This window comes from Cinclus cinclus, chromosome 1 (genome assembly GCF_963662255.1).
Source record: "Cinclus cinclus chromosome 1, bCinCin1.1, whole genome shotgun sequence".
Taxonomy (NCBI): domain Eukaryota; kingdom Metazoa; phylum Chordata; class Aves; order Passeriformes; family Cinclidae; genus Cinclus; species Cinclus cinclus.
The window spans coordinates 1,134,646-1,277,772 of NC_085046.1; the positions used below are offsets into that span (position 1 = coordinate 1,134,646).

At 47.9% G+C, this 143,127-nt stretch overlaps 1 protein-coding gene across 2 annotated transcripts; it reads right to left on the minus strand.

Annotated features, from left to right (window-relative positions):
• Positions 1 to 15,492: 15,492 nt before the first annotated feature.
• Positions 15,493 to 97,586, minus strand: PTH1R (parathyroid hormone 1 receptor). 2 transcript variants are annotated; one of them, XM_062493131.1, is made up of 13 exons: positions 97,180 to 97,586; positions 59,364 to 59,469; positions 48,586 to 48,696; positions 46,551 to 46,669; positions 37,577 to 37,671; positions 35,000 to 35,186; positions 31,409 to 31,562; positions 25,461 to 25,521; positions 22,877 to 22,943; positions 19,523 to 19,617; positions 17,667 to 17,808; positions 17,154 to 17,195; positions 15,493 to 16,113 (listed from the first exon to the last, which is right to left on the minus strand). In XM_062493131.1, the coding sequence occupies exons 1-13, from the start codon at positions 97,252 to 97,254 to the stop codon at positions 15,751 to 15,753; spliced, it is 1,617 nt and encodes a 538-aa protein (XP_062349115.1). In that variant the 5' UTR covers positions 97,255 to 97,586; the 3' UTR covers positions 15,493 to 15,750. The 2 variants fall into 2 exon arrangements, with proteins under 2 accessions (XP_062349115.1, XP_062349122.1); XM_062493138.1 differs by lacking the exons at positions 59,364 to 59,469; positions 97,180 to 97,586 and adding an exon at positions 32,422 to 32,430 and having other exon boundaries at positions 48,586 to 48,640.
• Positions 97,587 to 143,127: the final 45,541 nt, after the last annotated feature.

Below are 143,127 nucleotides of genomic sequence, written 5' to 3' on the forward strand. Positions count from 1 at the left end.
GGAATGGGGTCCTTCCCAACACAAAAATTCCAGGATTCTCTGATTCCCACCCTGAATTACTCTCTGGAGACGTTTCACAACTGTGTCATGAGATCTCTTCACCTTTATAGGTTATTTTAGCATTCCACTGGAATGGCAATCCCCAGGGATTATTAGTCCAGAGGGGATTTAAAGGAGAGGAATTATTCTCACTGGATTAGCAGCACTCTTCTTCCCAAATCAAAACCATCAATCCAGAGGGATGCTTGGAGCATCATCCAAGGAGAGGAAACTCATCTGTGAGGGTGAGATTTCCAGAGGAAAATAAATGCAAAACCAAGGGAGGTGATGATTCCGGAGATGAAATTCCAAAGGGACCCTCACCATTCCCTCTGCTTTTGTGCCCTTTTCCCCTGTCCTGGGTGTGCTTTGAGCTGGAGGCTGGACTTTTTGGGATCTGCATGAAGGAGTGAGTGGGAGAGATTTTTCAGGATGTGGTTTCTTTCCCGTGGGGAGTTCTGGGCAGCTCCCAAAGCCCACAGGGAAAGAAAGGGAGCAGTGAAGATCCACAAAAAGGCACAAAATCCACTTTCCTTGTTATTCCACCAAAGAGAATTCCCAACTCGGGGCACGGCTTTGTCACTGTAATTACTCGGTGAGTGCATTAGAGCCCTGCTCTTCCTTGGGAGCCATTCCCTTTTGTCTGGATGCTGCTTTTCCATGGAGAGAGAGCATCCAGAGCTGGCTGCTGGTCTTACATCCCGAGATTCCTGCTGGGTGCTCCGTGCCGGGGGTGGAACAAATGTTTTTAGGAAGAGCTGCTGCTTTTCCAGCCTCTGGCAGCATCTCCAGAAGGATCTGTCAGGAAAACAGCACATCCAGAGCTGAGGGAGATTAAATTTGAGCTCAGGCCAAAGGCTGAGTCTAGTTAATCTCCTGATTAAATCAGGGAACTTGCCGGGGGGGGGGGGGGGGGGGGGAGGGCTTGATGGAATTTGTCACCATGGAATAGGCCCAGGAAAGCCAAATTTAGGAGGAGTGGAAATTCATGGATTTGCAGAGCCAGGAGTTCTTGGAGTAAAGGCTTATCAGTGGAAGAAGTGGTCGGTTATAACAAGAGCATTCCTAATTAAAATAATTAACTCTGTCACTGGTGCTGCAGGAGCTCAGCATTCCTGGGAAAAGGTGTGTCCTTATTCCCTGGATTCACAGCTCCTGGGGAGAACACAGAGAATCCTAACTCTGCCTGGAGCCTCAGGACAGGAAAAAAAGGAAAATTTTTCCACTGAAAAAGAAACTTTTCCTGCTGGGAAAAAAAAAATGTGTGTGTGGGGGGGGGGAACAGATGGGTTGAGGCAGAAAGGCTGGGATATCCATTCAGGGATATCAATGCATGGATATCCGTCCAGGGATATCTGTCCAGGAATATCAATCCAGAAATATCAATCTGTGGGTATCCATCCAGGGATATCTATCCATGGTTATCAGTCCAGGGATACAAATCCATGGATATCAGTCCATGGATATCAATTCATGGATATCAATCCATGGGTATCCATGCAGGGTTATCAATCCAGGGATATCAATCCATGGATATAAATCTGTGGATATCAGTCCAGGGATATCAATCCAGTGATATCAATCCAGGGATATAAATCCAGGGATATAAATCCATGGTTATCAGTCCAGGGATATCAATCCATGGATATCAGTCCAGGTTTTATCAGTCCAGGGGTATCAGTCCAGGCATATCAATCTGTGGGCACGAATCCAGGGATATCAATCCATGGGTATCAATCCAGGGATATAAATCCGTGGATATAAATCCAGGGATATAAATATGATTCCCTCAGAGACGGATGGATAGGGATGGAGATCCCAGATACACCTGGGACCCTCTTTCCTCCTTCCTGGATCTGTCTGAAAGGAAAATTGAATCCCAGGATGAATCCCGGTGGGATACACACCACCTTGGAGAAACAACCCCTTTTCCTTTGCTTCCCGAGGAAGGAATTGTGTCAGGCAGGGACACGTCTCTGGAATCTCTCCTCCTGCAGAGCAATGAAAAATTCAGGAGCTTCAGACAAAGGAAAGGGAATCTCTTCACATCCCTACTCACTGGTTTTCCTTGGAATATTAAACCCCGGAGCTCAGCAGGGTTTGCTTAATGACACAAGCTAATTACCATTAATTGGTTTTTAATTGCCCAACTTTTTAATCTTGCTTTTTAAAAATTTCCTAACAGCTTCCCAACTGTTCAGAATCCTGGGATTCATTCTCTCTCTCTTTCTCTCTCTTTTTTTTTTTTGGTTTGTTTTTGTTTTCTTTTTGTTCTTGTTTTTGTTTTGTTTTGCTTTGCTTTGCTCTTGTTTTATTTTGTTTTTGTTCTGTTTTTGTTCTTCTTGTTCTTTTTTGTTTTGTTTTTGTTTCTTTTTTTTTTTTGTCTATTTTTTTGTTGTTGTTTTTTTGGCCAGGATATATTTTAGAATGGAAGGGAATTAGAATTATTCCCTCTTTTTGTTTTTTTTTTTGGAGAAATCAGAGTGTTATTCCTGGCTGGGATGTTCATGACCTTCCTGCAGGAGTGCTGAACCTGCTCTGCTCTTCCAGAGCTTTTCCATGGGTTGCTTCTGGAGAGTTTTGCCGTGAAAATCAGAAATTTTGGATTAAAAGAGCGGTTGCATGAGGGAATATCCCAGCATCCCAGAATAAATTGGCTTGGAAGGGATCATAGGGATCATTCCATGGGCAGGGACAGCTCCCACTGTCCCAGGCTGCTCCAACCTTGGACACTCCCAGGGATCCAGGGGCAACCACAGCTTCTCTGGGAATTCCAGCCCAGCCAGGAATTCCTTCCCAACATCCCACCCATCCCTCCCCTCTGGCAGTGGGAACCATTCCCTGTGTCCTGTCCCTCCATCCCTTGTCCCCAGTCCCTCTCCAGCTCTCCTGGAGCTCCTTCAGGCCCTGCATCCTGGATCTTCCCCTTTTCCAGGTGAACATTCCCAGTTTTCCCAGCCTGGCTCCAGAGCAGCTCCCACCCTCGGAGCAGCTCCATGGTCTCCTCTGGACCTGCCCAAACAGATCCGTGTCTTTCCCGTTCTGGAGACGTGGTGATTCCCAGGCTGTTCTCTTGTCTGGGGTTCTTCCCTTTGGTTGTGGCACCATGAATCTCCCAGATTTTCAGGGAACAAAGGATCTTTAACCCCTGCCCCTTGGAGGGAATTTTCCAAGGTTTGTTTCCTGCCTGGGAAGTGAGAGCAGAATAAAGGTGGATTGGGTTTAATTCACCTGTTGAAGGTATCCAGGTGGGAATAAGAGCAGTTGGTGCTCCCATAAATACCTTGGGAAATTGGTGTGATGAGGAGAAAGGGAATTTGGAAAATGCCATCAGTAACATTTTCCAGGGAAAATTCAGGGCTGAAAAGCAGGATTTAAATTTCTATAGGATTTGGGCCCTTCATGTCTTCCAGGTTCTTGGAAATCTCCCCAGTGGATTGGGCTGGATAAAAACAGGGAAAAGCACAAAAGGAAATATTTGGAGCTGGCTGGAATTTTTGAAAAAACATCCTCGCTTTGCTCCAGAGAGAGATTTCATGGAATCTCCTGAAATCCAGAGGATGGAAAAGTTTCTTCTGCACTGTACAGGGCTAATGAAGCCGGAGATGTATCAGATACACAGAATTTACCAAGGAAAAGGACTTTATTGAGGAAATGAATCATTTCAGACGGCATAAACTAATCAGAGATGTTTGGAGATGGGAGATGCCCATGGAATTGGATTTGGTCCAGAGGATAATCCAATCAAAGTATAAAAATAAGGTTGTTTATTACCTGCTGTGGAAGAGTTGTCTGGACAGAGAATAAAAACCAGTTTTGTCTCTGTAACACAATTCCCCAGACAGCCTCATATGGATCTGTGGGATTTAAAAGAACTGGGATAATTAAATCCCCGAATTTGACCTCAGTGACATCACTGTCCCCCTGTGTCTCCATTGCCTTTGGTTTGGGGGCAAAGAGAGAATCCAGTCTGATTAAAATCCAGGAGCTGACATTCCCAGAATTTCAGTGATTTAGAGGTTCAGAGAGCTTGACATCAAACTTAAAGGTATAATAATAATAATAATAATAATAATAATAATAATAATAACAATAATATTTTCTGATTTTTATCATGAAAATTTTCTGATTTTTATCCATGAAATTATTGGAAACAAACCTTTAATGGGAATCATTACATGTTCCAGTTTTGACTGGAAACAATCCCAAGTCCTTTTTTCTGAACAAATATTTTTTTTTCTTTTTCTTTTTTTTCCCTTTTTTCAATGTTTCCATCCTGTAAAACCCCCTCATGTTTTTCATATTTTGGGAGCCTGCCCAGGATTCCCAGCTCTCAAGCTCTTGGATGCACGTGGAGATTTATGCAAGTGCCTTTACCCCAATCCCACACAAAGCTCAGGGAAGGGAAGGCGTTGGAGGGAGGATGAATGGACAAGGCAGGACAAAGCCAAATCCAAGAGAAGACAAAACCTCCAAACATCGCTGGAATTAACCGTGGGATTGAGGGAAAGAGGGATTTTCAGCATTCCTTTGGCGGCACTCCAGCTGTTTAACATTGGATTTTTAATTTTTTTCCTCAAAGCCAAGACTCCATTCCCCACATCCCTCAGCTGTTTTTGTCAAGGAAAATGATTCCGAATGCACCAAAGTTGTTTTTCCTTAGGATTCAGTGGCATCCTGCCGGCAGAGAGGAGCTGACAAAGGGAATGTGCACAATAACAAACAACAGGAATTGTTTTGGATCGGATGGATCCCTCGGGATTGGTCTCGTGTCCTCTTTCCCTTCGGCTTTTCCTCGCCTCAAATAACTCTCGCTGCCCTTCGAGCCTTGCTGGTTCCTCTGAATTTATTGCAGCTTTTCCAAGAGAATTTTCCTCACAGGGTTCTGCTTCTGGACTCTGGTTGTTCCCAGAGAGGGTGGATTTCCTTCAAAATCCAAATGGAATTTCCAGTCCTCAAGTGGAAGCTTCAGCTTCTCTGGGAACTTGTGCCAGGGCCTCCTCACCTTCCCAGGGAAGGATTCTTTCCCAAAATCCCACTAAAAGCCACTCCCATTCTGTTTGAAGCCATTCCCTGTGTCCTGTCTTTCATTCCCTTGGAAATTTTCTCACTCCATGTTTCTCATAGCTCCTTCAGGCACTGGAAGGCCACAACAAGATCACCCCAAACTTCTCCAGGCTGAACATTCCCAACTCTCCCAGCCTTTCCTCATAGGAAAGGTTCTCTATCCCTCTCACATCCTTCCCAAACTCATTGGGAATGAGCAGCCTTTGAAAAGAGAGTTCCAGGTTAAACGGAGCCGTTCAAAACCAGAATTCCGGGTTCCTCCTTCACCACGGAGATTTCACTGCTTTGCCATCTCCCAGATAGGATAAAATATATCCAAGGAATCTGGCACGAGCTGTTTGAACTCTGGAACTCATGGAATGGCCTGGCTGGCACCCACCCTACTTCATCCACGGCCTCAGTTTATCCCTGGCTGAAGCCCCTTATCCCTCCCACAGGAGCCAGCTTGGAACGTGCTTTGTGATCCACCTGCTGCTCCAGGGAAATCATTCCCCATCCCTGAATCCAGCAGAATTCCCACAGAAAGCCTGAGCAATGCTGCATATGGAATCCAGCTGTTTGTCAGCACCTTGGCACATCTCCATCCCTCCCTTCTCCAAGGGATGCTGATTCCAAACAGACATCGTTCGGAATTAAATTTTGTTTCCTTGCTTGAAGTTTGGCTGCTTGGATGTTCCCTCTTTTCCAGGGGCTGCTTGGATGTTCCCTCTTTTCCAGGAGCAGATGAAGGCACTTTGGCAGAGCTGATATTACTTGTTAATCCTTGCAGCACTGCGTGGAGCGAAGAGAAATGGAAAATGTTTTCCAAAGGTTTTGTTCTTCGAGAGAGAACTGCAGAGATTTGGAGCTGCTGCTTGCTCAGCTGGCCACAAATTGAAATTCCTGATTCTCAGGGGGAAAATTATCCATGGTTTGTGTCCAGCCTGGCCTTGGACACTTGCAGGGATCCAGGGGCTTCTCTGGGAAATCCATCCCAGCTCTTCTCCACCTTCATCTTAAAACGATCTTCCTTTTATCCAGTCTGAATCTTTCCTTCTTTAGTTTAAAACCCTTCTCCCACCCGTGGTCTTAATGGATCACAGCAGGGAACACTCCAGACCCAGTTCCATGAGCTAACCATGGGGAAAACGATTTCTTGGATGACTCAGTTCAGTAAGTCTGAGCCTTCCCTTCTCCTCACGTTGAGACTGAGCCTTTCCCACATCGTTTTCCTTAACTTTCCCCGGATAAAAGGCTACACAGCATCTCCCCGAGTGTGGCCCTAAATCCCAGCTGGAGAATGCCGGAGAAATTGAGGAATAAACACAGAAATGGGAAAAGCTGAACTGGCCAAATGTCCCTTTTGTCCCTCTCACAGCGTGGAGCCCTCCAGCCCTGGTCCCCGATTTTGGAGGATGCTTCATGGAACCCTCTGGGACTGGTGGCACCTCGGGCATTCCCTGGAGCTCTGCCCTGCAGAGGGAGAGGCTGGAACAGGGCACGAGCAGATGCTGCTTCTCCTGTAAATGTGGAATACAATCCCAGGGAAATTGGGGGAGTCCTTCATGGAATGTCATTCCCAGTGCTCTGGCTGCTCAGCGCCATCAAACCCTCCTCGGGATTCACTCCTCCTGCAGCCCTTCCTGTCTGGTTTAGTCATTCCAAAACAAAATGGCTCCGGAATCCACAACTTCACAAGGCCCATTTTAGTGGTGAATTTTATTTCGGTGAGACTGGGGGACTTCTATATCCAGGTTGGACAGGACTTGGAGCAACCTGGGATAGTGGATTTTGTAGCCCTGTTTCAGAGGATGCAACCCTGGGCATTTTGGAAACCAGGCACATGCTGATCCTTCCATCCCAAACATTTTAATTCCAGGTATTGCCAGCTTAGAGTCTCCCACATCCCAAATCTCCACATGGGGAAGCTGATACCAAGAGAAAAGGAAGGATTTTAGGAGAGGAAGCTGCCCCTCAGACCTTCTCCTCCCTCTGGATGTCAGGGATCCTGCTGGATTCTGGATGTAAAGGATAAAGACACCCTGAAGTGGGTGGCACCGGATAATTCGTGAGGTCCCTTCCAACCCAAACTATTCCAGGATTCTTGGATTTAAGGAGGTAAACCAGGGATAAGGATAAGGATGCCAGCAGTGGAATTACATCCCCAGAGCTCCTGGAAGCGTGAATGGGAGCTGACCAGGATTGTTCCCAAGGCTTCTGAAAATCCCAAACCTAAGGAGGTTTAGAAGCCTCCCAGTGCGAGATTTTCCTGGAGAATTTCCAGAGAAACTCACTCCCATCTTTCTGTATCCTTAATGAACCGGAGGATCCCAGGGAGCTCATTCCTCATGAACCCAGAGGAATAATTAACCCACATCCATCCAAGTGTTCCCAACAGGATTTTTGAGGCACTGAGTCCAGGAGACAGGAAAAGACACGGGAGAAAGATTCCATGAGAATCAGTAAAGGTTTCTTTTTTATTGGAATTCCCTTTTACATACACCTGTGGTTCGCCTTTTCCTGCTCGTTGCTTTGGTCCATGCAGAAAGCAGAAGTGGAGGAATGTAAACCAAATTCCTGCCTGGAGACACACACACGGCAATGCCCTGGGATCACACCTTTATCCTGTAGTTTTTTGGGGTTTTGTCCCTCTTTTGGAGGGGAACAAAGTCTTGAAACCCTCTTCAGTGTGGCAGAGGGAAAATCCTCTTTCCCCTGCTCCTCTGCCTCCTGCTCCGAGAGGAAGAAGGAGCTGATATCTTGGAAAAACTCATTTTTCCAAGGCCCAGACCCCATGATTTGTGGTGACCACCAGGGCTGGGTCACCCTAAAGCTGCTGAGAAGAAGCAAAGGGGTTTAGCAGCAGGTTTGTCACCTGATGGATCCCACTGGGAAGATTTTGGAATATTCCAAAGGATTTGGAAAATGGGATGGGTTTGGCGCTCGGCTGTGCCTGACTTTCCTCTTCTCCCACCACCAACACTCCTGGTCCCACCAGCTCCACCTCATCCAACCTGGCCTTCCAAATATCCCACCTTGAACAGCAAATAGCTTCTTGTCCAGGGCTCGTCTGGACAGGGCTTGGAGAACCTGGGACAGTGGAGGTTTCCCTGTTTTTTAAGCTCCTTTCCAACCTAAACATCCCAGGATTCTCTGATTCCTCCTCTCCTGCAGCTCTCAAGGAAGGAGGATTTGTTTAGGTAGAGGATGAGATCAAAGCCTGGCCTGGCAAGAAGAGCTCAGGTCTGTATTTAGGCTGGGTCACTTCTCATAAAGCTCTGCTTTAAATTGATGCTGCTTCTCATGGTTTTGTCTCCTCTTCAGGCGCCTGAGCCAGCCTGCTTGGGCCACCCTTCAGTTAAGCTGGGCTTAAGCTCTCTTTCCAGTGGATTTTGTAGCCCTGTTTCAGAGGATGCAACCCTGGGCATTTTAGAAACCAGGCACACGCTGATCCCTTCATCCCAAACATTTTAATTCCAGGTATTTCCAGCCAAGATTCTCCCACATCCCAAATCTCCACATGGGGAAGCTGATACCAAGAGAAAAGGAAGAATTTTAGGAGAGGAGGCTCCTCCCTCTGGATGTCAGGGATCCTGCTGGATTCTGGATCTAAAGGATAAAGACACCCTGAAATCCCAGTGCCAATTAAGGTTTTGGGAACAGGGAATTTATTTGGATCATTCCCCTTTTCCTCTTCAGAACTGATGGGTGAAACCCACTCCATGGAAATCAAAAGACCCAGATTTTCCTGGGATCAGGATTTCATCCCAAATTGTGCCAGCACCTCTGGTTTTTCACACCTCATCATTAGCCCAGAATCATTAACCCTCGGGCTGAGGAAATAAATTCCTTGAATTCCTTAGTTAAGGGTGCCAGGGAAAACCATTGCTCCAGTTGAAGGGAGAGAATCTGTGGGACCAAGGAGAAATGGGGTGGAATTCTGTGTTCAAAAGCTGGGTTTGTTCTAATTTACTTCTTTTTCCAGTGGAAAAAAAAGAAGGAAAAGCGGCAGTGAGGATGAAAAGGAAGAGGAAGCTGTACTGACTTTGCCACATTCCATCCTCATGAATTACTCCTAATTAACTGGGTGAGTTTTCCAGAACTTTTCCATTCATTCCTGGCCCCTGCCAATCCCTCAGCTGATTTCCAGCCCTGGAAAAATGCCTGGAACTGCCACAAAATGCAGATTTTGTGATGTGCCGCGGGTACAAGGGCAGCTCAAGGGACAAGTGCTCCCAAAGGAGAACTATCAGAAAATCAGGGAATTGCTGGGATTGGAAAATCCCAATTGGATTAGCGACTCCAACCAGAAAACAGCAACCCAGAGCTGGACACAGAAACCACAGGAGCAGGTGAGGAGGTGAAGCTGAAATTAAACAAGAATATTTAATGTTGTGTCAGCTCTAATCCCAAACCTCTGGACATGGTGGAAAAATTCCTGGGAAGTCTGGCACAATAAATCCAGATCCTTGAGGAAAACAGGAGTTCACTTGGAGGGTGGAATGCTGGGCTGGAAACCCTTCCCTGCTCCGTGGGAAAGATTTCAGAGGATCTTGAGTTAATGTTTCTTTTAATGCTCCCCCAGGATCATCTTTCCTCCACTTGACTCCCAAATCCTGGCAAAATGTCGATATTATTGGGAACTTTGTGTTCTCTGGGACTACTGGAAACCTGGGAAACAGTGGGAAAACATGGAAGAGCTGAGTTCACATATGAGGATGGGAATAAGAAGGAAAGGAAAGTTTCAGGAAAGGAAAGTTTCAGGAAAGGAAAGTTTCAGGAAAGGAAAGGAAAGGAAAGTTTCAGGAAAGGAAAGGAAAGGAAAGGAAAGGAAAGGAAAGGAAAGGAAAGGAAAGGAAAGGAAAGGAAAGGAAAGGAAAGGAAAGGAAAGGAAAGGAAAGGAAAGGAAAGGAAAGGAAAGGAAAGGAAAGGAAAGGAAAGGAAAGGAAAGGAAAGGAAAGGAAAGGAAAGTTTCAGGAAAGTTTCAGGAAAGTTTCAGGAAAGGAAAGTTTCAGGAAAGTTTCAGGAAAGGAAAGTTTCAGGAAAGTTTCAGGAAAGTTTCAGGAAAGTTTCAGGAAAGTTTCAGGAAAGTTTCAGGAAAGGAAAGGAAAGGAAAGGAAAGGAAAGGAAAGGAAAGGAAAGGAAAGGAAAGGAAAGGAAAGGAAAGGAAAGGAAAGGAAAGGAAAGGAAAGGAAAGGAAAGGAAAGGAAAGGAAAGGAAAGGAAAGGAAAGGAAAGGAAAGGAAAGGAAAGGAAAGGAAAGGAAAGTTTCAGGAAAGGAAAGTTTCAGGAAAGTTTCAGGAAAGTTTCAGGAAAGTTTCAGGAAAGTTTCAGGAAAGTTTCAGGAAAGGAAAGTTTCAGGAAAGGAAAGTTTCAGGAAAGGAAAGGAAAGGAAAGGAAAGTTTCAGGAAAGGAAAGTTTCAGGAAAGGAAAGTTTCAGGAAAGGAAAGTTTCAGGAAAGGAAAGGAAAGGAAAGGAAAGGAAAGGAAAGGAAAGGAAAGGAAAGGAAAGGAAAGGAAAGGAAAGGAAAGGAAAGGAAAGGAAAGGAAAGGAAAGGAAAGGAAAGGAAAGGAAAGGAAAGGAAAGGAAAGGAAAGGAAAGGAAAAAGGAATGGAAAGGAAAGGAAAGGAGAAAGGAATGGAAAGAGGAAAGGATAAACGGGATTTTTTGAATGTCCAGCTGATCACTGGGTGTCCTTGGATTTAACCCCAACACCGAGCCTGGTCTGTAACTCTCAGCAGAGCATTTCTGGAGCTGCAGTTGGAAGCTGGATTTGAAATGCATTCTGCAAACTGGACATGAGTCCTGATCTGTGATTCCCTTCAGCCAAGCAGCTCCTGCCTCATGCCAAGGAATATCAAATCCACCTTGGAGCTGCTTGCAGCTGTCCTGTCCTGGAGCCCAGCTCAGAACATCTCTGCCCACTGATGGGAGAGGTTTTATCCAGCACAGAGAACTGGGAGAAGCCAGAATTCCAGACACTGTCCAGAGCCCAACAGAGCACTCAGCAGGACTCCAGAAAATTAACAAAAATAGCTGAAGATTTCTATTTTATTGTTTGAAATCCTCCTGCAGCGGGGCACAAACATGATGAGTGTTTTCCCTGCTCTCTGTGCCCTTTTCCCATAAATCCACCACGATTCAGGATTATTTGGGAGTCGTCTCCCACCTTGGGATACCTGAACTCTGCCCCAGGTGTGATGAGTACAATGAGACCCAGGTGATCCAAGGAAATCACATTCCAATCCTGGAACAGCTCTGGATTGGTTTGGGAACTTCCAGCTGAGATTGGCTGTGAACCATAAACCCTGCCCTCCTGCCAAATTTACACCCAGTTGAAAGGGGAAATTAAATGCTGAATTAAGTTATTTAAATAAGTTCTTGGGGTTGTTTTGGAGAGAAAGTTTGGAAAAAAGAATTAAAGCGTGGGAAAAGACTCCCAGAAGAAAATCCCAGCTCCCAACCGTCCCAAACCTCCTACAGAGTGAAGAGCAGCCAGTGGCGATTCCTGTCAGCACTGAGGGAACAAAAACCAGGATTAGGAGATTTATCAAGGTCCATTAAAAGCCTTGACAGCAAATTAGTTTGGACTTAATCACTAACTGAAGCACACCCAAAGGATTTGTGTCTCAGCAAAGTTTGTTTGATATCGCTGAGATTTAAATGGCCAAGGAGGACATGTGAACATCAAGGAGAACCTAGGAACATCAAGGAGGACCTGGGAACATCAAGGAGGACCTGGGAACATCAAGGAGGACGTGAAAATACCAAGGAGGATATGGAATCATCAAGGAAGACATGGTATCATTAAGGAAGACTTGGAAACACTGAGGAGGACATGGAATCACCAAGGAGGACGTGTGAGAGAAAGAACACAACCTATAAATGAGGTTTCTTAATTTTTGAAACATCAGAACCTGAAATTAAAAACCCTTTCAGACACTGAGTTTGTCAAGCCAAGGAAGAGGAATAAAAACTTTGGAGATCTTCCCTCTTTGCGGATTTTCATGGTTTAAAAAGCGGAAAATCCTTCCCAGCGCTGTGGGTGCTCCCTGACCTCCAGCTGATTGCCCACAAACAGAGAATCAGAGCCAGCCCCTGGCTGAAAAAAATTCGATTTTTGGGAGATTTTTGAGCTTTTGGCTCCAGAACAAGACAAGGAGCAGAGCTGAGGAATGAAGAGGGGTAGGACAAGACATGATCTCATCTGAAACCGGACCAAGGAGAACGGAGGAGGCAGGAAAACAATTGTCTGCACTTACCCAGGAGAAGCAGGAATGGCAAAGCTGCTGCCAAAAGTCCCCCCAAAGAAATAAAAGGAAGATCAAACAGCTGTTAGATTCCAGAAAAGAGCGGGATCACGGAGCAAGGAATCACGAGGAGAGCTCCGCTGCTGTGGATGGGGATAGAAGAGGAACAACAGAGGAACCTGCCAGGGGTGAGATTCCCTGTCCAAGGGCAACATGGGGCTCTGGAGAAGGGGACACTGATCCAAAGGATTCCAGGGAGATTCCATGTGAGCCAGTCAGCCGGGATACTGCAGGGCACAGCTAGGCTCGGGCTCCGTGGAGCTCCGGAGTACTGCCAGATGTTTTCTAGGATGAGAGGAAAATGGGCAGAGATCTGACACGAAGGAGGAGGGAAAACTAGGAAAATAAAACAGGGAACAGCTCTTTTGGAACTTTGCCTCCTCCTTCAAGTGAATTTGAGAAAGTTTCTTCCCCAGTTTTCCAAGGTGGAAAGGGCTTGGAGCAACCTGGGATAGGGGAAGGTGTCCCTGACCTTGGAACGAGATGGGCTTTGAGGTCCTTTCCAAGCCAATTCATTCTGGGATGATTCCATGATCACAGTTCCATGACAACAATTCCATGCTATTGATTCCGCGATAACGATTCCGTGCTACGTTTGCTACACCCCAGCTCCAGCCTGCTGATCCCACGTTGGATCTGAAGCAGGATGGGCACAAGCCCTGTCATTCCTGCAGGATTTGTGGAGGGCAGTGGATGAATCCTGAACAATCCCCTCCGAGGGTTGTGTTTCCTGTGGCCTTTGGGGCTGTGTTTCCACAGGAAAATCCCACAGGAGAGGAGCTGTTGTCCCGGGTGGACTCAGACCTTTGGATGGGGACAAACTCCTTGGGAAATGTCCTCAGCTCCTGCTGATGAAGGACGGGAAGAGGAACCTGCTCTCATTTCAATTCAAATTAAATTTCAAATCCAAAGGCTCTGGCTAAGCTTCAGTTTGTCCTTCCAGGGCAAATCCCAACCCAAAATTGGGGCTTCTCCTCTCGTTCCAGACATCCCAGCTCTGATTATTCCTCACTAAAACCCAGGAGGGATGACCCTGGATCTCCAGATACCAGATCCTGATCCATGCGCTCAATCAAGAGTTTGGGATCAGCCCAGGAATGATGGGAACACTGGCAAAAAAAATCCTGGCCCTTAGTGGCAGTTTTTTCTCTGTGTTGGTGTCACCATTATCCCAATTTTTGCATGGAGTGTTGCTCACGCACAGAAACATCCAGGGAAGAAAAATCTGGTTATGATTTGAAATTCAAAGGATTTAAAAAATTTTTTTTCTTCCCCTGCACAACCCTAATGCCTGAAATTTATATCTACATTTAACAACGGGTTTGATTTATTTTAATCCTAAATAATCCAGTGTTGAATTCATTTCAGTGAAAGCGGCATTTTAAGAGGGGGGTTATGCTTGTTTATAAATAAATTTATGGCTTTTGCTGATTCCTTGAATTTCTGAGGGACTGTCAAATGTTCTCAATCTTGAGTAATAAACACAAGCAAAGAGTGAGTCACTGGCTGGGTTTTTTCTTTTTTTTTTGGTATTTCTGCTTTGTTCCAGCAGTGAAATGATAACTCAGAAATGGCTTTGAGCCAGAAAATCAGGAGGGGTGGAAGAAGAGAGCAGGAAAATGGATTAATTTGGGAAAAAATGATGTTTTGGTAACTCTTCTTTGGTGGGAAATGGTTATGATGAGGTTTGACTTCTTTGGATGAGGAAAACAAGAAAAGAACATCAAAAATAAATATTGGCAGGCAAAGATTTCTGATCAGGACAAGAAGGAACGGCCTCAGGCTGGGCCAGGGCAGGCTCAGTTTGGACACCAGGAGGAATTTCCCCATGGAAAGGGTGGTCAGGCCTTGGAAGGAGCTGCCCAGGGAGGTTTGCAGTGCCCATCCCTGGAGGTGTCCCAGGAATTCCTGGATGTGGCACTCAGGGCTCTGGTGAGGATTGGGCGCAGCTTGGACTCGATGACTTTGGAGAGCTTTTCCAACCTCAGGATTCTGGGATTCTGTGACCTGGAATAGATGGAGAGGAGGTCCAGCTCCTGTCAGAACCCCACAGCCACCACATCCCCCACCGGGTCCGAATCCAAACCTCAGCCATGCCAAAGGGAGATTTTTCCCTGGATTCCACCAGGCTTTGGTCAGGCCCTAATCTGAGAGGGTGATAAAGATGTGGGACACGAAGTCAGGACCTCACCTGCTCTTCCTTACTTCCTTCAGAATGTGGGAAATTAATCCTTAATTAGCCCTCAGAAGAGCAGCTGGCTGCGGCTGGTGGAGTCTTTCTCCTCGTTAGAGTTTGGATTAATTGTCCAGTGGATACTCCATCCCCGGATGTGTCCAAGGCCGGATTGGACAGGGCTTGGAGCACCCTGGGATACTGGGAGGTGTCCCTAATCATGCCAGGGGTTGGAACAAGGTGATCTTTAAGGTGCCTTCCAACCCAACCCATTCCAGAATTCCATGACCCTGTGGAACAGGACACTCAGAGCAGGGAGTGAGGAACAATTCCGAGTTTGAAGCCACTTTCCAGGAGCACCCACAAAAAGGGGAGGCCGAGTTATCCACCCTGGGCACTGATTTTAGCCACAAACACCCCCTTGGGATGTGCAAACTCCATGCCCTTGGTGGCTCCCTCTGCGCCGCCCCTCTGGAAGAACAGGAGCGCTGCGCATTCCACAACCACATCCAACCCTCAAATACTTCCTGCCTTGCTCCCGGGGAACTCAGGGAAAGGAGAGGACAATCCCTGCCTGCACCCACGAGCTGTTAACCCTCTCCACCCCAGAGGAGCAAGGAAAGAGAATTCCCAAGGGAAGAAGAACACGGGACTGGTGGTACCCAACACGACCGCGGCGCTTTTCCCAGCCCTGTGTGTGTCACCAGGCGGATTCACAGGCAGAGAACAAACCAAACCCAAGCTGCTGACCCCCCCCGGGGTGGCTTGTCCCCTCCCAGGACGATGACACTACACCCTCCTTGTGCTCCTCTTGCTTTCCCGGGGGACGTTCCCGTCCTCCAAGGGATCCAAGGACCACGCGGGGCTTTGCAGCCCTCCCTGACCAGCTCCCAGCATCTCTGCAGGTCTGGAGAGAGGTCTGGAGAGCTCTGTTGCCTCCAGGGATCACGGAATTCATGGATGGGATCACCCGCTGGCCACGTTTGTGGCTCACTTTTTTTTTTTTTCTTTTTTTTCTCTCTCCCAAATAACTTAATCTCTCATTCCACAGAATAGAGAAACTGCATGGAAATCCTTGGAATCCGCTGCGTGGCCTGATGGTCTTTTCCCACTAAATGCTCTCCAGGAACCTTTTTCATCCTTTGGCTGAATATTTTTTTATTTTTTCCCCCTCCTCCTGTCTTTACATCACCGTCTCTCTCTCCTCCTCCACAAGGACCGTGGGTCTGTCTCCATCATAAAGCCCGGAGCCGTTCAGGTATTCCTCATCTTTGTTGTACTGCTCGGGCCCAGAGGAAGGCATGGAATTCTCTGAAATGGAGCCATTTTTCACATAGCCTGGCAAATTCCGGTGGCCGTTGAGGGTCCCTGGGATAAGTCTCGTGTTGAGGTGGAGGGCGAGCGCTCCTCTTGTGGCTACGTTTGTGATGCTGGTGTGGGAAACCATTGGTCCATAACTGTAGGTTGTGCTCCCACTCCTGGCTTTCCTTTTAAAGTCAAGTGCTAAAGTCCATCTGCTCCATGACTTCTTTATTTCTGCTTGGACCTGAGGGAGGAAAAAAAGGAGGAGAAAAACCGCTGTGAGCTCGAGAAGGAAAATGCCAGAAAAATGTGATATCCATAGAGAGAATGGATGGGAAACTCTGTGGGGCTTTGGAATTTCCTGGTCTTTACAGGCCCCTTCCGACTCAGAAGGTTCTGTTGTTCCATGAAATTGGAAAGAACAATAAATTCACGTTAAATCTGCCCTTTCCAAATGAAATATTGGACACTGGGAAGCTTGAATGGCTGGAAACATCTGGCTGGAAAGGTGGGATGGCTCTGCCCAAGGGTTAAGGGATGGAGAGGAGGGAATTGTCTCAACGTCCCATGAAAATCAAGTGTGAGTGGGAAGACCACCTGGAGAGGCATCCGAATCATGAGAAATTTCCCTAGAATGGGAATTTTGGACTAAAGTAGGTTGCTAAAGTTAGGACGAGATCAATCCCCCTTAGATTTTGTCCTCATTTTATCTGCAGAACATACACAGTGATTTTGTAGTTTTATTTCCCCTTAAAATCCATAAATTTAGGCCATAAATTCCCCTTCAAAGCCATAAATTTAATTTTAAGCCAGTGTGTGGAACTTCTTCCCTGGGGTAGGTGCAGCTGCCGACCATCCACTTTCTTAATTAACAGCAGTAGAGGGAATTAATGGAAATGAGGAAATTAAAGTAGATTATCCTGGAAATAGATAGAAAAGTCAAAGAAGCCTGGAAAACTCCAGATTTTTTTTTTTTAATCAGTGACTCTAGCAATCCATTTTTCATCTTAGTTTGAAATGAAACAGCACTGAACAGCACTTGTGCTAGGAAATTAAAAATTCTAATTTTTTTTCTTCCAGTCGCTCATTTATTGATGTCATATTGACCTGAGGGTTTTCCACCAGAAAAAACGAACAAAACATAAAGACAGAATTTGAATTTTTTTATGCAGACTGAGAGACCTTGGACTGCAAAATAAGGTTGTTTATTGTAGAAAAATGAGGATTCCACCTGGGTGTGGAATTAACCCAAAAAAAGAGGGAATTAAGGTGTTCATGACTCACCTCTCCATTGCAAAAACAGTATATGATGGCAACGAAAAATCCCTGGAAGGAGGAAGAAACAACAAATTAATGGGAATTTAGGGAAATCTGGGTCTCTTTTCTGCCCAGCACCCCCAGGTTTCTCTGAAACTGGGGATGTTCAAAACCCACCGTGGAGAATGTGTGTGAGAAATGTGGGATTGCTCAGTGGGGCAGAAGAGGGAAACAGAGAAAATTCCCTTTGGATGGAGCTCCCGGTGGACAAGGAGCTGTCCCTGACCCAGCAGAGTGTCGTGGGGGACAATTGGATCCTGGGATGAATTGGGAAAAACATTTTTTGCTGGACACACCGCCCCTCTTCTTGTTGTGTTTTGCGAGTAGTAAACAGATTTGAGGCAAAAAATATTTTCAAATCCCCTCGTGAATGAATCCTAATGTTCTGTAAACCCAGCCCTGCTTCCACAGCCAGCCTTGCACCCACATTCCCCTCCTCTCCCCACTGAAATTCCCACGGTTTTCCCGGAGTTCCAGTACCTGGAAAGAGTTGAACAGCATTTCATAGTGCATTTGAACTTGCCAAAGAATCCCTGACACGTCTGTGTATGGCATAGCCATGAAAACAATATAGTGAACGCCAAACAGAGGCATAAGGACGAGGGTAGATTTCAGCAGCTTCCTGCAGGGAAATAAAAAAAAAAAAAGGGGATACAGCAGGAATTAGTGCATGGATAAACCTCCCCAGCCAGGTTTGGCACCGGGCACGAGCTGCTCGTGGTTTTTTCCTTGTCCCTTTGGATATGGGGATGTTTGCACAGGTGCTGTGGAATTCCACTTGGAATTCTGAGCTGTTGCTTCACGCTGCAGCGTGTCCCAGCCCTCAACATGTCCTGGAGTGATGCTGGGCGTGATGACACTGAGGTGACTTTTCCAGCCTCATATCAACTCCAGGTTTGGGTCAGGATCCTGGAAAGGAATGCAAGGAATCTGTGTTGCAATTCCAGCCCTCAGCCTCCAATGGCCACCAAATCCCCTGATCCCTAAAGGATGGTTCTCCATCTTCACGTGGTCCTACACGACCCGCAGTGGCTGACACTGCTGGAGCAGGAGGTTGGAGAATCGACTTCCAGAGGTCTTTTCCAACCTCAACCACTCCGTTGAGGCAAGACAGGAAAATCCACCCTGGCTCCTGTGCAAGGAGTGGATTTGGAGGAGAGGTAAGTGAATTAGGAGTGGAATGACTCCAGATTTCCAGGGGAAGAGGACACAGCAGAGGTGAACGCTCCCAGGAGGTGCTTTGGGTTTCAGCGTCCCTTGGAAAAACTCCTTTTTTTCAGGAAGCAGCTCCACCTCAGCACAGGATCAGTGCTGGGGACTCCACAACTCCGAGTATTTGACTGGGCTGGCTCTGGAGGGAACCAGCTTTGCCTGGAAGTGACATTAATTGAGGGATTAAACCTTGTGCCAAGAGTTCCAGCAAGTCCCCGCGTGCAGCAGGGATCAGGAAGGGCGGGAATCACTCCCAGAAAAGCCCGGCACCGCCTCTGTCCAGCGCCTGCAAACCACCAAGGGAATTTAACACTTTAAAAGGAGCAGGCCCCATCCAAACCATAATTAATGGCAAAGCTTCAGCCAGGGAGAAGTAAATAAATGGATAAATCAGAGCCCTGACAGAGCAGTGAGGAAAACCGGGAGGTGTTTTCCTGCCAGATCTCCCTCCTGCCTCAAATGTGTGTTTAGAGAGGGAGGTGGGAGCGATGAGCTCATGGTTTGCATCCCAAATCATTCTGCTCTCCCCCCTTTCCCATGTGTCCTGTTGGGCAGTCCAGGAGATCCCAAGGAACCTTGGGAGCTCTCAAGCAGCCGTGGGGTCCCAACAATCCGATTTTTCCATCCAAGTTTTGACCATGCTGCAAATAACCTGAATTGTCAAGGGAGACGAGCTGGCAGAACAAAGGAAAACCAAACAAAAAATGAGACAAAATTGGAATCTTTTTATCAGTTCTGAAACACCTTGGCTGGTTTAACAGGGGCAGGTTTAACAAATAGGCCAAGCTTAACAAAGCACGGGAGGGAAATAAAAAAGGAGCAAATAAACTGATAAAAGTTTTACGGCCTTCAGCAGCACAATCAATGTTTTATTTTTGCGCTTTTGGTTCAAAAACTGGCTGAAGAGCTGGAATTCCTCCCTAACCTCCAGCAGGTTGGGTTTGAAAGGTTTAGGAGAGTTTTAAATCGCTCTGGTTCATTCTGCATTACCACGCTTGCAAGACAACAAACTTTTCCAAGTTATTTGAGGTGGCACCGGTGTCACCCTGGGTTTCTCCACAGCCCTTGGGTGAACCAAGGGCTTTGTCCCATCCCAGAGAGGGGACAGGGCAGGTGACACTCACCTGTACTGTTGTCTCGAGTCGCACCTCCCTGCATTTGTCTCTCGCAGCTTGGTTGCTAGGACTCTGATAATATTGATAAAGAGAATAAAATTCACCTGCAAGGGAAAGAAAACAAACAACAAGGAAATGAGAAAATTGATGAAAAATGGCGGAGTCGTTCAGTTGATGCTGCCCCTCCAGGTGAGGCAGGGGTTGGGACAGGTGAGGAAGCTCCTCCTGTGGAAAGGGATGAGTGTTCCAGGAATGATCCCAGGGTTTTTAACCTTTGGGGAGAATATGGACTGACTCAGAGGTGTGGACATCTCGCATGGAAACTCCCGAGCCAGCCAGGCCAGCAGGCACCTGGAGAAGGCCAAAATGAAGTTTTATTTGTCCTTCACAGCCCAGCTGGGATCAAGATCCCCTCAGGATACCAGGAGCATTTGCAGGATTTCTTCCCACATTTCCATGTGCAAAAGGAAAGAGGAACAAGACAAATGCACCGCAGTGAAGACACAGAGTGGACCAAACTGGGGTTGACAGCTCAAGAATGCAGAAAGGCAAGGAAATTTGGATTTCTCCCACATTTCCACTGCTGAGCTTCCTCTGGGAAGTGTTAAGGGTGGTGCAGACAAGGATGATCAGGGAATGTCATCCACTGCCTTTCAGGGAGACACATCTGTGAACACAACTGGAGGCCAACTGCTCGGGATAATTCCAGTGGTGCCTGAGCACCTTGGAACAGGCTCAAGGAAGAATTGGAATCCCCATCCTGGGAAGCAGTGGGATCCCCATCCTGGGAAGCAGTAGGATCCCCATCCTGGGAAGTGGTGGGATCCCATGTGGATGTGGCACTTGGGGACAAGGGTCAGTGGTGACTGTGGTGGTGATGAGGGAATGGTTGGACTTGATCTGGGAGAACATTTCCAACCTTCGTGACTCCATGATTCCAATCTTGTCCTGCAGGAAGATGTTGAAGAAAATTTAATGGCAACACCACATGGAAAGCTGGATGATACTGGGGAGATTCCCATCTTTGTGGAACTCTTCAGAGCTTGGTTTCCCTGGATTCCACCAGCTGCTGGCCCGGCCAAACCCATCCATAGGATTACGGAGAGGGTACAGGCAGAACCATGCTGTAACTGCACCGAGCGGATCCATGCTGTTGGATAATGCCTATGGATTCCTCTGGAGCCTTCAGCATTCCAAGACACCAAATTCCCGCACCACACACACAGCCTCTGAGTTTCAGGGAGGCACCACTGTGAACATCAAGCTCAACAGTCCAAGATATGTCCTTGGATTCAGAGGAGATCCAAAAGAGATCTATGTTCCATCATCACTTCCATGACAGAAATCCCACCACAACCACCGGAGAGTTGGTCCCATGGTTAATTATCCTTCCTGGTAAAACCAGGAATTCCCTGAGCTGCTGAACCAGCAGGGCCTAGTTTGCCATGCCTTTGTCTCCTGTGGTTGGATTCCTTCTCCTTTATGGAGGTGCAAGCTCATTTGGAACTCTCTCCATAAAAAAAAGCAGGGAAGGTGGTGCCATACCCTTTCCATCACTGGGATATGAGTGAAAATTCTCTCCCGTATCCATTTCCCTGTTTTCATGAGGTTTGTGGGAATTTTACATCCCTGCAACCCCATTTCCTGAGTCCCATTTGGCTGAAATTTCCTGACTGGCACAGGAATTATAAGGGAGGAATGGATAAACCAACAGGCAAGGAAGCACAGAACCTGGGGGCATTTAATTCCTTGGAAATCATCTGGAGGGGAAAAACCAAGCAGGATTTGTGTCTCCATAGGAGCTTTTCCAGCTTTAAAGGCTCCAAAGTGGGATCTTGTTTTGCATTTGTCAGCAAAATTAAAGATGCCCAACTTTATCACACCAAGGAGGGAAACTCCTCTGATTTCCCCAAATGTGCTAAATTTGAAAAGAAACCCAGACGAAGGAATCGCATCCAAATTAGCAGAAAGTGGAGAGATTTTAAACCCCTCAGCCTCCAAAATCTCATCCAGAAAATGCAGGACTTAGTCCAGCAACGTGGGAATGGCAGAAGCGGCCAAGCGAACAATGGGAACCCACAGAAATCAAACAGACACAGCCCACGGAATATTTTTGCATAATAAACAGCTGCACTTGCAAATTGCCAGGGCACAGGCACAGCTTCCTGGAGAAACCTGATTTTTCCAAGGATGAGCCTCAGTTGGGCTCTTTCTTCTCTGCTAATTGGCCTTTGAATGGAATGCGATGGGGCCGCTGGAATTCCTTTAATTGAACCATCCGAACTTTCTTCTCCAGCCTCTGCTGCTCTATTTCCAAAGATGTGGTCTCGGTGATGCATTTCTTCCAGGGAATTGCTGGAGCCAGGTGGAGAATTTCCACCAAAAGGATGAAATCCAGCCCCCACCCCCAACTCCCCAAAAATATCACCTAATGGCACAGATGAGCACATCCACCTTGGAAAATTTCCTGCTCTTTGCAGTGTCTGGTGTTCTTCTCACCCACACTGAGCATCTTCCAAGGCCTCCTGATTTGTGAGGCAGGAGGAAGAACCTGATTCCAAACCCTCTGGATTTTGGAGAGATTCCTACCGGCTCCACTCGCGGATGGGTGGAGAGGGAGATGGGATTTGGGGGAGTGCGTGAGGTCTTTTACATGGATTCCACCAGGAGACTGAGCAACAGATAACCCCAAATAAAGAGAGGGGGGAAGAGGGTAATGAATGAATTAATTAGGCAATAATTGAGATAATTGAATTCACCTGGTGCAAATAATTAAATCTTATAATGCTCTCTCCGCCTTTGGAGAGCTCCTCCTGTGTTGGGATAATGTCACTTGGATCCTTCCTTTCCCCTCTGGCTCCTGGCCGGGGGTTGGAATAATCCGCCCTCAGTAATTAATATCCAATCAAAGCTGGGTTGGTTTCATTTCCCTTCCCACCTCGGGCTTCCCAATCTTTTATCAGTTCAGAGAGAATGGGATGACCCTGAAACATGCCTGGGAAAAGCCACAGACCCCAAATTCCATCTCTTCCCACTGGTGATACCTCGTAAGAACATGTTATCACCCCTGAGAGTTTCCAGGATCGTCTGGGATGCAAATATCACCTCGAATGTTGGTTTCATTAATGAGTTTAAAGTCTTGGCCCTAAAACTGTGGGATTTTTCTCTCCTTGAAGTCACTCACAAACCCCTCTGCCACATTCAGCTGCCAAAATTCCTGGCAGGACAAACACAAACCCCTCAAAGTGGATATGTAGGGATTATAAGGCAGGATTTTTGACAACAGCGTGATTAGAGCAGGAAATCCTGGATTGGCTCCCAGATCCCAAAGGCCTCCCAGCCCCTTCCTCATGCCATACTCACCACGATAGCTGCCAGGATGGGCACCTGAATAATCCACTTCAAATTGCCAGCACTCAAGTCCCAACACCTGAGGAGAGATCGACATCCTGTCAGGAAAGCATTGGAAGAATTATCGGCTCCAGAATTTCACAGGAAAAACCCCCCTGGAAGGATGAGTTCTTCCAAAGCCTGGTGGGAGGACTTTGATCTAACCCTGCCTGCACTCAGTGATACTTTGGGATATCCTTTTTCCTGCTGTTATACTACTAAAAATTGGGAATATCCCGATGGTTGGGATGGTTCTGCTCTCCAGAGGGTGAAGCTCCTTCCAGCTCTTGTCGCACTCATCCAGACTTGTCCCTTCCAGGAAGGAATGGATCCTTTTCCACTTCTTCACTTCCTCACCAGGAAAAAATCCTTACACTGAAAATAATCCAGGTTTCATGAACACAGGAGAGGCTGAACTGACGTAGGATCACAGAATCCTGGAATGGTTTGGGATGGAATGGACCTCAAAGATGATTTAATTCCAAATCCCTGCCATGGGAAAGAGGTTGCTCCAAGCCCCATCCAACCTGGCCTTGGACATTTCCAAGGATGGGGCAGCCAAAGCTTCTTGGGGTGACCTGTGCCAGGGCCTCCCCATCCTCACAGGGGAGAATTTTTCCCAATAACCCATCTAGCCTTGACCTCTGGCAGTGGGAAGCCATTCCCCGTGTCCTGACAAATAATCCCTCTCCACCTTCCCTCTTCAGTCCTGGATATGTCCCTGCTCATGGCCGGAGGTTGGATTAGGTGACCTTTAAATGTCTTTTACAGCCCAGCCATTCCATGATTCCCCCTTGGAATAAATCTGCATGCTTCCCACAGGGATGCATGGTGTCTGACACGCGGTGTTGGGGACAACGCTGGGGTTCCACACTCGCTTCCCGGCTCTCCTTCAACCCTGCCCTTCCAGGGAGACCCATCTAAATCTCCCCCAAAATCTTTATCTCCATCCACCTCCAGTCCTTATCCCAGTGAAGACTGGAAGGGCCAATTAATGACGTGGATATTGGGATGTTGGGATCCAATCCTCCACCTGCCAAGAAGGGACGAGCTCCTGGAAACTCCCAGGAGTTTCCAGCAGCCACTGGAAAAGCTGACCCAGTGTTAATTTGCTGGAACCCTGAAGCCCTGGGAGTTTTGAGCTTTCTGTGATTTCTGGGCACTGACCCCCAGGAGAACACTGCTTTTGACCTGAGGCCTTGGAGAAGGATCCCAAAATTTGAGTGATGGAGCTGGAATCACGGGTGTGTAGTTAAATAGGAGTGTGTGATTTCACATGGGGAAGGGTTTGGAATTTGGAGGTTTTAGAATATATGGGATAAGATGAAGAATTTTGTGTGTTGTTTCTTTCTGTCTTCTTGTTCCTTCTTCATGATTTCAGGTTGTAGTTTTTAGTTAGATAGTTATTACTACACTACAAGTCACAAGTGTTTGGTTATTGGGTCAAAAGTATAAATAATATAACTTAGTTCTTCACTGAACTATTTAGCTCTAAAAATCTTGTAGCTAGCCAGATTCAGCTCCATTTTCTCGCTTTTAACTGGTATTAAAAACTGGTATTACAAAACTATCTTTAGATAAAATTTAAGAAACAACCAAGTCCGAACATGAAAAATTCATCTCCTTCGTGTTTTTAATCCTAACTCTAAGTAAAAACAAAAGAAAATAACTACTAATAACTACTAATTAAGTAGTACAGTTAACCCATTACACGAATTATTCTGCTGGAATTCTCTCCAGCTCTGGAGACAGGAATACCACAGGCTTTTCTTGATCTGATCCAGGTAACCCTCCCATGGCAGCTCAGTTTTCCCAGGCCAGCTCCTCATGGAAGGCAAGGCTGGAAAGCCACGGGTGCTCCCTGGAAGCCTCTGTGAGGATGAGGCGGTGTCACAGATGTGTCACCCCTCAGTAGCTCTGCTACTCCACCTGTCCAAGCCTGGAGCTGAAATCCCCTTTGGAAAGCAGCATCTTCCCATGCAAAGCCAAATTTGGGAATTCCTGAGAACCCTCTGCTCGAGGACCCTGGGGACATGGAAGTGCTTGTGGGGTCAAGCCTGTGAATTTTGCAGGCAAGGCCAGCTTGGATGGAGCTTGGAGCAAACTGGGATAGTGAAAGGAGTCCCTGCCCATGGCAGGGGGGAACGGGATGAGCTTTAAGGTCTCTTCCAACTTAAACCATTCTGGGACTGTAAAATCCATGGAAGAGTTACAGTTCCACCACCCCACCACCACCAAACTTCTCTGGTTGGGCTGCAGCTGCTGTGTCCCAAATTCGTCCCCACTCATTCAGGATTTTTTCTGTCCTGTCCCTGCCCAGCTGTGACACAGTCCCTTTGTCCCTGGGGATAACAACTGCAGGTATTCCCATTTACTGAATCCTGCAAAATGCAAGGAAAAATTATCCTTCCCTTCCATCCACCGCCCTCCTCCAAAAGTTAATGACGTCAGAGTAGAATTCCAGCTCGGCCTCATTCTTTTTCCTTTCGAATTCACCCATAAATCTCATAAAACTTTGCACATGAAAGGGAGAGAAAGGAAACCCAGTGGGACTTACTCTGTGTCGGCCAGAGTGGCTCTGACGCTGGCCCACACTGTGACAAACACAGCAGGGAGTCCTGCAAAAGAACACAGGTGACACGGGGTCAGTGTGGGACTGAGGACTCCAGCACCAAAATTCCAGGTGGAGTGGGTTAAGGGAAGCTGGAAGGAGCAGTTTTTTATTATTCAGGCATAACTGGGGCTTGGAAAGGCTGAGCTGTGACATCTAGGAACTGAGCTGGTTCAGTTTGGGGTGCTCAGAATGAAGAGGAGCTGGAGCAAGTCCAGGGAAGGAAAAGGAGTTGGGAAGGTTCTGAAAAACTCCTGAGGGAGTTGGGAAAGGGGCTCAGCCCTGAGAAAAGGAGGCTCGGGGGGAACTTGTGGCTCTGCACAACTCCCTGACAGGAGGGGACAGCCAGAGGGGATTTGGGATCTGCTCCCAGGGAACAGGGACAGGAGGACAGGGAACGGCCTCAGGCTGGGCCAGGGGAGGTTTAGATTGGACATCAGCAGGAATTCCTTCTCCAAAAGAGATTGTTACACACTGGAAGTGCCCCAGGCACGGTCGAGTCCCCATCCCTGGAGGGATGTAACATCCATGTGGATGTGGTCATTGGGGACATGGTCAGGGGTGGCCTGGGCAGGGATGGGGGATGGCTGGAATCAATGATTTCCTGAGAGTTCTGGAACCTGAGAGACTGAAACTGGCTTTGGCCAATTCATCCCATGGGAAGAAGAGGAATCTGCTCTGGAACCAGCTGGGAGAGCTGGGAATGTTCCCCTGGAGAGGAGAAGGTTCCAGGGAGAGCTCAGAGCCCCTGGCAGGGCCTGAAGGGGCTCCAGGAGAGCTGGAGAGGGACTGGGGACAAGGCATGGAGGGACAGGACACAGGGAATGGCTTCACTGCCACAGGGCAGGGCTGGGTGGGATATTGGGATGGAATTCCTGGCTGAGAGGGTGGGGAGAGGCTGGGCTGGAATTCCCAGATTTGTTGTGGTTGTCCCTGGATCCCTGGAAGTGTCCCAGGCCAGGTTGGAGCAGCCTGGGACAGTGGGAGTTGTCCCTGTCCATGGCAGGGGTGGAATGGGATGATTCTCGAGACCCCTTCCCACCCAAACTATTCCATGATTCCATGATTATAATGGTTTTATCCAACACACCTTCTCCAAGATATTCCCACCCTTCCCTCACATAGGAAAGGTAGAGCAGGAGTCAGGCTCAGACAACTTCACCCAGAAAATCCCTGGATGGATTGGAAGCTCTGTTAAATATGAGAGAGCTGCTGCATGAAGCACAGAAATACTAAAATTTAGGATTATGCATCCAAGATATCCAGCCAAAAGTTCATTCTCAAATGAACCATCCTGATTTCAGCTATCCTGGGCCATCGTCTTTTCCCTGTGAAACGTGGAAAAAAAAATTCCCCAATATCCAAATGCAACCTTGTACTTTTTTTTTTTAGGGTCCAGTTATTTGTACAACCGAGTCCCCTACTGGCTTCCCTTAAAAAGCAGGATCCAATCCACAGTAGCTTCCACAAATTCGGGAAGAATGACCCCTTTCAGGTGGGAAAAAAAAAATTAAGAAATAAATAAAGGCGACATTTATCAGCGGGGACTGTGAAGAGGCTGTTCCCAGTCTAAGCTCACTGGGGCTCAGGGATAAGCCCAGGCTTAACTTTCAGCATGCACTTAAGTCTCATTAGGGTGCTTAAAGGTTTTCCTGACCACGGGGTGTGGAGCAGGGACGGCTGTGTCCCAAACCCGGGGACAACGGGGCCCTTATCCAGGCTGGGAGCTGGGAATGCCGAGGTAATATAAGAAAGCATAAATAATTAAACACAGAGCCTCACTCAGGCCCAGCGCTCCTACAAAGCCACATTTATAAGGAATTTATCCCGCTCCACAATTCCCTGTGTTGCTGGCATTGGGAAGAAAATCCTTGACCTGTTGCGCTGGGAACTTGGAGAGAGGGAAGTGAGGGCTCGGGGAAGGTGACAGGCACCAGGTCTTTCCTCCTCCCTGGAATCCACCTATCCATGGAAAGCAGGGCAGGCTCTGGAAAATCATCCAAGGTTTAAATGGATTGAATGTTTTGGTGCTCTTTCAGTTTGTATCCATGGAGGAACTGCCATGTTGAAAGGCTGTCCATGAAGTATTGGATATTCCCACTACAGCCAAGCTCTAAGTCTGAAGGATTATTTTTTTGGGGGGGGGGGGGGAGATCTGGATATATTTGACAGGAATTTGTTCTCCTCTTGCCCATCCTGAGCTTCAGAAGAGACACAATTCCCATTCTTACTAATCCTGCACTAACTTCAAGATCCCAAGAAATAATAAAATACTCAGGGGAAAAGAGTTATCCCTAAAAATTCCAATGTGTGCATGGACAGATGGAGGGAGGGAGGGAGGGAGGAAGGGAGGGAGGGAGGGAGGGATGGATGGATGGATGGATGGATGGATGGATGGATGGATATTGGGATGGATGGATGGATGGATGGATGGATGGATGGATGGATGGATGGAAGGATGGATGGATGGATGGATGGATGGATGGATGGATGGATGGGTACATGGATGGGTACATGGATGGATACATGGATACATGGATGGATAGATGGACGTCCTCCCCCAGCTCCAGCCCAGCCCTGCCATGCCGTCAGTGACTCGTACAGAATCCACATTGTATGCGCTGTGCATTTCCAGCCCCACACACAGTGTGTACAATGCAGGTGCTATAAAGTCAGGAATCTCCCCAGCAGCTGGAAAATGGGAAAGATCTGCTGGCCGCCCCATCCCCCCTCCCCGAGGGCTTTTCCTATTTCTGTGTCTCCCAGCAGCTGGAAAAATGGATTTCATGCATGTGGAGTGAGGGAGTCACTGCTGGAAGGGAGTTCAGGAATAAAGACCTCGTGTAGGTCTGGGATTTCTGGTCTCAGTTCCCTAGGATTTAAAAGCCTCTCTGAGGAACAATGCCTGTGTTTTACGAGTCCCTCTGCATCCCTTTTTCCTGATGTTAAATGGGAATAAAAATTATATTTTGAAGCCTCTGGTCCTGCTTGGTAAAGATTTTTTTTGGGGAAGGATTATTCCTGCTTGGATAAACACACAGGGCTCATCATCATGGATTTTCAGAGTATCTCCCACCATCCTTTTTATCTTTTCCAGGTGCCCCTGCAATCCCTGATTTGCTGAAATCCAGGGCAGCCCAGCCGTGTGTGTGGGAATTAACGCGGTGTGGAGGAAAAACGCCAATGGAATCAGCTTGGGTTTCCCAGCTATTGGTCATGGTTCCTAAACTTCCTTCAAGAAACAGCTGCAGGGAGCTGGGAGTTTCCCAAGGGATTCATTGTGGCCCATAATGTCATTATTTATTTATTTTGGGTGGGTGCTGGCATGGAATGAGTTCCTTTCCGTCAGCAGGGTCTCCCTTGGAAGAAGGGAATTGAGGACTTCGATGGAGCTTGTGCCAGTGAGGATGTGGACTGAAAATACTGGACAGAAATCTATGGAGATGACATCAAAGAATTGCTCTTTGTCCTGCTTTACCCAGATACAAGATGTTGTAGGGTGATTTTCGCTCCCTGTTTCCACCTTGGGAGTTTCCAGGCAGGAAAAACTCAATGCTGATTATTGCCAGAATATTCCAATTTGGGAGCAAATCTGTCTTTTCTGCGGAATAATTATTTATCCCTGATTCCCCGTCACTCATTTGCTGCGGTGTGGGCAGGATCCAGTGCCCGCTGCAGGGAACTGGAATTTTTCCACCGTCTCCAGCAGCTTCTGGATCGGTTTGCCCTTTGCAGTGCCCAAAAATTATCCAAACAATCCGCCTGAGCGGGTGCCTGTGCGGACATTATCATCCCAATCCAAACAAAGCAATCCCAACTGCCACCGGAGGGATTGTGTGTTCTCATTCCAGAGACATTTCCAGGGGCAGCCTCAGGCTCCTGGAAGCCCAGGGATGCTGGCTGTTGTGACAGGTGTGACTCCAGCCTTGTGGTCGCCCTGATAAAATGATTATTCCCTGGCAGCAGATTATTCCCTTAACGAGAGCAATCCCTGCCTGTCCCAGCGTTTTCCTTTGGTTTTGCTTGTTAAACACATGGCATTATTTTCCAGCTGCTTCCCACTCCTCCTGAATTCCCTCTGGGGAATTGCTTCTTTAAGTCTGCTTTTTGCAGCTTAGTGTTTTTTGGTTTTTTTTTTTTTTTTTTTTTGAGAGGAAGTTTTTTTACAGAGCCTGAAGGTTTGGAGGAAGATGAGTTTATTTCTCTTTTCTAATTTAATTTAGCTGGGGTTTTGTTCATTTGCTTTAGCAAAGAGGTGCCATCCAAAGCCCTTTCTGTCCCTCAGCAGCTGAGATAAGAAATGCCAAATCCCCAAAATAGAATCCCAGAATGATCTGGGTTACGAGGGACCTTAAATCCCATCCCATTCCACCCCCTGCCAAGGGCAGGGACAACTTCCACTATCCAGGTTGCTCCAAGCCCCATCAAATGTCTCCTAATTTGTTGATTTTTCCCAAAATTTTTCCTGCCGTCTTGGACTAGGCTTTTCCTGAGCAATGGATTCCCACTTTGGAGTATTTCTATATTTACACTTCCCATCCTTATGATCCGTCAGCACCAGCAGATTCTGACCTATGGAGCAGCTGAACAGGAGGTTTGGAAGCAGCTTCTTCCCCGTACCCCATTTAGGAAGGAGAAAAGCTAGAGAGAGCCCTGTCCTGGAGCACTGAATCCCAAAATTCTGCAATCCTTCGTAAAATCAGTCCTGTGCTCCCTGCCTTGCTCCAAGCTCCACCATTAGAGAGAGCCACCAACATTTTTCCCTAAAAATCTGGAATGGGGCTGGGGTGATGCACACCTGATCCTTGTCCTAAAATGCAGCCAGGATGTGGCCAGGTGGATTTGGGATATGGAATTTGGGAAGTGGGGCTGGGCCAGGTAACCACAGCCCCTCTCCAGACCGGTTTTCCTGCTGTAATTCCTGTTAAAACCCTTCCTTTACATCCTCAAGGATCATCAGAGACATCCCCTGTTCTCCTCCCAGCCTCCAGACTCCAAGACAACTGTGGGCAGTTGTTTTATTGTCCCAGCACCTCGTAACTCCTGGGAAGCCAAAATTAAAGCCAGGAGTGAACAGAAATCCCATTCTCCTCCAAAATGTTCGTGCCCACAATGTCTTCTCCTAATGAGCCCCTTCCCTGCACCCACATCCCGCCCCTTTCTCATTACTCAGGGAAAAGATGCCCAAGTTGAAAGAAAAGGAAAATAAAAAAGTCTTCCCCACAAATTGCAGGTTTCCAGTGGTGTTCCAAGGCTCAGGAGACCTCAGGGATTTGAACCAGCTGAGGTTTGAGGGAGGAAATCAGAGCTTGGGGCTCTCATTGGGAGCAGATGCTCAAAACCTCCCACAGATTCCTGCCCCTCCAGCTCAGCACTGGTTTCTCAGCAGGAGATCCTGGGAAGAGATGGGGATAAATCCCTGAAATTGGCTGTCTTACCCCAAATTTAGCCCTCACATTTCCTGCCCAGGAAGGGTGGCAGAATGTGGGGGTGCTGAAGCACCACCAGAGATTTGTGGCTGCCCCTGGGTCCCTGGAAGTGTCCAAGGCCAGGCTGGACAGGGCTTGGAGCAGCCTCAGGTATTGGGAGGTGTCCCTGCCCATGGAATGGGTGGGACTGGATGTGCTTTAAGGTCCCTCCCAACCCCAGCCCATCCTGGGATTTCCTGGCTCTTTGTGCTGCCCCTCCAAGCCTGGACTGATCCTTCTGGAGACCTTGGAAGAGCCACAGTGTGAACACCACAATTATGGAATGATAAAAACTTCCCAGGAAGGAAAACCTGTCCTTGCAAGAGTCCCAACCTTCCTCCATCCCCTCTCCCAAATTTCTGTGCACCCACAGTTTCCTTCAAGAGCCACCTCCAGGAGGCTTTTCCAGGACCAGCCATGACTTACCCCAGCCAAATAACGTGAATCCCCAAAGATATTTCTTCTCTGAGAAAAATGCCATGAAGATGAGGCTGTGGAGATAGAGCCCTTCCACCAGGATCCAGTAGTAATTGGTCGCCAGGAAGTAGAGGAAGAAGGTGACAGCCACTTTACAGCCCACCTGCAGCCACCACAGGAGGAGAGAGAAGGAACATGGCGTGAAATTCCTGTGCTGCACAAACACATTGAGGTGGGGTGGGAAACTAGGTGGAGGAAGGGAAAGAATTAAATCAGAGAGTGTTTTTTTTATCAGGGGCAAAATCTGTGCAAGAATAGGAAAGTTAAGAAAAAACTCCTGAGCCAAACATGATTTTCCCTACAGCAGGTGAGGTGGGAAGTGGAAAAAAAGGAGATGATGGCCTGGTCCTGCTCGGTCCCAACCTGGTGATGAGCGGCTCACGCTTCCTAGAGCAGCTGGGTTCCATCTTTCCCTTTCTTCCGCCTTTTCCTTGTGTTTCATCTTTCCCTGTCTTCCATTTCTCCTTGTGTTTCATCTCTCCCTGTCTCCCATCTTTTCCCTCCATTTTATATTTTCCCTGTGTTCCTTGTTCCTGCTGGAGGCCAAAGGGCCTTTGCCAAGTTGTCCTGGCCAGGGTGTCCTGCTAAAGTCACAGCACTGGGAATTCCAACTCCTCCCTCAGCTCAAGGTGGGATGGAGTCACCCCATCCTGTCAAGGATGTCCACGGCAGGATCCTCCAGGGCTGTTTGTCCATCCTCAATTATTGGGAACCACTGCAGATGGCTCCTGCTGCCTTTGGAGCCAGGAGTTCCAAGAGCAAACAGGACCTGGAGATTTTTCCCTGGTAATCTCAAGGTGCTCAGGAGCAGACCTGAGCTGCAAGGTGGGAGATCTGGGAGAGAATTCCAGAACATCCTGGTGTTAAGCTGAGCTCTTGCTCCACACTGAACTGAAATCCTTTAATTTTTGGAGAGCAAAACCCCGAGTGTGAGCCAGCACTCCCTCGGGACAGAGTGGGACAAAGCCACCCTTCTTCCAAATTTCTCAGCCCCAGCAGAGAAAAGCTGCAAAATATTGGTGCCACTTTGGGATTTATCAGTACAAAGCCAGCTCTTGTCAGCGTGGATATCCTTGGAGTCTGGGAAATCGGATTTCCCAGGAATTCTGTGGATGCCACATCCCTCGGCCCATCTTTGTGCTGTCCCTTTCATTTGAGGGGAAAGCAAAGGATTGACAGCAAGTGCCATTAACAGTACCTTGGAAATAAAAAGGGAATTTTTTTTATCCTGGCACAGCTCTTTTGTTAATTGTTCATCCATCAATATACACAACTGTACATTTATTTGCATATCGATAAGATGTGCGGACATTGCACTCGTTTTCTTTCATAGACAGAGGGAGTTAAAATAGATTAATTAAAAATCCCTCTAAATTAATTATTATTTTAATATTAAAATTATATTATGTCTATATTATATTGATATTTATTTCTTATATATTTATATCACATTTAATAAGACATAAAATAAATAAATTATAATATATACACAATAAATAATATAATATAATATAATATAATATAATATAATATAATATAATATAATACTGATACTATTTTATATTATCATTATATATTATTCTAATGTTCTATAAAATAAATAAAATATAATTTAATAATGTTATTATAAAAATTATAAAATAATAAATTATAAACCACATAAGTAATGAATATAATTAATATGTTAATAATAAATGTATATTATATCATGCTATATTCATAACTGTTTATATATTATATTAATTATATTATTATTATTATTATTATTATTATTATTATTATTATTATATTAAATCCATCTGGTTTGATAATATTTTCTATACTTTTTTTTTATATTTATTGCCTCATACAGGGAATGTGAGGCAGTAATTGCAAAGTTCCCACTTCATTTGGAAACAAAAATCCATTAATTATCCCCTTTGTTGCTTGTTTGCCTTGCAATTCCAAAGAGTGGGAAATGCCATTAAATGCTAATATCCAAAGAATGCCATAGATTATCCTAATTATTCCTCATAATGAGCCCGGCACGAGGAGAAACACCAAACAATGCTGTGAAACAATTTGTGTTCTTTCTGAAAAAAAAATGAGAGTTTTGGAGCGTGTTGAGTGCGAATCTGTAAATTAATGACACGGATCTCCGGGACGGGAGAGGAACACAATGACAAAGTTCCACTTGGGACACTCGGACGCCCAGTGGGACATTCCCAAATCCTCTGATTTTTCACAGGGTGTTGCTGGCGGGGAAAGGCTTGAGAAGCCAAGCAAATCCACAGGCAGGAAGTTTATCCCAGGATCCTTGAGGTTGGAAAAGACCTCCAAGACCATTGAGTCCAAACCGTGCCTGATCCCCATCGGAACTCCCAAGTGCCACATTCAGGAATTCCTTGGACATGTCCGGGGGGTGGGGGGGGGACGACTCCAAACCCTCCATGGCACTTCCGAGGCCTGAACACCCTTTCCATGGAGAAATTCCCGCTGGTGTCCAGCCTGACCCTCCCCTGAGGCTGTTCCCTCTCCACCTGTCCCTGTTCCCTGGGAGCAGAGCCCGATCCCCCCCAGCTGTCCCCTCCTGCCACGGAGCTGTGGGAAGTGAGAAGGTGCCTTATCCAGGACTCCATGGGAAATCCACGACGGGAACAACGACAAGGAGAGCCGAGAGCTTCAGGGTGTGGGAGATGTGAGGATGGCCTTCATCCCCCCGAGCACGTGGACAACACGGATATTGCCATCAGAGATCTCCACGCAGTGAAATCCCCATGGAATTTTGGGGAAGAGTCCCACTGACCTCGCTTCCATTTTTTATTTTGGGATGTTGACTCTGCCTGGGTGGACTGTGTTGACTCAACCAACCATAAATGGAACCTGAGGCTCAGGTCGGACACCAGGAAGAATTTCCTCATGGAAAGGGTGGTCAGGCTTTGGAAGTGCCCAGGGAGGTTTGCAGTGCCCATCCCTGGAGGTGTCCCAGGAATTCCTGGATGTGGCACTCAGGGCTCTGGGCTGGGGACAAGGCTGGGATTGGGGACCGACCAACCATTCCAAGGTTGGATGACCTTGGAATTCTTTTCCAACCTCAATGACTCTGTCCAAGGTGTCTCTCATGGACACCACCTCCTTTCTGCAGATGAACCCCCCTTTCCCATGACACCACATCCTCCCCCCATTTTCCCTTCCAAAATGTCTTTCTTTTTCATATGGGAGGGAGAAAAGTCATGCATTCCCCATCTGTGGAAGTGCTGTGAGCCGAGCTGGATGTGCCTTGAGCTGGGATGCTCAGGAGTGTTTCCACAGCCATAAATTCCAGGGGGTATCTGGGGAATGTAGATGGGAATCGAACCATCAACTTTGACTGCCATGGGAGCAGCTTTTGCTTAGCTCAGGAATTGGGAATCCCTCTGGACCAATGGATGGAGAATGGGAAAGGATGGGAAGAGGCTGTGAAAGACAAGTAGGGTGCAAAACTCCCCAAAAGAGGGAAAGTGTTGAACAGGGAGGACAAAGACACGAATCCTGGAAAAACACCGCTCTGGGAATACTCACAAACTGCGATTTATCCGCTGGAGGTGCTTCTGTGATGGATTTCAAGTCCTCCTCGGAGATCCTCTCCATCTCCTCCAGGGCTGACCCGGAGTACAGGACCGCATCCTTCACGAAGATGCTGACAGCCCTCAGCATGAAGGACACAAACAGGTGCATGTGGATGTAGTTCCTAGTGCAGTGCAAACGTCTGGAACAGGACAGGAAGGATGGGGAAGTTGAGTCCAGCTGCTGGGTGGAGTCAGGGATGCTTCTGGATCTGGAGAGCCCCCAAACCAGAACTGTGTCCCCATAGGGAGCAGAGTGGGTGTCACCACTCCTTGCTCTCCCAAAGGGTTGGAAAATGGATTGATGCCTTTTCCAGGGGCTTCAGGGAATCATGGAATGGTTTGGAATGGATGGGACTTCAAGCCCATCCCATTCCACCCCTGCCATGGGCAGGGACAGCTCCCAGTATCCCAGGCTGCTCCAAGCCCCGTTGTCCAACCTGGCCTTGGGGCAGCCACAGCTTCTCTGAGATTTCCATCCCATCCCCTCTCCACCCTCCCAGCCAGGAATTCCCACCTAAAATCTGCTCTAACCCTGCCCTCTGGCAGTGGGAAGCCATTCCCACTCCCCTATCCACTCTTGCCCTTGGATTCCAGAGGCTTCAGAACTTGGAGCCACTGGAAAACTCACAGAGCTTCCTGTAAACCATTATTTTTTTTCCTCCAGCTCAATTTAGGAGCAACTTCAGCAGTAACTCCGGCGTGCTGGGCTGTTCTCCCTGTTTTCCTGCTGTAAATGTTATCCTTTGGAGCAGTTTTTGGGCTCCACCCCAGCAGCGGCAGCAGTGACCCCACAAATCCCGGTTGTAAAGCGCTTTAAGGTCCTTTGTGGAGGAAAAGCTTTTTTGGGCACGGTGAGAGATGAGTGGGTCAGAACCAGGAAGAAGAGGTGTATTTTAGAACCAGGAATCAAGATTTTGGGAAGAAGGAACAGACCTCTTGGGATCCCCTCTGTGCTCTGGAGCTCCGGAGTGCCGTGCCAGGATTTATGAACGGATTTATACCCTTTTAAATCCCATTAATCTGCACTAATTAAAGGCTGTGTTTTTATCCCTTTTGCAGGATGTCATGATAACAACACCAGTTGTTCCCTGTGCTTTTATAATCCAAATTACTCCAAGTGGAACTGATGAGGTTTAAACGAGGATTGGCTTCGTTCCCTGCATTTGAAAGGGAGTCAGTGAATCTCTGGATTATCGAGGATAAAATCTGGCTTGATCCCTGTTGCTGCTCTGATCCTTGGGATAAAGATGCTCCAGCACGGTTGCCCAGGTGGTCTGGGCTGGAAATGAAGTGCTCTGAGTGGGATAAAGATACGGATAAAGAGCAAGCCAGGATTTCTCTTGCACCCGCGGACATGGAATATTTTAACAACCTTGCCAGTGTCCAGTGGGAAATGAATGGGAGGGAAAAGGCTGGGAAAACAGGAGTGTGGTGGAGGGATGGGGTCTGCAGTTCCCTTTGGATTGGGTCTGTCACGGATTTGGGATTTGCCGTCCAAGCAAACCCCCCTGACCTTGTGCTGTCTGCTGAGAGCTCGGAGCACTTTCAGGGTCCAAAGCCACACACTTCATTCCCAGTGTTCCATGTCCAGGGCTTGGTTCAAAGTTTCCCAAATCCCCCTGCAGACACCACGTGCCTGTTTCGGCTCCCACCAGCTCTTGCCCAGGTCCTGCTGTGTTTTTTTTTTTAGGAGAAGACACGAGCGGACATTGAAGGGAAGCAAATCTGGGGCTCAGGGTTTGGGGCTCACCAGACAGAAAATTCCCAAAGGACAAATTCCTGGATATGGGTGACACTTTTCATCCCTCCCATCCCATGCTCTCTGCGCCAGCAAGAATCCCAGAATCCCAGAATTGTTTGGGCTGGAAGGAACCTTAAAGGTCATCCCATTCCAACTCCGACACCTTCCACTATTCCAGGGTGCTCCCTGTCCAACTTGGCCTTGGACACTTCCAGGGATGGAAGATGAAACACTGGATTGAGGAATGGATAATAAGTGTTATTTAGGGGTCAAAATCCCTTGGTCTGGATTGTGGGAAGGGAGGGGACACAATGGATCCAGGAGGGTCATTTTTGGATCCCTGGGAAGAGCAGCAGTGTGGGGACTCAGCCTGGGAGTTTTCCATCCCTTTCAGCTGGTTTATCCTTCATGAACATTCGGATTTAGAGTGGAATATCCTTCAGGAAATCTTATTTCCCTGCAAATCAGACATCTAAAACTAAGCCAGTCACCTGCAGGGACAAGAGGGACAGAAAATCCTGGACAATATTCCAAGGGATTCCTGGAGACTCCCCTCTTCCTGTTTGCTACAAAGAGGGCCTGGAAAACTCCACCTGAGGGAAGGGGAAGGAATTCCAACATCCCGCCCACCATCCCCCAGGAAGTTTTCCCTAAGATACCCTAACACAGCCCAAATCACAGATGCCACCACCACCACCACCACCACTGGTGGCTACCTGAACAATTTTATCCTTGCGGAAAAACCCGAGGCTTTTCCAGTGTCGCTTAGGTAAAAACAGAGCCGCCTACCTGAAGTATCCCAGGATAAGGACAGCAACTGTGAGGGATCCCAGGGAGATGGAGTATCCAACAGTATAAATCAAATAGAGGCGATCAAAGACCTCCTGCAGCAGAAATGATGGAGAAAACAGCGTCACTTTGGGAACGCAGCCCTACGGTGCCACACAACCCTGGCAGCGCACGGAGCCCAGATCCTTTGGGAATCCCGTCTGTTCTGGCAGCTTGGGAAGGGGGTTTGTGTTCCCTGAGGTGGGGAGATGGGATTTTTCCCAAGGGATTTGTGAGGGAGTTGGATTATTCCCATACCTGGGAATTTCGCAGCGTTTTCATCCCAAAGGAACCCAAAGCGCTTTACAAACTCCTGGACCAGCCCCTATCACTTGGGAAATTTTTACCTGGGAAAAATGCCTGTGGAGCTGGGAATTATTGTGGGGCATTAATGGTGGAGTGGGGTTCATCCTATACCTAGGAATTTTGCTGCATTTTCATCCCAAAGGAACCCAAAGCGCTTTACAAACTCCTGGCCCAGTCTGGGGATCACTTGGAAATTTTTACCTGGACAAAATGCCTGCTGAGCTGGGAATTTTGCAAGGGATTAATGATGGAGTGGGGTTCATCCCAAACCTGGGAATTTCACTGCGTTTTCATCCCAAAGGAACCCAAAGCACTTTACAAACTCCTGGACCAGCCCTTATCACTTGGGAATTTTTACCTGGGAAAAATGCCTGCTGATCTGGGAATTTTGCTGGAATTGCACAATCTAGCAGTTGCTGGATGACTGATGTTCAGCCTGGGGGAGTGCAACCCACATGAGAAAACACGGGAAGGAAATACTTTGGCTATGGGATATGAGGAAAAAAAAAATCACCTGCGTTTATTTTTCCCTCTTTTAAATCCCAAGCAGCCTCTGCCTGTGGTTATCCAATCCAGACACAACCTGAGTTTGCCAAAATCCCATTGGAAAAGGCCCTGTCACAGGAGAGTTCCTAATAATTAATCCTCCAGGAAGTTTTAGGTTGCTGTTTTCTAAAGCTGGCCTTGAAAACCCTGAGGTTTCCATCAAATATTGGGATATTTTCTTTGATCCTGCTGGGACTTGCAGATGAACTCAGGGATTCCTGGAAAGGGTTAAAATGCCTGCCCCCATTCCAGCCTGTCCTGCCTTTCCCAGACTGATTTTAGCAATAAATCCCAAAAAAAACCTCAACCAATTCAGCATCTTTCTCCTCATTCCCTCCTTTCCCTCGCCCTGCCCACGGGGCTGCAATAACGTCAGGAATGCTGAGCTCTGAATGACAGCTCTGATTGGGATTTGAGGCTTGGAATGCTGTCCTGGAATGCCAAACCACAGCCCTATTACATCAGAATCCGCAGATTTGGGAATGTTTCTCTGCGGTTTGCACTGGAGGAGCGAAGCCCTTGCCAATATTAATTTACTGAGTGTGTCTGTGCGTATTTATGGGATATTTTTATAGATTTTTATAGATCTGTCTGTGCAGGCAGCAGGCCCTGAAAAGCTAAGAAGAGGAGATTTCAAAGCTTTCAGGGAAAAATACCCTGGCGTGATTTTTCCTGCTGCCAAGCTGGAATCCTCTTGGAGCTGGAATATGTTTGCCTCCATAGTAAAAAAAATTAAATAAATTTTTTTAAAAAAATTAAAAATCTCACTCCAAGGTGGGAATTCTCAATAATCCAACAGTTGTGAGGCCTGAACAAAACATCCTTGAGCCCCGTTCAGAAGTTTCACTGGAAGATCCACGTTCCTATGGGCAGGAATGGCCTTGGGAAGAGCCTCTGGATTGGCAGGAGGTTTTGGAAGGCTGAGTGCTCTGAGGGACCACAGGGCCTCTCTTCAAAAGGAGGTTGAGTGACACAGAAAGCCTCTCCTGGAGTCCTCCTTGGAGAAGGAGGTTTCCCAAATCCTGTCTGGAAAGCTGTTGGGAAACGTGGTTTCTCGGATGGGGTACTCAGATCCTTGGGGAAAGCCTTTGGAGCAGAAAATTGAAGTTCTCCTCTTTCACTTCTCCCTCACTCGGACTGGTAATTTCCAGGAGCTTTTCCTCCCTGGATTTACCCATGAGGGGGAAAAAAAAAGTCTCCAAAGGAATTCCAGTTCTTCCGAGGGAGGTCCTGGCTCTATGAAAACCACAATGAACAACCAGGAAAGATCCTCCAGGTAGGAAAATACTGAATGATCTGCATGGAATTGAAAATGATCTGCATGGAATGGCTGCAAGGATGATCTCCACAGTCTGAGGAGCATCCTCAGGGAGATGACGTGTGGACGGGAAGTTAAATAATTCCCAGAAAAACCACCAAGGTCATGATGGCCAAGCCATGGACACAACCTGGAGCTCCATCACTCCAGGAAGTTCCCTCCTGAATTCTCCTGGAAGTCCAGCCTGAGGAGAGACTGACCATCCCTGGTCATCCATTGCCAATCCCGGCCTTGCCGTGAGATCCTGGTTGATAAAGTGTGCTAACTAACCCAAGGTAATTTAATTTAATTATCATTTAATCAACATGTTCAGGGCTTTGAGCGGCCTGGGCTGGTGGAGGTGTCCCTGCCCATGACAGAGCTGGAGCTGGCTGCACTTCAAGGTCTCTTCCAACCCCAAACAATTCAGGATTCCACGATTCCATGAATTTGATTCCTGCAGGAACCCTCCACTCTTTCAACTGTTGCCATGTGTGCAAAAGGAAAAGGAAAACCAGATGGAGCAGGGATTTTTCTGGTGGCAAATCCTATCTTGAGTTTCACGGAGCTGTGCCCTGTATCCAAATTTTTCCTTTCATCCTTTTTATTCCCCTTTGGCAAGACACTAGCAGCACTCGGGCTGTGAAGCCGGGAGGGATCCAGTGGATTTTTTTGAGGAATGGGAAAGCTGTGAAGGGTGGGATCAGCAGCACAAGGGGGCTGGAAGCATAAATAAGGATTTTCCAGATGGAATTTCTGCAAAGTTTCTCTGAGCTGCTGATTCAGCTGTTGTTAAGGACACGTTTGGAATTGGGGGTTTGAAAACCAGAAGAATCTCTGTCCTTGCTTTTCTTGTCTTTTCCTTTTTCTTTTATTCTTTTTTTTTTCTTTTTTTTTTTTTTGGACAGGAAAATGGGACTAAATAAAAATCTAAATGGGATGTTCGCAAAATGGGATATTCACAAAATGGGATCTTCATCAAAAGGCACAGAACAGGCACTGATTTCCAAGGCCTCAGGGAAATCTTTGAGTGTTGATGATGCTGCTCCTGCAGGACTCTGTTCCCCTCATCCATCGAGATTCCAGGCTCTTAAATCCTCCCAAATCCTCCCACTCTGGAGAGTGACTGGGATCAGCTCTCACAAAAGATCCCCAATTTAGCCTCAGACACCCCAATTTACTCTCAGACACCCCAATTTAGACCTGCATGTCCATAAAAATCATCTTTAAGCTCCTTTCCAACCCAAACCATTCCAGGATTCTCGGATTCTATTTCCAGGAATGCACCAGACCAAATCCACAGGCATGAAATGAGGATGGCACCTCGGGGTTAATTGAATTTAGGAACAAAATCTCTCTCACATATTTTTTTTTTTTTTTTTATTCCTACATGGACTTTAAAACCTCTGCCCATGTCCTGCTGCAAACGCCTGGAACTTTGCTGGCATTCCTTTGGGTAATTCGGGATAAGACAATCCAAACCCATTCCTGTGCTGTCACTTTGAGGCTCCACAAAGTTGTTTGCTTTTCCCAGGACCCCAGAGATCTCCGGGATTGCTGTTTGGAACAATGGAGTTTAGATAAAGCAGCCCTGCCACACGCTGGGCTCTTCCCATTGTGTTTGGAAAGGGACAGATTCTCCCGGCCCCTCCGAAATCCCGGGAAGCCGTAAAACCTTCCCGCTACAAATGAGCAGGAGGAGATGAAGACAGGATTGAGGTCGGATTTTAGGATGGCCCATCCTGCTGGTGGTTCCCAAGCTGAGCCAACCTCCCAAGTTGCTGGCTCAGGCTCTCCTTTCCCAGGATTTTGGGAGATGGAGATCCCGTTCACCCTTCAGCTCATCCCTGGAAAGAGGATGGGTTTTACCTGCTTTAAAAATACCTGTGTTTGCCATTCCTGATCATTCAGGGGAGATGGAAATGAGGGGAATTCCTGGGTTTTGACCCAAACATGCCAGGGCTGGTGTCAGTGTTGGAAAAAAGTGACCGGAAAAATGATCCTGATGTTTATGGCTGGGTGTGTGGAAGGTTAAGGGATCCACAGCCAGTATGGAATTTGGGGAGAAATGGGCTAAAAAGCCGCCTGAGGTTCATCACTTTTTCATTTGTGCTGCATTTTATCCAAAGACTGAGGAGTTCCAGGAATACAGGTCACGCTCGGTCCTGGTTTTAAGGGAATTTAGGGAACAAAGGAGAAGGGCCAGGCCAAAGGTTCTTTTAACTCTGCTCCCTGAATCCTTCATGGCCAGGAAAGGGGGCTTAGGGAAGAGTGTGGGAAAAGAAAAAATCCACAATAAATGTGATTTGGAGCTGCTGGAGCGAATCCAGAGGAAGCCCCAAAACTGCTCCATGGCTGGAACCAGGCTGGGAGAGCTGGGAATGTTCACCTGGAGAGGAGAAGGCTCCAGGGAGAGCTCAGAGCCCCTGGCAGGGCCTGAAGGGGCTCCAGGAGAGCTGGAGAGGGACTGGGGACAAGGCATGGAGGGACAGGACACAGGGAATGGCTTTGAGATGAAAGAAGTGGATTTAGATGGGATATTGGGAAGGAATTCCTGGCTGGGAGGATGGGGAATGATGGGAATGGAATTCCCAGATTTGCTGTGGCTGTCCCTGGATCCCTGGAAGCGTCCAAGGCCAGGCTGGACGGGGCTTGGAGCAGCCAGGGAGAGTGGAAGGTGTCCAAGACGATCCAGTGCCACCCCTGCCATGGAAGGGACAATTCCCAGGCTGCTCCAAGCCCTTTCCAACCTGACCTGGGACACTTCCAGCCGATTGTTCCCTCCCTCTTTAATGTTCCCTGGAATGAATCTGAAGAAACACTTCCCGGGATTGCTTCATCCAACCTGGCTAAAGGAGGAATCAACCTCCAGGGCTGCCGTTTCCCATCCTCCAGTGGGAATTCTCCCTGAGGAGGCAGTGCAGGAGCTGTTGCTCCCGGGGCAGTTACGAGCTGTTAATTCTGCAGCCTCTGATGGCTTTAACACACTTCGCTCTTCGCAGAGAGCGGTTTCCGAGCTGCTCCGTGTGTCAAATAATCCCCATTTATTCCAGCCAGGACACCAACATGCTCTGGGGCCCTCTGTTTGCTGCTTTGGCCAACCTTAAAATTATCCCAGCGTGGCTAAAATGGGAAAACTCCCCACCTAAACAAACAACCCTGGCTGGAGATGTGTGCACACGCACCCGGTGTTTGTTTAGGTGTGGATATCTCCAGCTATCTATAGGTTCAGGCCTATTTCCAGAGATAGCCAGCAATTCCGTATATTTATAGCCACAGACAGGTTTTTTTTTGTTGCTGTTTTTTGTTTTTTTTTTTCCTCTAAAAGCCCAGTTTCTTAAAATTCCCTCTGGTTGCATCTGCTCAGAGTCAGCCACGATCTCCTGGCAAAGATTTGGGTAAATGCAGCTGTTGGTGGTGACGCAAAGATGCTGCTCCCCAGGGAGGGAAATAATAATAGAAAAACATCTCTCGCTCAAGACAACGGCTCCGTGTGGCCAAATTCCCCCGTTCTGGCATCTCTGGATGTATTTGCTCCACGAAAAAGAGATACCAAAGGAAGGTTTATTAATCCCAGGGGTTGTGGTACCACATTTAAGTGTGACAAGAGACCCTCTGTGCTCTCTGGGAGTAAAGGGGAAAAAAAAAAAAAAAGCATTTTTTTTCTCCCATCTTTTGTTTCTAGAGTGGTTTTTATACCCCGAGGCACAAGAGAGCTGAAGTGGGACCTGCACAGGTAGTGATTAATTTGTCACCAAAATTCAGCCACCTCTGTGATAAAATCAAGGAGCTCCATGACAAGGCACAGAATCGCTGAGGGCAGGGCAGGGCTGGGGAAAAGGCCCCTTGCAGATACAAGGCTAATAATGATAATGATAAATAAAATAACTAAAATTATTATTATTATTATTATTATTATTATTATTATTATTATTATTATTATTAATAATAATAATAATAATAGTGATAATTTTTTTGGTTGTTGTTGTTGGTTTTGTTGCAGTTTTTGAAATTCTACTTCATGGAAAAAAATTAATCAAAGGAAGTTTAATGAATCCCAGGGCTGCAGAGCCACATTTAAGTGTGACAAAAGACCTTCCGTGCTCTCTGTAAGAGAGGGAAAAACTGCATTTCCCCCCTCCTTCTTTTATTTCCAGAGTGGTTTTCATACCCCAAGGCCCAAAAAAAACTGCGGTGGCTGCAATTTATTCGTCACAATAATTCATCCACCTCTGTGACCAAATCCGGGAACTCTGGGACCTCTTGCAAATTCAAAGTGAATGATGATAGTAAAATTAGAAATTAATAAATAGATGTCTTTAAAAAGCATTTGTTGATCAAGACATGATTTCAAAGCTGGCAGAAACATTAATTTTTAGTTTTTTAAAAAATTAAGATAAATTTTTCTGTGTTTTTTTGCCCTGGGTAAGCATCACTTAAGTAAGACCAGCCTGGTCATTCAATCTGGACAGGTTTAATTTGTTTTACTATTAAATATTATTTAATTTGCCCTAATATCACGTATTATTCCATTCAACCTTTGTATCCATGGCAGAAAATTCCTGGCAAAAGATGCCTCAGCTTTGGATAACAGGGATTTTGGGATGGGTTATTGAAAGAGCTCGTTAAGGGAGAGGAGCAGTAATTTTCCAAGAGGTTGAGAATAAAAACGAGGTGACACCTGTGACCACTCAGGGGACACAAAATCAAGCACACAAAACCAAACCCACCACAGGAGATTTTGCTTTCAGCCTTTTAAATCACCCCGCAGGTGGAAAAATCTCTGTTTCTTCCTTGGGGGTGGGAAAAAAAAAATAAAATTGGGAAACTCTGTCCTTCTTCGTGCCCTTCCTTTACAAACTCACCCTGATGAGTCCTGCCCGTGGGAGGTTAAAAGATAAAAAAATGCTCTTTCCCTAGGGGGAAATCTGGGATTGGGGGAATCAGTTGGAAAATTCCCACCCCGGGATGTGCCCGTGGGACAGAGATTTTGAAGAGGTCAAAAATTTGTGGGTTGATCAAGGTGCTCCAACACCTGCTCCAGGAGCTTCTCAGGAAATTCTGGGGCTAAAAGATTCTGTCCACTATGAGCTGGGAAAAATTCCACCGCACGGGTGCTGGACGGGAACGTCACCCATTTGCTGGAGCAGCACCCAGTGCACGCAACCTTCTGCTCCTCGTCCACCTGAGAGAAAACACCACCCAGCAGCTCAAAGAACTCTTTTCCTCCTTTCCCTCCTTTCCTTATTTTCCTAAATCACTCCATTCATGGGTTACTACACTCATAAGGAGAAAAGAGCAACCAAAAGGAAAACAAAAAAGGAAAACGAAAAAGAAAAACAAAAACCAAAACAAACAAAAACCCAAACAAATTAAAAAAAAAAAAGCCAAACAAACCAACCACCCCCCCCCCCCCCCCCCCCAACATCCTAGTCTGTGGTTAGATCTAAAATGAAGAATATTTTCCAGAAGGGGCTCTGGATCATCCCCAAGGAAGCTGTGGTTAGATCCTTATCTCCATCTGTCTGGGATAATCCTCCCTGCAGCTGATCCGTCCCCGGTGCCATGCCCCGTGTCCAAGGAGATTCTTCAAGAGCCACCGAAAAACCAGAGGGTTTGGATGAATTCTTCGGGAATTACAGATGTGTGCGGGTGGGAATGTCACTCTCTGTGGGACAAGGAGGTCACTTCCTTCCAGGGGACACCAGGGACAGCTTTGCTGTCACCTTAGTGTGGAATTCCTTCCCAACTTCCAGCATCACAGAACCCCAGGATGGCTCATGGCGAGGTAGGAAATTTCTGGCTGCTGCTATTTTATTGTTATCTGGATTTTTGTAAATTTGTGGCTCATGGATTTTTTTTTTTCCCACCAGACCCTCTCCACGTGCTGTGAAATTCTTTTCCAGCTTTGGACTTGTGTCACTATTTCCAAATTGTGACTACACCAGAAATAATTCAAGATCATGGAATACCAGTTAGGTTTGGGGTGGGAAGGGATCTTAAGGATGATCCCAATCCCACCCCATTCCATGAGCAGGGACACCTCCCACCATCCCAGGCTGCTCCAGCCCCAGAGTCCAGCCTGGCCTTGGACACTTCCAGGGATCCAGGGACAGCCACAGCAAATCTGGGAATTCCATCCCAGCCCCTCCCTACCCTCCCAGCCAGGAATTCCTTCCCAATATTCTGTCTAAATCTAATTTCCTTCATCTCAAAGCCATTCCCTGTGTCCTGTCCCTCCATGCCTTGTCCCCAGTCCCTCTCCAGCTCTCCTGGAGCCCCTTCAGGCCCTGCCAGGGGCTCTGAGCTCTCCCTGGAGCCTTCTCCTCTCCAGGTGAACATTCCCAGCTCTCCCAACCAGCCGCTCCTGGTTTGATTCCACATGGGTTTGGACATCCCCTCCCACAGACAACCACATAAACATTGGAATTTTTGATAACAGCCTGGCAGCAAAAGGATTTCCTGCTGTGGCAGAGGGACTCTCAATGCCATGGAATAACCTCCAACCACTTCTGAGCGTCCCCGAGACCGCTCCAATTTCCCCCAAGACCTCCTCAGGAACGGGACCATGGCAGCTGCAGGAAACTTTTGTGCCTTTGAGGACAATTTTCCAATCCAATCATTGCCCATCAAAGCACCATGTGGCTTTGGCAAGCTCAGGAAGGGTTTCCAAGAGGAGGAAGATGAGCTGGAGCTCATCAGGGGTTTTAGATGAGACAGAGGCCCGTGGGTTGGCCCGGCACGAGGCCAGGAATTCCTGCTGCGTGCAGGAATGGGAATGCCTACCCTTTCCCTCGTCTCGTTGGTGAGGAACTTGGCACACTCGCTGTAGTTGGCCCAGGTGCGGTTGTTGCCCGGGACCAGCTCCCAGCTCCCGTTCAGGTCACACCGGCGATAAGCATGGCCTGCGGAGACAGGAGACACGGAATCAGAGGGAAATCTGAGGGAAATCGGGGATCAGAGGGAAAATGGGAGAAAATTCATCCCCAGGTGGAGCCCACGCACGCTGGGGGGTCCTGCCTGCTCGGAAGCTCGGCTGCAAAAACCAACTCTCGTCTCCGCATGGATTTATCGATTTTATCAATTTTGTTTTTAGCTGAGAGACACTGCAGAGTCTTTAAGGAGTTGGGCTTAGTGGAAGCTCAGATGTTGGGTCTTGGAAAGGGCCAAGAAGACTCGGAAAACACAAAGCCCAGAATTATCCTCAGAATTTCTTGTGTCTCTCCCTGTGGAATGAAAACGGTGATTTGCACTGTTTTCCTTTTTGTTTGCAGGTTCAGGACATGACAAGGGGTGGTTCTTTACCCCAGCCCTCATCACAGGGATGCAGAGGGAAGGGAATGCAAGGTTTCATCCTTGTATTCGGCTGGCAGAGGAGAATATCCGTGTTCAGATGTCGGTGTGGGAATTGTGGCATCAGGTGTGTGTTAAAATCCCCCTATAGAAAACAGGGATTAATCCCACAGATCCTGGGACTAGACGGAGTGTGGGGAACTTAAGGAAAGATGGAAAGAGATTTTTATAAGGGATGGAGGGACAGGACACAGGGAATGGTTCCCACTGCCAGAGGGCAGGGATGGGTGGGATATTGGGAAGGAATTCCTGGCTGGGATGGAATTCCCAGAGCAGCTGTGGCTGCCCCTGGATCCCTGGAAGTGCCCAAGGCCAGGCTGGACAGGGCTTGGAGCAGCCTGGGATGGTGGAAGTTGTCCCTGCCCATGGCAGGAGGTGGAATGAGATGATCCTTATGGTCCTTTCCATCCCAAACCATTCCAGAATTCTCTGATTCCATAATCCAAGGGTCTCCATTGGGCTCCTACACTCCCTGATTTATCCAGTGGATCTCAGTGAAGTGAGCAATCCAAGCCATGTTGGAATATTGAGAAAAAAAGGGGAAGGATTGCACTGAGGGAGGTCTAGGTTGGATACTGGGAAAACTTCCCGAAAGGGCTGTCCGGCACAGGGCAGGGGTGAAGCCCCCATCCCTGGAGGGATTTAAAGTCCATGGATGTGGCACCTGGGGACGTGGTCAGGGTGGCCTTGCCCGTGTTGAGGTATCGGTGGACTGATCTCGGAGGGCTTTTCCACCCTAAATAATTCCATGATTCTCTGACTCCTTGTTCCTCCTGGCCTCTGAGGTGAAGAGTGAGGTTTCACCAGCCAGGGGTGAATCCCAGCTCTCAGTCCCTTATGGAAAACTCGGGACAGACTGTGAGCAAGCAGGATGCCTGAGAATATCCTTCCTTGCCTTTTGAAAGCCCCAGCAGTGCTCTGCCCCGAACAGAGAATCTGAATTCCCTCTTTTTCCCCCTCCTTGGAACATTCACTGCGGGGCTAAGTGTGCTCTGATCACTTCTGAAAACACCCTCAGAGAGCCAAGAAATGCGGAGCCTGAGGGAAAGGGAGGAATGGAGGAATTCCCACATTCTGCTCCCAGACACCCACTGAGGCTATGGACACAGAATTAACAAAGTCTCAGGTGGAGAATAAAAGCTGGAATAATATTTTGGGGTTGTATTGCTACCCAGAGTTAATGGGGTCAAACAAATCTCCAGGATTTACAACTGGGAGCTGTGAGCAGGTGATTTGAAATGTCACGGTCTGTGAGGGGCCAGATGACTCTGCGTGGAAAAATTTGTCATTGTTTCACTTCCAACCGAAATTTATATTCATCTACATTTACCCATGAACAAATAATCGCGTTCCTTCCTTTTCCCTGGGTTTACTCCTGCTCGGAAGGGAGGCCCCACGTGAGAAAAAAGGGATGCTGAAGGGAATTTTGAGTTTCCTGGCTGGTGCAGGGCACCACATCCACACCCACCTTTGTGGTTGAAGTCGTAGATGTACTCGGGGCATGGCATGGCCACCACCTTGCCGGGCACGCCCTCGGGCCAGCACACGATGCCATCCCACTCTGGAAGGCAGAAGCCATCTGTGGGAGAGAACAGGGACACAGAGGAGTCACTGCACCTGCTGGGGGGACACTGGTGCCCCCCTGCTCGGAGAGGGCTCTCCATGGCCAACACTGGCATTTCCTTGGAGAAACCCATCCTAGGGATGGCTGCCAATTCCTTCTCAGTGTGAGGCTCCAGAAGGTGAGAGTTATCCCAAGGTTTTATTCCACAAGGACAAACTGTGCCCAGCTCTGGGATGTCCAGGATCAGAAAGATGTGGAGCTGCTGGGGAAAGTCCAGAGGAGGCAACTCCAGAGAAGTTTCTCCCAGGGCTGGAGCCCCTCTGCTCTGGAGCCAGGCTGGGAGAGCTGGGAATGTTCCCCTGGAGAGGAGAAGGCTCCAGGGAGAGCTCAGAGCCCCTGGCAGGGCCTGAAGGGGCTCCAGGAGAGCTGGAGAGGGACTGGGGACAAGGGACGGAGGGACAGGACACAGGGAATGGCTTTGAGATGAAAGAAGTGGATTTAGATGGGATATTGGGAAGGACTTCCTGGCTGGGAGGGTGGGGAGGGGCTGGGATGGAATTCCCAGATTTGCTGTGGCTGTCCCTGGATCCCTGGAAGTGTCTAAGGCCAGGCTGGACTCTGGGGCTGGAGCAGCCTGGGATGGTGGGAGGTATCCCTGCCCATGGAATGGGGTGGGAATGGGATGATCTTCCCAGATCCAGGATCCGCTCTTGCCCTTGCTGAATTCCAGAAGTTTCCTCCCTTTCCATCTCCCCAGCCTGTCCAGGTCCCTCTGAAGGGCTCCAGAATCCCCCAAGATATTGCTGGCTCCCAGCTCTGTGTTCTCAGGGAACTCCTCTGCTTTGGGCTGGATAACTGCACCCATCCATGGAATTCCAGCTGCAGTGGAATATCGAGAAGGAAATGCCAAAAGTGGCGGATCTGCCCCAAATCTGCTCCCAGAGCTGCGTCTGCCCCCAGCCATGAGTTTACTGAGTGTGGGATACAGGGAATTACCTGGGAATCAAAAGGAACAGGATCCACCTGATCTGATCCACAAAAAAAAAAACCCAAACAAACAAACAGACAAACAAACAAACAAACAAAAAACCTCTTCTAGGATCTAAATCCAAACAGGGCCAAGATCTCCGTATGTTCCATGGATATCAAAGCTTCCGACCACCCAGGAAATCATCCTTCCTCTCTAGTGTGATCTCCCAAGATTAAAGGAAAACCAGGATTGCTTCAAAGCAAGGTCTGGGGTCGGAGCCGACACGGATTAATTTGGTTTGGTGGTTTTTAGGACATGAAAAACACTGAAAGTCTCCTCGTTTAGCAGCTGATTTCTTATCTCTCTAATTTAGGGTGGATGAAAAGGACCAGACAAATCACAGCCTTTCTTCTAAAGCATCGACTGGGAGTGAGGGTCAGGAGCTAAAATTCCTCAGCATCCGCGTGATAAAAAAGAGGGAAATAATTTATTGCATTTTCTCTGCTTAAAGTCCCACCAGGAGGAGAAAAAGACATTTCCTATTCATGAAAACAGGGAATATCCTTCCCTCTGGCTTGTTATTTGTAGGGTAACTTACACAGGGAAAAAAAGGATTTATTTATTTCCCAGCTCTCTGGAAGGTACAAAAGACAATATAAAAAAGAAAAAAACAAAAACAAAACAAAACAAAAAAAACCAGCACAGGGCCCCACAAAGTTTGGCTCAGGACAAAATGTTGATGTCCTTGTGGTCTTTTCTACAGACAAGAAAGTAAATAAAGATTTAACGGAGCCCTCAAAGTACTCTTGCTTAAAATAAAATCAGTTCTTATGACAAAATAAATCAATTGGAGTAAACATTAAAAGGAACACAGTGGAGAAACAACTCAGAGAGAAAAATATTGCTCCAAAAGTGCTCTGAAATGAGATGGAAACTCTCCCACTTTTCCAAAACCTTCAAGGATTGCAAAGGGCAATTTCAGTTTTAAGAGGTTTCATTTTGCATCCCACCGAAATGTGTGGCCAGAAAAGAAGAATGTGTTAAACTTTGTGGTGGAAGCATGGAAAACTGATAAAAAAACCACGCAATTACTGATTTTTGGGTACTTTGTGTCCCCAAAATCCTCCCCAACAGCTGAAGGGAACAGCGGTGGGACACCTCTGGAATGCTGGTTTGGGGGGGCACAATTTGGGGAGCTGAGAGCTGCCTTAGAAACATTTAAAAAGATGATTTTTGCATTTAAAATTTTGACCTCTGCATGGAAATGATTCCTTAAATGATTTAATCCTGGAACTGAGTCATTAAAGCTGGTAAGAATCCAGTGGGACTCAAAATTTGGGAATTGTCTGAGCTTCCCAACAAAAGGATCCGTCGCTGCTACCAAGACCTGAACCACCCCAGGGAAATCTCTTCTCCCTCCTCTCCATCATCTCTGCCCTCTCTCCCCCCATTCCTTGCTTGGAAAAGGAAAATTCCAGGAAAATTTGGAGGAGGGATAAAACACCTCAGTGATTGTTTCCTTCCTGGAATTCCCCAGGGATGGATGATGAGCTAAGGGAAGGGCAGGTGGATATTTGGGAGCTGCCACCTGGACACCCCCCTTAAAATTCAGGATACCGCAGCTGTTTCCTGAAAATCCCAGGAGCCACGGGGGAAGGAGAGAGGATTTGGGTCAGGATCAGGGACTGCAAGTAGGGAAACCTGGTGAGGAACATCCGCAGGCTGAGCCAGGTGCCCTGGAGCTCCTGGAATGACTGGGGGAGCTGAAACTCTTGGAAAACCTTTTTCAAATGGAAATACGGACTGATATCAGGAGCAGCCACGGTTTGGGATTGCTGGAACCACATTCCTGGGGTTTGACACAGCCAAAAGCTGTTTGTCCCCTCTGTGTCCTGGAGAGGAGCCTCACCATCCTCCTCCTCATCCCAAATCACTCCAGTCCTCCCATCTAAGGAGACCTCCCGGGAGCACAAGGAAGAATGGGCTTAAACCACAGCAGGGTTCATTCATTCCCACTAATTACAAGGAAGAAATTTTCTGTAACGAGGGTGGTGGAACAGCTTTTCCAGAGAATTTGTGGATGCCCCATCTCTGGAAGAGTCCAAGGCCAGGTTGGACAGGGCTTGGAGCAATCTGGGATAGTGGGAGCTGTCCCTGCTCATGGCAGGGGTGGAATGGGACAATCTTTAAGGCCCCTCCCAAACACAAATCATTCCATGAATCTCTGATAAAACAAGAAGGGAAAATCCCATGTTTCCCTTTTGTGCTGGAAAAATCCAAACAAGCCATTCCCTTCTGTTTGTTTGCCCAAAGAGCCCCTCCAAACATTTTTGTTTTTCCCTGAGTTTATAAAAACATTCACGCTATCAACAACTTGGCGTCTCCCTTTGTTTTCCTTTTCTCCTGGTCATTTCTCCAAGGAGATCCAGGCTGAATTCCAAGAAGAAAGCAGAAAACTGGGGAAGTTTGGCCTGTTAGAAGTAAGTTGGTCCCTCCTGAGACACTGGCAACAATATTCCAAAGCACAGAGAATTCCAAAGGATCCAGTTGGAAAAGCTTATTGAAAAACTCTCGGAATTTTGGTGGAAATGAGTTCCACTGCGCTGTTTGGATGGATATCCAGGTAGTTCAGGACATGGAAGCAGAAAAGTCAAACATTTCTTTCCTTGGAAGAAATAGCAGGATTCACGGATGATGGAAGTCCAAAGGAATTCAGAAACTATTTAGAAAACAAGGAAATCCCACACATATCCCATATCCCAAAGTGTTTTGGGTGTGTATCCATCATCCAGGCAATGCTGAAGGGATAACCCTGTTTATACCTCAGGGATTTGCCTGTGCGTGAAGCTCCTCTGAATCCAGAGCTGAATCTCTCATGGATGGGGACACGGAAGGTGGGAATGCCACTGGAATTCCTCATGATTTGGGGACATCACCGACCACTTCAGGATCCCTCCAGGATCCCACTGGCTCTTGTCCACCAGGACATCCCTTGGATCTCTCCTTCCCCCTTGAAGCACATGGAAGATCCCTCCAGGATCCCACTGGCTCTTGCCCCTGGCTCAGGGACAGCTCCTTATCCACCAGGACGTCTCTTGGATCAATCCTTTCCCCTTGAAGGCTGAAATCTCGGGACATGGAATTTGAAGTCATTCCAAGATGGGAACAAGCGGAAAACCTCTTGGATGTCATTGCTGCAGGATTTCCTTTTTGGAAGGCAGGAAGGCCAGTCCCAGAATACTTTGGGAAGGGGCTATCCCAAACACATCCCTCATTTTGCTCCTTGATTTCGCTCCCCCACCTGAGCCAAGTCAGAATCCCAGAGGTAGAAAAGAGGGAGCAGATTTGGGCCATCCCTGCTCAGCGTGCACGGGGAGTTATTCCCTCCTTCCTGCTCCTATCCCATCCCCCTTTTCCTTCTCCTTCATGCTCCTTTCCTCCCCTCCCCACCCTCAATCCCCGTTCCAGCAGGAATGGGACACTTTGCATGTGGAGAACACGTTCGAACCATCTGCGAGGCTCCTTGGCAGCTGCACAAATGCAAACACGGGCTCGAGGTGTTTATCCAGGGGCACGGAATATAAATCAGACCGGCTCATTCCGGCACCCGGGAGACCACAGTTGGAATACTCTGTGTGATTGTGGTCACTCCATTACGGGAAGGACATTTGGGGCACTGGAAGCAGGCGGGGAGGAGCAACCGAAAAAATGATGCAGAATTTTGGGATAGGAAGGGGGAGCAATAATTTTGGGGATTGGAAGGGGGAGGAATAATTTGGGGATTGGGAGAAATCATTTGGGGATAGGAAGGGGGAAAAATCATTTGGGGATTGGAAGGGGAAAAAATCATTTGGGGACTGGAAGGGGGCAAAATAATTTGGGGACTGGAAGGAGGAGAAATAATTTTGGGGATTGAAGTGGGAAAAATCATTTGGGGCTTGGGAGGGGGAGTAATCATTTTGGGGTAGGAAGAGGGAGGAATGGGGACTTGGAGGGGCAGGAATTAAGTTTGGGAGTTTGCAGATGGATTTCAAACCTGGCTGTGAGGGCAGGGGCAGATGAGGGGCAGCTTTTGGGGACTGTGCGTGGATACGGCTGTTTGGGTAGGATGGAAGGAGGTGAGGAGTGGGATCCTCACTGATCCAACAGAATCAGGCTGGAAGGGACCACAGTGGATCAGCTGCTCCAGCAGGGCCATCCCAGAGCACAGGGCTCAGGGTGACATCCAGATAATTCTGGAATATCCCCAGGGACGAGACTCCAGTCACTCCCTGGTCTCTGTTCCAGCTCGGTCCCTGCCCAGGGCAGAAGTTCTGCCTCCTGTGCAGGGGCAATTCCTGGGATCAGGACAGCCAGGGACACCCAGGGAGAGACAGGGACACCCAGGGAGAGACAGGGACACTCAGGGACAGACTGGGACAGTCAGGGATACTCAGGGTCATCCAGGGACACCCAAGGATAGACAGGGACACCCAGGGACATCCAGGGCTGAGCATCCCTCCCAGCTGGGGCTCCTCTCCAGGCAGAACAACCCCAGCTCCCTCAGCCTTTCCTGGGCATGGAGATGCTCCAGGCCCTTCCATTGGAGCCACTCCAGAAGTTCCCTGGCCATGGACAGAGGCAGTTCCTGTCTGTCACTGCTCAGAGACCTTTGCTGGCTTTCCCCCAGAGGTTCACAGACAGAACATCCCTTCCATGGTCAGCCCAGCAGGAGACGGACATGGGAGAGGATGGACACGGGAGAGGATGGACACGGGAGAGGATGGACATGGGAGAGGATGGACATGGGAGGGGATGGACACGGGAGAGGATGGACACGGGAGAGGATGGACATGGGAGAGGATGGACACGGGAGAGGATGGACACGGGAGAGGATGGACATGGGAGAGGATGGACATGGGAGAGGATGGACACGGGAGAGGATGGACACGGGAGAGGATGGACATGGGAGAGGATGGACACGGGAGAGGATGGACATGGGAGGGGATGGACATGGGAGGGGATGGACACAGAGGCCAGGAGATGTTCCAAGTCACAAGATGTCTTGGCTCACCCCAGTCCCAAGGCCAGAAGTGCCACCAGACAATTCCATGTCCTGGCTCTGGAGACACCTTCCTGACCTCACCAGGCAGTTCTGGCCCCTGCCCATCCACCCCCAAGCTGCCAACCCAGGAGCAGAAGCGCAACCTCCAGTATCCCCTCGGAAACTCCCGACCTGCCACTGCTGGCACATCCCACTCCTTTCTCATCCCAGCACACCCAGTCCTTCCAAACCCCTCCGGCCTCCCTCTGAGATGCAAAAATATCGCTCATATCAATCATTAAAATAAGGTTGGTAATTAGAATCAGAATTCAGCCACCCTTCGGAATGCTTCCCACCCCTTCTCCACGTTCCTTTACAAATCTAAACCACAGACTGCCCGTGCCTGTTGTAATTCCCAAGATCCGTTCCTCCCATGGGTTCCAACCCCACTGAGCTGCTCTGTGGACTTTCCTCAATAGGACTGGGAGCCCCTGGCCCATAAAACTTTGCAGGTAGAGGCCACATCCCAGTTTCAGCTCCTTCATGGCTCATATCCGTGACTCTGAGCTCCCTCACCCTCCAGAAGAACAGTCTGGTCTGTGATTCCATCCTCAAAGGTCTCCTGGTCCATAATTCCACCATAGACTCTCTCCTGGTCCATAATTCCATCCCAAAAAGTCTCCTGACCCATGCTGACCCCTCCCCCCCCCCCAGCTGGTATCCACTGGGGCAGGGACAGCTTTTCCAAACCAAAACTGGGCTGGGGATACGGTCACAAGGTTTTTTTTTTTTTTTTTTTCCTTTCTTTTTCTTTGTTTTGTTTTTTTGTTTTTTGTGGAATTTGGACCACATCAGCAAGAACTGAAAACAGAAACTGGGAGAAGATGGAAATAGCTGTAGAAATTATGGATTTATAGAGGACTGGGGTGTTTAGGGCTCAGGATGCCTCTGCCTCTCTTAATTTTGGAGGTACCTGAGGCTTCTCCCAACCTCTGGGAGCTCCTGGCATCATTGAATGGTGCTGGACCCTCTGGAGAGGAAACCAGGAGCAGATTTTGGGATTCCTCAAGCCCAGCAAGAGCCTGGAATCAGTTTTAGGTCCTTTAGGGACAGTGAAGCCAAACTGGGATGCACAACCCAGGTAAACAGCCCCAGATTTCCAACTAAAAATAACACCTTCTCTGGGAAAATAGGTTTATTTATTAAAAAAACAACACCTCAGGCTCAGAGAAAGGGTTGGCCATGGCCTTTGCTAATGACAGGTTTGTGCAAAAATCCCTCCTCTTTCCCCACAAAATGTCCCATCTCCTTTTCCAAACCAGGGAAAGACAAGCTTTTAATTCATGGATTAAAAATATATATATATATAAAAAAAAAGAGTCAGGTCTGATGGCTCAGGGTTGGGAACTTCACTTCATCCCTTTCCAGGTTTAACTTTGGGGTGGCATCAGCTGCCCACCAGGTCTGGGATGGAATATTTGTGTTGGGAGAAGAGAAATTTTTGGGTTTCCTGTTCTTTCCCAAAAGCTTTCATCTGGAGACTAAATTTAAGGAAAAAAAAAAAAAAAGAGGAAGGGTTAAAAAAAAAAAAAGAAGAGAAAAGGAGGAAACCAAATGCTTGTGGGGGAAGGGTTTTGGGGTTTTTTTGGTTTCGTATTTTGGGTCCGCAGCCCTCAGTGCCTCAGCCAAAGGTGGAGATGACGCACGAATCCTGATGGGGCTCTGTGGAAGCTCCTGGAGCAGCTCAGCCTCGGCTGCCTATGGCACAGATCCACGTGGGAGCCACATGGATCAGGAGCCAGAAGGCTCAGAGACACCTGGGAGGTGCCCAGGGGCCAGAAGATCCCTGTGAGCCATCCAGGAGGACAGGAGGGACCTCATCCTCCCAGGAAACAGAGTTTTAACCTTTTTAGGGGGCAAAAAAAGGGAATTTGGAGCGGCTGAAGAAAGTTTGAAGTTTTAGAGGTATTTAACCTGTTTGTCCCCTAAGATTTTTCCTTGGAATATCAACCCTGCCAGACAGGACATGTTCCTTCTTTCCGGAACAGGGTCAAAGACTCTTTTCCTACGACCCCTGTGGCGAGGAGTTTCCCAGGAGAGATCCCCCTCAAGTCCTCAAGTTGTTGCCTTGGGTCAGGAATTTTAAGTAGAAACTTTCTCCTTTCCCAAACATCCGACACCACAGGGCTGGAGCTGCTCCAGGATGATCCCAGAGGGATTCTGGCTCTCCAGGCAGATCCCATCCAGCAGAGCTGGACGTGGATCATTTCCCTCACCACAAACAACTCCCTGAGAAAGGCTGGAGCAATCCCATCCTTGGATTACTGTGGGATGTGTTTTCCTGAGGATCTCCCCGAAACTGCTGCCTCTTTGTGGGTTTATCCTTTCCCCTTCTTTGGAATGACAAACCCAGCTAGGATTGGGAACTGGAAATCACATCCAGGATTTATTTTGCTCCAAACTGACCCTAATTTTCTTCACCAACTTTTCCTTTTAAATCCTATCTGCAAATAGGAGCTGGAGCATCGTAATTGTGAAGATTGTTGCCCTTCCCAGATTTTTCTTTGGGATTTGCAGTGAGGGAAGAGGTGATAGGATGAGATCTTCCCTGTGGATGAGGATGTTTGGATGTCTCCCTGATCACCAAAACAGACACCACATCCCAAATTCTGGATCATCCACGGAGGAAATCACTGGACCCAACCACCTTCCCTGCATCCAAAGGCATCTGAAATTATAAAATCTGTGGATGGCAGCTCCTCTGAAAAGTGGGAAGAACTTTTCCAAATTGGAAAGCTCTTTGCTAGGACCACAAAACCCCTTAAACCTCCTCAGGGGCAGTCTGGAAAATCCCTGCCTTGTTTGGGAACTCCTAAAGGGAATTTTTGGGCTGCTAAATCCTAAAAATAAAGAAAGGTCGAGTGGGAATTCATTCTGGATTAGCGCAGATTAATTTGATCTAATTCTTCTCTGCTAATGAGTGAAGTCTCCAAAGCCTTGAGATCCAGGTGATTCCCCCTCTTGGACTATTTGGGATTGGATTTGCTGTAGAGGATGGAGCAGGGAGTCTGAGGAGCTCAGAGCAGCTTTTTCCAGAGGCAGGATTTGTGTCCATGGGTTCAAACCACCACACATTGGAAGTTTTCTCTTCCAGACCCAGGTCTCAAATCACATCTCTAAATCCCTGGGATTTGCTTCCTTTGCTCTACCCTTGGGAAAGAGCCCTAAAACCTGGCTGTCAATCACATCCCTATCCCTGCCCACCAAGAAGGGGGGATTGATCCCAAAATCTGGAAAAAGGGCACGGCAGCAGGACCAGGTGGGCACTGAGACACCAGCAGGAAATGCCTTTGCACATGTGCTCATTAACGAGGTGTTAATTGGGTACGGGGTGAGGGGACAAAGGAGCAGCAGAGGATGTGGCTTGAGGTTTCCTGATGGAAAACAGGAGGCTTGGAATCAAAGGAAAGCTGGGATTTTATGGCCTCTCGCTGGTGTTTCCAAAGGTACCGGGAGGGCAGGTGGCAAAGCTGGGCTTGGCAAAGCTGGGCTTGGGAGCTTTTCCCTCTCCTGGTTTTCCCACAGCACTCCTGGAGGGAAGAGAGAGCTGAGCTGCAGGAACATTGTGGCTTGTCCCATTATCCCTGGGAATAGGGGGAAGTGGGACAGGACACCCACCCCAGGGACTGAAGGTCCCTGAGCTCACCAGGAGTTAACACTTGGGAACGTGAGGAAAGGAACCAGCAGGGGGTGAGGACTTCACTCCCCACACGAGAGAGCTCTGTCCTTCCTCCTCCCCCCAGCCCCACGGCTGGGAGCAATTTTCCAGCCCAAAATAGAATGGAAGTGGAAGGAAGAGGCTCAGCTGAGCTTGGGCCCTTCCGAGGAGAGAGAGTGGGGAAGGAGAAAGGTCTTGGAGAGATGTTCTGTTTTCCTTACTGCTGTTTGCGAAGGATTTTTGGGATTTAGAATAGTGCCCCCGAACTGCTGCAGCCCCTCTGCTCTGGAGCCAGGCTGGAAGAGCTGGGAATGTTCCCCTGGAGAGGAGAAGGATCCAGGGAGAGCTCAGAGCCCCTGGCAGGGCCTGAAGGGGCTCCAGGAGAGCTGGAGAGGGACTGGGGACAAGGGATGGAGGGACAGGACACAGGGAATGGCTTCACTGCCAGAGGGCAGGGATGGATGGGATGTTGGGAATTAGGAATTCCTGGCTGGGCTGGAATTCCCAGAGCAGCTGTGGCTGCTCCTGGATCCATGGAAGTGTCCAAGGCCAGGTTGGAGCAGCCTGGGACAGTGGGAGCTGTCCCTGCCCATTCCAGAGGGATGGAACGGGATCTTTAAGGAACCTCCCAACCCATTCTGGAATTCTGAGATGCCAGGAGAGCTGGTGCTTGATGTTCTCTCCTGTGCTTGGCTATAACAACCAGGGCCGTGACTCCACAACTCCCACATTCTCCTGGACCCTCAGCCTTTGGAATTCTGGAGCAGAACAAGTCAGGGACAAATTTCCTTTCCAACACTTCGTGCTGAAACCTCCTCCCCTTGGAACTAATCCTGAAAATCCGATTCACTGGGATGCTCCAACCGTCTCCTTCCCTCCCTGCTGCCGGCTCCGCACGTGGGGCTGAGGGGAAGGGTTGGGAGGAGCAGGGACGGATCCAGCGGCAGCTTCAGGATTTGGGAAGCACTCACCGTGCACCTTGGGCACCTTGGCTTTCAGGTGTCGCTCGCACTTGGCCTTGGCCTTCAGCAGGAGGAAGATCTGCTCCTCCTTGGTGATGACATCGTCGGCATCCACCTGCAGGGAGGAGAAAAAAAGGTCAGACTCCAGTTCTCCAATTCCAAACCCTCCTCTGCATCCATAAATTCCTCAGCCTTGCCCTGAGAGTCCTGGTGTGCTCCGCAGTTGTGTCCCAATGATAGCATAAGGTTAAAATGTTTCTAAAACCATGGGAATTGTATAGATTCAGGGGATGGTAAGAAAGGTTGGGTTTGGTAAGCCTGGGAATGGGAACTAGGGCCTGGGAATGGGAACTAGGGCCTGGGAACAAATTGGATCAGGTGAAACTGCACCTGCGTAATCATGGTTTGATAAATGATACGATTGTTTGGTGGTTGAATATAGTTATTGTTTAATTGTAATAAGAACCATGAGAAAAGGTGTTTGGGGGACCTGATGAAAATTACAGGAATTCATGCTTGGATAAGATCAATGTACACAATAGAACAATATGGGTTTAACAATTAATACACAATTATATAATGAAAAGGGTATAAAAACATGTCCATCTCGAATCCATGTCGGAGTCAGATTTGGGTTTGCAGCCCAGCTTCCAGAGCTCTTCAATAAAAGCACCTGCATATAATCATCCTGTGATGATGTGTTTCAACGCTAACACCGAGGGAACAGCTCCTCCGTGGAATTACCAGCCCTGGATGTGGCAGAGGAAGCACAGGTCGGGACTGATCCCATCGTGCATGTTCCCACGTGGAAGCAGAGATTTTGGGATGGAGCATCCCAGATTGCAGGGATTGAGGGATGAGGCTGCTGTCCAGGAGGGAAACATTCCTTGTAAATAACTGAATGCCGAGGACTCCTCTCCTCTTGGGAATTACAACCTCCCATGCTGCTTCCTCCTCTGCATGGAGATTTCATCCACAGGCATCAGGCTACACAAAATCCTGCCTGAATCCCAGGAATGCTTGGAGGGATCTGCCTCAGGCAGGGCTGGGAGCTGACAGCATCTCCCCATCTTCTGCTCCAGGAGACCCCAGAGCCCCTTCCAGGGACTAAAGGAATTCCAGGAGAGCTGGAGAGGGACTGAGGACAAGGGATGGAGGGACAGGACACAGGGAATGGTTTTGAGCTGACAGTGGGTGGATTTAGATGGGATATTGGGATGGAATTCCTGGCTGGGAGGGTGGGGAGGGGCTGGGCTGAAATTCCCAGATTTGCTGTGGCTGGTCCTGGATCCCTGGAAGTGTCCAAGGCCAGGCTGGAGCAGCCTGGGATAATGAAAGATCCCTGACCATGGCAGGGGGTTGGGAATGGGATGATCCTTAAGATCCCTTCCAACCAACCCATTCCATGATTTCCCTGCACTCCCCGAGCCACCCGTATCCCAAATCCAGGTTCCTTCCCTCCTTTCCAGTTCATTCCCTTTGCCAAGCCAGTAACAGGAACCAGATGAGGGCCAATTAACTCCCGAAAAAAACTCCCTGCAAATGACATAACGAGGGTTAATGAATCCCAGCTCCCAAATAACCCGGGATTCGATTTCCCAGTGGGCTCCCAAGGAGAGGAACGGGGGCAAGGGACTCGCAGCTGTGGAGTTAAATCTGATAAGGGGCTGGGAGTAAAACAGGAGTTGGGTTTTCGTGTCCTTGGGACAAATCCAGGCTGAAAACCCTTCACAGGCGGGAGTCGCTTCCAAACCGCGTCCACGTTAATGGGAACAATTCCAGCCCTTCCCAGATGTTTGGCCTGTCCACATTTAAGGCACCATCCCTCATTTCAGCTTGGATTGGGAACAGAAAGCTCGGGGTCAGCTCCCGCTGGCGTGCCGATCCGTACAAAGCCGGAGCGATTCCGCCAAAGCCGGAGGAGTTAGGCTGGATTTAGAGGGACGGGACCTCAGGAATTCCAAGGGATTCATCCCAAGCATGCTCAGCCCTCAGCTCCTCTGGCTGTGCTTGGAAGGATGCACAGAAAACACATTTTAATTCCCAGAAATAAAAGGGAAAAATCTCCAAGGGCTGGGCCTGGAGCTGGGCAGAGACAGAGGTCCAAGCTTAGCTCAGGTTTAATTTTCTAAACCTGCCCGATCCTTAAAAAAATTAAAAAAAAATCCACTACAACTGCCCCCACATTCCCTCCTCTCCTCCCAAAAATGGTTTAAATCATAAAATAATCTATTTTGGACATGACTTTGTGAGACCTGACTTTCCCCTTGGTCAAAGGGGTTGAAATGTGAATGTAAATAAATCTATTAATTAAAACGGAGATTTTCACTGATTCCTGGTGTTTGGAGATATCGGCTCTCAAAAGCTTCTGGGAAAACTATGGAACGGTGCTGGAAAAATCCCATTAAACATCCAGGGAAAACTGAGCTGGGAGTTTGGAATTTGACATTCCCTCTATCCCAACCCCTTGTTGGGGATATTTCAGTGCTTCCATGGGGCTAAAAAATCCTCAAGGACTGAGGATTATCCAACCCTGGAATACTGAGATTTGGGATCAGCAGCTGGCATGGCGCAAACACCCAGAGCTCAGAAACCCGGAGCACCTTTGGATCTTCCAGCTGCTGGAGGAATTTCAACTCCCCAACTTCACATTTTCCTATTTTTCCTCGGATTTTCCTGCCCTGGATCTCCTGATTTTAAGGCAGAGCTTCCCTGCTTCTCTCCCCAGTTTGGCTGTCCAAGGTTAAAGGAATCCATGGGAATATTTTCCCTGGGATAATTTCCTGATGCAAGACACGTTCAGCTCTGGCTGGGCAAAGCTTTCCCTTGGAAAAACAATCTCAACACCTGATAAAAAAAAAAATAAATTCCGGGGGGGGGACGGCATTACTAAAACCAATTTTTATGCCAATTTTTGGGAATCTAGATTCCCAGGCAGCAAAAGAAGCAGCTTCACTTCCAGGAGTGCCCAGGTGGGGTCTCAGGATTTGGGAATGGCTGGGAAGTGCTGGGAATGAAGCAGCTGCTGCTTTGGAGGGGATTTGGATCCTTTTGGATGGAGAAAACCAGGGATGGAGCTCTGTAGGATACAGAGAAAGGAGGGAAATTAATCCCTAATTTGCAGAATTTGAGACTCAGATGAAGAGAACAAGGGTTGAAAATTCCCAACAAATCCCAACCAGGATCCAAACCGGGATCAGCCAAGTGAACAAAGCCCAGATCCAGCAGGAGCAGGGAAAATCTGGAACCTGGATGCAAATTTTGGGGGCAGGAATGTCCTAAACTGCTGCTGCCCCAAAGCTGGGAAGTGACAGCCCTCAAGTGTCACCTCTTTTCCTAAACTGGCACCTCCTGGAATGGGGCTAGGATGGAGAATTGGTCAAAAAAAAAAAGGGATGCTTTCATCTATCCATGGATTTCCTCTTTTTTTTAAGGCTGCCTGTGCCATGCTTAGAATTCCAAAATCTCCGTTAATATCCAGAATTTGCTCCAGCTCAGCGCCGTTTATTCCATGAACACCCCACACATTCTGTTTGGGACAATGAAAGAGGAGATAAAAGGCACTGGGAATTTTTCATCCCAGTGAATTCCAGAGCCAAAAACTCCTCAAGATTCCCATATTCAACATTTCCCTCCTCTTTTATTAAGTTCCCACACGCCTTCACATTTTTATCCTCCAAAAAAAAAAAAAAAAATCTCTCATCCTGGTAAAACCATTTAACCAACAGAAAGGAATAAATACAGGATCTATTTTTCCCAATAATCCCCGCCTTGATGAAAAACTGGGAATATCCATGATAGGCTTTGCCAACTTGAGCTATTCCCTTGGAGCTCATCTTGGAGTCTTTACCTGCCCAGAGCAGCTTGAATTTATTCCATCCTCAAACCAGCACCTGAAACAAATTGGATCAGCCCTGGTTTTTTTTGGGAATTCTTTCCCCGCCAGTCCCTTTTTCCCCCCCATTAATTGGTCACTCAGGAGCACTGAGAAAATTTTTGAAGAGGAACTGTTGCTGATGGGATTTCTGGGAGCAAGAGGAGCATCCAAGGGAAAGCAGAAATTGTCCTGGATAGGAGCAGCTCCGAAATCCAGCTGTTTTTGGAGATAGAGGTCGAGGTTATCCTGTCCCTGCAGACTTAATCCCCCTAAAAGCTGCCAGCAAATCCCTTTAAATCACATTTCCCTAAATTTCCTCAGCAGAAAGTCCTGCACTGAGTTTCTTGGCATTCAGTTTATCCAAGGAATAGCTTTATCCCGCAGGATTCAGGAGCCTGGAAGCTCCCCTGGTGCAATTTTCCCTTCATTCCTGCAATCCCACCCCAGGAGCACCTGGAAGGGATGGAGGCTCCTCCCTGGGCTTCCCGGTTTTCCCATTAAATCCCACCTGCTCCTCTTGCTCAGTCATCCCCTCCTCTCTTCCCAGTGCTGGAAAATAAAAGTTCCTCGTGGGGAAAAGATCTGGGAATGTCACTTTTCCCTCCTTGTCTGGAGAAAGCAGAAATGCCAAAGGGAAGTGGGACACAACAGCTTTGTCCCGAGGCTGTAAAATCCACTTGGATCCCTTTCCCACCCCCTTTCCTTGCCCCTCTGGAACCCGTGGGGATGGACGAGGATATCCAGGGAATGGAAATTCCCTGGCTGATGTCCCAGCCATGAAAGCAAACCCCAAGTGTCCCTGGGGAGGTCCCAGCCATCCTTGTTTATGGGCCTCATTTCTTGGGAATAACGGGGTCTTTTCTGTGCCACCTCCCTGGCAGCAGCTCCAAAAGCAGCTCCAGGCAAACAGATTTGTTGGGATTGAGGGCAAGGAATGCTGAGGTCTGCTGGGAGAGCACCAGGTAATCCCTGGGAAGGGGGAACGGGGTGCAGGAGAAAGAAGGGAAAAGGGAAAATATTGCAATTCTGGAATGGTTTGGGTTGGAAGAGACTTTAAGGATCATCCTATTCCAATTCCTGGGCAAGGATGTTTTGCACTATCCCAACCTGGCCTTGGACCCTTCCAGGGATTGGGAACCACCATTTGCAGTCAGCACGTGCCATTTATCCAGGAGAACTGAGATTTATGGTGCCTTTCCAGGAACAGGAATTTATGGACAACATTTTTAAATCCCAAAGGATTCCCTGTTTTCCACCCCTGGAGCACACGAGATGGGACTCAAGAGGCTGAGCTATGGAAAAATCAGCTTCCAAGCAAGAAGAAAATTCCCATAATTTCCCATCAGTCTGCCTGAGCAGAGATGTCCTTCCCAGAGATCAGAGCATGGAGCTGGTGCAGAGGGATGGGCGAGGGCTGGAATTTTATTCCTGGATCATAAACAGCGCCCACCGCGTTCCGCACTTCAGGAATGATTAATGCCAACCTCAATGTCTCAGATATTCCCACCAATCCCATCCTGGTCTCCCTCTGGTCTGGAGAAGGCCTGGCCTAACTGGAGGCATCCCCGCTTCTCCACAACTGCCACAAGATGGGCCAAGCCTAACTCAACTAAACTCGAGACTAAGGACTAGACCGAGGCAGGATCAAACTTGAGGTGGAAAAGCAGATCTGTGAAAAATTCTGAGAAATTCCGGATTTCTCCCCCTGCTTCCATGGCAGCTAGAGGTGAATCCCAGCTCCCGTGGCTTGGAGATTCCCAAAGTGCTGCTGCTGGATCCCTGGTAGGAGCAGGAAGGAACATTGGGATAGTTGGGATTGTTCCAGCATGGTTTGGATTTGGTTTGGCTCACACCCACCCCTTCCTTCCTCTTCCAAGGCATGATCCCGAGAAGTGGGACCCAGAAAATTCCCAGAAGGATCATCTGAGTGCAGCCCCTGTGATCCTGAAATCTTTTAAGGAAATCTGTCCCAGATAGGTGACGGATGCCCGGGGACAGAGCATCAGAAGGAACGGATTTTCCTGGATTCTCCATTGGAAAATCCAAGTCCTTCCTTCCTTCCTTCCTTCCTTCCTTCCTTCCTTCCTTCCTTCCTTCCTTCCTTCCTTCCTTCCTTCCTTCCTTCCTTCCTCCCTCCCTCCCTCCCTCCCTCCCTTTCACACACTGAGGCTTCCGAACAGCTGGGATGCACCAGAATTCCATAATTCCATCCTGATCTATTCCCTGATTTCCTCCCACCAAGATCCAGCGGAGGACAAAAATCTTGATTCCATTATGAGATTAAATCCTTAAAAAAAAAGCAAATTTTGAACTTTCATTCCTCAGCCCAGCAGCAAAACGGCTGTGGGATATAAAGGAGAATATTCCCAGTGGGAATGTGCTCAGGGAGAAGATGCCAGCTTTTCCCACCTCTTCCCACTCCCCCCAAAAAGGGATTCTCTCAATTTTCCCCTGAATTAAAGAAGAATGAAGGATTCCATGGAGGTGTTAATTGGAAGTTAATTAAGACAGCAATTAAAGGGAAGGGCTGGGAGTCACCTGAAATTAAGCAGGAAGAATTAATTCCTTATTATTTTATAGGAATTCTAGCGAATTCTGCTGATTCTACTTCATTAATATTGATAATTAATGCACCACTGCCCCACCTCAGATACTCAAAATTAGGGAAAACTTGGATTATCCATAAAAATCACCAATGTTTGGGTCTCTTTTCCAAGCCCACACTCCCAAATCCTTTCGGTTTGCTTCCAAATTCAGCCAATCCAAGCTTTTCCTACAGTGCTTGGAAAGAGTCGTTAAAATGTTGATTCCAACATTGTTAAATTCCAGGAATTCAGAGCAAAAATACCAATCTTCCTATTATTGGTTCCAAAAGTGAGAGGAATCCCAATTTTTTGGTGGAAATGGATGATCCTTAAGGTTCCTTCCAACTCAAACCATTCTGGGATTCCGGGATTTAGGTTCCAGTGATTGATTTGGATTGGTTTCCTATGAAGATGCTCTACTGAGGAGATTCCCACTTTATCCTCTGGATCCTCTTCCATCCCACCGGGATCCTGCACTCATGGAATATTTCCTGATTCATGGAATGTTTCCCACTCATGGAATTTTTCCTATTCATGGAATTTTTCCTATTCATGGAATATTTCCCACTCATGGAATATTTCCCAGTCATGGAATTTTTCCCATTCATGGAATTCTTTCCATGAATGGAATTCTTCCCTCTCATGGAACAGTCCTGACTCCTGGAACATTTCCCACTCATGGAATATTTCCCTCTCATGGAATATTTCCCCCTGGAGCAGTCCTTGTCCTCCTCAAGCCCAACTTTTCAAACCAGAAAGGACCTGTGGAGGCGACTCCAAGGCTCCTAAGGAAGCAGAGCCAGGATTAGGGATCAGCTGTGGCCCCTCCATTGTCCTGCACCTCCCTGCTCCGGGTAAAAACCAGGAATATCCCTCACGAGGCAAAACATCCCCAGGATTCACCTGGGAATTCTGAGTGATCTTGTCTTACTGAACTCCAGACATTCAGATCCTGCACACCTTGGTGACTCCAAGCTCCTTAAGGAATTCCATCTGGGAATGTGAAAACCTGATCCAGCCTTCTTGCCTCAGTTTCCCACACTCCTGGCAAAGCTTCTCCTCTTTCCCTGCCTTATCCCTTTGGACTATCCCAAAGTTTTTGGTCTGTCTGCTTCAGGAGGAGGGGAGGAAAAGATGGATTTTGGAGCACTGAGCTGGAGAAACAGGAGATTCTCTTCCCCTGGGATCAGAGGGAGCTCTGCGTGCACCAGGAATGGGTAAAGAGCTCCTGCTCCAAAATTTCCAGCCTTTCCATGGGCAAATTATCCAAAGATGATTGGGATATTTTGGATAATTTGGAATTTTTTGACCAAAATCCAAATGCAGCTGCTCCAGGCCATACTGGGATTGGTTCCTTCCCCCCCCCCCCCCCCTCCCCCTTTTCCCCACTCCCCTATTTTCCTATTTTTTTCCTCCTTCCAAAGCACCAATCCCTCACCTTCCAGCAGCCCTGACCAGGAATCAACACAAAATCACTCCGTGGCCTCAGGCAGCCCAGGAATTTTGGGAGAGAGGCAAAATCTTGGCATGACTTCCCTGCTGCAGCTTGGAAACCTGGGATAGTACAAATCCTTCGGGTCAGGATAACCTGCTCCTTTCCCTGGAGCATTTGTTCAGACATCCTAATCCTGGCAATTCCCTTTTCCACAGACGTGGAGCAGCCCTCCCACCTGGAGGAACTGAACTGGAAGCAAAACTCTCTCTTTCCCATCCTAAAGGAGCATGGGGGATGCTCCTGAGGGATATTTCCACCAGAATGGTCAATCCCACGTCCCTCCCCATTGCTCCAGCAGGGATTTGGGATTGACTCCTGCCAGGTCACGTCTGCTGGTGGCATTGGGGCGCAGGGAGATGCGGAATCCACACCCTGGGAATGCTGTGCCAAGGCCATGGGGCAGCTGTGGGCTCCAGGCCACGTTCCTGCTGCTCCACGTGTGCCAGGAGCCACAGCCGGGAGCTGGGAAACCTCGGAGAGCTCCCGGTGCCAACAGCTGCTCCCTCGGGATCATCCACGGATCATCCACGGATCATCTGTGTGGGACACCCTGGGCAGCACGACCAGGACTGAGGGCACATCCCAGGAGACACCAGGGAAACATTCCAGCCTGGATTGGGCAGGGAATTGTCCCTCGGGATGGGAGCAGCAGGGAAACATTCCAGCTTGGATTGGGCAGGGAATTGCTCCTCGGGATGGGAGCTACTGTGGTGGGGGTGGGGCTGTGCCCATCCATTTACACCAAGGAGCTCCATATCCCAGAAATGTGGAGGTCAGGGCAGGAAAGGAAGGATTTCTGGAGTGGGAGGGGGCACCTCCTGGCCTGGATGTCACCCCAACAAGGCTGAGGTCACCGAGGCTGTTCCCTGGCCGAGGTTGGAGCATCACCCCAGCCACGGGAAAGATCCTGGTTCTGGATCTTATCCAGAGCAGGAATCTTAGCCACGTGCAGGGAATCCCATCTGGGAAAGGAGCTGTGGGTTTGCATCAGAGAATCCAAACATTCGGCACCAGCATGGAATGGTTTGTGTTGGAAGGGACCTCAAGGATCATCCAGTTCCATCCCTGCCATGGACTGGGACGATTCCCACTGTCCCAGGGTGCTCCAAGCCCTGTCCAACCTCGCCTTGGACACTTCCTGTCTCTTCAGATTCCCCCTCTGACTCCAGCTCCTGGTTTCCATCCCTGTCTTGGAATAACAAATTCCTCAGTCTGGTCCGTCCCTGAAGGTTTCTTATTTTTGCCTCCCCGTTGGATTTGCTTGGAAAATCCCCTGGATGTCTCCCTGTGGGACACGAGGCTGCAGGTGGTGATGCCTTTGTTCCATGAGTCAGTGCTCTCCCGATCCATCGGGGACCCAAAAAATTCCAGGGGACTCTGCTGTCCCAGACTATCCATAAACACAGGGAAAGCCAGGCTTAGACAGATCTCCATGAAAAGCATGGAATAAACAAGTGGGGTGAGGGAGATTATCAGAGGAAATAGTACATCCTAATGCTTAATCATGGAATCAAGGAATGATTTGGGTTGGAAAGGACTTTAAGGATGATCCTGTTCCAGCCCTGCCATGGCAGGGACACCTCCCACTATCCCAGGCTGCTCCAAGTCCCAATGTCCAGCCTGGCCTTGGGCACTTCCAGGGATCCAGGGGCAGCCACAGCTGCTCTGGGAATTCCATCCCAGCTCCTCACCACCTGCCCAGGCAGGAATTCTTTCCCAGTATCCCACCTAACCCTTCTTCTATTCCCTCCACACTTGTCTTCCCAGTTGTTACTATTTTTGGAACCATATAAAACAGCAGACAAGTCCAAATGGCCCAAAACCTTTTTAAAATCCCATTTAGGGAGGATCCCACTGGAACCGGGCACCTCGGGCTGTGTCCGTGCCAGCCCAGATCCGCTGAAATTATCTGGGATTTATATTCCCGAGGGAATGAGTTATGGCTGGGGATCCCCTCTGGCTCTGGAGCAGCACCCAGCCCCGTGGGCTGTCCTATTCCTTCATCCCAGATTATTCCTGGGCACGGCATAAACCCCATCCCTGCTGCGCTGCTGGGCCAAGGCCACGCGCCGCCGGAGGAGTTTGATCCCGAGTGAAATCCCAAGCGGATCCAGGCAGTGTTTGGTTTGTTGGAACCGGCGGTGCCTGGAGTGCCAGGAGTGATTTATCTCCTCCTAACCCAGACACGTAAACAGGGCCATGAATCATTCCTTAAATCATTCCCTAAAAGTGCCTCTTTTCCCTGGGAGGCCGTAAAGGGAGCCTGGGATGAGCTCACAGGGAGCGGCTCCGCCACCCAAAGGGACTTGCTCGCCTTCCTCCCGCTTCTCCGTGCCCTCTCCACGGGCCTTTCCCAGAGTTGCTGCTCCCAATGCCAATCCCTGGCTTTTCCCTCTTCACTCGGGCTTTATAAAGTTAAAAGCCTGGCTTAGGCAGGGACAGATGTTCCTGATAAGCCACAGCCTCCTTAAAAGTGTTGCAACCCAGTTTTCCTTCCAAGTGCTCCCTGCTGGAGCCAGAGCTTTGTGGTGGGGAATCATGGATCACCTGGCTGGAGCTGGGATTTATTTCCTTCTGCTGCTGCTTTCCCTAAAAAAGCCATTTATTAATCACCAGCTTCTCCTGCAAATGATGGGGACCCCCCACTAGAGGTTCCATCACCTTTTCCAGGATGAGGGATGTGCTGATCCCTCCAGCACAGCCAAAATTCCCAGCTAGCCGTGACCTTTTCAGCACGGACAAAGGCAAATCCTCATGATTTATGGGAAAGGGAAGAAAAAAACCAAAAACCCCAACAACCCCACACTAAAAATACCTCCCTGTCTTTCACCGTCCCAGCTGGAAGTTTTTTCCAGAAATTCCCTTTGGATTCCAAAACAAGGCCAGTGCCCTTCCACAAGCCCGTAAAACAAGTAATGACTTTTTGTCTGGATGAAAACAGACTTTTTTGGGATGAGGTTGGTGCAGGGATTCCAACCAACAGTGCTCACATCCTGCTTTGGAGGCTCCACCTGCCTGTCAACAAGAAACAGAGGGGAAAAAATTCCATTGGAATCACGGGAATGTCAGAGAGCTGTAAGAAGGTGAGACTGGAGCAGGACTCATGGGATGTCCCTTTCCTGGAAGTGTCCAGGGATAGGGCTTGGATCAACCTGGGATAGTGGATTCCCTGCCCATGGGGTTGGAGATGGTGTTCAAGGTCCCTTCCGACTCAAATCGGTCTGGAATTCTGTGACTCTGGGATCAGGATGACATGGAAATGCTGGGAAAAGAAACCTGAGCCAGGCAAGTGCCTTCTGCACTTTTCCCCTGCAGGTGATCTGGGATTTTCCATCAGAAAACAAAAGAAGAAAAACTCTGGAAATCAGAGGTGAAAGGAATAAGTTTTTACAGCTCTGGGAATCTCCCAGTTCTGCTATCAGGGAATATTCTTAGTTGTGACTATTCCTGTGATTGGGATTTTTGGACACAGCTGTAAAGATGCTGCCAGGAGCTCTGGGTGTGTTCTGGAAAAGGCCATTCCCCATTATTTATTTTTAATTTTTTTTTTTAAACCAGATCTGTTTCAGTTGTCCTTGTTCTCCCTGGGTCTGGCTTAAAATTCCCTCAGCCGAGCCTTCCCAGCTCACAGCTTCCCATGATTTTTGGGGTCACCTTGTTCCCTAGGACCCCATCCCTGCACTGCCCAATCCACAACATCCTGTGATCCCAACTTTCCACCTCTGCCCGTGTTTGTTTGGACTTTAGGCCAGACTATCCCAGGTCTGACACTAAAGCTGAGACCAGCTGGATCATGCTGGGCTTTCCTGGTCACTGCTGAGCCTGGTTCATCCCACTTCCATCAGACATCAGGGATACCCTGACAATGGGATTTCTGCATGGGGTCATTCCATCCCTGGGAGGAGAATCCTTCCAGCCACTTCCCACTGCGGATCTGGAGGTGTCCCTCAATCCATTGGTCATTCCCAGAACAAACTGACCCTGATTTAGTCACCTCAGGCCTGGCTGAAGTTGGACTGGCTGTCCCACATCAGGGAATTATGGAATGGAATTATTATGGGATGAAAGGGAATTTAAGGATCATCCCATTCCCACCCCTGCCAGGAGCAGGGACATCTCTCACGATCCCAGGCTGCTCCAAAACCTGTCCAGCCTGGCCTTGGACACTACCAGGCATCCAGGAGCAGCCACAACTTCTCTGGAAATTCCATCCCAGCTCCTCCCCACCCTCCCATCCAGGAATTCCTTCCCCAAATGCAAACTCAATGCCCTCTCCATCCTAAAAACAAAGGGAAAAGGATAATTAACCCTCACATTCCCAAGTCTGATTTGGAGTTATCCAAACCCAAGCAACTCTGGGGCTCATCAAATCCCAACATCCATTGACATCTTCCCTTTGTGCTCCTCATTCCGGAGCTGGGAAATTCAGGGCCGCATTTTTTTTATATTTGTTTTTTCCCCCAGCCCTTGGTGCTATTTTCCAATCCCTAGCACAGCAGGAATGATGTAAATTCTCCCAGCATCCCCAGCCCCTCGGCAAAAAGACCTGGAATTTCGGCCGGTGGAAATCGAGCCACCCCGCTGACGTCAGCTGGGCAAGGATCCCTTACTGAGAGCCCACCCGAGAATCCCACAGCCACAATCCAGGGTTTGTCTCCAGGAATATCCCGACGGATCCGGCTCTCAGCACGTGCGGATATCGCGTTACTGGTGCTCCAGTTAGAAACGCTCGGGGCAGCACCGGGAATTTCGGGGCACACCCAGGCCCGTGACTTTGGGATGATGAATATACTCCTGTCTGGGCCTTAAATTTAGCACAGACTCCTCTTCATCCAGAAAAAAAAAAAAAATAGATTGGATGCCTCCCGAAAAAGAGACAGGGATTTCATCCGTGAGAAATGGGTGGGAATTCCGTCTGGAGTTTTGTATCTTGGAATAGTTCATGCCAACAGATCCGTGAGTAAACAATGGATGCAGGGAATTCCAGTTTATCCCAGCCTGGACTCTGGATGCCCCACTGGGTAATAAAACCACTTTGAATTTCAAGCTCTCAAGGTCACCACTGGTTCCATTTCTCTCCCCTCACTCCTGGGGGATTTTCCAGACTCTGACCAGCTTTAACACCTCAGCTGAAAATCAGCTTGATTCCAAGTTTTTCCACATATTCCAAGCTTTTGGAAACTTAGAGGTGCAAGGGAAGATCATGGCAAGGTCAGGAGGATGATCCATTTCCAACCCCAGACATGCACGGACAAAAAATGAAATAAATCCAATACCTTTGAGGGGAATTAAATTTTAAAAATTCTGATTTTGGACTGATTAAAGACTCTTCAGGATTCCAGGTTTTATTCAGGAGCCAGAGGCCTGACAATAAACAGGGATGGAGGAGAGGAAGGGATGTTCCACCACACATTTTTATGATGGACTTTCTTCCCTAGCTCCTAAAATGAGGGGTTTGGCCCTTTTGGAGCCAGGAATGGGGTGGGCAAAGCCCAGCTGGGTTCAGCTGAGCCAGGGCCTGTTTCCCTTGGGAGAATTCCCAGCAGGAATACTGATGTCCCATGTCACCATCGTGGGACATGGCCTCCAACTCCCACAGCAGCTGTCCCCAGTGGGTGATGAATCCCAGCTGGAAGTAACACGGAAAGAGGGCTTGGAAAAGAGAATGGGAAATGGAATCCAGGCTGGAAATAACATGGAAAGAGGGCTTGGAAAAGAGAATGGGAAATGAAATCCAGGCTGGAAGTAAGGAGCATGGAAAGAGGGATTGGAAAAGAGAATGGGAAATGGAATCCTGGCTGGAAGTAAGGAACACGGAAAGAGGGATTGGAAAAGAGAATGGGAAATGGAATCCTGGCTGGAAGTAACACGGAAAGAGGGATTGGAAAAGAGAATGGGAAACGTGGCCTTTGTCACCCGGAGTCAGTGACCCTGAAACAAATCCCTGCAATGGGAAACCACTTCTAGCACAGCCCCAGACCACATCCGAAGGGCTTTAGTCCTGCGCTTTCCCTAGGCTGGGCTTAGGGCAGCAGGTGGAGGAGGGATCGAAGGAAAAGGCGGGAGAGGATGGAGCTCAGGTTTCCCGGGACACGGGAGCTGGCTCAGCATCTTGGTGGGCTCACAGCAGAGCTGAGGGAGGTCCCTGCACCCCTTCGCCCACCCCTGGGCACAAACAGATCCTTTCCAACGGGAATTCAGATGGAAAACTGATAGCAGCGCTCCCTCAAGGAAAACTGATCCCAGAATTCCCTCTAGGCACAGATCCAAGAGCACTTTGCTTCCCCACACCAAATATGATGGGATTCAATCCATGCTGATGGATTTGGGCTTCTCCCAGAGGTTCACAATCAGGAGATCACGGCTCTTCATGGCTTCAGCCCGTCTAGGGGGAGTTCCCTGTGCCAGGAGAAATCCTGAGGAACTTGGGAAGAGTCTCCGGCCAATTGGAAATGGCAGAAAAGGCGTTCTGGAGTTCTGAATGCGGGGGGAGTTTTGGATCATGGTGTGCAGCACATCCACAGGAGGTGGAGAAGTGTGATCCAACACCCTGAGCGACCGGGCGGCGCTTCCTGGTTGGGAACACGATATTCCAGAATAAATTGAGACTTGGGCTTTAATTCCAAGCCGTGGAGATCCAGGGGTTTGTTTTCCTTCCCAAAACACCACGGCCACGGCTCCAAGTGCTCTGATCTCAGCTCCCACAGCACCAAAATTGGGAGCAGAGTTTGTGGCAGCCCCTGCTCACCACCAAGGGCAGGGATGGGCTCTGGGGGATGAATCAGCCCATCCCAAACCACGACTCCTCTTGGAAAAGCCCACACTGGCTGCTGGGAAAAGCTGGATTTGAGCAGGACTTGAGAAGTTGTGGCTGTCTCATCCCTGGGATTGATCAAAGCCAGGCTGGATGGGGTTTGGAGCAGCCTGGAATAGTGGAAGGTGTCCCTGCCCTTGGAATGGGGTGGAATTCCTGAATAAAAACCGGAATTATGGGGAGTCTTTAATCAGTCCAAAATTGGCAAAATTGGCACTTTAAAAATTTCATTCCCTAAAGAAATTGGATTTATTTCCTGAAAGTCCCTTCCAACCCTAATCATTCTGGGATTCTACAAATCCTGAAGGATTTTTCCTTGAGGGCAGGCGTGAACTTCCCTCTTCATCTCTCTGCTGGAATTTGGGGTCAAAATCCAGAATTTCTCCAAAAGCACTGACAAAATCATCCCTGGCCAGTTCAGCCCCTCCCCACTGGAGCAAGGGAAGGCAGCCTGGAATCCCTGCCTGGATTAGGGAGGAACCCTCAAGGACACTCCAGAAGCACCCACACATTTTGGATTTGGCTTTTCTTGGGACAGGAAGAAACCAAAACAACCTCCCAGCTTCCTTTGTGTCCCAAATAAACCTGACTGCTCCCTCTGCACCTCTGCCAGGCCCAGATCCTGATTTTCCACACCTTTTCCAGAGGTTTCTGAAGGAGAGGATTCCCAGTGCCATCCCCACGGGCTGTTTGGAATGCCAGCCCTTCCTTGCCCCCCAAGGCATCTCCTGGGGATCACCAAAGGTTCAGGGAACTTGGAATGCTGGACCTGGCAGGGATTTGGAGTTTGGAACCAGAGGATTGAGCTGCCCCGGTGGGATTTTATTCCAAAGGCTGCCTTTGTGCCAGGACAGAACAGCGAGGGTCTGGCTGGATTCTGGCAATGTTTCCTGTGGAGCCAGAGGAATTCCAGCCCAAAGCTGATCCCTGAGCACTAAAGGACAACATCTCCTGGAGCTGCTGAACCTTGGAGCTTTGCCTGAGGCTTGGGTGGCACAGAAGGCTTGGAGCTACCCTGGAGCAAAAATTCCAAGGCTGAGACAATCTCAGAGTGGTTTTCTTGGTAAAGAGGGAGAACTGACGTTTGGGACCCACAGTTCCATCCCCAGACTGTGATCCCATCCCATCCCATCCCATCCCATCCCATCCCATCCCATCCCATCCCATCCCAGAGCTGAGCAGTCCCAGGAAGCAGAAGGGATTGTCCCTGAGACTGGACACAGGAATGTCTCCATGGCTGGAGACAGGAAACAGGGTGGGAAGGAAAGTTTTGGTGGGAGAGGAGAGCAGGGATGAGGAAAACTGGGAGAAGGGAGCATGAAGGTGGGAAAGGGATGAAATCAAAATTCAGTGGATCCTTTGCAGCTTGGGAGAACATTTGGGAACCAGAATCCCTCCTCTGACACAGATTCATGGGATGAACGCGAGCGTTTTCTTGCATTTTCCAACTGCAAACTCCCTGGAATAAAACCAGGAACAGAGGAGCATTTGGGAATCCAAATCAGGATGGGACGTGGAACAGGGAAAGAGGGAAATATAGAAAGGGAACAGCCAGATAAACCAGGGAAGTTTGGGGCTGGGTTTGACCCCATGCCCTGACTCTGGAGTATCCCAAAATCCTGGGAAGGCAAAGGATCCATCATGGCTGCAGCCTGAACCCTGCACTTTTCCCAATTGGAAACAAATGGCCTCTGTCCCTTTTCCATTCCCGGGTTTTACAACACTTTGGAATTAGGCTGATGAGGAGTTTCCTTGCCAGCTCCATCTATCTTGGGGTAATTACAGAGGCTCTGCTAATTGTGGGACAAAACCCTATGGAACCGCAGCATTCCTGCTCTGGGCTAATTGCAGAGACCTTGCTAATTGTGGGACAAAAACCTATGGAACCGCAGCACTGCTGCTCTGGAATTCCAGAGGGAATTGTAGCGGGGTGGGGGGGGGAGGAATCCACACTCCTGCTCATCCCATCTCTCCCCTCCCTGGGTGGCTCTGCTCCCCACAGGATAATTAAAGGAGAAGGGACCAGGCAGGAATCAGCATTCCAGGTTCTGGAGAAGAGCCACAGGGGCTGAGCCTGGCTCGGGGAATGCACAGCAAAGAGCTGTAGAAGGAGAATCCAGGGATTTGGGAAAGTCAGGAGCAGCAGGGCTGGCTCTCCTTGCTGGAGAAGGGATTGGGAATGTGTTGGATACTCTGCTTGGATGGAGCTTGGAGCAACCTGGGATAGTGGGAGCTGTCCCTGCCCATGGCACGGGGTGGGAATGGGATGGGTTTTAAAGTCCTTCCATCCCAGACCATTCCAGGATTCTATGAAATTGTGGAAATGGGATACAGGGAGCTGCTGTTAAATAATCCTGGAGCAGAAGGATGGCTGGGAAACACTGGGAGCCTTCCCAAAATCCGTGGAGATGGGGCCCTAAAATGACAGCAGGGGCAGGAGAAGGGGAAGGATCACTCCCAACAATTTAATTATTCCTTCTCCCAGGCACTTGGGAATATCCTCTATGGAATCAGGGCCTCGGGCTGATGGAACCACAGAGTCTGGGACTGGCTTGGGTTGGAAGAAACCTAAAAACTCATCTTGTTCCAGGGACAATTCCACTCTCCCAGGTTGCCCCAAGCTCCATCCAAGCTGGCCTTGGACACTGCCAGGGACCTAGGGGCAGCCACAGCTGCTCTGGGAATTCCATTCCAGCCCCTCCCCACCTTCCCAGCCAGGAATTCCTTCCCTAAAATCCCACGTAAATCTCCCCTTTCTCTCCCAGTGTGAAACCGCTGCTCCTTGTCCTGTCCCTGAGGAGCGATCCCTCCTGGATCAGCTCCAGGGCCATTCCCAAGGATCTCCCCGGGCTTGGCTCCCTCCGCATCCCCCCAGTTCATCCAGGATCCAGGATGAGGAGCCTGGAGGTGCTGCCGGTGGTGCCAGAACTGCTCCGCCGGAGATCCCGGGATGTGATCCCACCGGTGCTCCCTCTATCTTTGGAGAAGAGACCATTCCCGCACAGCAGAGGGATGCAGGAATTTTCCGGGATGCAGGGAATTTTCCCGGCTGCAGCCAACTCAGCGGGAAGCTCCGAGACATTTGCTGCCATCTACGGCCAATCCCAAATAGTGCAAAAGCCGGGAGAGACCTGGTTCTGGCTCCAGGCTGGATGTTCCTGGGCACTGGGATGCTTGGAGAAGGCTGGGAATGGGGAATGGCGAAGCAGGGAGGAGCTGTCTACAAAGGACTTCCTAGGAATCCTTTTCCATGGAAAACTTCCATCCCGGGATCCACTCAGAGAATAGCAGGAATGGGTTTAAAGTGCAGCGATGAGAGAGGAATTTCCCTGGATAATCTGGGATTGGGAATGACGCTGCACAACTACTCCAGAGGGGAGAGAGACACCTGAAAGGCTTTGGAAAACATTCCTGCCCTTTTCCTTCCTTCTCGTTTCCTTTTCCCCCTGTTTCTCCAGAGCAGATGCCTGGAGGACTTCCAGTCCTGATGCTGTTTCACCAGAATTCCCTGGGAATTTGCATCCTCCCATCCTGACCCAAATTCCAGGAACAAGTGCTGCGTGAGCACTGGGAATTTGGGATGGGAGCACCAGGGATTTGGGATGGGAGCACCAGGGATTTGGGATATAAACACCGGGGATTTGGGATGGGAGCACCGGGGATTTGGGATGGGAGCACCAGGGGTTTGGGATGGGAGCACCGGGGATTTAGGAACTGCGAAGGGAACGGGCGGTGCTTTCCTCCCTCCCTCCCTCCCTCCCTCCCGCCTGGCGAGGCAGGAGCGCATTCCCGGTGGGAATGGCTCGGGAATCCCGAGCGCCGCTGTTTGTCCTGGCAGGATCCCGAGCCGCAGCCGCTTCCCTGCCAGGCTCCGCTTCCCGAGCTCTGGATCGGGGATCCCCCTCTGGATGCTCCCGGGAGCTGCCTCTGCCGCCTTTCCAGGGAGGCGGGAGCTCCTTTTCCAGGGAAACCTGAACCTTCCCAGGAGAAAGCCAGGAAAAGGGGATTTGTGTTCCTGGGAATGCCCAGCATTCCTGGGACACCGCTTTGGGGTCAGCAAAGGAGCCCGGGCCAGCTCTTTCCGTCCTTTTTCCCTCTCCATATCCAGGTCCCTGAGAGCCTCTGATATCTGGGAGAATCCTGTGGGGAAACGCAGAACGGAGCTCCAGCTCCGGCTGGGACACTCTGGTATGGGATCGCTCTGTTTAATCCCAGAAATTTCGGGAAACTGGAATGGGATTGGGTGGCAGGATGAGCTCCAGAGCCGCAGGGAAATTTCCAGCTTCCGTGGAAAAGGCTGGATCAAGGATCAGCTGCAGGGAGAGACCGCAGCTGATTCCTGAGCCCTCTTCCCATGGAAAATTCCCACGTATTCCCACTCCTGCTGTGGAAATCCTGGCATGCCCAGCCTCAGACCATCACTGGGATGTTTCCCTTTACACAAATCCTATAGAAACCAAAAGAGTGTTCGTGGATTCCCTCTCCCTGTTCCCGAGTTATCCCGGTTTTAAATTCAGCTCAGTTCTTTATTCCAGGGGAAAAAGAATTTGGGATCTTGAGTCCAGGAAGTCAAACAGAGCTCAGGCACAGCAGGGAAAAGCCACAGCTCCAAAGGATCACCCCCGATCCACCAGAATGTTTCCAGATCCCACATGGAATTCTGAACACAACAATTCCTTTGGGAAAAGGAATGGATGGCCAAGACTCCCCTGGTAAATCCCGGAATCAGCTTCCTCCATCTCATCTCATCTCATCTCATCAGCCTGCCTTGATAATTCCAGCTCGGCAGGAATTCTGGGAAAACTGGAACACCTCTGGGTGCTAAATTTTGATGGGAACTGATTCAGAAACAACCAACCAAAAAAACAAAAAAAAAATCCCACTCGGCTCCCGAATTCCGTGGGAAAAGAAAGCCGTGGTCAGGAAATCCCTGAACTTTGCTTTGGATTTGGAAAGGAAGTTTTCCATTATCCTTGACCTGGGATTTGTTTCCAAAGCTCTTGGCCACCTACAGAGAGGAGTTTTTCCTCTCTGGAGACGCAGAGCAGAAATATTTGGAATATTTCATGGAGCAGGGCTGGGAATTGTGGCATTTTCTGGGTGTTTTGGGGACTGCTGCTCTGAAAACTGTGGGATTTGTTTCTTCCCTGAAAGAACAAAGCATCGAAAAAGCTGCCCAGGGAAATGATGGAATTACTGTCTCTGGAAGTGTTCAGTGAGGCTGGATATTCATGGAATCATGGAATGGTTGGGGTGGGAAAGGAGCTTAAAGATAATTTAATTCCAGCAGGGACACCTTCCCCTATCCCAAGGTGCTCCAGCCTTTCCTGGGACACTTCCAGAGGGATTTGGCCTCTGGATGTGTGGGATGAGGCTCCTGTGGGAAGGTTCCAGCTCAAGGAAAACTTTTCCCAGAGGGTTGGGATGGGGATTTCAGCAGGGAAGTGGAGCAGCCTCCTGGAATTGTGGCATTCCCTCCATTTCCCTCTCCTCCCTGTCCTTGGAACACCCTCAGAGCCGACTGATGCTGCTAATAAATATTTCACAAATTCCCTGTAAAGAAATGCCTCATAATTCCCTAAAAATGAATATCTCATAATTCCCTAAAATATAAATATAAAATAAAATTAAAAATCTCCTAATTCCCTAAAAAGAAATATCTCACAAATTCCTGATCCATGGGAGACAGACTCGATCCTGCACCAGGATAAATGTTGGATTTCCCACCAGTTCAATCCCAAGAGCCTCTCTCATCCTCCACTCCAGCCTTCCCAAAGTCATTCCCTGCCTTCAAAGCAAGCCCTGGGATGAAGAGGAGCAAATCCAGCTGGGAACATGAATCCCACCAGAACAAGCCCAGCACGGAATGTTTGGATCCTGGAGCTGCTGAATCTCTGCAGGAATTTAAGACTGGAATATTTTGTGTTCGTGAGGGATTGAATTCCCTGCTCCCTGCGGAATTCCAGCTGCACCCCTGAGGAGCTGGCGTGGATCTGGATTTTAAGAAGTGCAGCACAAAAAATGTCACTTTTCCAAGGCTCATCCCATTTCCCAACCTTTAACAGGAAAAGAATCCTCTTTCCCCCCAGAGTTTAGCAGGAATCTACAGTTCAGACTTCCTTTATTCCCACAGTTCTGGGAATTAGAATTCCCACCTGCCTCTTCCCAGCCTTTTTCCTCTTTTAAGTGCTTTGCACTATGAGGGAGATCTGCCGGGGAAGGGAAAGAAATGGAATTAAAAATTGATCAGCTCTGGCTCCTGGGAATTCCAGGTAAAAGCAGCATCCCAACATTTCCTGGATAGAATGGCAGGAAGGAGAAATAATATCCATTAAAAAGAGGGAAAGAGGAGTGGGAGCCTGAATTGGGTTGGAAAAATCCCTTGGTTGCATTTTCCATGTGTTTATTTTGGAGAGATGGAGCATAGGATTATCCCGATCCATAACTGGGGATATTCCCAACCAGTGCTGATGACCAAGGGAGCAGAACTGGCACCAGTTTAGGCAGGCTCAGTTTTCCTTCTGGAGATTCCTATTCAGGAGATTCCAGATTTATTCCAGTGAAAACGGCCTGGAGTTATCAGGAAATCCTGGCTTTTGGGGCACAGGAATCACAGCACTTCCAGAGGGCCTGCACGTCCATGGAGATGTCTGGAAAATATGGATCAACCACCTGGAAATCAGGTCCAGAGTCAGAGGACACAGAATTCCTCATGGAAGTTCCAGAATTCCTCGTGGAAAATGAGCACAACCAGAGGCTGAGCCAGACCCCAGCTCTGTCTGTGCTCCCAATTCCCACATTCCTGTGCTCTGTTGGGATATTATGGAATTGAGTCTGCACATCCACGTGGATGTCTGGAAAATATGGATTGATCACCTGGAAATCAGCTCTAGACTCAGGGAACAGTGATTTCCTCCTGGAATTCCCAGATTCCCTCATGGAAAATGATCACCAGCAAAGGTGGGGCCAGGTCCCTGCTGTGTCCCCACATTCCCGTGCTCTCTGGGACATTATGGAATCCCAGGATCATTTCTGTTGGATGATCCTTTAGGATCATGGAGTCCAGTGCCCTGTGTCCTCAAATCCCACATCCACACTTTTAAATCCTGCTGGGATCAGGAATTCCTCCACTTCCACAGGCAGCTTGCGCCAGGCCTGGACATTCCTTTGGGGAAAAAAAAAACCCAAACACTTTTCCCTCTTATCCAATCTCAACCTGTCCTGGCACAACTGGAGGATATTCCCTGTTTTCCTGCTCACATTCCTTGGCAGCAGATCCTGACTGTTCCTACCTGGAAAACCAGGAGGTGAAGCAGATCTAAACATCCTCAAAATCCCAGGGATAGGGAAAAGCCTGGGAATATTCCAGGGAAAGCTTTGCCTGGCCTGCATTAAGTGCTTTGCAGGGCTCTGCTGATGCAAAGCAGCTGGAGCTCGGTCATTCCCATGAAAAACCATCTGGGATGAGCCAAGCCTCACACGTGGGGCTGGGAATATTGGGAATGCACTCAGGGTCACTGAGGGCTGTCCTCTGGATCCTTGGAATGCTGGAAGTGCCTGGCAGCTCCTGGGTGGGAATTTGCAATCCCAGGGAGCCGTGGCAGCTCTGGAGAGTGCAATTCCATGGTTAAAAGTCTGGGAGTTACAAAACAAAGGAAAAGCAGCCCGGCTGCAAGGGAAAACGCTTTTGTTCCGCTTGGGAAAGGGAGGATTTGTTGACAGCCCCGGGATCTCCTTCCAGCCAGGAACACTCAGAGAAACCCACAAAATGTCTCATTCCAGAAGATCCTTTATCCAGAGCTTCCCTGTCCTCGAGGGCTGTCCTTGTGGGATGGAGACATCAGCTCATCCCACCCTGCAGTCATCACCAGCCTCTGGAAAACATCCCGTGGTTTATCCAGGACAGACTGATTGTGCCCTGCTCTCCTTCCTCAGAGCGGAGGGAATTCTCTGGGAAATGCTGATCGGTTCTCCTTAGAATCCCAGAATTATTTAGGAGGGAAAAGCCCCTTGATCGAATCCAGCTCTGCCAAGGCCACATCCACCCCTTTTAAATCCCTGTGGGAATGCGGGGTTTAAATCCCTGGGGAGCTGAGCCAGGGCTGGACAACCAGTTCCAGGAATTCCCAATATCCCACCTGAACCTTCCCCTGAGGCCGTTCCCTCTCCTCCTGTTCCCTGGGAGCAGATCCTGATTCCCTCTGGCTGCTCCCTCCTGCCAGGGAGTTTGGAGATCCAGAAGCTCCTTCCCAAGCTCCTTTTCTCCAGGAATCCTCATCCTCATCCTCATCCTCATCCTCATCAGGATCTCTCATCCTCCTTTTCTGGGAATTTTCCTTTGGGCTGGAGGTAAAACTGGGGTGGGGGGTTTTGGGATAATCCTGGCACTGCTGAGCTGTTGGAAACATGGATCTGTGGGAAGCACTGAGCTCATTTTCCTAATTAAACCCAGGATCAGCTCTGCTTTAATTACTTTGTTGAGGTTCTGGAGCTGATAACCAATCCCTCCCTTCCAAATATTCCAGCCTCACTATCCTCCCAGGAGTCTCCTGACTTTTAACCCAATTTCCTTCCCAGCAATGTGAGGTCATCCCAGCCAATCCCTGAGGGACTGGGGAAGGGTTTTTTCCCTCTCCTTTCATGTGTTGGGAATTGGGATCATGTGTCCCCTTGATCTCCTCCAGCCCAGACGTCTCCCTGTCTCCCTATCTCCCCTCTCCCGGATCATGGATCACGAGATCCCGGTGCTCCAGGGCCACCTCAGGACACAGACGGGTGACCTCAGCCACAAGGATTTGAAGGATCCTGGGATTCTCCAAGTCTGCTCCAAAAGTAAAGATTTCCCTGGGTGGAAGGGAAGGATCAAGGTCTCGCCTTGGAATTGAGGTGGGAAAACCAAAATCCAGGATTTTCCAGCCTTGGATGGCTCTGTGTTCTCAAGGAGGTTTAAAGGTAATTTCTGGAGGGGTTTATCCAACAATTCCTCTGGTCATAAAAGGATTTATGGGAAAGAAATCCAGGCATGGAATGTGCATCTGAATGTTAAACCACGGCCTCGGGGGGATGTTGGATCCAAAGGGAATGAGGAGCTGCCTCTCCTGAATATTCCCCAGGTTTCTCCATGGGAAATAAGGAGAATCAGGAGAAAATTTGGGGAAAAAGCAAACCCAAACCCAGCTTTTCCTGCTCAGCCTGAAACAATATCCAGGAGCACTCTGCTTCTGGGGAAAGGGAAAATGGGAATTTTAGGAAGGGATGTTGGATCCAAAAGGAATGGGGAGCTGCCTCATAAATATTCCCCAGTTTTTCCCATGGGAAATAAGGAGAACCAGGAGAAAAATTTGGATTAAAAAAAACCCAAATCCAGCTTTTTCTGTTCAGCCTGAAACGATTTCCAGGAGCACTCTGGTGCAGGAGAGGGAAAATAGGAATTTTCAGGAAGGATGTTGGATCCAAAGGGAACCGGGAGCTGCCTCTCCTCAATATTCCCCAGGTTTCTCCATGGAAAATAAGGAGAACCAGGAGAAAATTTGGGATTAAAAAAACCCCAATCCCATCTTTTCCTGCTCAGCCTGAAACAATATCCAGGAGCACTCTGCTCCTGGGGAAAGGGAAAATGGGAATTTTCGAGCGGCTGCGGAAGCCACGGCTCTGCCGGGCCCAGTTCCTGTCCTAATGATCCCTCAAGTCCATTAACTGGGATTCCTTTCTCCCCCTCCCTCCCATCCTGGCTCATTTGGAGGGAGCAGAAAGCTTCCCTGGCCAGGCTCCATCCAGCACAAGGACAAGGACTTCTCCCAAGGGAATTCCAGCCCTATCCTTGTTTTTTCCCTCAGATTCCCGCTGTGTCTCTGCTGCAGTCGAACCCCTTGGAGCAGGACTGGCATTCCCAAAATGCCACATCCCCAGGGATGTTAAGTTCCCCCAGGAATGGGGGCTCCATCATTGCCCTGTCCCTGGCTGGAGAAGCCTTTCCGTGAGGAATATTCCCAATATCCAACATGAGCCTCCCCTGGCACAGCTGGAGGTTCTTCCTCTTCTTCCAGCACTGATTTCTTGGAAGAAGGGACCGAGCCCCACTTGACTGCAGCTGATTTTTGGGAATTGTGGGAAGTGAGGAGGATTTGGCAGCTGGATCTTGGAGTGTCCCTGAATTCCACACCTCTGGGCCCACCAAGGATCATTCCCAATCATTCCCTGAGCCACTCAATCCCAAAAAATCCACCAAAAAAAAAAAAAAAGCCTGGGAGGAGCTCCTGTCTCAGGGAAGTTGTTCTGGGGAGAATTCCCTCAGATCTAAGGGAGGACTGGGATGCTTCCAAAGCCAAGCTGAAAGAAGGAAGTTGGAGGAAGGAGGGAAGAGCTCAAAAAACAAAACAAAAACCAAAAAAAAAAACCAAAAAAAGCCCGAAATGATGAGCAGGGGTGGAGCCATCCAAAGGTTGAACATCCAGCCTGGGATGTTTCCACGGAATGAGCAGCAGGACGCACAAAATTCCATGGGGATGAGAACTCTGAAAAGCCACAGGAAAAAGCTCCATGGTTTATAAAAGTGGGATAAAGTGAGATGAAATATTCTCACCCTTGTTCTCCTGCGGGTCAGCTCCAGCTGTTCCCATGCCACGATCCCAAATTTCCCTCCAGAACCGGAGTAATCACTGGGATATGGGGATAAAGGTTGGAGGTTTCAGATCCTGGTGGCCTGAAGGGAATATTTGGGATTAATTTTGGACTGAGTGGAGGTTTTCAGCCTTCATCCATTTTTTTTTTTGGGGGGGGGGAGGGGTTTGAGATGTGGACCTTGTCTCATAAGCAGTGTCTGTTAATGATGGATTTGGGAATTTTTCTCCATCTTTCTCCAATCTCTTCCTGGCCAGTGGAGCTGAGCTCAGACCCAGGGAGGCACAGCCTGAGACTGGAGATTTTATTTGTGCTTCCAGATGTTTCTGAGAATATTCCTGAACTTCATGCAGGGATTGGACAAACCCCTCTCCACCATTCCATGAAAATGCAAGGAGATGACAAGGATGTGCCATGATTTTCCCAGAAATCTCTGCTCAGCTGGGTGTTTTCCTTCCGTTCTTTGAATTTCATTTACAACCAGATAAATCCCTGAATTCTGGGATTTTTTTTTTCCCCTTCTCACCAAAAGTATTTTGGACATTTGATCTCATGGAATCATCGAGGCTGGAAAAGACCCCGTTAAATCTGGAGTCCAATATTGGGCAGACAAAGGAAGGACACAATTCCCACCCTTGCTGCAGTCTCGGGGCGGGGGGCGGATTTTTATTGGGATAAAAATGGAATTACTGCACATTCGGAGCGGGGAAATCGGAACTCTCCGGAAATCTTGGAGCAAATTCCACCAAATCCGGAGCTGTCCGGGGGTAGGCCCGGCTCAGTCAACAGAGACACAGACCTTGCTTGTGAGGGTGCTGCTCCCTTTCCAGGGGCTGTCCTGCTGACGGGAAAACCCCGAAAATCCTGCTTTTCCAGAGGCTGTTGGAAGCGAGGTGTCGAGTGCTACTTGACGCTCCACGGCTTCCCGCTGGTCCCCGGCCAGCTCTGCCTTCCCTGGGAAGGTTTCTTGGACACCCTGGGTGTCTCTGGATGACTCCAAGGAATAAATGGAGCCTTCAGTGCCTCCATGGAAAGAACTGGATCCCTCCCCAGGTGCTCCATGGAGAAATTCCCACCATGGAGACACCTGGGTATCCCAGGGAATCTCCTTGCCCAGAGGATGGAGCAGGGCATGTGGGAGTGTCTGCCTGGAAAAAAAAAAAATCCAGCCAAGAAGAACCAGGAGCACCTGGGGGAGAAAGCAGCTTCCTCATTATCCTAATTAATTATCCTGTTGGGAGATGCTCACACAGCTCTTTGGGATATCTGGGATCACTCAATCCAAGGTGGTCTCTGCAATCCCTAAAAAGATCTGAGAGACATCAAGGAGAGATTTGGGATTTGGGAAGGGATTCCTGGCTGGGATGGAATTCCCAGAGAAGATGTGGCTGTCCCTGGATCCCTGGAAGTGTCCAAGGCCAGGTTGGATGGGGCTTGGAAAAATTTGGGATGGTGGGAATCTGCCCTTGGGAATGGGATGAGCTTCAAGGTCCTTCCAACCCAAACTATTCCAGGATTTTCTGATTCCTTTTGGCTCTGGGGTTTTGGCTGGGACTGTCCCCTTGGTTCCCTTCAGGATCCAATTTTGGAATCTTTAGAAGTTTAATTCCCGCCCAAACTGCAGCTCTTGCTCTTTCCAAAGGTGCATTTCCCAAATCCGACCACAAAAACTCTGACATCCAAATGTTCCCGCTGTGAACACCACAAATGCAACCAAAAAAAAAAAAAAAAAAAAAAGAAGCAAAAAACCACACAAAAAACCCAAAGCACGCCCAAAACACCGGACAAATCCCGCTCCTTCCCTGCGGAGGCATTTCCAGCAGAATCCCTATTCCTGTACACAAAGATCCCCACAGGAATTTAAATGAGGATTTTTCGGGATCTTTCTAATTTGCCCTGGCACTTCCCTCTACCCCACAGTGACCAACTGGATAAGGTGGAAAAAAAAAAAAACACCAAAAAAAACCCCGGCAAAAGTGTTTTTAATTCCAGGAATTCCTCCCCCCCCCCCCCAAATCTTTGGATGTCTCCTTTGAGATCTGCTGCCAGAGGGGGAATTGCTGAAGGACACCCAGGAAGGAGATAAGAGGATTTCCTTGCTCCTTTTCCCCTTTAAGGATGTGGGGAATTTCAGGATTCTGGGTTCTCATTTTTTTCTCTGCCATGTTTCAGGAGTGGCTTTCCTTGAGACTCGACTTCCAGAGTTATTTATGGAGAGATACAAAATTCCCAGCTAAAATTTACCTGCCCTGGAGTCAGGAAGAAGCTGGAGATGAATTCCAGCTTCCCAGAATGAAGGGGCGAAAAGGAAAAGAAATCAAGGTAAGGGCTCAACAGGCAAGTTAAAAACCAGGGAATCTTCTTCTCCCATAATCCTGGAGCAGAAGAGGGAAATCCATAGAAAAGGCTTTCCTTTCCTTTCCTTTCCTTTCCTTTCCTTTCCTTTCCTTTCCTTTCCTTTCCTTTCCTTTCCTTTCCTTTCCTTTCCTTTCCTTTCCTTTCCTTTCCTTTCCTTTCCTTTCCTTTCCTTTCCTTTCCTTTCCTTTCCTTTCCTTTCCTTTCCTTTCCTTTCCTTTCCTCTTTTCTATCCTTTTCCCTCTTTTTTCTCCTTTCCCCCCTTTTCCTTCTTCCCCCCCCCCCTTTCCCCCTCTTCTCCTCTTTCCTTTTTTTTCCTTTCCTCTCTCTCCCTCTGTTTTGTTCCTTTCCCCCATCTTTAACCCTTCCCTTCCCACCTGGATTCCTGCTGGAAGGCTGCTGCTCCCATTCCAGGAGACGAGTGTGGTGTTCTGCTCGAACCACAGGTATCCAACCCCATCCCGATCCCTGGAATTCTGCTTAATGTCGCGTTTCCCAGCCCCAGGGCAGAGCCGGCACAGCGCCCCCTCCCCTCTCCTTGCAGACCCCTTCCCTGCCCTTTCTTGGGAAGGGCGGGATAATGGGACGGGATGGGATGGGATAATGGGATAATGGGATGGGATAATGGGATGGGATAATGGGATGGGATGGGATGGGATAATGGGATGGGGTGCTGGGATTTTAGGATGTTGGTATTTTGGGATGTTGGGATAACAAGGGCAGCTCTGTGTGGGGCACTGGAGCCCGCAGGGAGCGCTCCAGGTTCTCCTGCTCCAGAGGGCACTTCCAGCAATTTCCTCATATCCCAGCACTTCCCTCAATATCCCAGCATTTCCAGGGGCACATCCAGGGTATCCCCCAATTTCCCAGAACTTCCAAGACATCCCCCAAAATTCCAGAACTTCCAGGACTTCGCTCATATCCCAGCATTTCCAGGATATTCCTCAATATCCCAGCACTTCCAGGACTTCCCTCCTCTCCTGAATCCAGCCACGTGGCTTCAGCATTCCCTCATCCCCCAGATCCATCTGATCAGCTCTGGAATTCCCCAAATCGCCCAGATCCATCTGATCAGCTCTGGAATTCCCCAAATCGCCCAGATCCATCTGATCAGCTCTGGAATTCCCCAACTCCCCCAGATCCATCTGATCATCTCTGGAATTCCCCAAATCCCCCAGATCCATCTGATCATCTCTGGAATTCCCCAACTCCCCCAGATCCATCTGATCATCTCTGGAATTCCCGAAATCCCCCAAATCCATCTGATCAGCTCTGGCATTCCCCAAATCCCCCAGATCCATCTGATCAGCTCTGGAATTCCCGAAATCCCCCAAATCCAGCTGATCAGCTCTGGCATTCCCCAAATCCCCCAAATCCATCTGATCAGCTCTGGCATTCCCCAAATCCCCCAGATCCATCTGATCAGCTCTGGCATTCCCCAAATCCCCCAAATCCATCTGATCAGCTCTGGAATTCCCCAACTCCCCCAGATCCATCTGATCAGCTCTGGCATTCCCCAAATCCCCCAAATCCAGCTGATCAGGGTCACCCTGGGGCTGTGCTCTCCTTATCGGATCCCTTTATCAGCCTGGGGCTGCTGAGCCTGCATTATCCCCCATGGAGATTCTCCCTGTGATCCCATTCCCTGGCACGGACCCAGCTCCTCCCCTGCATCCCAAACATGGGAACTCTGCTGCTTTTCCACCGCTTGAAAAAGAAAATAAAAATAAAAATTAAAAATAAAAATAAAATAAAATAAAATAAAAATCTCCGGCCCTTCCCCTTTTCCAGCAGCCTGAGTCAGCTCTGCCTGGTGGCGCTGAAATTTGGGAATACACACAGCACAGGGCGCTGATTTCCTCCTTCCAAACCTCCAAAAAAAATCCATGGAAACGCCATTAAAATTCAATTTATTAATCAATGACATTGTGGCAAAATCGGGATAAAAATTTGGGGAGCGGGAAAGAAAAAAAAATAAAAATTCCTGACCAGTTTGCTTTAAATACTGAAACTCAATTTGCCCAAATCTCAGATTATTGTTGTTGTTGTTGTTATTATCATTATTATCTCAGCTCCAAATCTACAAAGGGATTTGTTGTTCCTGTTGATCCAGCCCTATCCTGTTGGAAAATCCACACTTCCAAGGTGTCCATCCTCCTTCCCAGGAGCAGGAGGGATATTCCCACCTCTGCATCGCTCTGCTGGAAATCATTCCAGGAAAATTTCATTGCCCAGGGTGGGAAGGCACCACAGGAGATGCTGGTGATCACCAGGGCTTGGGGATGCAGCTGGAAAACCGGGATCTCTCCATTGGGAGAATCCTGTTCCTTCCCTTCCAACTGGGACCTCTCCACTGGGGGAATCCTCTCCCTTCCCATCCCGTTTGGATTTCACAGAGTATCCTCTCCCTTCCCACCATTCTTTCCCATCCAGCTCTCTCAGTTTGGAGAATCCTCTCTGTTCCCACCACCCTCTTTCCATCTGGAGAATCCTTTCCCTTCCCGTCATCCTTTCCTTTGCCATCCAACTGTCTCCATCTGGAGATTCCTCTCCCTTCCCATCCAACCGAGATCTCTCCAGTTGACGATTCCCTTTTCTTCCCATCCCGAGCCGTGCAGGGACACCCTTGCACTCTCTTGGATACAAAAACGCATCCCAGTTTTGTACCAAATTCCATGGGTTTGTACAGCCAAGGAAAAAAAAACAAAACCCACTTTGAGGCCCACCCAGTCCTGGCCCTATCCCAGTCCAGGGGCTGTCCTGGATAAACAGTCCTGGGAAATCAGCAGGTGGGAAAATCAGTCGTGTCTGTGTTAGCCTGGAATGGTTTGGGCTGGAAAGGACCTGAAATTTGGAATAATTTTATGGGATCATCCCATTCCATGGGCAGGGACACCTCCACTATCCCAGACTGCTCCCAGCCCCATCCAGCCTGGCCTTGGGCACTTCCAGGGTTCCAGGGGCAGCCACAGCTTCTCTCGGAATTCCATCCCAGGGCCTCCCCATCCTCCCAGCCAGGAATTCCTTCCCAACATCCCATCCCTCCGTCACCTTTTCCAGTTTAAAACCATTACAGATCCATATAAAAACACCCTGGAAGTCCCGCCTCTATCTGCTCCATCCCACTTTTATTTTAGGAATCGTTTTCCTGTATTTTTGTTGAGTGGAGTCGAATTGCAACCCACAAAATAAAAGCTCCTTGTAATGGATATCGATCGGAGTCTCGGAATAAACCTGGGACAAGGAGTTTGTGTCCTTGCTCAAAGTCTCAAAACCACTCGGAATTTTGTGTGTCCAAGAGGAAACATGGATTGGTATGCAGGAACAGAGAAGGGAGTCGAGGCTGAGGCGAGTCAGGGGATCCCAATTAAAGTGGGATCGATGGTAAGAACATCAATCCGGAGTTTTCAGTGAATTTTGGAAGTTGATTTGAACGATGAAAGACACCTGAATAGTGGGGTGAATCACTTCCTTCCAAGCCACTTTGTCCCGGAATTCTGAGATTCTATGAAAGGAGATTAATCCTCAGCTCTTTGATAAGGTGTTTTAATTCCAAAAATCAAATCATTAATTAATGCCTCCATGATTTCCTACAGCTGAGAACTCCCTGGAGTCCCAGGTCCTGCTGTATCCCAAAATTAAGTGTGTTCCAGACTATTCCCAGGTTTTGGGGTTATGGAAGAGGAATTAACAGCTTTTCCTGAGGGAAAATTCCATGTGCCCACAAGGATTGGGATTCAAAAATGTTCAGGATGGCAAAAACATGGATTCTTTGTCCCCAGAATTATGACAAAAATTCAAAGTCGGGGAGAGAAATGATGGAGCAGGTCCTGATCCCGATGGGAGACAGAACACAGGAATGGTGAAGGGAATGGAACAAATCCAGGCTCAAAGGGATCCCCAGATCCAGCAATCCCGGCCTTTTTGGGAAGAGCAGAGCCAGAACAATCCCAGCCTCACCTCCTTCTCCTCAGAACTAAGGAATGTCCTGCTCCAGCTCTGCTCCCAATCCCCATTCCCAGTTTTACTGCAGGGATCTCCTGGGATGCTGCAATCCCAGGAATCCTCCCAGCCACGAGGATAAATCCAAGCAATAAACTGATTACATCATGGAATTGTGGGATAATCTGGGTTGGAAGGGACATTTAAAGGCCACCTTATCCATCCCCTCTGGAATGAGCAGGAAAATCACCTAAAAGTGCCAGAGATGCCCCAAATCCCACAAATCACAGTTCATTGATCATTTGTCCTCCTCCAGGTGGGAATTCCCCACAAAACTCTCATCCTTAAATCCACGGGAAGCATGAGCTGAATTTCGTGTCTTTTGTTAAAACACAGGAAAAAAAAATAAAAAATTCCCCAAAACCCCCAAATCCCATTTCAGTCCCAAGCCAAAATTCAGGGAAGGGAGGAGAAGGTTTTTTAGGGACATCCAGCCCTGCCCTTCCAGATCCATGTGGGGCTGCCTCTCCAGAGAAAGCGCCGGGAATTCTCAGAGAGAGGGGAAGGGAGGCAGGAGCTGAGATAACATCGGGAGCCCGGATCAGCCCCGCTGGAAAACCAGATAAGGAGGCAGAGCTGCTGAGTCAGCGATTCCTGAAACCTTCCCTGCCCCAGACACCGATCCAGGGATCGTTTTCCAGAGGCCAAGATTCCTTCAGATGTGTTTTCTGGGAGAAGTTTGAACCCTCGGGATCGTTACGGTGGAAAGGCTCCAAATCTTGGGATTTAGGGGAATATTTGGAGAGGGTCAGAGAGATGGGATGGGATGGGATGGGATGGGATGGGATGGGATGGGATGGGATGGGATGGGATGGGATGGGATGGGATGGGATGGGATGGGATGGGATGGAATAATGGGATGGGATGGGATGGGACGGGACGGGACGGGACGGGATGGGATGGGATGGGATGGAATAATAGGATGGGATGGGATGGGATGGGATGGGATGGGATGGGATGGGATGGGATGGGATAATGGGACGGGATAATGGGATGGGGTTTCCAGTGCCAGGACAGATTTCCTCCTCACCCCACAGCCATAAGAGCTGGGATTTTAGGGTGACAAAAGCGACCTTTGTATCCCAAATCCCTCTGCGAACGGGGCCTGACTCCAGATGGATTGGAGGGAGGGAATTCTCCAAAGGATGGGACTCCTCCAGCGGGACAATCCCAGGGAAGAGCTCTGGGATGTCCCTCCCAGGATGTGCCCGCAGGGATTCCCCAAACAGGGACAGCTGGAGCCACCCTGCAGGCCCAGCCAGGATAATCCCGCTGATCCCAAAAAACCGCTCGGGGCTATTTCTGGGAGAACACAAACCAAACAACAACTGCCGGGTCCCGGGGCCGCCCCTCGGCTTCCACCTCCTGCAGCCCCGAGCCCCCCCGGGCTCAGCCGTGCTCCCGCTTTTCCTCTTCCCGAGGCTCCCACAAATCCCGTGTGGATTTGTCGGAATTTTGTTGGTTTTCCCTTTGCTGCTGGAGAGGTTCAGGGAGAGGTTCAGAGATCCAGGGATTTCGGCTGATCCTGAGTGCAATGCCAGCAGGAGTATCCCTCAGAAATGTGGGAGCAGGGATGGGATCCATTCCTGGGAATGTGCCTAGGGAAGGACAGTTCCCGTCGTTTGGGGCCTGGCTGGGTTCAATGAAGTTGGGATTTGTGGGATTTCCATGCAGGACTATTTATTATTTTTATTTTTTATTTTTATTTTTATTTTTATTTTTTTATTTTTATTTTTATTTTTATTTCTGTTTTATATTTATATTTATATTTATATTTATATTTATATTTATATTTATATTTATATTTATATTTATATTCTTATCCTTATTCTTGTATATTCTTATTCTTATTTTTATTCTTATTTTTAATTCTTTTATTTTTTATTATGGGTTGTATTCCAAGGACAAACATTACCCTTCCTTCCTTCCTTCCTTCCTTCCTTCCTGGAATCCTTCCTTCCTTCCTTCCTTCCTTCCTTCCTAACTTCCTAACTTCCTAACTTCCCGATTTATGGTGATTTTTGGGATCAATCTGAGCAACCATGAATAAGTCCAAGAAGAAAACCCCATCCAGCACCTCCTTAATTTAAACCTTCCTCAGCAGCACAGAATTCCAGAGTGCTTTGCCTCGGGAAGATCCTTTAGGATCATCCTATTCCAACCCCGGCACCTCCCGCTATCCCAGGCTGCTCCATCCAAACTTTCCTTGGACACTTCCAGGGATCCAGGGTGGGGGATGCAGCTCCCTGGGGAATTTTCTCCAGATCCCTGTGTGCCAGAAAAGATTCCCAGTCCCCCAGAGATCGGGACTGGAATTTCTGGGAGCGTCACAAAATCAAATGGAAGTTCAGCATCACCCGAACACCCTGAGCCGGGCCAGGCCTGGGATTGCAGCCAATAAAAAGTGGGAATGGTTCCTTTTCCCACACATTCCCTTCCTAAAATTGGGATGTTCTGGTCCCAAGCCCTGCAGGAGGCTACTGTGTTGTTATTATTATTATTATTATTATTATTATTATTATTATTATTATTATTAATAATAATAATAATAATAATAATAGATTAATCAGAATATCTCCTCCAATAACAACATGGCTGGGATCTCCCAGGCTGAGCAAAAGGAGGAAACAAAGGGAAAATAAAAAGGGTCTTGGGAGAGCAAACCTTGGAGATTTTTGCTCCATGAATCCCAGGATTAGGTTGGAAAGATCTTTCAGATCCTAAAATCCAACCATTTATGACACAGGGAGATTTTCCCTCTGCCAGCACCTCCCAAAAAAAAACCCAACCAAAAACATTCCCACATTTTGCCTTTTCCCGAGCTCTGCTGGTGTGAGACCCGACTTCCAAAATTCCTTTTGCCACGAATTCTCCTCAAGCCCATCTTTGCAGAGCTCTCTGCCTTAGGCCAGTCTTATTTCCTTAATACTGGGACTAAAGAGCAGAATTATCTGGCATTTCCACCTTCATCCTGCTGGATTTCAGGCACTCCAGCCAGGTGGAATTCCGCCCGTTGTCCAGGCAGCTGCTATTGGGCTATTCCAGGGAAAAGTTGGGAAGATTTCTCTGGATTGTCAGGAGAGCTGGAGCAAATCCGAGCCTTTCCCCCACCTCAGAATCCCAGGATTGGGAAGATGATCCTGCAGGGAAGAGGGCCCTGATTTCCCCCCACTTTTCTCTCCTTCCCAGAGATTTTTCCCGGTGCTGGATTTCCCTGCCTGGTTGGAATGCAGGGACACCTCCCAGAAGGGTCCAGCTCCCAGTCCTGGGATATCCCAGGGACTGGGAATTGATTTCCCATCCCGTTATTCCAACAGGAATAACGGGAATGACGGGGCAGGGTTGGGGACACTCCGGGCTCTGCCCCACCCCTGCGTCCCGGAGCTGCAGAGATCCCGGCAGTCGGGATTCCAAAACTCCTGCCTCAGCCAGGAATTGTGCCCTGGAATCCTGGAATCTCCTGATCCAAGCCTGGCTGAGCCTGGCTCTGCTCTGCCCAGGGGGCAGCGCTTTAAGCTCAGCCCAAAGCCGGAATTAAATCCATGCATCCCCATCCTGCTGTTTTTCCCCATGGATTTTTCCTTGTTGCTCCAAGGAAAGGGGAAATTTATGGCAGCAGCTCCCTCAGAGCCACTGAGCAAATATCCAGTGTATTTATGACCCTTTCACGAATAATAACAACAAACTCTCTAATAAATAACAACGGCAACAAGATTTATGATGGATATCAACACACATTTTGTGATAAATACTAATAACAAATTTTATGACAAATCCATAAAATTTCTCCCTGCTGACCACTGTCCATCCCATTCCCTCTTTCCAAAGCCTGTTTAAAAATCTGGTTTGCTGGAAGAAGACGAAACAACTCCAACACAAACCAGGCTTGAGGGATTCTTGGATGTGGGGGTGACATTATCCTGCCTAAGGGGGGACACTCGGGATCTCCACAGCTCCTGGAATGTCAGGATGGATTTAGGAACCGTCTAGGAATTCCTTCTGCTGTCAAGAGCACTTGGAAAAGTGTCTGAAATGGGAACTTAAGCCCGGCCTAACTAAATCAAGCAGCATTTGGAGCAGCAGGAACTGAAATCAGTAAAAAATCCAAATGGATTTTTTTGTTGTTGTTGTTGTTGTTTTGGGAAGGACTCACAGGATCAGCAAATCCAGGTCCAGGAGGGGTTTTAGGAAAACTCCTGTGCTTCCCCTGCAAGTTCCATGGAATTCTCAGCCCTCTGGGATTCTGGAAGAGCTGTTCCCAATTTTTGCCCAGGTCCAGCTCACCCTGGGGACACACAGGCACCTCCTAACTCATCCTTCAGGATGGGAAGTATCTCTTGGGGTGGGGTATCCCAAAAAAATCCCACTGTGGGTTCCAGGCAGCTGACACTGGGTGCACTGGGAGAGGGGAGTGAGCCGGGAATGAGAATGGGAATGGCAATGGGAGTGGGAGTGGGAATGGGAATGGGAACGGGAATGGGAATGGGAATGGGAGTGGGAGTGGGAGTGGGAACAGGAATGGGAATGGGAGTGGGAGTGGGAATGGGAACGGGAGTGGGGATGGGAACGGGAACGGGAGTGGTAATGGGAATGGGAATGGGAGATGCAGCCTTGCCCGGTTTCTTTGCATCCTGAAATTCCCCAGCAGCTCCAGCCTGGCTGCTTCCCAATCCTGATTTTCCCAGTCCCAGGAATTGCAGGAATGCTGGAGCAGAGGGCAGCAGGTGCTGCAGGACCTGGATACGGCCCCAAAGTCAGGAGATGCTGATCCAGCCCTGGATTTTGGGAAAAGCCTCATCCATGCCTAATATCCCAATCAATCCCCAAGCGGTTACCCCGATTTCCTCAATTTTCTTTGGATTTCGGAAGGTTGCTCCACACATTTAACAGGGATGGACTTGGACAGGGATTGTTTTCCAAGGGGCTGATCCTTCTCATTTATTGAGGTGAAGTTTCCCTCTGGAAAAGATGGAAAATCACCTCCCCACCGGCTGTGAACAAGATTCCAAAATACTGAATCCAGAGATAAGGCCCAGTTCTGGTGGATCCTGGAGGGTCAGGAAGGACCTGACTGGAACCAGAATGATCCAAATCCCAATCCCATTTCCATCCCACTTTCCATGGGTGTCCTGCTCCTTCCTGGACTGGGAAACGCTGGGAAATGGGAGCAGGAGTGAGAATCCCAGGGATGGGGAAAGCCAGGAGAGCTCCTGTCACAGCAGAATTCCAGCACTGGCTCCATGTCCAGCGGCTGATTCCCGAGGAAGTGCTCCCTTCTCTGCTTCCTGAAGGTTTAGGAGCTGCAGGTTTTAAATCATCTCCCAGTTTGGATGAATTTATCCTGGTTTTCCAGCCTTGGAAAGCCTGGTGTGTGCAGGAAGGGGTGGAAAGTGCCAAGGAGCAAAGGGTTCCTGCAACTTCCCTGTTTTTCCCTGGATTTAATTCCAAAGGGAAGGCTCTGCTCAATTGGGATTGAGGAGGTTTGCAGGGAAAGGAGATGGAATGGGAATGAAATTGTCTTGGAGGGGGTGGAGAGGAAGAAAAGGGACAAGGAAGAAGGGAAAGGGGAAGGGGACAAGGGAAAGGAAAAAAAGGGGAGGGAAAGAGGAAAGGGAAGAGAAAAAGGGAAGGGAAGGGAAAGGAAAAGGAAGAAGTGGGAGAAAAAAAAAAGAAAAATGAATGGGGGGAAAAGAAAAGTAAAAAGGGAAAAAAAACAAAAGAGAAATTAAAGAAAAATTAAAAGCAGAATAAAAAATAGAAAGGAGAAAAAAAGAAAGGAAAAGAAAAAGGAAGCAAAGTTTTCCTTTCTCCACAGGCAGATCCTGAAATTCTGCCCCAACCGCTGTCCCAGATCCCTGTCAAACCTCACACGTCCCGTCCAGAGCTTCCCAAGCCATCCCAGCCCTTGGGAAGCACAGACATTTTCACCCGGAGCCCTCCTGCACTCCCGATCCTCCAGCGAATCCTCCAAAAAACCACCCCGCAAACATCTTTTTTAACCCTTCACCCACTAATTTATAGAAATAATAATAATAATAATAATAATAAAATAAAAATAAAATTTTGGTGGGACTCACCAGCGCGTAAACGGAGCTGAGCACGGAGCAGCAGAGGATCAAACCCAGGCTGGGATACACCAGATATGATCCCATATCCAAGGGGCTGCTTCCAGCATCCAGCCTCGCGCAGGGAAGCGGGAGGCGAGCTCGGAATTCCAGCGGCGCTGATTTCTCCTTGTCCTCCCCCAGCCCTGCGGGATCCGCGGGATTTGTTTTTGTTTTTCTTTATTTTTTTTTGTTTGTTTGTTTGTTTGTTTGGTTTCCCCCAGTTTTCAACCAGAAAGGCACATGACGAGAGATCCCGGCGCTTTTCCTCTTTTTCTCATGGCTGGAGTGGAGGGCAGATCCCAAAATTCCGTCTCGGAGCCCATGGGAAGAAGCAGCGGAGCCGCTCAGAGCCGCAGCTCCCGGTGCCGCTGGATCATCTGGGAGAGAGCTGGGAAAATCACATCCATATGGGCCCGGGTGCGCCTCGGGATCCCGATTTTCTGCGGCTCCGGGAAGTTCAAATCATTTCTTTGTCAAACGCAAACACGGAGAAGGCAGCGGGAGAGGGAGGGAAGGAGGGAGGGAAGGAGGGAGGGAAGGAGGGAGGGAGCAGGGAGAGGGCTGGAAGGGGTGGGAGATGGAAGAGGGAGGGGGAACCTTTAACCACCGCTTTATTTTTAGCCGCAGTAATTTTATCTTTTCGCTTGCCGAGGGGACCAAAAAAAAAAAAAAAAAAAATCCCCAAACTCCCCCCCCCCCACCCCACCCGCCTCTACGTCCCTCTTATTTATTTTTTTTTAAATTTTATTTTTTTTTTTGCCTCTCCTCTCTCTCTGCGCCGCACGCAAACAAATCCCAAATTTCCAAAAAAAAAAAAAAATTAAAAATTAAAAAAAAAAAAAAAGCGCCGAAAGTTGGGAATATTTTCCCTCCGCGTTTACCTCCGGCGGCGCTGAGGGGAGGGTTTGCTCGGCTCTCCCAGGAACCCGGTTCTGCCAGCCAGGGAATTCTCCGCTTTTTTAGGGAGAAATCGGGAATTTTTTTTGGCTTCTCTCTCTCCCTCTCTGCCTCCAAGGAGCTGCAGTTTGGAAAAGCCGATTGCAAACGTGAAAACTCCCTGCCTCTCCTTCCAGCCTCTTTATTTTAGGGATTTTTGGGAGGTTTTATTTAATTGATTCCCCCGTAGCAAAAGCCCTTTGCCCTCACTCCGAAATTCCCTGAAATCCTCGGGATTTGGGATTATTTTGATTTTGGGATTTTTTTTTTTTTGGGGGGGGGGGGTGGGGGGCGCTCAGAGTTCTCCGGCAGATCCCAGCATCCCTGAAAACCGGGAAAAAGGGGATTTGGAACCGCCGGGATTCTCCCAAACTGAGCCCCTCCGAGCCCATCCCTCTACTCCCCACTTCTCCCAACCTGGATTTCTCCAGCATTCCCAACTTCCAGGGCTGGGATATCACTCCCAGCTCAGCAGGAACTTTCATTCATAAAACTCCGCTGCGGGGGAAGAAAAAATAAAAAAATAAATTAAAAAAAAAATAAAAAAAAAAATTAAAAAAAATCCCAACCCAGCCTCTCCCCCTCCCCTAATTCAAGCTGTGTGGGGAGGGATTATTCGGGGGTTGCGGCGGGATCCGGCATTCCCTGTTTTTCCATGCTGGGAGGAGAAGCGAGGATGGGAAAGGGTTACAGAGCCTGCCGGGGATGCAGCACGCGGGCAAACACGGAGAGGCGCCGGGCTCGGGGCTGACTCACTCAACTTCACACATCAAACCCGCAGGGAGCCTTTTTTTCCTCTTTTTTTTTCCCCTCTTTTTTTCCTTTTTTTCTTTTTTTTTTTTTCCCTCCCGTTTGTTTCCCGCTTTTCTCGCGGATATATAGGAGCTGCACGGCGGCGAGGAGGGAAAAAAAAAAAAAAAAAAAAAAAAATTCCAGTCTCTCTCCTCCTTTCGGGAGCAGACGGTAAAAGCATCAATATTTGGCTGCGAGGATTTCTGGGTTATTTAAAAAAAAAAAAAAAGGAAAGGAAAGGAAAGGAAAGGAAAGGAAAGGAAAGGAAAGAAAAGAAAAGAAAAGAAAAGAAAAGAAAAGAAAAGAAAAGAAAAGAAAAGAAAAGAAAAGAAAAAGAAAAGAAAAAGAAAAGAAAAGAAAAGTGAGGGGGGGGGGAAAGAAAGAAACCCCAAACTCTCCGCTTGCTCGGGTTGTTTTTTTTTTTTTAATTCCCGTTTTTTTTTTTCTTTCTTTTTTTTTTTTTTTTTTTTTTTCCCAGCTCCATGGCCGTGAATGGGAGCCTTGAGCTGGGTTTATGAAAGGCTCTTTCCAAGCGAAGGTAGAGCTGGGCTTCCTGTGAGAGGCAGAGAGGGGAAGGGATGAAGAAAGGGGCGATCCCGGCCTCCTCCTCTTCCTCCGCCCCCTTCTCCGCCTCTCCCCGCAATCCCAAAGGATTCCCCGGTCGCGGGAGGATCCCACAGGGATGAAAACCCCAACCCCCAGTCCCGGCTGGGATTGCAGCAGATCCAGTGCAGATGGGTTGGGAATGAAGGGCTGGGTTCTGAATTCATTCCACTGATCCCATCCCATCACACTGATCCCACTGATCCCATTGATCCCATCCCACTGATCCCACTGATCCCACTGATCCCACTGATCCCATCCCATCACACTGATCCCACTGATCCCATTGATCCCATCCCACTGATCCCACTGATCCCACTGATCCCATTGATCCCACTGATCCCATCCCATCCCACTGATCCCACTGATCCCACTGATCCCATTGATCCCATTGATCCCATTGATCCCATCCCATCCCACTGATCCCACTGATCGCACTGATCCCATTGATCCCACTGATCCCATTGATCCCATTGATCCCATTGATCCCACTGATCCCATCCCATCACACTGATCCCACTGATCCCACTGATCCCATCCCACTGATCCCACTGATTCCACTGATCCCATTGATCCCACTGATCCCATTCCATCCCACTGATCCCACTGATCCCACTGATCCCATCCCACTGATCCCACTGATCCCACTGATCCCACTGATCCCACTGATCCCACTGATCCCATTGATCCCACTGATCCCATCCCATCCCACTGATCCCACTGATCCCATTGATCCCATTGATCCCATTGATCCCATCCCACTGATCCCACTGATCCCACTGATCCCATTGATCCCACTGATCCCATCCCATCCCACTGATCCCACTGATCCCACTGATCCCACTGATCCCATTGATCCCATTGATCCCATTGATCCCATCCCACTGATCCCACTGATCCCATTGATCCCACTGATCCCATCCCATCCCACTGATCCCACTGATCCCACTGATCCCATTGATCCCATTGATCCCATTGATCCCACTGATCCCATCCCATCACACTGATCCCACTGATCCCACTGATCCCATCCCATCACACTGATCCCAATGATCCCATTGATCCCATCCCACTGATCCCATTGATCCCATTATCCCATCCCATCCCATTATCCCATCCCATCCCATCCCATCCCATCCCATCCCATCCCATCCCATCCCATCCCATCCCATCCCATCCCATCCCATCCCATCCCATCCCATCCCACTGATCCCTGGGATTGGGATGGAGGATGCTGAGGGATTTCAGAGGGTGACCCCACCCCACTCCTCCCACCCCATTCCCATTCCAGCTGGACCCCAAATCTGCTTTTCCAGCAGCGATTCCCAAGTTATTCATTGAGGACAGTGGGGAAGGTTGAGTGGTCTCCTTTGGGAATTGCTGGGCAGTTATTCCCAGAAATATTATTCCCAGAAAGTTATTCCCAAAAACCTCTGCCGGGGTTTTTGTGGGATCTGGCTGCTTTTCCCACTGAGGGGGGCTTGGGGAAATCCTTCCCAGAGATTCCCAGGATCTCTGTGGGTTTAGGGCCACAGAAAATCTGCACTCAGGGATCCACAGGCCTTGGGAAAAGGGGGAAAACTCCACTGCAGCATTCCAGGGACTCCATGGTGAATGTTTCCTTGGAGAGAGGAGGAAGCCGGGAAAATCCTGCTTCTAGGTTTAAAAATATTAAAAAACATAAAACAAACCAAAAAAAGGATTTTACTGGGGCCTCACGCAAAGATTCCAGTGTCAGGAGGGGATGGGAATAAACTGGGAATGGCCACATCCAGGTTTTTGGTCCGTCTGTATCCCTCGTGTCCAGGGATTGATCCAGGGATGTCTCTGATCCCATTTGGTTTTCTATGTATTTTAGAATTTAGGATATTCTATTATTCAGAGAAATCATATTATTTGCAATTTAAAATTTATTCATTTATTTATATCATTTTTTTAAAAATTTCAAATTAATTTCTTTAGAAGTGATTGATTGTGAATTTCTTTATTATTTATTTCTTTATTATTTTTTGTATTTACGTTTATTTTATTCCTCCACCGAATTAAGGGGATTAAAGGGAGAAAACACTGAACCGCTGGAGCTGCACAAGTAAATTATTCCCAGTTTAACTCTGGCAAAAAAAACAGGGAATTTTCCCAATATAATCTTTCCACAAGAAGGGAAATTTCCCAGTTAAACCCTGGCATAAAACAGAGAATTTTCCCAGTTTAACCCTGGCAAAAAAAGGGGATTTTTTTCCAGTTTAACCCATCCAGAAGACGGGAATTATTCCCAGTTTAACCCTTGCACAAGGAGGGAAATTTCCCAGTTTAACCCTGGCAAAAAAACCAGAGAATTTTCCCAATTTAACCCTGGCAAAAAAGGGGATTTTTTTCCCAGTTTAACCCTTCCACAAGACAGGAATTTCCCAGTTTAACCCTGGCAAAAAAACAGAGAATTTTCCCAGTTTATCCCTTCCACAAGAAAGGAATTGTTCCCAGTTTAATCCTTGCACAAGAAGGGAAATTTCCCAGTTTAACCCTGGCATAAAAAAGAGAATTTTCCCAGTTTAACCCTGGCAAAAAAACAGGGAATTTTCCCAGTTTAATCCTTCCACAGGAAGGGAATTTTTCCCAGTTTAACCCTGGCAAAAAAGGGGATTTTTTTTCCCAGTTTAACCCATCCACAAGGCGGGAATTATTCCCAGTTTAACCCTTGCACAAGGAGGGATATTTTCCAGTTTAACTCTGACAAAAGCCAGGGAATTTTCCCAGTTTAACCCTGGCAAAAAAAGGGGAATTCTTCCCAGTTTAACCTTTGCACAAGAACGGAAATTTTCCAGTTTAACCCTGGCAAAAAAAACAGGGAATTTTTCCCAGTTTAACCCTGGCAAAAAAAACCAGGGAATTTTCTCAGTTTAATCCTTCCACAGGAAGGGAATTTTTCCCAGTTTAACCCTTGAACAAGGAGGGAAATTGCCCAGTTTAATCCTGGCAAAAAAAAAACAAAAAAAACCAGGGAATTTTCCCAGTTTATCCCTTCCACAAGAAAGGAATTGTTCCCAGTTTAACACTGGCACCAGAAGCTCTCCTGGGAATTCTGCCCCTGACTCCAGGAGTGAGGAATTCCAGGAGTGAGGATAAAAGGATCCCCATTTATCCACAAAAATCTGAACTCACTCCTCAGGATCCTTAGATCCAAAGTCCCCCTGCTGCCAGATCCAAGAGGCAGGGAATGATTAACTGCTCCCTGTGTCCTCCTGGAAAAACGGGAATTGCAGGGCCTGGAGTGATTCCTTGGTGGGATGAGCTTCAAATCCAGTCCAGCAAAGTGGATTTTTCCAGGTGGCAGCTGGAATTCTTTTCCGAAACACTCGGAGCAAGGGAGGTTGGGCAATTCCCACCCCTCTCTTGGATCCATGGATTTGATTTAGGATTGGGATTTGATGAATTAGGGTTTGATTCCCAGATCTGTGTCGTTCCCGTGGATTTCTGCTGCTGCTGGGGATGGACTCAGATCCTGAGGAAGGATTCCCTTGGATACCACCCTGCTCATCCCTACAATCCCAGGGAACGCCATCCCAGTGCCAGAGGGGCCATGTGAGTCTCTCCACATCCACATGATCCCAAAGATCCTCTCCAGCTTTTCCCCACATCAAAGCATCACGAGGTGCAGAAATTCCAGCCCCGCACTGGGAAGCTTTTCCTTGGAAACTCCGATTTATTCCAGGACCAGGCCCAGCCCCACTGCTGGGATTTGGGATCAAGCAGGTTCTCTGAGGATTCTGTCACATCCCGTCATCCCAAAGCTGCTTCCAAGAGGAACTTTTCCCTCTCTGCAGCCTTTGGAGGGTCCAGAGCATCCTGGTTTTGTTTGGGATGATGCATCTGAGGGTGGGAGATCCTTCCTTGGAATTCTTCCCACTGGAGAATTCCACTCCCTGTCCCAGCCTTGCATCCCTCTCAAAGGGAATTTGGACACTTTAGTTTTGTTTCCCTTCCCGATTGTATCCACGAGCAGGGATTTAGGGAATCTGGAAGGAATGTGGGATAAAAAGGAGCGTTTGTAACGTTGTTGTTTTATGGAGCCCCTTGGGAATGGCAGGGCTTGGAATGTTTCTCCAACAGCTTCAAAGGAACCTTTCCAAATGTTTGGATGCTTCCTCTGTTGGAAATCAGCATGCTGGGAAAAAGGAAAAAAAAAAAAAGGGATCATCCATTTAAACTGCTGCAGTTCAGGCCAGGTATGGTCACTTTTGGGAATTGGCTCCTTATTGGAAGGAATTTTTGTGAAATTAAAGGATCAAATTCTCCTTTCCCTGTATTTTTGCATTTATTTCCAGGTGGGGGAACATTTCCCCCCTGTTGGAGTTGAAATTCCCATCCTGGATAAAAATACCTTCTGGCCTCTCTCTCCTGGTCACTAAGTGGGATATTGGGAAGGAATTCCTGGCTGGGAGGGTAGAGAAGGATTGGAATGGAATTCCCAGATTTGCTGTGGCTGCCCCTGGATCCCTGGAAATGTCCAAGGAAAGGTTGGACAAGGCTTGGAGCAGCCTGGGGTAGTGGAGGTGTCCATGGCAGGGATGGATTGGGATCATCCTTAAGGTCCCTTTCATCCCAAACTTTCCAGAATTCCATGGCCAACAGAACCACCTCAACTTGGTGCCAAACTTCCAGGGATGAAAAATTCCATCCCTGATCTCCTTCCCTTGGCTCACAGCTCCAAGCATTAGGAAATCACCCAAAATATGGGAAATTCCCACATGTTTCTCATCCAGCTGGGGAGAACTTCCAGTGAATCCTCCTGGAGAGCTGGAGCGGGAATCTGGGAGTTATATTTGCTTTCCAGCATTTTTGTTGTCTGGACTGGGAGAAGAGGGAGATGAGGAATGGGGGCTTTGGAGGTCATGCTTCATCCTCTGGAATCATGGAATTGTTTGGGTGGGAAGGATGATCCCATTCCAAGGGCAGGGACACCTCCCACTGTCCCAGGTCGTGTCCAACCTGACCTTGGGCACTTCCAGGGAACTTTCCCTTCCCTTCCCTTCCCTTCCCTTCCCTTCCCTTCCCTTCCCTTCCCTTCCCTTCCCTTCCCTTCCCTTCCCTTCCCTTCCCTTCCCTTCCCTTCCCTTCCCTTCCCTTCCCTTCCCTTCCCTTCCCTTCCCTTCCCTTCCCTTCCCTTCCCTTCCCTTCCCTTCCCTTCCCTTCCCTTCCCTTCCCTTCCCTTCCCTTCCCTTCCCTTCCCTTCCCTTCCCTTCCCTTCCCTTCCCTTCCCTTCCCTTCCCTTCCCTTCCCTTCCCTTCCCTTCCCTTCCCTTCCCTTCCCTTCCCTTCCCTTCCCTTCCCTTCCCTTCCCTTCCCTTCCTCCTTCCTTTTATTTTCCAGCTCCATCTTCCAAAACAGTTGGGATTCATCCATTGATTGGGATAGTTCACATAATTTCTTGGGATTTTAGATAATTTATCCAATTTATTGGGAATTTGCTGCACCAAAGCAGCACCGTGAGGTTTCACCCTTCCCCATCCCTGCTGCTCATCCCAGTTTATACATTCCAGGGATTTCTCCACACCCCCATTCCCACCCTAATCAAAAAAGGAGTGCATGGATCCTCCACATTTTTCTCCAGATGGGAAAAAAAAAAATCTTTTGTTCCCTCTTTTTAAAATGATTTTCGCTTTATTCTTCCCCTGCCTCGTTGTCCTTGTCCTCACTCAAATTATTTTTATTTTCCTCAAGTTCCAGCCAGAATCCACAGAAAAACTCCAGAGGTGAGCGGGAAAACCCCTTGGAAACTGCAGGGAGCCAAAACAATTTGGGAAAACTCCGCAGGAACCAAGAACCAGTCTGGGATGAGGAACTGGGAATATTTTCCCAGCAGGATGAGCTCGGATTAGGGAATTATCCCTGGAGCCAGGTTGATCCCGGCCACGCCGCTTCCCAAAGAGCCCTTTGGGAATCAGGCATGGAAAAAAGTGGGATAGAGCCTTTGCAGCTTTGCTGGATCATCCTGGAGCTCAAACAGCTGCAGAAGCCTGAACATAGCGGGGAATTTGACTCTAAACTTCTCTGGGAATCTGGGAATGGGGATTCTGTGGGATGGGCTGGGCTGTCCCATTCCACCTTGGGAGCTGCCAGGGCCTTGCACGCTTTGGTTGTGTTCAGCTGCTCCTTTGTGAGAAATCCCGATTTTTGGATGGGTAATCCCGATATTTTGATGAGCAATCCCGATTTTTTGATGAGCAGTCCCAAATTTTTTTGGATGAGCATTCCCAATTTTTCGATGAACAGTCCCAATTTTTTGATGAATGGTCCCAACATTTTCATGAGCAATCCCAATCTTTTGATGAGCAATCCCAATTTTTTTATGACAAATCCCAATTTTTTGATGAGCAATCCAAATTTTTTTAATCTTTCAACAGAAAGACAAGCTCCCAATGGCTGGGAATGTTCCAATCCAGGAGGAAAAACAAGGATGAAAGCAGCTGGAATCATCTCCTCCCCAGCCGCTGACTCTGAGAAGCGGACGGTGAGGGATGGATTTTTTTTTGGTTTTTTTTTACTGTTTGAGCTCGGAACCTGTTCCCTGGGATCATAAATTGGGTTTTACCGCCTGGCCCTCATAAAGCCGAGTTTATCCGTTGGGCTGAGCCAGTGGGGAGCACGTGAGGCTTGTCCCGAGCCGCCTCCGGAGCAGTTTTCCCGGGAGTTCACAGTCCGCCTGAGCGCCGATAAGCGTCCAAAGGTGACGGCCTCAAACCTGCCGGGATGAGATCCCTTTGTGGGGCCTCTTCTCGGGCTGGAGCATGGAATGGCACCGTTCATCCCATTCCCAAACATTCCAGGAGGATCCCGGCAGATCCGCGTCCCCCATCCCGGAAAAAATCAAGCCCTGGAGAAGGGATGTCCAGCCATGGGTGGTTTTTAGGTTCCGTCATGGGTTGGAATTTTGGGGAAAGCTTTTTGAGATGGAAAAGAATTTGTGAAAATCGTGGGAAAAACGCCTCCAGGGAAATGTGGGGATTTGGGATTTTCCTAATAAAGAGCTGGAACACGGCGCTGAAAACTCCAGGAGAGCAAAGCAGAAAGAAAAAAAAAAATTAAAAAAAGGAGGTGGCTGGAGCTGAGGAACTCCCTGCACAGGATTTTGTTTGTGTGGATTCCTGCTGGGATTAGATAAGGAATAAAAACATTCCAGGCTTTTAAAACCTGGTGAAATGTCTGTGCCTGGGAGGTCCCTGAGTTTGGAGTTGTTGGGGGCTGGGGAATTTCGTGGAAAACCATCAGATGTTCCCACTGTTGTCATGATCATGAGGAATTCTGCTCCCAGGAGTTATCAGGCTGTTGTTCCCTTGTTTTCCATCACCAGGGCTGCTGGAGATAGGAGATTCCAGAGGGTGGAATTTCTAGCTGAGGTGGATCAGCAGTTCTGGGGTAAAACAAAAACAAAAAAAAACAAAAAAAAACCAAAAAAAAAACAAACATCAAAAAAACAAACCAAACCAAAAAACCAAAAGAAAGTAACAAAAAAACCCTGAACAAAAAACCAAAAAAACCCAAAAACACCCAAAAACACAACCAAAAAAAAAACCCCCCCAAAAAAAACAAACAAAGCCAAACAAACAAAACAAAAAGAAACCCAAACAAAACAAAACAAAACAAAACAAAATTAGGAAAAAGGGATTTTCCAAGTAGAAAACTCCCCCCTGGACACGCTCAGTCCGCTCTAAAATTCCAGAAGTGTGAGCAGGGATTGCTCCTGGTTTTCCAGTCTTCCTCTCCATTAATCCAGGAACCTTTGGAACATCTGGAGTCCCTCTGGGTCCCATGGCTGCTTTCCTGGGAATTCAGGGTTCGCAGGGGTGGAATATCCTGGAAATATTAAAACATCAGAGCTCATCCCTCCGTTTTCTCTCCCAGTGTTTTGGTGGGATCAGCCTCAACCTGGATCTGGGAATCTCAACACTGAATTCTCAGCCACAAATCTTTGGGAAGGCATTTTTTTTTTCCCCCAGGTTTTCTGGGTTTCATGGAGCTGGTTTATATTTGCTGGAAGATTCCATGATTATCCCAGATTTCCCTTTCTGGGGTGGGGCAGAACAATTTGAAGGCCATCAAATCCAACCCCTCTGGAATGGGCAGGGACACCTCCCACTGTTCCAGATTTCTCCAAGCCCCAGTGTCCAACCTGGCCTTGGACACTCCCAGGGATCCAGGGAAATCCACAGCTTCTCTGGGAATTCCATCCCAGCCAGGAATTCCTTCCCAATATCCCACCCAGCCCTGGTTTCTATCAGTGGGAACCCATTCCCTGGATCTTCCATCCCATTCTGCTTCCCCTTTTCCCAAATAACACAGCGGGAATATCTGGATGTGTTTCCATGGGGGTGAATCTCATTTCCCGTGTGCAGAGCTGAGGATGAGCTGGGAAGGATCAAGGAAAACTCCATTCCCATAATAAATTCCAGCTACACCTTCAATCCATGATTTTTCCTTGATTAGAGGTTTGAACCTGAGCATCCCACGATTCATTTTATCAGGGAATAAAATTCCATGATTCCAGTTTAAATGTCCTCTCCATCCAACTTCCAGCTCCTCCAAACTGATTGAATTAAACTCAATTCTCCCATTCGTCACTTAAAATCTTATTTTTAATAAAGAAACCCCCCAGAATTTTTAGGAAAGCTCCAAACCAGCTCCTCTCACGGATTTGTGGAAATTCAGGAGCCTCAGGAGGCTCCAAAAATCCTTTAATTTCCAAGTATTCCGAGTCAAGAGTTGAGGGAGAAAAAAATTGTTTTATTGTATCTTATTAAAATGGAATTAAATTATTCAGCATTCCCTGTTCCTCTTATATTCCTGTTTTTTACATTTCCCACTATTTTAAGGACTTGTATTAAAAAAAAGCTGCAATTCCTAAATTTTTTGGGGGGAGATGAAAACCGCCTTTAATAGAAAATTACGGATTTTCCCTTCTTTTTACAGGAATGAAAATATTTTTAAATAATTTTAAATGGTTCTGCTATTTCATTTTTACGTGTTATTATAATCCCTTTTTTTCACAGCATGAAGCTGGGAATTCAGCTTTTCCTTAAACTCCAGATGGAATTTAGAGGGATCCCTTGCTTCCACACTTCCATGAACTCCATTAAATACTCCGGGATCCAGAATGGTTTCACTCCATAAAATTTTTTGCTGCCTAAGGAAAAGCTGGAGGTCGGCTCCTGCACGTTCCAACAACTCAGCCAAGCATAAGGATAAAGGAGCAAAATGGGAATAAAAGACAGGAGAAAGGAAGAAAAAAAAAATCCAGCCCAGCCTTTGGAACTTTTGCTGTTTGCCAGGATTTCAGGAATTTTCACTGCAGGAACATTTTCCAACTTGTCCAGTAAAATCCTTAGTTTTAAACGGTGCTGCTTTAGCAGGAATGGGTGGCGAAGGAAATTTGGGATGCTAATAAAATTCCCAACTCAGAAATTTTTATTACGGGGTCCGGGTATTCAGAAATGAGGTCTTATCTCTGGATTTTTTGCATCCAAAATGTCCTTGCTGGGATGACTTTGTGATCCCTCTCCATGGATAGGAGTGGGAGAAGAATAAATCCATGGGTTAAATCGCTGTTCATGTTGAGGATTAGGAGAATTCCAGGATCACTGAGGTTGGGAATGATCTCCAGGATCATCAAATCCAAGCTGTGCCCGATCCCTGAGCGCCACATCCAGGAATTCCTCGGACTCCTCCAGGGATGGGCACTGCAAACCTCCCTGGGCACTCCCAAGGCCTCACCACCCTTTCCATGAGGAAATTCCTGCTGGTTTCCAACCTGAGCCTCCCTCAGATGTGCCGGAACTGGGAGTTAATTGCTTCCCAGAAAATCCTGAGGAGTTTGGGATTAAAGCCCAGGAAATTCCTCTTCCGGAGTTCCTAAATTCAGCTGGAGAGTTTGGGCAGGGCTGAGGGAGGGGCTGGAGGCCGTGCAGGAGGAATGGAGCTGGGAAAAGCGGCTCCTGCATCCCGAGAATCCTAAAATCACCGAGACTGGGAAAGATCTCCGGGATCACCGAGTCCAAGTTGTGCCCTGAGTGCCACATCCAGCAGTTCCTGGGACACCTCCGGGGATGGGCACTCCAAACCTCCCTGGACACTCCCAAGGCCTCACCACCCTTGCCATGAGGAAATTCCTGCTGGTTTCCAACCTGGCCCAGCCTGAGGCCGTTCTCTCTCCTCCTATCCCTGTTCCCTGGGAGCAGATCCTGATTTCCCTCTGGCTGCTGGAAGATTCCCCCCAGAGCCTTCTTTTCTCCAGGATAAACATTCCCAGCTCCCTCATCAACACCATCAAGTTAATTCCTGTTATTTTTTTAATATTAAATGGAATTATTTTATTCCATGTGTTCCATACTCATGATTCCTGCCCCAGGAACTTTCAACCCCGTTGCTCAATTTTAAATGAATTTCTCAGAAGGATGAAAGTCCTGTAAATATTTTGTGTAAATTCTGTCAAAATCGATGGTGAGAGTGGAGGGAAAATTCCAGGAAAAAAAAAAACAAACAACAAAATAAACAACAACTCCTAAACAAGAGGCTGCAATGGAAAATCAGTCACCAAAATTATGGGCTGGAGATGCAGGGATAAAGAGGTTTGTATGTTCTGGGAGAGGGAATAGGAAAGAAGGAGAAGGAGAAGGAGAAGGAGAAGGAGAAGGAGAAGGAGAAGGAGAAGGAGAAGGAGAAGGAGAAGGAGAAGGAGAAGGAGAAGGAGAAGGAGAAGGAGAAGGAGAAAAGGAGGAGGAGGAGGAGGAGGAAAATGAGGAGGAGGAGGAGAAGCAGGAAAAGGAGGAAAAGGAGGAAAAGGAGAAAAAGGAGGAAAAGAAGGAAAAGGACGAAAAGAAGGAAAAGGCGAAGGAAGAAAAGGAGAATTCCCCAAGGGCAGAGAAAATCCCAGGAAAGCTGAGCAGAAATCCCAACCCTCCCCAGCCAGGACAACGTGTTTGGCTCAGTGCTGCATTTATGGGAATTAAATGGTTAAGTCAAGGAGAAATGTCTCATTCCCACATGGAGAACAGAGTCACCCAAGAATGGAGTGATGGGATGGGATCAGAAAAAACAGGAATTACGGAGCTGGGAGTTGATCCCAAATCCCATAAACCCTTGCCTGGTGACTTCACACAAGGCTGTCCATGATTTTTCTCCTCGTGGAAGGGGAGCGTCCAGGTGAAATCCGTGACCTGGATTCCTTTTTCCCAAATCAAGGAGCAGCTGGAGCTCCAGATGTTTTGTTTCACTTCCATCCTCAGGTGGGAATACCCAGCTTGGAGTGATCCCTCTCCAGGGACTGTAAATAAGGATTTGGGCAACGGGAAAAGGAACATGGAATTTTGCCTTGAAGGGATTTCCTCCCCCTTTTCATAAAAAATTCCATGATGGAGATTTTATGGGAAGCCAAATTTCCAATTTAAACCCCGTGGAGTCCCTTGGAGCTGAATTATTAATTTCCTAATAGGTACCCCAGGGTGAGATTCCTCAGAATTAATATATCTTAATTAAATAAATATAAATAAAATAAATAAATATATTATTTATTGTAAATGAAGAATAATTATAAATTATTGTTATTATAAATGAAGAAATATACATTAAATAAATGCATACAGGAAAAGATATAATTAATACATATAAAATAAATAAATACACATTTAAATAAATAAATTAGTAAATAAACCTTTAAATAAATTAATGATATCAAATTAATAAATACATGTTGAATATTAACTTATTTTATATATTCCTTTTTCCCATCTATTAATAAATACATGTTGAATTTTAATCCTGAATTCCCGCTCCCTCCAATCCATTCTTGGGTCACCACAATCCTACTGGACCAGCAGGAAAACTCATCCGGAATAAAATGAATTCCGTTAATTCGGGATTGGTTTTAACTCCAGAAGTTCCTTGACCCAGCCAGCGTGGGGAAAAATTTTGTGGGAATTCAGGAATGAGCAGGAAGATGCAGGGAAATTCCCACTTCCATAGGCTGGGGAGCAGTGCCAATAAAATATCCGTGCTCTTGATCCAGCTGGGAGAGGAGCTTCAGCCTCGTGCTGGATCCCAGTGCAAATATTTGGATCATGTGGGAATGTTTAACCCAAGAATAAATAAACACACACACACAAAAAAAAAAAACTGGAAAAAGGAATTTTTTTCCTTCATCCCACCCTTCTCCCTGTGAATATCCAGGAATCAGGAAGGGAAGAGATCCCATTTTTTCCTGGAGCTGCAGAGCTGGGCCTGTCCCACTGCTACACTGCCATAATTATTTCCTAAATCCAATTACTTCTGAGATCATTATTCCAAAGTCAACATTCCTTAATTGGAAGGAAATATTTGGATTATTTTCCCTGTGGGAAGTTCTCTCCTCTAAGATTTTTCCAGGCTTTGGCCAATCATGGAATCGTGAAGGTGGGAAAAGATCTCCAGGAGCATCAATTCCAACCTTCAACCAAATTCCCACTTAAACACATCCCAAAGTGCTGCATCCACTGTTTTTGTAAAAATTCCAAGGAATGATGATTTCACCACTTTGTCCCAAATATCCTCCCAGGGGAAGGATTTCCCTTTGGAATTTTTGAGTTTTCTTCGTTAACGGAGATTTTAATTTTATCAACGTAAGGCATTTTTACTGACTTGGAGGCAGTGGAGATGAATTGTTTGGTGACTTTCCACGTGGAAAAAATCCCAAGAAAACCTGGGAAAACACCAAAACCTCATCCATGATTGCTGAAAAGAGAGGAAATCAGAGCCCCGGAGGGAGAAAGGCTGGAATATTCCTGGAATATCTCAGCACAGGGCTGGCCTCGATTTTCCAGCGTGATTTTCTTTGGGATTTGCTTTGCTCTTTTCCTGCAGGAGCAGAATTCCCACGTGACTTTATCGCAGTAACCCTTGGCCCTTCTCACCCCATTCCTGCCTCCCTGGCAATTCCGATGGAATTCCAGGAGTTAAGGAGGACAAACATGGGAAGGTGATCAAACGAAGCTGCTCCTCCACCTCCCCAGTTCACTGAGTTCAGGGGTGGGAGAAGTTCCAGACAAACCTGTCTGGAGCTGGATTTCCAGGAATCTTCACCAGGAAGGTCATTTGAAAACAGAGCCGCGAGTCCTGGAATCCCAGAGCGCTGTGGGTTGGAAGGGAACGGCAGAACCAGCAGGAGAAATCCCAGGATTTGTCAGCCTGGGATAATTTGGGAATTCCTGAGTGCTCAGCGACATCGAGGCCCAAAATATCTCAGGTGGGTCAGAGCCCACAGGTCCCGGATCTCAAAGGAAATCCTGGATTTCCTTGGCATGAGATGAAGGACAGACTTGTACAAAATATTTCAGGATGTTGGAAGGCTGGGAGAGCTGGGAATGTTCAGCTTGGAGAAGAAAATCTTTGGGGTGACGTCCCTGTGGATCATCCATTCCCACCCCATTCCATGGCCTAGACACCTCCCACTGTTCCAGATTTCTCCAAGCCCCAGTGTCCAACCTGGCCTTGGACACTCCCAGGGATCCAGGGAAATCCACAGCTTCTCTGGGAATTCCATCCCAGCCAGGAATTCCTTCCCAATATCCCACCCAGCCCTGGTTTCTATCAGTGGGAACCCATTCCCTGGATCTTCCATCCCATTCTGCTTCCCCTTTTCCCAAATAACACAGCGGGAATATCTGGATGTGTTTCCATGGGGGTGAATCTCATTTCCCGTGTGCAGAGCTGAGGATGAGCTGGGAAAGATCAAGGAAAACTCCATTCCCATAATAAATTCCAGCTACACCTTCAATCCATGATTTTTCCCTGATTAGAGGTTTGAACCTGAGCATCCCACGATTCATTTTATCAGGGAATAAAATTCCATGATTCCAGTTTAAATGTCCTCTCCATCCAACTTCCAGCTCCTCCAAACTGACTGATTTTATTTATTTGATATTATTTCCCAACATCCCACCCATCCCTGCCCTCTGGCACTGGAAGGCATCCCCTGTGTCCTGTCCCTCCATCCCTTGGGAATTGTCTCTCTCCATCTTTCCTGCAGCTCCTTCCAGGTCCTGGAAGGTCACACTGAGCTCACCCCGAGGCTTCTCCTCTCCAGGTGAACATTCCCAGCTCTCCCAGCCTTTCCTGCTCCATCCCTGGGATCATCCTGGAGCCTCCTCAGGATTCTCTCCAGCAGCTCCAGCTCCTTCCTGTGCTGGATCCAGGGCTGGAGCAGCTCTACCTGAGTAGCCCAGACCACGCCTGAGTAGCCCAGACCAAGTTTGAGTTGCTCAGACTAAGTCTGAGTAGTCCAGACCAGCCCTGAGTAGTCCAGACCAAGTCTGAGTTGCCCAAAGTTTGAGTAGCCCAGATCAGCCCTGAGTAGCCCAGATCAGCCCTGAGTAACCCAAGCAAAGTCTGAGTAGCCCAGATCAGCCCTGAGTAGTCCAAAACATTTAAATACATCCTGGAATGTTTGGCTTGCCATTTGATTGGAAAAAAAAAAAAAAAAAAAAAAAAAAAAAAAAAAAAAAAAAAAGGGAATAAAGAAGAATTCCAAACCTTTAAACATATCCTGGAATGCTAGGTTTGCCTTCTGAATCGCAAAAAAAAAAAAACAAAAAAACAAAAATAAAAAACAACAAAAAAAAGGGAATTAAGAATTCCAGGCACTTGGAAGCATTCAAGATTTACAGGAATGAGGAAAACTAATGGAAGGGAACTGAAATGAGAGAATTTCCCTTTAAATGATCCTGGATTGGACTGAAACTGAATTTTGGAAAGGAAAAGATCCAGGAAAACCTTCTCAGGTGAAGATTTCCACCCAGGGGCTACAAATCCAGGAATTTGCATTGGACACGTTCAGCAGGGGCTGGGAAACAGGGAATATCAGGGAATATTGTCCCTAGAGCAGCTCAAACCTGGATATTTCCATTTCAAACCAACAGAAGACCCATGGAAAATCCGGTTCTGCTGAAACAGAGATGAGGATTTTTTTTTAGCCAAAGAGGAAAATTCCCAGAACTTGGAAAAATTGGGTGGGACCAAGATGAGCACAAAGTTCATGGATAACGGGATGCTGAACATTCCATTCAGACAGGAAGGTTCAACAAATCCCATCTTTATCCCCTCCGGATAAGGAGATAAATTGGGATTTTCCAGCTTAACACCTGAAACTTTTACTGCTGCAGTTTTTCCCAAGAACAGGGCTTGGCTTTAAAGGGAATTTGCAATCCTATATCCTCATCCCAGAATTCTGGGAAGTGTTTTAGGATCCCTCGACTCGAATCCCTGGAAATACTTGTTGGAATGGGAGTGTTTGTATCATCAGGAAAGGGCAAGGGAGGTTCTGGAGGTAATCCTGGGTGTGATCTGTGCCCTCAGTCCTTGGGACAGAATTCCCAGAATTCCCACTGCTGTATATTCAGAAACATCAGGAAAAAGCGCTTCTCCAAAATCACGGAATTCCGGCGTAAAAATGGATCAAATCCCTCTAAACCACCCGAAGAATTCCCAATAAAAACCCTTATCTGGGAATTACCTGACCTCAGTGGAAAATCCAGCTTAAAAAAGGAATTTATTGCCCGAGTTTAATTTTAGGCCTGGCTTTTCACAGCTGAGCTGGGCTCAGTTCTCCTGCCCCGCTCGAGTTTAACTCTCCCTGCAGGTTTGGAAATAAAAATCTTGTTGGGAAGGATTGGGGTGAGCGGGAAGCACCTAAAAATTATTCTTATTTTTATTTTTAAAATCGAACTCCAAGTGGTCTTTTAAGGGATATCCAGGAAAGGGAAATCCCAGTCAGGAATTCCTACGGAAGGCTGGGAAGCAGCCGCAGGATTCCAATCCAGCCCATTCCCGGTAGGAATGTGAAATACGTCCCAAATCCCTGTGGGTGGAGGGTTCATAAAGGTTCAAATTCTGCCCTTCCTTAGACTCCTCATTTCTCCCATTTTAAAATTCCTTAATTTTGGATTGGGTTAATGAGGAGAGAATTTTCCATGCAGAACATTCCCAATGCTTGCCCCTTTTCCCGGTTGTTTTTTGGGAATTATACCATCCCCACACAAGTCCTGTGAGGGTTTGAAGTGGGGTTTCATTTCTGTATCTTTTATCCCATAAATTAGATAAAAAATTGTGGAATTAGGAATTATTAAGGAAAAGACCTCCAGGATTGAGTCCAGCCATAAACCAACACTTCCAGGTCCACCACATATCAATAATTTCGGGATAATTCCCACCCCTGACAGTGAAATATGGGACAGAGAGCCTGGAATGTGGGACATGGATCTGGAGCTGATCCCAGCTGATCCTCTTGGAAGTGAAATATGAGGAATTGGAGCTGGAAAAGTAGGGAGGGACTGGAAAAATCCAGAGCAGGGAGCTCGGATCAGAGTGTGGAGGTTCTGGGGTTGTGGGATTCTAGGATTTCAAGATTCTGGGAGACTGTGGCTCTGGAATTCTGTGGTTCTGTGATTCTGGAATTCTGGAATTGAGTGATTCTAAGATTCCAAGATTCTGGGATTCTGGAACACTGTGATTCTGGAATTCTGATATTATGGAAGTCTGTGGTTCTGTGATTCTGGGATATTGGGATTCTAAGATTCCAGGACTTTGGAATTCTGTGATTCCAAGATTCTGTGATTCTGGGATTCTGAGATATTGGGATATTGGGACTCTGGGATTCTGGGAATCTGAGATTCCAGAGTCACTAGGAGCTGCAGGCAGGCTGCTGCTCTCCAGATTCTCTGGGTCCCTGCTCCAGTTGTTATCCGAGTGCTCCCAGGATCCTGTTGAAAACGCAGGAAGTTATTCCTGTGACTTGGAATCTGCTAGCCTGGGATCAGACTCCAAGCCCGGATCCCATCCTGTTTTCCAGCCTCAGCTCGGGCTGGGTCAATCTTTAACTCCTCTTCCAGCACCAACAACGACCTTCAGGATAAATGAGTAACTCCTTTCCCGCTGGGAATTCTTCCATGGATTTCTCGTTTTGCCAGATCTGTTGGCACAACTTTTGTTTTGCCCTTGTGTCCTTGGCTCCCGCCCGTGCCCGTTTTTTGGGATTAACCCTTATTTTTTTTGCTGGGAGCTCAATCCCAAGGTTCAGTCCGCGCCCCTCGGAATGGAAAGAACGGGATGTTAATTAATGCGCTTGGGGATAATTTATTCATGGCGTTAATCACCCCTGACCAGCGAGGCCATCCCTGCCCACGGAGCTTTTCCATGGAGTTATTTTTATCTCTTTCCATGGAAATTGGGAAGGCGCAGAGGGCAGGAGGTTCACGCCTGGGAGCGTCCGGGTTGTTCATCCACATCCAAATGGAGAAAAATTCCTTCAAAGTCCCCGTGGGGCCAAGGTTCTCCTGAAGGATATTTTGTACTTGGGATCAAGGATCCTAAAGGTCTTTTCCAGCCTTAATCCCCATCCCTGGAATTGTCCAAGGCCAGTCTGGAGCTCACTGGGATAGTGGAAGGTGTCCCTGCCCCATGGGAAAGGGTTGAACGTGAAATCTTTAAAAGTTCCTCCCAATCCAAAGCATTCCGTGATTCCATGATCTAGAGAATCCCAGGTGTGATTCCCAATGGGATCCCCTGGAAAGCAGGATGTTCACTGCACAGCCCGCAGGGAGAAATCCCATGGGATGCTTCCTGATTTATTGCTTTCCTCTGCTGATGGACATTGGGATTTCCTGCTGGATATTGGGATAAAGGCAATAAAACATTTGGATTTTCAGCTGGGTATAGCGATAAAGGGAATAAAACATCCCAATTTCCAGCTGGATATTGGGATAAATGGAATAAAACATCCCAGTTTCCAGATGAATATTGGGAAAAAGGGAACAAAATACCCCAATTTCCAGATGAATATTGGTATAAAGGGAATAAAACATTTGGATTTTCAGCTGGATATTGGGAAATTGAAATTTTTGAAAATTCTTTCTTTTTTTTTTAAATTGAAAAATAGAATATTTGGATAAAAATGAATATTGGGATAAAATACTTGATCTGGTTGAAGCAGAATCTTGGAATTCCTGATCCAAGGCAACTGATCCCAGGGATTGATTCATTCCTTCATTTCTTTGGAGAAGCAGAATTCCATAGGGATATTCCTGGGAAGCTGGGAATGAAGCACAGCCTCAGGTGAGACAGAGGTGCCTCAGATCCAGATGTTTTTTATCTCCAGAAGGAATTTCACACTTCCAATATAACAGCTGGAAAGCCAAATTTCAATGGGATGCAGAACTGGGAGGTTTCCCTATTTTTTCCCCCCTCCTTTCCACCCCATTCCCTGATTTCCCGTGCCTCCAAGACACTGGAATCAGGGCAGGTTTCTATGAAAGGGGGAAAAAAACCCCATAAAAAATATTAAAAATTCTGTATAAAATACACCAGACACCTGCAGGACCAATCCAGAGGATTTCTTATGGATTTTAACTCGGAATTTTATCCATTGCACTCCGCCTGCTCTGGGTGGTTTTGGGTTTCTTTTTCCCGGGACCGCCAATTTTGGGAATCTCTGGAGCTCCTGACCAGAAGGAATTTTGGGATTCTCTGGAGCTCCTCTCAGCCCAGTCAGCTGAAATTTTAGGAATCTTTGGAGTTCCTGATCATCTGAAATTTTGGGATTCTCTGGAGCCCCAGATCAGCTGGAATTTTGGGAATTTCTGGAGCTCCTGATCAGATGGAATTTTGGGAATTCCTTGGAGTTCCTGATCAGCTGAAATTTCTGGAATCTCTGGAGCTCCAGATCAGCTAGAAATTTTGGGAATCTCTGATGCTCCTTTCAGCTGAAATTTTGGGATTCTCTTGAGTTCCTGTCAGCCCTATTATCTGAAATTTTAGGAATCCCTGGAGCTCCAGATCAGTTGAAATTTTGGGAATCCCTGGAGCTCCTCTCAGCCCAGTCAGCTGAAATTTCTGGAATCTCTGGAGTTCCTGATCATCCAAAATTTTAGGAATCTCTGGAGCCCCAGATCAGCTGAAAAGCCCCATTTATTTCCAGCCTCCACATGTTTTTAAAACTCTTTTCCTCCCCTAGGAGCATTTTTTGGGATGAGTTTTCCTCCTGGAAGCCAGGGCTGAGTTATCACTTCCAGCCAGGAATGCTGACAGTGCTCAGCTCTGTCCCTTGCCAGAATTTCGGGAGAAAATAAAACTTTTGTGTAACTCCTGGAGTGGCCGATTCCAAGTGACTCATCCTGAGGGAAGGACTGCACAAGATGATCTAAAAATAAGGACCAGGAGAAGATCCAGCAGATCCGTCACGGCCATCCTGGAGCCTCGAATCCTTGGCTGGAGGTGGAAAACTGATCGCAGCTCATCCCAAATAATTCCTAAGGCTGGAATTCCAATGGGGAAAAAAAAAAAAAGTCTCCAGTGCCACTGTCCCCTCTCAGATGGTTTTGAGGGGGGTTTGAGGGTTTGGAAATTTTTGGGTTTATTTTCTTCTGTCTCTCCACAGCTGTATGGGAGGGAAAGGATCCCCTCTGGAATTCCTGATTCCTTTGGCAGGGAATTTTGGCACATGGTGGATTTTATCCGATCACCTGCTGGGAATCTGGGATTCCTTTCCCTCCATCTGAAGTCCATGTCCCTCACAATTTTTGGGACATCTCCCTGCTGGGCCAAAAATCTCCCTGGTGTATTCCTTGAATCCTTTGGGCTGGGTGGACACCATTCCATGATCCTACAGGATCTGAGTTCCCTGTTCTGCTGGATTTTCCTGGATCCACCTGCTGTGGAAAAGGGGAAAAGAAACTCTGCTGTTTGGGAATCTCATCCCTGTGGTTTCGGTGAACATGATTCCATGATCCTACAGGATCTGAATTCCCTGTGTTCCCGGCTTTTCCTGGATTCTCCTGCAGTGGGAAGAACATGGAAAACTGGGAAGGAAGCTCTGCCATTTGGGAACCTCATCCCTGTGGTTTTGGTGGATACCATTCCATGGTCCTACAGGATCTGAATTCCCTGTTCTGCTGGATTTTCACGGATCCTGCTGCAGTGGGAAGAACATGGAAAATGGGGAAGGAAGCTCTGCCATTTGGGGGATCTCATTCCCGTGGTTTTGTGGGATAAGGGCTCAGCAGGTGACGGAACTGATGGAACAACTCCACACCCACCCACAGGGAGGGAAAATCCTTTGTGTCCATCCAAGGATGACTTTTAAACAACACCAGGAGTATCCCAAATTCCCCACCCTCCTGTCCCATCATTTTCCTCCAACAGGGGCTCGGAATTGTGGCCCAAAATCCGCCTCCAGTTCCTGAGGCCATTGTTTTAATAGATTGCTGAATTTGGGATTTATTATCCTGGACGTCTGGCCAATGTAAATGTTTCCTTTCCTTAAAGCCAGCGAGGATTTGTAATATTCCTACGGATAATCCTCCCCTTTGACCACATCAAGGAGAGGGCAGCAAATTCCAGGGAGGAACAGACAATTCCCACCCTGGGAGAAGCCGTTGTGAGTAATTCAGTGCCGCTCCTCCCAGTCAGATTCCAGCTTTTATCCCAGCCTCAAAATGTCCGTGACATCCCAGAGCTTGAAATGATAAATATCAATCCTTATGAATCCTAATCCTACAATTCCTACAACTCCCAGGAATGATCTCATCTGGGAGAAAAAGGTTTTTGTTGTAGGGAACAGGAAGTTTCCTTTCTGGGAATCACGGATTTGACATCTCCAAAAGGTTAACTCTTCGCTACTCCCTTTTGAAGCTGGTTCATATCCTGGGAAAAAGAAAATTTAATGGAATTTCTATCTCCTTGACTGTCTTTCAGATTTTTTTTTTTTTTTTTTGGATGTTGATCCCACGGAGTGCTGATCCCACAGAAATCCTGTTTAATTTTGGGGAGAAAAAGGTCAAACTCTACAGTGATTTCAGTGACTTTTATTCCAAGGCAGCAAACTGTGGGAATTCCCAGAGGTCAGATTCCAGCGATCAAATGGGTGAATCCCATTTTTCTGGGCCGTGGAATTAAGTGAGTCCCTATTCACTTTATCCTTCCCTTTCAGATTGCTTTTATTAAAAATCAGCCGTTTTTAGCTAAAAAGATCTTTCACCTTGAAGGATTTAAGGAAAACAACTGGAATTTGATGGCCTTGGAAGAACACCTGGAAAACCCCAAAAAATCACCTCAAATCACCCCACAAATAGAAAATAATTCCATTTTTGTGTCCAGTTCAAACCAGTTTCACATCTGGGCGATTGATTTGGGTCACCAGTGGGAGCCTCCACAAGTCTTCCTCCATGAGATCTCGCTGATCCTTATAAAAGTTGGAATTCTCCTCCCAGTTTTTCTCAGGAGCAAAGGTTGAGTGCCACAGCCTGCCGCAGGGTGCTGGGAATTATGGATTTTATTTCCATAATATCGGAATTCTGCTGTGGTCCCAAATTTAAATTAAATTTTGGGTGGTTTTGTGACCTCCAAGTAAAATTATCCATCTTTCTTAGACCTGGATTTATAATCCAGGCTGGAATCTCAGTGGAGAGTTTAGTCCTGCTCCTCTTCCTCTTTCCAGATGTGTCTTTGACCTCCATGTTATTCCCTTTGAATCATCATTCCCTTTAAATCAGCATTGCCTTAAAATCAGCATTCCCTTTAAATCAATATTCCCTCAACATTGGCATTCCCTTAAGATCAGCATTCCCTGGTATCAGTATTCCCTTAAAAATCAACATTCCCATTAAATCAGCATTCCCTTTAAATCAGCATTTCCTTTAAATCAGCATTCCCTTAAAATCAGCATTCCCTTAAAACCAGCATTCCTTAGAACCAGCATTCCTGGACTCTGGGAGCTGGCAGAATTAAAATCCCTGGAATATCTTCTCCCAGCCTCTGGAACCCACCCTGTGCTGTGGGGAGAAGTTTAAGGACAGGACTGCTGGTTGAGATTCCTGGGATTTAACTCACCTTTGGGAATGAACCACAGCCCTCATTCCCCTTTTCCCTTACTCTGCATTTGCACAGCCCGTAATTCCCATAATTCCCATAATTCCCATAATTCCCATAATTAGAAGCCGGAGGGATCTGTGTGGGACATTGGGATGTGGGGTTTGGAGCTGCGAATTTGAGGAAACTCCTCCCCAAAGGGGGGCTTTTCTGAACTGGAATTAGTTTAAATGAGCAGTTTGGTTTAAATTAGCAGGTTAGTTTAAATTGGAGAGCAGGTTAGTTTAAATTAGCAGTCCGGTTTAAATTAGCAGATTGGTTTAAATTACCAGTTCAGTTTAAACTGGACAGATGTTTAGTGTTAAACTAACAGTTCGGTTTAAATCAGCATTTCAGCTTAAATTAGCAGTTCGGTGTTAAACTAACAGTTCAGTTTAAATTACCAGTTCAGTTTAAATAAGCAGTTTAGGTTAGTCTAGTGTTAAACTAACAGTTCAGTTTAAATTACCAGTTCAGTTTAAATAAGCAGTTTAGGTTAGTCTAGTGTTAAACTAACAGTTCAGTTTAAATTACCAGTTCAGTTTAAATTACCAGTTTAGTTTAGTCTAAATTACAGTTTAGTTTAAATTAGCCCAAAAAAGCCACCTCTATTTTAGGTACCTGTACTCCCTGCAATGCCAGAGGCACAATCCCAGCCCAGGGTGGGAATGTGCTGAAAAATCCAATCTTGTGTCCCAGACTGGAATCCGAGGCTCTCCCAAGAGAGAAGAGAATTAGAAGTGAAATCCAATTCCTCTTCATCTCCTCTGACTTTCTCTGGGTTAGTTAAACCTCGAACCTTTCCTTTCCTTTCCTTTCCTTTCCTTTCCTTTCCTTTCCTTTCCTTTCCTTTCCTTTCCTTTCCTTTCCTTTCCTTTCCTTTCCTTTCCTTTCCTTTCCTTTCCTTTCCTTTCCTTTCCTTTCCTTTCCTTTCCTTTCCTTTCCTTTCCTTTCCTTTCCTTTCCTTTCCTTTCCTTTCCTTTCCTTTCCTTTCCTTTCCTTTCCTTTCCTTTCCTTCCTTCCCTTCCCTTCCCTTCCCTTCCCTTCCCTTCCCTTCCCTTCCCTTCCCTTCCCTTCCCTTCCCTTCCCTTCCCTTCCCTTCCCTTCCCTTCCCTTCCCTTCCCTTCCCTTCCCTTCCCTTCCCTTCCCTTCCCTTCCCTTCCCTTCCCTTCCCTTCCCTTCCCTTCCCTTCCCTTCCCTTCCCTTCCCTTCCCTTCCCTTCCCTTCCCTTCCCTTCCCTTCCCTTCCCTTCCCTTCCCTTCCCTTCCCTTCCCTTCCCTTCCCTTCCCTTCCCTTCCCTTCCCTTCCCTTCCCTTCCCTTCCCTTCCCTTCCCTTCCCTTCCCTTCCCTTCCCTGGAATTTTCTTCCAAGGGTCACAGAAATCTTTTTATTGTTTAGTTTGGGTTCTTTTTCAAGGAAATTTTGGGATTTTAGGGTCATCCTGCTCTGAGGAACCCAGGACTGTGATCCCAGAGGGAATACAGAAATTTAGGGAAGGGAGATTCAGGGAATCTTGGAATGGTTTGGAAAGGAACTTTATAGATCATCCCATTCCATTCCATGGGCAGGGACAGCTCCCACAGTCCCAGGCTGCTCCAACCTGGCCTTGGGATCCAGGGGCAGCCACAGCTGCTCTGGGAATTCCAGCCCAGCCAGGAATTCCATCCCAATATCCCACCCAGCCCTGCCCTCTGGCAGTGAAGCCATTCCCTGTGTCCTGTCCCTCCATGCCTTGTCCCCAGTCCCTCTCCAGCTCTCCTGGAGCCCCTTCAGGCCCTGCCAGGGGCTCTGAGCTCTCCCTGGATCCTTCTCCTCTCCAGGGGAACATTCCCAGCTCTCCCAGGGGATTATCCAGGGGTGTTTTGGGTGCCATCCCCCTGGTTTTGGACAGAGAAGGAAGAGGGATCCAGACCTGGATAAAGCTGGAGCTGGATGCAGTTCCCTGCCCTGGCCAGGCCCAGGTGAGCTCTGCTCCCCGAGCAGGGAAGGATCTTTTTTGGCACCACCATTCCCAAGCCATTCCCAACTTCCCTGCATCCCAACGGGTCCCGAGCTGCCGTTTCTCTCCCAGCATTTGTCCCCCTAGAGTCAGGGAATGTCCTGTGCCAGCTTTTCCCGGCCATTCCTGCAGGAACAACACCAGGACATGCTCCAAACACCAGGATACCTTTGCAGCTGCACTGCCACAAAAGGATCGTTGGAGAAATAATCGGAATATTTCCCAAAATGATCTGGAATTCCCTCTTTTTTTTTCCAGCGTTCCTCCTGATCCCCTTCCCATTTTAGGTGCTCCCCTCTTCCCTTGGCACCTGACCTTGCTCCGGGCTCTGCCCACGCCACGGATTTGGAATCCTGACATCACCCAGACAATGAATTCTTCACTAAACTTGGCCCCAGTCCCCACCAGCTCCCCAAATCCAAGGATAAAGTTGCTGCGGAACACGGCCAGAAGAGGAGGGAAACCAGAAAAACAAAACGGAATCCGAGACTGAACCATTCCAGTGAAACTGCAGCCACCCAAAAATGCAGGAGCAGCACAAAAAGGAGCCACGCCGTGCCCTCACCGACTCCCACTCCGTAATTTAAGGAAAATGCTGAAGGTTTGGGATTTTTAAAACTCTTCTCTGGTTTCCTCAGGGCAAGAAGAAGGAAAAAAAAAAAAAAAAAAAAAGGAAGGGAGAAAAAAAATTCCTCGTGTACTTTCCCTGAGTAAACAGCAGAATTCAGGGATTAATTCGGGGTTGGAGGATCCTTTCCCTGGGTTGGTTTTTCTCCCTGGTTTCTAATTTTGTTCCCGGGTTCTTTGGGAGAGGAGGAACTCCTCGTGGCATAGGGAAGGGATATTTGAGCTGATCCAGGGGAAAATTCCTGGTGTTTTGGATGAGAACCGGGTGAAATTGAAGTGGTGGGGAGGGAAGGGCTGTCCTTTAATTATTCCTTTAATTATTCCAGGCTTCTGCTCTGGAGCCCGAGGAATTTTCCTATTCCCTAGGATAGGAGGGAGGGAAAAGAAAAAGGAAATTTCTACATTGAGTTATTGAGGTAATGAGCTTTTCCTTTGGAAAACGGGATTGGGAATAAAGTTTGGATCTCATCAAGAATCCCAGTGTGGCTCTGGAGCCTGAGGGACTCCAAAGTTCAGATGTTCCCATTTTTCTCCATGGGACAGATGGAATTTCCCATCATTTCCCACAGCTTAGTAGGTAAATAAAACCCACAGAATCCTGGGAAATGTAGTTAGCATTGGGAATTTTCCAGTGCTGGAAGCAATTCCATCAATTTTTCTCAAAATAAAGATATTCTGGTGCTCATCCTGAACATTTTTGAAAATAAATTTCAAGTCTGGGGGGCAAAAATTCCACATTTTTTGTTAAAGGCCGCAAAACTCCTAAAACCAATATGGACAAATTAATTTTCTTTACAAAAACGTTGGAAAAGCCTGAGGAGATGCCCATGCCATTCCTAACTATTTAAGGATGATTTTTTTCCCCCCTTCATTTTGAGCCACCTATTGTGATTATTCTTTACAAATGAAATTGAAGATTGAAATTAAATTGAAATTGAAAATAAAAATTCCTTTAAAAATATAAAAACCGGGCCCAGCTGCTCAAATTGGGAATGTGAAGGGAATTTTGGTTGTCTGTAGGAGATAGAAAAAAAAAATAATTTTGGGATAGGAGAAGTGAATCTCCATCCCAAATCCATTGTGAGCTGCTCCTAGGCACTGATGATTTTATTGGAAAATCATTGGAAGGATTTAACAGAAGAGATGCAAAATGTCCAAGAAAAAAAAAAATAAAATCCAGGGAAACTGTGGGCTCATTCCAAGCCTTTTTCCATGTTGGGATTTGATGGATAAAAGCTGAGCTCTGTTTTCCCATCTGACTTCGGGGTGGTTTTCCCTGGATTTCAGGCACTCCAATTCTACCAAGAGCATGCTGAGAGATGCTCCAGGATTAATGTGGGAGAAATTCCCATCTGAGGGAGCTGGGGAAAGGGATCCAGGGAGATCTCCTGGCTCTGCACAATTCCCTGACAGGAGGGGGCAGCCAGGGGGGATCAGGATCTGCTCCCAGGGAACAGGGGATGGGATTAGAGGGAACAGCCTCAGGCTGGGCCACTGAAGGGTTAAACTGGATTTTTGGGATCATTTCTCCATGGAAAGGATGGTCAGGCCTTGGAATTTCCCAGGAGGGTTTGGATCATCCCCGGAGGTGTCCAAGGAATTCCTGGATGTGGCACTCAGGGATCTGGCACAGCTTGGGCTTGGTGATCCCAGAGACCTTTCCCATCTTTAATAATCCTGGGATTCTCTGTGCTGTAATTCCACAAACACAGATTTCCATACAAATACAAATATTTCCTTGCCCCAGTCTCCACAGGATTTTTTCCATCGGTCTCCTTACATCCCAGGCCCTGTTGTGCGTGGGAATCTTCCCGGCTGCGTCGGCACCGGGATTTTTAGGGGCGTGGATATCCCTGTTTGTGCAGGTCTTTGTGGAGCTGCAGGACTGCAATTCCCAGTCCCTTTCCCATTTAGTTTTCCAGCTGGGGGAACCTCCCAAGAGCAGCTGGATGAAACTCTGGGAGTTTCCAACGAGCCTGGAATTCAAGCTGGATGAGGAAACCCAAACACGGCACTGGAGACTGTGGAAGGAGCATCCTATGGAAGGTGGGAATTCTCCTCTCTCCTAAACAATTCCAGCTCCAGCTGCGCCATCCTGGGATGGAGAAAAGGCTCCCAAAACTCAGCTGAAGTCTCCGGCCTTTTTAAGGAGAGGCCACTGCTTTATTTACTGCTCTTGAAAAGGCCGGAGAGCTCCGGCTCCGGGCCAAAATCCAGTGGGAATAACAACTCCAAAGAGCAACTTGAACTTGGAGGAGCCTCTTCAGTCCCATCTTTCTCCTTTCCTGGAGCTGAGCGGAGCCGGAATCCATCGGCATCCACTGGCACGGATCCTTATCTTTGCCATCGGCATCCCGGGCTTTTCTTGCTGACAAAAGAGGAATATTTACGCCAGGAGGTTGTGGGAACACAGCAAATTCCCCCCCCCCGGCACAAATAAATCATGGCACAAACATTATCTGGGTCTGAAGGGAACGGACAAATCCATAAAATTCCCTGGGTGGAGAGGGTCAGACCCTGGGCTGCCACTCTTGGCTGACACAAGGAACGGGAGGATTTATTCCAAGAAATTCCTGATGCTCCCAGCTCCCAGGCCTGCTCCTGAGTAAAATACTGGGATTTTTGGCATTAATTAATAGAGAGTTAATTGCTGTAATTCTTGTGGATCTCCTGGGATTTCAACGTGGCTAACACCGATTTTATTCCTTTCCCAACTGGAATTTTTAACCCCTAAACATCCTATTAAATTACCTCATTAGTAATTATGAATTAGATTGCTATTAGACTTAGAGAAGTATAATTAAAATATCATTTAAAGCTCTCAAATGACATTTTCAGGGAGAAAGACCTGAAAACCTGGCTGCTGAAAATTCCAAGCCTTTCAAGTGCTGCCGATCCCAGAAGTCAAAAAAAGAGGGAATAAAGCCTGGCTTTGGGAATGTGTGTGAAGCCATTGTTCTCCTGCTGTCAATCAGCAGCCTGTGGTTCCCAACAATGGAGTTGTTTTCCAAAGTTTCCCAAAGTTTACTCTGCAGAGTCATCGCAGCCTCGTGAAATCCGACTCCCGCTGTTGCTGTGGTTGGGAAATAAACCAGGGAGAATTCTTCTTGTTTTCCTCGTGGCTGCAGCTTCAGGATTTGCCCTCGGTGAGCACTTGAGGACGCAGCTTTAATGATCCCAGGTCCTGGTTTTTGTGAAAGGAATCACCTGAGTTCTCGTCCCAATTTCCTTTATCGACCCACAGGATCCGTGGATATTTGTTGGATATTTTTCCTTGAGAATTTAAAAAGAAAAAAAAAAAAGTTATGTAAACTTCTTGTTCCCAACTTTTCCATCAGAGGGGGTTTAGTTCTGGAGCATCCCACTACTGGGATGTAAAGGGGAGCTTGGATTGGGAATGAAGTGGAATTTGGGATCATCAGGGTCCATAATTCCTGTCATAGGATCTCAGGATGGCTGGGGTGGGAAGAGACTTTAAGGATTATCCCCATCCCATCCCATCCCATCCCATCCCATCCCATCCCATCCCATCCCATCCCATCCCATCCCATCCCATCCCATGGGCAGGGACAACTCCCACTATCCCAGACTTCTCCAACTCCAGTGTCCAACCTGGCCTTGGACAATTCCAGGGATCCAGGGGCAGCCACAGCAAATCTGGGAATTCCATCCCAGTCTCTCCCAACCCTCCCAGTCTGGAATTCCTTCCCAAAATCCCACCTAAATCTTCCCTCCTTCATCTCAAAGCCATTCCCTGTGTCCTGTCCCTCCATCCCTTGTCCCCAGTCCCTCTCCAGCTCTCCTGGAGCCCCTTCAGGCCCTGCCAGGGGCTCTGAGCTCTCCCTGGAGCCTTCTCCTCTCCAGGGGAGCATTCCCAGCTCTCCCAGCCTGGCTCCAGCTCTGGGAGCAGTTTTGGGGCCTTCTCTGGATTAGTTTCCAGCAGTTCCAGATAATTCCTGTACTGGGAGCTCTAGAGAGGGTTTTCCCATGTTTAAATTTAATAATAATAATAATAATAATAATAATAGTAATAATAATAATAATAATAATAATAATAATAATAACAATTTTTTTTTTTTTTACTGACCCTGATTTATGGAAACCAAAGTTTTTTTAGTGACTCCAGATCACTTTTCCCAAATTTTCCATGGGATGTAGCGGGGATTTTCTCAGTTTGGGCTGGAATTCTCTGATGGAAGCACAGTCAGATAGGATGAACATTTGGAGCCAGCAGCTGATTACCCAGGAACCCACAGAGAGCTCGGAGCCATTGGATGAACTCTGCCCACCTTTTATATCCTTTGGGAATGTCCAGCCCAAATTCCAGACACTCCCTAACCTCTCCTTTCCTCCACGGAGAAAATCCAACATTTCCCAGGTTCACAGAACCAATTCTGTTGGTTCTGACTTCTGAGATCCTGGAATCCAAGCTGCGACTCCATTTGTTGCACGTGGGAGTCCTGGAAATTTAGGGAACATTTTGGGATGTCCCTGTGCTTGGTTGTGCTTAACAGAGGAAAGGAATTTTCCTGAACTCTGCTTCCAGACCAAACATCTCAGGAATAACTCCATTTTCCAAAGGGGATTCAGGTTGGGGACGTGCTTTGAGAATGGATTTTGTTGTCCCAGCAGGGAGCAGTGACCGGAATTTCAGAGAAAGCTGGCACTGCATTCCAACACTTAAACATTTATGGAAAGGTGACACGAGGTCTCTGAAAACACCTTTGGCTTTCCCTTCACCTCATTAAGCCCTTGGCATTCCCTGGATTCAGCCCAAGGAGCTGCCAAAAGTCTGGAGCAGGGGGACATTTGGGTGGCTGGGTAAGAACACAGCGGCCTCGTTGACCTGAGGCTTCATCCTCAGCCTCGGGAATGATTGGGAAAGCTCCATGGGTTCTTCTCGGGGAAGCAGAGCAGAACGAGGCAGGAAAGGTCTGGCCAGTGTCACTTCCCTGGTTTAGTGCCCCCTCTCTGGTGTCAACCTGGGGCTCCTGGAATAAGGAATACCAGGATCTCCTTTCCAGCTGCACCAGAGAATTTGGGATTAAAGAAAGTCCTGAAGGGTACTGAAAGGATAAAATCAGAAGGATTTTCCTCCGGTCTGACCTGGAAGTGTCCAAGGCCAGGATGGACAGGGCCTGGAACAGCCTGGGACAGTGGGAGGTGTCCCTGCCCATCCAGGGGGTGGAAAGGGATGATCCTTAAAGTCTGTTCCAACCCAAACCATCCCGGAATTCTGGGATCCTCATTGCCCTGCAGACATGGATTTGATGGAGCATCACAGTCCTGGCTTCCTTCCAGCACAGTGACCCCAAAATGCAAAACTCAGAACAGTTGGAAGGGTTTGGAATCCATCCCAAGGCATTCTAGGATTACATGGATACCTTGCGAACCACCCAGGACAAAGATTTGGTGTGGCAGGACTTTTCTTACCCCTTAAACTTCATTAATGATTCCTTAGGGACAGGAAAAAAAGCTCCCTAAAAATTCCACTCTGGACTCCAGCCTGGTCCTGGGGTTTAAAATTGCCAGAGGTCGGTGCTCTCCAACTCCACAGGATCAGGGCTTGGAATAAATGGAAAACCAGAAGGGGAGTGGAGAGGAAATCCAGTCCTGAATAAATGAGGAGGTTTTTGCTGTTCCATCCATGCAATCCCCTTTGTGTGGTTAAACAATCCCTTTGTCCCACACTTTGCTGCTTGGGGCAGGAATTTTTTAATCAGGCACGGAGTTAATGTGTAAAGCAGGGAAAAATAAGTTCCAGAGGTAGGGATGCAGCAGGGATACAGCAGGGACCGGGTTTCAAGCCTGGCTTGCCTGATCTCAGTCACGGGATTCGATAAAATGTGAAAGAATGTTGAAGGAGAAAAATCAGGGATAAACAGTGCCTAAAGCAGCCCTTGGTTGTTCTGTGCCTGGAATTGGAACTCAGAGCTTGGAGAAGGACTTTTTCCATATCTTGGTCTCCTCTGCCTGATACAGGCAGGGAAAATGTACAGATTCCTAAGGAGTCTGATGCCAAGACAAAAATCAGGATGTGAAAGGAGTTGGGGATCCAAGTGGATTCCCAGAATCAGGGAATGGTTTGGGATGGATGGGACTTCAAGGATGATCCAGTTCCACCCCTCCCATGGGAACACCTCTCACCATCCAAGGCTGCTCCAAGCTCTGTCCAGCCTGGCCTTGGACACTGCCAGGGATCCAGGGGCAGCCACAGCTTCTCCGGGAATTACATCCCAGCCCAGGAATTCCATCCCAATATCCCACCTAAACCTCCTCTCTCCTCTCTGTCAGTCTGAGCCCATTCCTCTGTCCTGTCCCTCCTGATCCTGAAGAAAATTCCCTCTCCAGCTTCCCTGGAGCCTTTTCAAACCCTGGAATTTGCTGTCCTCTCCAGGTGAACATTCCCAGCTCTCCCAGCCTGGCTCCATAGGGAAGATGCTCCAGTCCCTTTTTCAACTCCATGGCCTCCTCTGGATTTGTTCCATCATTCCCGTGTCCTTCTTAAACTGGGATTCTTTACTGGGAGGTAGCTGCACTCCAGCCCCTCCCAGCAGAGAGGGAACAGCTGGGAATGGCCCTGTATCCATGCGTTCCCATCGGATCCAAATCCAGCTCTGTCTAAAATCCCATTGGGAAGCACTGCTGGGATCGCCTGAAATCAAGTCTTCTGAAACTCCAGGAGGGACTTTGCTGGGTTAAGATTGAGTGCTGTGAGCCAGGTTTAGTTAGTCTGAGCTTAATTACACCCTGCTTTGGAATAATTTCCATCCGCTGTTTCACGGACATTTTGGAATTCCAGTCTGGGCCTTGACCTGGTCCTTGGATGAGGATGGATAAATTTCAAATCAAAGCTAGGACTAAATGTAAAGCTCACAGGGTTCCCAGGGGCAGATGTACAAATTTGGGACTCTGAGATTATATTTTGGGATCACTGGGGATGGCTTTGGGCTGCCACAAGGAATTTCAAGTTGGATTTAGTGTGGGAAAAGCAGGATAGAATGTGGATGATGAGGACAAGAGGAAAGAGAAAGTCCAGGTGTCTCCTTTTCCTGTCAGGAATCCTCTCCAACCTGGATCCAGCTGCTGGATGTGGCAGGATGTATGGAAAGGGTCAGAACAATCTGGGAACAGTCGGAATTCCTGGAAATAAATTTCCAGCCTCACCATTTGCTCCTCAGGACACACCAAATCCCCTGGATTTTCTCCTTCCCCTCTTAATCTTCGATGACAAAGCCAGTCCCAAATGTCACTAAAGGAAAATTGCAAAAAAAACATGGATTTTTTTCTTTGGAGGAGGGACAAGAAACCCGGATTGGTTTTGGGTTTTCCACACAGGGTGAGACTCCTGTTATCTCCTCAGGGCAGAAGTGACTTGAGGGAAAATCCTGTGGGATGGGATTTTTCTGGATGTTTCTGCATCCTCCAGGATCTGATCCCGTGCAAGTTCTTTACACATCATTCCTGACTTGGATTTGGGAATGAAACAGGCACAGCCACAGTCAAGTGGGAAATGGATGGGAATGGGATGAATCCTAAATTTCCAATTTTTCCTACCGGGTCTTATCCTCCCCAGGTTCCTGAGCAAGAGTCAAGCTGGGGGAAGAGTGGGAAGAGAATGAGGAGCTGGAGCACCAGTCCTGGCAAAATCCATGTTTGGGAATCTGAGCCATCCACGCATTTCCAAGGGATTTTCCACCAGCAGGAGGAGGGATGAGATCAGAGCCTGACTGGAGGCTGAGACAAGCGGGAATAGCAGGAAGTTTTTAGGGAATAATGAAAACGTTTTGAGAGCAGATGAAAATTCTGTGACTGGGAGGGAGGGGAAGGGTATCCAGCAGAAATGGAGAGGGAAGATTCCGAAGGATGCCAGAGTGAAGTCCGGAGTCACACAAGGTGGCAGTGCAGATTGTCAGCAGGGGCTTGGGGACATTGGGAAAAGGCTAAAAATATTCCAGATGCAACATGAGAATCCAGGCTTTCGCTGCTGGTGTAATTCCAGACAGGAATTCTGCTTGGGCGACTCCGCTGTGCTCGGAGTCCACAGGACAGCACCCGGGTTAATTCCTAATTGCCCCACAGATTAATGAACGTCATTTCCTGATCCAACGGGGTTCTGTCCTGAATTTATTTGACTTCTCCATTGCTGTTTTTCAGACGCCATCACTCGGAGGACGCTGAGGGCAATTGGGACTTCAAGGAACACAGAAAAATTCCAAAATCCTGGATCCACTGCTTGGATCTGCTAGGCAGGGGTGCACAGAATGAGCTCCATGCAGGAGAGGAACATCCAGGCAATTCCTAGAAAACCTGGACGCCATGAAATCTCAGAACAGTTTGGGTGGAATCATCGCATTCCAGCTCCTGGATATTCTGACTGTGTTGGGTTGTGAGGGGTTTGGAGTTCATCTGGGAATATTCAGCCTGGAGAAAAGGAACTCCAGGGGGACCTCCTGGGATAGGAGGGGGAAGCTGGAAGGAATTGGGATCTGCTCCCAGGAGGAGAGAGAACAGCCTGAAGTTGTTCCAGGGTTTGGTTAAATTGGATATTTGGGATCATTTCTCCATGGCAAGGGTGGTGAGGCCTTGGGAGTGTCCAGGGAGGTTTGGAGTGCCCATCCCGGAGGTGTCCCAGGAACTGCTGGATGTGGCACTCAGGGCACAACTTGGACTCGGTGATCCCGGAGATCTTTCCCAGACTCGATGATTTTAGGATTCTCGGGATGCAGGAGCCACTTTTCCCAGCTCCATTCCTCCTGCACGGCCTCCAGCCCCTCCCTCAGCCCTGCCCAAACTCTCCAGCTGAATTTAGGAACTCCGGAAGAGGAATTTCCTGGGCTTTAATCCCAAACTCCTCAGGATTTTTGGGAAGCAATTAACTCCCAGTTCTGTGGGAAAAAAGGAGGAAAGAATTGTGGACAGCTGGGAAAGGATTGGTGGGAATGACCTTGCAGGGACATGAGGAGCTGCCCTAGCAGGAGATGGTGTGAAAATCCACAGGAAAACACTGGGAAAGTCTGACCCAGGACAAATTTCCATGTTCCTGGTAATTTTAATATTTATAATTTTAAGGGTCAGCTCCTACAGAAGGCCCTAAAGGAAGATTTCCCCCTGAATGAAGGATCTTCCCACCTAATCCCCCAAAATTTTGGAATGCTGAAGGAGGGACGGGATGATGACAAAACAATGGGAATGATCTCTGTCAGGGACGTGTCACTGATGCCATCACAGTGTCATCCCATGGGAATGGGATGCAGCAGAGCAGGGAAAGGTTTCTCCTCTTGGAATTAACAGCAGAACCTTCAGTGCTTCATCCACAGCTCCAGAAATCCAGGAAAGACATCAAAGGGGGGATAAAAAATGGGAAGCAAAATCCAGAAAAACCACCTTTATATCTTCTCAGCTTTTTATTTCTTCTCACCTTTGTCCCAACTTTGGAATTCAACCCCCAGGAACCATTTCAGGGTTGTTTTCCTCACATTCCCATTCCTGGCTCAGGATAAATCCTTAATTTGTTGAAAGCTGGATGGACAAATCGGAGCAGCAACAGCAGCACGAGTAGAGTTTTTGGGAGGAGCTTGGGAAAGCTCCAGCAGCCCCGAGAGATTCCAACATTTCTGTTCTGCTTCTGGAAGCGGAGCTCCGCTTTTGGTGGCTCGCTCTGGATTTTGCTGCCAAAAAACCACAAGGAAAATAATAAAGAGGCAAAACATCTCCGTGGGCTCGGATTTCTGGGAGGTGATGAGGCCAATTTGCGTAAAACGTTTTGATCCCGCGTCGTTCCTTGGGTCCGGGCCACGGTTTGTGCTCGGAGCGAGCTCCAAGTGCTGCTCCAGAAGTGTCCCCTCAAGGGCCGAGGTGGAGACAGCCCGGCACACAAAGGAAAGGGAATTTATAAAGAGAGCCGGCTGTGGGAAAGGAGGGAAACAGCATTTCAGGGAATTCAAAAAGGGAGGTGAACAGCAGGAAAACCAGGCTTAGGCACATTTTTTTTTTCCCCTGGCTGATACTGGAGTAGAACAGGAAAAAAATGGGATTAATTGGAATGAAATCAGAATTAATGGGGTTTTATCAGGATATCAGCTCCAAGTGCTAAAATAGGATAGGGATTTGTGGAGGAAGTTGCTCCTTCTGGTGGAATGCAGCACTGGGAATTTGGAGGGAGGGAGGGAGGGAGGGATCCATGAATCCCTGGATAGATGGACGGATGGATAGATGGATGGATGATGGATGGATGGATGGATGGATGGATGGATGGATGGATGGATGATGGATGATGGATGGATGGATGGATGGATGGATGATGGATGGATGGATGGATGGATGGATGGATGGATGGATGATGGATGGATGATGGATGGATGGATGGATGAATGGATGATGGATGGATGATGGATGGATGATGGATGGATGGATGGATGGATGGATGGATGATGGATGGATGGATGGATGGATGGATGGATGGATGATGGATGGATGGATGGATGGATGGATGATGGATGGATGGATGGATGATGGATGGAGGGATGGATGGATGGATGGATCCATGAATCCATGCATGGATGGACGGAGCAGGAGGAGTTTTGTTAAACCAGGAGTGGGATCTTTTCCCAGAGGTCGCTGAGCTGTCACATCCCAGGGCTGGGGATCTGCCAGGATCTGCAGGACACCCTCTGGATAAAACCTCCTTGTGGTCAGGAAACCTCCCACTGTCCCAGGCTGCTCCCAGCCCTGTCCAGCCTGGCCTTGGACACTCCCAGGGATCCAGGAGCAGCCACAGCAAATCTGGGAATTCCATCCCAGCCCCTCCCGACCCTCCCAGGAAAGGATTTTTCCTGATATAAAATTTCCTTGGTAAAGTTTTATTTTGCCGAATTTCCCCTGTTTATTGTCCTTGTTTTCCCTGTCTTTTTTTTTTTTTTTTATTCCGTGGCCATCCAAAAAAGGAATCCCCTCACCTTGAGCCTGGAGAGCGCCACAAATGGATTTATATCCAAAATGCCCTAACATCTGAGTTTTCCCAATTCCTCAAATAATAAAAATAAAAAAAGAGTGGCAAACAACTCGGAGGATATTCTGGGAATTTTATAGGGTTGTCCAGTTCTCTCCAGGCCGGAAGGGCATTCCCTTCTGCTGGCTCCATGTCCATTTTCCAATTCCATGTTTAATTGCTGGGGAGCCCAGATAAGATCAGGTGAAACTGGGAGGGTTTGATTTTATGGGAATTTCCCAACCAGGACTGTTCCTCTTCCAGGTTTGGAAGGAAGATAACGGAGATTTCCTTAAATTTCATTCCAATCCCTGGCATTCCGTGTGCACATGGATTGGGATGTGCTGTGCACATACTGAAAGGATTTATTTGAGCATGGGAAAACTCAGGAATATTTTCCACTGGCATCACTTTGGAGGAGACATTCCCAGAGTTGGGTCCCAGCTCCAAAGGCACTTTTTCCTTGTTTTAGTCCTTTTCCCATGGATCCCATCAGTGGATGGGATTCTGCAGCTCAGTTATGATTTGGGAACAACATATTTGGACAAAAAAGCTTCCTAAAAGAAAAATTCCCAGTGCTCTTCATAATTCCCTGCTGCTATCTCAGGCTGTATTATCCCACTCCCGAGTTCTCACAGGGACAAAGAATTTTCCAGGGGTTTGGAGTTTGGTAAATTCTGACCTTGAAGGTATTTATGGAAAGTGGAGATTTAAGATTTCCAAGGGTTGGTCCCTTTGGTTTGTATCTATTCCCTACTTTTGACAAAAGAAAAAGAGGGAAAAACTAAATTAACTGGAATTACTGACGGGAATGAGGATGAGGGCAAAGGATTCGGGATCCATTCCCTCAAATCCTAAAGCTGGTTAAAAAATGCCTTTGAATTCCCTAAAGGTGGCCCCACAGGAATATGAGGTTTTTCACTGATTATTTCCATCTCAAACACTGGAGGATGTGAAAAACGAGGATAGAAATCCATGGAAAAGTCCCTGTTTCCAGCTATCTGTGGAAAACCACTCCAACTCCAGCTTTTTTGCTGTCCCAAAAAGGGAATTTTGCACTTTTCCACCTCATCCGGAGCAGGATTTTGGGAATGCTCAGTGGAACCATGCAGAAACCTTCAAATGTGATCCCAGAGCAGCAATCAACTTCTTCCAAGGGGATCTGCTGGAAGATGGGCAGGAAAAACCAGGAAAGGGTCAAACGCTGGGGTTTTTTTCATTTTTTTCCGTCTCTTTTTCTTTTTGTCCCTGTTCTTCCTCCTCCTCGGCATCAACAGTCAGTGCTGCTGAAGGGAAAACATGGAATTTATGGGAATTTGATCCTGCTCTTCTCCAAGACCCAAAGCTCCATCTTTAATCCAAGGTTTCTCAAGGATTATCGGGAACAGGCTGCCCAGAGAACTTTGCGGGCCAATCCCTAGAAATGTCCAAGGCCAGGCTGGGAAAGGTTTGAAGCAATGTAGGATAGCGGGAAATGTCTCTGGCCATGGCAGGGGGTGGCACTGGAATGAGGGAATCTTTCAAGTCCCTTCCATCCCAAAATATTTAGGAATTCTCTGTTTTCCCATGTGATCTTTAAAGGCTTTGTCAGAGCGTTTTCCCATATTCTTTGTGCTGATGGATCTGTTGTTGCTTCCAAACCCAAGAGAGAATCCTGGGAATCTCAAGTCCCAAGGAATTCCCCTTTTGCCAGGAGCTGCAGTGGGATGAAGCCAGTCAGGTTCTCACCCCAATTCCCCCTGGATAACCTGGGAAAAATCACTCCTGGGAAGTGTGAGATGGAGTTCAGGAGGCCTCTGAAAGGAAGAGGTCACCTGTGGATTTCCACACCTATGGAATCACAAGAAAAGACAAAACCCCTGTGTTAGACACCAGAAATCCATGGAAAAAGGAATTATCAGCCTCAAGATCCTGCAGACGCTGTGGATAATTTCCCACGTGAATTTCCAGTTCTTTCCATCCACTGTTTCCTATTGGAATTTTGCCTGCAAGATCTTTAAGTGTTTTTTTGTTTGTTGTTTGTTTGTTTTTAAATGGATTTAGGCAAAATGTGCCATTAAAAAAGATATTTCCAAACATTCCTGTATTTATTCCCTATATTTCCACACTTTTTTTCTTTTCACCACTCCGTAGCTCCATGGTGCCACTGGTCATCCGTGAGTCCTGCAGCCTCAGGACTTGTGGCTGGAAAAAAAAACTGGATCCAAACCAGGATTGAGTCAGGGAGGGAGAAAAAAACCCCAACTATTTAAGGAAATCTGGGATCTTGCAGAAGGAGAGGGAACTTCAGGATATGTGGACAGAGAAGAGAGACAGGAGGAAGGAAAAGAGAAGGAAAACTTCTTCCAAGCCCAGGTAAAACATTCCCTCCCCACCCTGGAATTTCTTGGAAGGAACAATGCTGGGCTGGCTCTAATTCCAAACCAGAAATAAAGGGAATAAAAATAGAGGAAGGTTGTCTGGAAAAGTCCAGTGTGGCATTTCCCTGTGGATGCTCCAGGCTGACCACAGCCGGGCCAGGTCCTGGAGGAGATGGATGTGGGGTGACAGCCCCACGTCCCCGCCAGCCGCTCACACAGGGACACTCTGTGAATTCCTGGCAGCCCTGGAATGCCCTCGGGAATTGGTCTGGCCACTCCACTCTATTTAAATCCAGGCAATGGCCTGGTTTTCCGTAGCCTCGTTGTTCCTGGTGTTTTCTTTCCGTGCCTGGGATGTTTATTAGGTTTGAGGGCTTGACCAGCACAGGGGGTGTTGGGCCAAGCAGGAGTTATTTTGGAGATCCACCCCGCTGGCTTCAGGAATCCAGAGGGAAATTCCAGGCTCCGGTTTTTACTCGTCCCCAGGGACGGCACCGTTTGCACATGTGGAACACTGGGATTTTGGGGAGCACAGGGGGAAAACAGGGATCAGCCATTCTGGGATCACTGAGAGGCATCAGTAGGGGCTGGGCACGTTCCTGATTCCCGGTTTTTATCAGGACTGGGATATTCTTTAGCCTTGCGGATCATGGAGGGACAAGTAATAGGAGGGGACTGCTCTGATCTCCTCAGGATTAGTGGCATCTCTAGAGTTCCAAATCCAGGTAGAAATGTCCTCATGCAAATCCAGGAAGAGGTGTCCTCATTTAAATCCAAATGGAAATGTGCTGATCCTAAGGCAAATAGAAAAGTCCTCATCCAAATCCAAATCCAAATCCAAATCCAAATCCAAATCCAAATGGAAATGTCCTCATCCAAATCCAGGTAGAGGTGTCCTGCTCCAAATCCAAAGGGAAATGTCTAGGGACTGGGAGAGCAGGAACATCTCCAAGCTTTGGTGTGATCCAGGGAAGATGGATTTGGAAATATCCAATATTTTATTCCTGGTATCTCCACAACTTCCCACTCCTCACTCACTTCTCAAGCCCTGCTCCACTTGGAAAAAATATTCCTCAGGATTCTGTCGGGGAAGGTAAATCCATAAAGGCCCTAAACCCAGAGAGCTGGGAGGTAAAAGATAAGGGATTGAAGAGAAGAGCGACTGGTGTGGCTTTGGAAGAGCGCGGTTTTGTGGAATGCAAGGAAGATTCCTGGAATCCCCACTCCAGTCTCCCCAGGAAGCAGGATATGGATGGGGACATTTCCACTTGGATTTGGATGAGGACATTCCCATTTGGATTTGGATGGGGACATTTCCATCTGGATTTGGATGAGGACATTTCTATTTGGATGGGGACATTTCCATTTGGATTTGGATGAGGACATTTCTATTTGGATGGGGACATTTCCATTTGGATTTGGATGAGGACATTTCCATTTGGAGCTGGGGTCAGGCCAGGTAAAAACCCCTTGAACTCCCCTTTTTATGAAGGAATTTTTGAGACCCCCCTGGCTGGAAATGACCCCAAAGTAAGGAGAGAGTTTATCCCACCTGGAATGAGGAGGGAAGGCCCTGTCTGGCTTGGAGGAGCAGGTTCTGTTCCTTCCCACTATTTCCAGAATGCCTTGGAAGAGCCCTGGCTTGGGCCAAAATAATGTGTGAGCCTCAACGTCCCTGAGGTTGGGAGAAGGGTTTGGGGGAGCCTGGAGAAAAGCAGGAAAATCCAACATAATCATGCTTGGAAAAAAACATCCTGAGTAGATTTGTGCATTCGGAGTGATAAGGAAATCTAAACATAACATATAAAAAATATCGGGGAAGTTGCAGGAGATGAGAATAAAAACAAAAGTATAATTATAAATAATCAAAATAGAAATGGTAAAAAATGTAAATAAAATATTTTTAAATTATAAAAATAAAAATAAATAACAATTTTAAAATTTAAAAAAAATAAAACACGTTTAAGGAGTTGCTTTAGCTGTCACTCCAAAGAATGTCCCTGCTTTATTTATGGCTTTCCAGCTGCCCGGGACACAGAGCAGAGGATTTATCTGCTCTAAATTTAGCCCCTGAAACGTTGGCCAGCCGGAATCCCAGCTATTCCAGGGATTAGCCTGGATAAATTGTGTTTGATATGTGCTTGAGGTAAGCAAAATACTCCTAGAGATAATTCCTAATCATAATGGGGGACCTGGAGGCTCAGACTTGAATTCAGAAGAGCAGAGGGAGGAAATAAATCCCTGTGGCAGAAAATTCCTTAGCCCTGGATTCCCATCCAATGATCTGGGCAAGGAGTTTATTCTATGCCTGGTTCATTTCCCACCAACATTCCCAACCAAAAAAAATCTCCAGTTTTTTCACACCAAACCAAAGGAACAAACAGAGAAAACTTCCTGCTCTTTCCACACAGGAGCTGAATGGGAAAGAAATCCTTGGATCAAAATTCAAAGCCTGAGGAACTGAAGTTGTGCAAAAGCCTTTGGTTGACATCTGTTGGAAAGGGTCTGGAAAATCCAGCTCCAACTGGGAATGGTGTGTGGTTAAAATGGGATGTGGCCACGGGTGATGGCAGGGAATTAACAGGGATCTATTTTCTTTTCCTGCACCCACAGGATAAAAGGGATTGGGAAAAACCCCTGGAGAAGGTCTGGGAGCACTGCTGGGTGAGGAGTGAACACACCCTGATCCTGTGGCTCCAGCAGCCCTGAAATCTGGAGGTGTCCTGGGTGGATGCCGCAGTTTGGGAAGCAGGAAAAGGGAAATTCTGCCCCTCTGCCCCATCAGGTGAGACCCCCTTGCAGAGCTGCTCCAATATCCACAGGACCTGGAGCTGCTGGAGAGATCCAGAGGAGCCCTCGGAGCTGCTCCAGGGCTGCAGCCCCTCTGCTCTGGAGCCAGGCTGGGAGAGCTGGGAATGTTCCCCTGGAGAGGAGAAGGCTCCAGGGAGAGCTCAGAGCCCCTGGCAGGGCCTGAAGGGGCTCCAGGAGAGCTGGAGAGGGACTGGGGACAAGGGATGGAGGGACAGGACACAGGGAATGGCTTCACTGCCAGAGGGCAGGGATGGGTGGGATATTGGGAACTGGGAATTCCTGGCTAGGAGGGTTGGGAGAGGCTGGGCTGGAATTCCCAGAGCAGCTGTGGCTGCTCCTGGATCCCTGGAAGTGTCCAAGGCCAGGTTGGAGCAGCCTGGGACAGTGGGAGCTCTCCCTGTACATGGAATGGGATGGCACTGGATGAGCTTTAAGATCTTTCCCAACCCAAACCATTCCAGGATTCCTCGGCAATTCTCTCCTTTAAATGTGTCCTTTGGGACACATTCCCAAACCAGAAATGAGAAGCTCTGAAATTCCAGATTTCCATGGAAATATCTGTGAGACAAAAGGTGAACCAAAGCCTGGGGAGCTGCTGGGGCTTTTCTGGGAAGATTCTCCCAGTTTGTCATATCCAGACTTGGAATCCAGTCCAGGAAAGTGCTCTGGCACTGACAATATTTGGGATTGAGGAATTACATCCATGTCGTCAATTCTGGTGCTCAACGAGCAGAAGGATCCTGAGGGCAGCACGGGGATCTCAATCCTGTTTTATGGAGAGCACCTGGAATTTCAGTTTTCCCACCTGGCTCCTGTTATATCTCACAATGGAAGCCCCACCTTAGTGTTTAAGGGTAAAGCCATACATTTTTTTTTTTAAATTTTATATTCTTCCTTCTAGGAAAGCCCCAATTCCAAGAATTCTCTTTTGTCATATGGAAGAATGGTCAACAAACAAAACTTTTCCACTTTCTCCCAGTTTTTGTGGAACTTGGATTCTTGGATTCCAACATTATCCGTGCTCTCTCATCCTGATAATGTAAAAAAAAATAAAAAAAAAATCCCAACTTTTAATTAAAACTGCTTAATTAAAGTTTTCTCTGCAGATAAGAAAATGAGGTGCTTTGGCCTTTGTTAATGTGTTTTATTCCCAGGAAATTCAGAGAGAGGGAATCCTTCACCTTCCCACAAGGAATCCTGGATATTTATGAAAATATCTCCTATCCCATTGTTCCCTTTTGGACTGTTCAGGTAACTTGGAAATTAATGGGAATTCTCTTTTTCCCAAATGGATTTCCCTGCATCCCGAGGTGTTCCCATCTTCATCCCTGTCCTCCAATCCAGCGATTCCTTTTAGGGTTTCCTGGTTTGCATCCCAAACAAAGATCCATCCCTGCTTTTCCCGAAGTTTCAGTGGGTGTTTGAGGGATCCCATGGAATGGGATGGGGGGACCCTGAAATGGGAAGATGGGGGGATTCAGGGATTGAAATTCAGGGGGATTTCAGGGATGGGAAGATGGGGAATTCAGGGATGGGAAGATGGGGGGGATTTAGGGAAGATGGGGGAAATTCAGGGATTGGAATTCAGGGGTAATTCAGGGATGAGAATTCAGGGGGAATTCTGGGATGGGAATTCAGGGGGAATTCATGGAAGGGAAGATGGGGAGTTCAGGGATGGGAGGATGGGGGAGTTTGGGGAAGGGAATATGAGGGAATTCAGGGAAAGGAAGATGGGGAGTTCAGGGATGGGAGGATGGGGGGATTTGGGGAAGATGGGGGAAATTCAGGGATTGGAAATCAGAGGGAATTCATGGATGGGAAGATGGAGGAATTCAGGGGCAATTCAGGGATGGGAATTTAGGGGGAATTCATGGAAGGGAAGATGGGAGGGATTCAGGGAAGGGAATGGAATGAGGGAATTCAGGAAGGGAAGATGGGGAAAGTTCAGGGAAGAGCAGGGGTTGATCCCTCTGTTTCACACTTCCATTTCACATCCCGAGGGCTTTATCCCGAGTTTGCTGATCCTCAGGAGCCAATCCCAGGGAAAGTCCATCGGCTTCTCCCCTCGAGGCGAGGCAGGGCCGATCTTTGTTCCTTGAAAGCTCAGCCTGGATTAAGGAGCCCTTAATCCTGAGGGGGGGATTAGTGATCCCTTGTAAACAGCTCATTAAGGACTTTACATCTCCCAGGATTTTTTCCCTCTGTCTTTTCCCTCCCACACTCCCAGCCCGGGTAATTCTCTCCATCCCAGGGGTTGTAAGAGGATCCCGAGGCCATTCCCGGGATATTTTTAAGCCTCCACAGCTGCCAGCCCGTTTTAAAGTCTCGTTTTAAGGCTGGCTCATCCTTGGCCTTCATAACTTTGCATAACCTGTGGCTGGAATTCTCTGCTGTTCCCTCTGGGATGTGAGAGAAACACGGAGCTGATCCAAAGAAAAATTGGGAATGCGCACCAGGAGAAGGGAAAACTCCAGGGAGAGCTCAGAGCCCCTGGCAGGGCCTGAAGGGGCTCCAGGTGAGCTGGAGAGGGACTGGGGACAAGGGATGGAGGGACAGGACACAGGGAATGGCCTTGAGATGAAAGAAGTGGATTTAGATGGGATATTGGGAAGGAATTCCCAGATTTTCTGTGGCTGCCCCTGGATCCCTGGAAGTGCCCAAGACCAGGCTGGATAACCCTGGGATAGTGGGAGATGTCCCTGTTGACTTTTAACCTTCCAAGCCAAAGCATTCCCTGATTCCACAATTAAATGGATAATCCAGCAATTTTCTCTCATTCTTAAATCGCTCTGGTGTCACATCAGGGCTGGGAATTTTGTCCTTGCCGTGCTGGAGCTACCTGGACTTTTCCATCCCTGGATTTTCCTCTCTTGGAAGGAGCTG

Excerpts from the sequence above, each read along its gene's own strand:
- PTH1R (XM_062493131.1), bottom strand. The coding sequence starts at position 97,254 with ATGGGATCATATCTGGTGTATCCCAGCCTGGGTTTGATCCTCTGCTGC. Across the intron at positions 59,470-97,179 it reads TCAGCTCCGTTTACGCGCTG|GTGGATGCCGACGATGTCAT; the intron begins GTGAGTCCCACC and ends TCCTCCCTGCAG. Across the intron at positions 37,672-46,550 it reads CCAACGAGACGAGGGAAAGG|GAGGTCTTTGATCGCCTCTA; the intron begins GTAGGCATTCCC and ends TTTCTGCTGCAG.